At 38.1% G+C, this 115,132-nt stretch overlaps 7 protein-coding genes and 3 non-coding genes across 16 annotated transcripts in view; 6 read left to right on the plus strand and 4 right to left on the minus strand.

Moving 5' to 3' along the window:
• The first annotated feature begins 24,012 nt into the window (after positions 1-24,012).
• gpr101 (G protein-coupled receptor 101) lies at positions 24,013-28,583 on the plus strand. The gene is made up of 2 exons (XM_058397368.1): positions 24,013-24,728; positions 24,866-28,583. Exon 2 carries the CDS (start codon positions 24,969-24,971, stop codon positions 26,247-26,249), a length of 1,281 nt encoding a protein of 426 aa, XP_058253351.1. The 5' UTR covers positions 24,013-24,728; positions 24,866-24,968; the 3' UTR covers positions 26,250-28,583.
• A 575-nt stretch (positions 28,584-29,158) lies between these two features.
• On the minus strand, positions 29,159-45,110 carry tm9sf5 (transmembrane 9 superfamily protein member 5). Of its 2 annotated transcripts, XM_058397366.1 has the most exons (18): positions 44,807-45,110; positions 44,315-44,382; positions 44,143-44,236; positions 42,986-43,113; positions 42,700-42,829; positions 41,902-42,029; positions 41,405-41,516; positions 41,242-41,321; positions 41,023-41,128; positions 39,801-39,842; positions 39,164-39,296; positions 38,910-39,029; positions 38,143-38,200; positions 37,890-38,049; positions 32,501-32,652; positions 32,287-32,398; positions 31,731-31,902; positions 29,159-29,346 (listed from the first exon to the last, which is right to left on the minus strand). In XM_058397366.1, the coding sequence occupies exons 1-18, from the start codon at positions 44,936-44,938 to the stop codon at positions 29,279-29,281; spliced, it is 1,995 nt and encodes a 664-aa protein (XP_058253349.1). In that variant the 5' UTR covers positions 44,939-45,110; the 3' UTR covers positions 29,159-29,278. The 2 variants fall into 2 exon arrangements, with proteins under 2 accessions (XP_058253349.1, XP_058253350.1); XM_058397367.1 differs by lacking the exon at positions 39,801-39,842 and having other exon boundaries at positions 44,807-45,109.
• A 9,029-nt stretch (positions 45,111-54,139) lies between these two features.
• On the plus strand, positions 54,140-59,414 carry rbmx (RNA binding motif protein X-linked). Of its 5 annotated transcripts, none has more exons than XM_058396202.1 (10): positions 54,140-54,261; positions 55,150-55,273; positions 55,675-55,781; positions 55,970-56,135; positions 56,329-56,442; positions 56,526-56,643; positions 56,720-56,854; positions 56,938-57,029; positions 57,527-59,204; positions 59,282-59,414. In XM_058396202.1, exons 2-9 carry the CDS (start codon positions 55,165-55,167, stop codon positions 57,817-57,819), a joined length of 1,134 nt encoding a protein of 377 aa, XP_058252185.1. In that variant the 5' UTR covers positions 54,140-54,261; positions 55,150-55,164; the 3' UTR covers positions 57,820-59,204; positions 59,282-59,414. The 5 variants fall into 5 exon arrangements, with proteins under 5 accessions (XP_058252185.1, XP_058252188.1, XP_058252187.1 ...); XM_058396205.1 differs by having other exon boundaries at positions 59,096-59,204; XM_058396204.1 differs by having other exon boundaries at positions 56,344-56,442.
• LOC131358765 (small nucleolar RNA SNORD61) lies at positions 55,492-55,567 on the plus strand. The gene has a single exon (XR_009205685.1). It is a non-coding gene; the product is annotated as a small nucleolar RNA SNORD61 (small nucleolar RNA).
• On the plus strand, positions 55,810-55,884 carry LOC131358764 (small nucleolar RNA SNORD61). The gene has a single exon (XR_009205684.1). It is a non-coding gene; the product is annotated as a small nucleolar RNA SNORD61 (small nucleolar RNA).
• On the plus strand, positions 56,192-56,261 carry LOC131358766 (small nucleolar RNA SNORD61). The gene has a single exon (XR_009205686.1). It is a non-coding gene; the product is annotated as a small nucleolar RNA SNORD61 (small nucleolar RNA).
• A 164-nt stretch (positions 59,415-59,578) lies between the features above and the next one.
• On the plus strand, positions 59,579-94,755 carry arhgef6 (Rac/Cdc42 guanine nucleotide exchange factor (GEF) 6). 2 transcript variants are annotated; one of them, XM_058396200.1, is made up of 22 exons: positions 59,579-59,852; positions 60,900-60,983; positions 64,535-64,619; positions 71,290-71,402; positions 71,493-71,697; positions 74,349-74,419; positions 74,536-74,630; positions 76,866-76,961; positions 78,428-78,550; positions 80,365-80,503; positions 80,600-80,659; positions 81,672-81,818; positions 85,399-85,485; positions 85,602-85,683; positions 85,827-85,942; positions 86,133-86,318; positions 86,846-86,866; positions 89,572-89,668; positions 89,826-89,912; positions 90,001-90,100; positions 91,132-91,186; positions 91,277-94,755. In XM_058396200.1, exons 1-22 carry the CDS (start codon positions 59,688-59,690, stop codon positions 91,397-91,399), a joined length of 2,337 nt encoding a protein of 778 aa, XP_058252183.1. In that variant the 5' UTR covers positions 59,579-59,687; the 3' UTR covers positions 91,400-94,755. The 2 variants fall into 2 exon arrangements, with proteins under 2 accessions (XP_058252183.1, XP_058252184.1); XM_058396201.1 differs by lacking the exon at positions 86,846-86,866.
• A 914-nt stretch (positions 94,756-95,669) lies between these two features.
• On the minus strand, positions 95,670-98,555 carry cd40lg (CD40 ligand). The gene is made up of 5 exons (XM_058397449.1): positions 98,272-98,555; positions 97,190-97,324; positions 97,023-97,044; positions 96,851-96,919; positions 95,670-96,761 (listed from the first exon to the last, which is right to left on the minus strand). The coding sequence occupies exons 1-5, from the start codon at positions 98,458-98,460 to the stop codon at positions 96,379-96,381; spliced, it is 798 nt and encodes a 265-aa protein (XP_058253432.1). The 5' UTR covers positions 98,461-98,555; the 3' UTR covers positions 95,670-96,378.
• Positions 98,556-103,428: 4,873 nt separating this feature from the next.
• Positions 103,429-106,405, minus strand: vgll1 (vestigial like family member 1). The gene is made up of 4 exons (XM_058396325.1): positions 106,152-106,405; positions 105,341-105,540; positions 104,843-105,235; positions 103,429-104,269 (listed from the first exon to the last, which is right to left on the minus strand). The coding sequence occupies exons 2-4, from the start codon at positions 105,528-105,530 to the stop codon at positions 104,229-104,231; spliced, it is 624 nt and encodes a 207-aa protein (XP_058252308.1). The 5' UTR covers positions 105,531-105,540; positions 106,152-106,405; the 3' UTR covers positions 103,429-104,228.
• Positions 106,406-109,178: 2,773 nt separating this feature from the next.
• Positions 109,179-115,132, minus strand: part of adgrg4a (adhesion G protein-coupled receptor G4a) — a 17,344-nt gene continuing 11,390 nt past the window's right edge. The window contains exons 13-25 of the mRNA XM_058396511.1: positions 114,080-114,189; positions 113,207-113,411; positions 112,891-113,056; positions 112,579-112,725; positions 112,242-112,361; positions 112,052-112,097; positions 111,847-111,950; positions 111,626-111,747; positions 111,263-111,531; positions 110,708-110,804; positions 110,336-110,616; positions 109,947-110,048; positions 109,179-109,844 (exon numbers count right to left, since the gene is read on the minus strand). Of these exons, the coding sequence (XP_058252494.1) occupies positions 109,738-109,844; positions 109,947-110,048; positions 110,336-110,616; positions 110,708-110,804; positions 111,263-111,531; positions 111,626-111,747; positions 111,847-111,950; positions 112,052-112,097; positions 112,242-112,361; positions 112,579-112,725; positions 112,891-113,056; positions 113,207-113,411; positions 114,080-114,189 (1,876 nt within the window). The 3' untranslated portion in view covers positions 109,179-109,737. The remainder of the gene's footprint in view (positions 109,845-109,946; positions 110,049-110,335; positions 110,617-110,707; positions 110,805-111,262; positions 111,532-111,625; positions 111,748-111,846; positions 111,951-112,051; positions 112,098-112,241; positions 112,362-112,578; positions 112,726-112,890; positions 113,057-113,206; positions 113,412-114,079; positions 114,190-115,132) is intronic.

A 115,132-nucleotide genomic window follows, 5' to 3' on the forward strand; every position in this document is an offset into this window, starting at 1 on the left:
TTTCATATTTTCACACCTCACCCCAGACATGTGCAAAAAGAACTCACACAAAACAAACCAGTCTGTTCCATGCAAAAGCTGTACTGTCTATTTGGATAAAGACTAGAGTAAAAAAAAACAAAAAAAAACATCAAACCCAGTTTTAGAGTATCACATAAGACTCACTGCAGTGCTGTGCTGCCAGTGACATTAAAGTTTATTTAGAGACTCTACCATCTCTAAACGAAGTAATTAAAATCTTTGATATGCCTATGATCATATAATTGCTGCTAGTCATACTTTCAGAACTGATCACACATTTGATCCACAGGTCTTCTGTAGTCTTCTGCAGTCACAGCAAGGTTAAGGGAACTAAACTAGCTTTGCATACTTCAATTGGAAATGAGATCTTGAACTAAAGTCAAATTGAAATGCATAAACAGGCGAACATTAAGACATTTTTAGAACAGAATAAAGCTGATGAACATATGCATACATAACATGTTGAGGCTTAGGCCTCCTGCTGGGAGCAGGCACGACAAAGGCTCTCTAACAGGAATACCTCTGGGATCGCTAATGATTAATTAGCTTGTGTCATTAAGTGAAGTAAATGTCATGGTAGCTTCCTAGGGAAGCGGTCACACCATGTGCGTGCTAAAGCGCCCCAAGGGACCATAGGCACTGTAGCCAGGTGAACACTGACATCTAGTGGCTGGGGTTTGAAGTCATTCTTAAAGCAGTCAACAGTGTAAGTTTAATGAAGACTGCATATCTACAGCTTTTATTCTTTTCATTTAACTTTAGTAACTGCTGGTCAGGGTCATGAAGATTTCAGAGTCTATGCCAGGAATTCCATGTTTTTTGGAAGTTGGAGGAAACAGGAGAACCCTGTGGAAAGCCAGACTAAAACAAGGCTGAAACTCAACACAGACAACACAAGCTCAACCATGCTGTCCTCTGTGCCATGGCGGCACCCTGATCAATAGCATTTTACATATTTTTGTGGCAATATTGCCACAATTGCTGAGAATGTTTCTGTGACACTACGGCTTAGAGTGAATGCAGTGTGGTTCCATGGTCATGTGACTTTAACCAGTGCACCTCAAAAATGGCTAAATATAACATGAAGAAAATCACGAGTTGTCAAAAATCAAATTAAATACAAGTTAACAAAATACTGGAAATGTCCTTACCCAGGTGGAGAAAAGGCCTATCAACTGGTGCAGCAGAGTCATACCTAGGCGGAGACCAGATACCTGGGCACTATACTGTGGTAGCTAATAATGTTAGTTTCCTAATTTCTTAAAGTGCATTTCCCCTTTTCTGCTTTCTTTTTCTTGCTGTGTTGCTTCTCTGATATGCCTGAGAAGCAGAATGGAGACTGGCGCTGGTTCTCAGGCTCATTAACTGTGAGCCAGAGGCTTTTTCTCTTCAGGAAGGTTATGAAGGCAATGGCGGAAAGAGAGAGAGAGAGAGAGAGAGAGAGAGAGAGAGGCAACTGTTCAAATGGTCTTTTTTAAAAGACTCATGGCTGATAAACACATTACCAGCAGTCACAGAACTCCCCTGGAACACTCTTACTTCACACACACCCTCACACACATAATGACACACCTGTCAGAGCCTTTCCACTCTGTAAGCACAAGCAAAGCGCCCAGGGCCTCCCTCTGGTTCTCTCTATATGGCACAGCATGTCCCGTGTATGAAAGAGGACCATTCAATTGCTTTTCTCAGTTATAACCCTGAGATAATGGTGCTGGCAATTTTGCATGTACATCAGCATCCTTTTTTGTTCTTTCACAATCCATTTTGTATTTGTTTCTTTCCATCTTTTTGCCTCTCCCTCTGTTATACATCTGTTTTCTTTTCCGCATTCTCTCGCGTACCCACACCCATGTTTTGAAACTGGCTGAGATTCAAGTTTTGGTGTGTGTGTGTGTGTGTGTGAGAGAGAGAGAGAGAGAGAGAGAGAGAGAGAGAGAGAGAGAGATGTAGTTGGCAGTATTTTCTTTGTGGTCAGGGCGGTCACACACAGCCCGCAGGAGGCAAAGATGAACATGGCAGATGGAGTTTTGATGGTGTGCTGCATCCCAGCACAAAGACACCCAGTATGTGTGAGGGAGGTGGAGGCAAGTCTGTTGTAATCCTGCTGATCACTTCTTTGATATTCAGATATCTGTATTACTCTCAGTTCCAACATCACAGGCACAACTTTATCCAAGTATATAACTGTCCTAACCAATACTCAAATTGCTGCATGTTTACAATTCTGTAGAATGCATTTGACTTGTCCTTGCAAAGGTGAGTAATTCTACCCAAATTATATTGTAATTTCTTTTAAAAGAACAGAAATAGAGAATTACCATATAGACAAACACCAACACAGAAAGCTACCAGTAAAAACAGTAATGTTGAGTTGACTAAAAAAATCTGCTTGCAGAACAGTTCAGCTTAAATACTCTGCTGCTATGTTCTGCCAGTTTCATGTTCAGCGTCTGTAATATGTGCTGCTACAATCAAGTCTAGCAAAAGATTTTTACTAACAACTACTTTGGTCCTTTATGCTGCCTTTACTTTGCAGGCCATGCCTCAACACTGCCTCTGAAGTTAATTAGCCTGGGTGCTTTGGTGGCTGGTCGACAGATCCTCAATAGAAAACAGAGAGAATCATCACATGAATGGGAAACTAACATCTAAGAAGACTTTTTCTCTACACTTGAGGTTTGTCTTTTGTGACCATTACCCTATTCAGCAATGTTTTTCACACAGATGTGGCCTCAACTGGAAAATCTTTTGTGCTAGCTTGTGCTATGATTCAGGGCAGGTAGCCCTCATAGCCAGTTAATCTCCTAAAAGAGCCTTGTACAAATACTTTTAATGTCTTCTTTGGCCCTTAGAGGACAGTCATCAATTGCACTCTTTGGCCTGTTGTGGTGACAGTCGACTACTCTGAATGGGAGGCTCCAAGGAAATCACAAGTAATTACTTTTAAACTGTTTCAGCAGTGAAAACAAGCATCACTGAATGAATAGGATCCTTTTAAAATGTTTCTAATCTGGTAGCTTCAGTAGACAGTGTTTATCTTTCTTGAGTGTATCATAAGAGTGTATCTCTGTCCCTTTTAGTTTCCCTTTCAATGCTGAGACAGAATCTGTTTTTGCATCCTGCTCAAGGACACCAATTTACAAAAAATTGCTGTACAGTGTCTGCTAGAATTATTGGCATGCTCAGTTAAAAAGAGTTAGATATAATATATAATAAAAAAGATTACATACATTATTTTATTATAATATAATATGCAATTTAAAAATATATATCTAGTAAAAATAGCTAGATATAATACATATACAATAATATACACTATATGGCCAAATGTTTGAGGAAACCTGACCATCACACACACATGTGGGCCTTAAACACAAATAGACAATTGTCTAAAATGTATTTGTATGCTGTAGTATTAAGATAACATTAAGAACTGAAAATCATGACAATCATGACAATGTCCCTGAGCTCCATAACGATATGGTTTGATTCAATTCAATTTTTATAACTGTATTTAATAATGGACATTGTCACAAAGCAGCTTTACAGAAATATGTCAATTCCCATTTATAAATGTGTCCCTAATAACCAAGCCAGCAACAACAGAGGCAAGGAAAAACTCTCTGAGATGACAAGAGGAAACCTTGAGAGAAACCAGACTCAAAATGTTACCCATCCTCATCTGGATGACAGGAAAATGCGATTATAAATAATTTCTCTTCTATAACTATGCTATGTATATAGTCAAAAAGTGCTCTCATGTTAACAGAAACTTATAAGCATTTAATGAGTAAGAGCATTGTTTCTGAATTCATTATAGTTTTAACTTAAAGTCTGTTCTATCAAATTGAAGTGATTAACTGTTCAATGATGGAGACTTGAGTGCAAATTGTTCTTCGTAATTGCAGCCCTAAAGCTATTCAAGGAATATGACTGTGCAGCACAAACTTGCTAATGTTTTTGTGGCTGATTAAGCAAATTCCCACAGCCACATTCCAAAATCTTGTGGAAAACCTTCAGAGAAGATTGGAGGCTGTTATAACACTGCTTGACTGGTCACACTATCTCTCAGGGTACAAGGAAGGTACGCATCAAGACTCTTCTCTGTTTTGGCACCTAGGTGTCGGTGCTAAGTCAATGGCACTTCAAATGACGTGAAGACCTACTTCTTCCTGAAATACATCAAAAACTAGCGTGTTTTATTTCTAAAAAAAAAAAAAAAAAAACATTTGCGAGCTCATCTTGCAGTATTTCCTCCCAACAGAGTTTTAGACGGATACTATTCTTAGTCCATGACCTAGTGAACCAGTATCAATGTATTTATTTTTACTGCATTTGGCAGAGCAACTTACATTTATGTTATTTTATATACAACTGAGGGTTAAGGGTCTTAAGGGCCTAACAGCAGTAGCTTGGTGTAGCTGGGATTTAAGCTCAAACTTTAACCACTGAGCTACTACTTCACTTAATGCATTCATTGATAGATACTTCAAAAGTACTTTTGTAAGTCACTCTAGATAAGGGCGTTTGCCTAATGCCGTAAATGTAAATAACAACAATCATGGGAACAACTCTGTGTTAATCGCCATGTTTTTTTAGAATGAGGACATATGAGTGTTAGGGTTGGGTGTCCACATACTTTTGGCCATACAGTATGCATACTGTGTACATCTATACATACTGTCTACATGTAATATGTAATAGATATATTGTCCAGTATTAAAATTATTTTCCGTCTCAGAACTACAATAAGCAGCAATAAATGTTCTAAAATGTGTGTGTGAGGGTAAGAGACACATAACGTGCAAACTCTTGTCTCCTTGTGCTTCAGTCCCTGCTCCTTTATTCAAACTATGCCCTGGTTTCAATTGGAAACTTGCACAATGTCTGTCAAAATTAATATATTGAAGCAGGGTGGCCATTGCAAAAGCTTACTTCTTGGATGAAAGTCATTTTGTTGTGGATCAGAAGGAATGCCTTGGAATATGTGTCTCAGAGATCCATCAAAGTCCTGCATTTCACCTCCTGCCAAGGCCAGACTTAGCTCAAAATGTCTTAGAACTCTCAGAAACAAAGACGTCATGGATCCCAATAAGTACCCCAGTGCCTTTGATGGAAAAAACAACCACTTTTTAACCAGCATGCTGAATAATGGAGATTGGTTCTTTGTGATAGAATGGTCACTGTTATGCCTGGACCCAGCTGTCGTCTTTGTGGTTCAAAACTAGAATACAGCTCAAGAACTTTATAGTTCCACTGAAGGGATGACATTTTTTGAGCAATTTGATGGAAGACTGAAGCAATTTTTAGTGCATTTTTACCTGTAGCATTGCAGGAATGTTTCTTATGGGGCAATACACATGCACACTTAACACTATGGATAATGAAAGGGTATAGATGTGGGTATATAATGTGCACAGGTTTCATATGATTCATATTTCTAGCTTATGTTATGAACTTTATATCAATGCTACAAGAACATAAATGGCAATTGTTATAGTAATTTATTGTTATAGTAATTTAATTGTGTGTGTGTGTGTGTTCTTTTCCACATTCTCTTGCATATCCACACCCATGTTTAGAAACTGTCCGTGATTCAAGTTTCAGTGTGTGTGGGTCTTTGTGTGTGTGTGTGTGGGGGGGGTCTTTGTGTGTGTGTGTGTGTGTGTGTGTGTGTTTGGGTGGTTGGGTGTGTGTGTGTTGTAATTGACAACCTGACATTTTCTGATATATAACAGCCACTAGATGCCACCATTAAGCTTCACATAGTATATTCTAGTTATTCTGTTTCAATCAGCTCACTGTGTGTGTGTGTGTGTGTGTGTGTGTGCTTATTAATTGACAATTCGACAATTCCTGTAATAGCCACTAGATGTCACCCTTAAGCTTCACAGAGTACGTATCTCAGTATACAGTGAGGGAAAAAATTATTTGATCCCCTGCTGATTTTGTACGTTTGCCCACTGACAAAGAAATGATCAGTCTGTAATTTTAATGGTAGGTGTATTTGAACAGTGAGAGGCAGAATAACAACAAAAAAATCCAGAAAAACACATTTCAAAAAAGTTCTACGTTGATTTGCATTTTAATGAGTGAAATAAGTATTTGATCCCCTATCAGTCAGAAAGATTTCTGGCTCCCAGGTGTCTTTTATACAGGTAAGGAGCTGAGATTACAGTAGGAGCACTCTCGGGGAGTGCTCTTAATCTCAGCTTGTTAACTGTATGAAAGACACCTGTCCACAGAAGGAAGCAATCAATCAGATTCCAAACTCTCCATCATGGCCAAGACCAAAGAGCTGTCCATGGATGTCAGGGACAAGATTGTAGACCTACACAAGGCTGGAATGAGCTACAAGACCATCTCCAAGCAGCTTGGTGAGAAGGTGACAACAGTTGGTGCGATTATTCCCAAATGGAAGAAACACAAAAGGACTGTCAATCTTCCTCGGTCTGGGGCTCCATGTAAGATCTCACCTCATGGAGTTTCAATGATCATGAGAACGGCGAGGAATCAGCCCAGAATTACACTGGAGGATTTTGTCAATGATCTCAAGGCAGCTGGGACCATAGTCACCAAGAAAACAATTGGTAACACACTACGCCGTGAAAGACTGAAATCCAGTAGCGCCCACAAGGTCCCCCTGCTAAAGAAAGCACATGTACAGGCTCATCTGAAGTTTGCCAGTGAACATCTGAATGATTCAGAGGTCATTTGGTCAAATGAGGCCAAAATCCAGCTCTTTGGCATCAACTCAACTCGCCGTGTTTGAAGGAGGAGGAATGCTGCCTATGACTCCAAGAAGACCATCCCCACCATCAAACATGGAGGTGGAAACATTATGCTTTGGGGGTGTTTTTCTGCTAAGGGGACAGGACAACCACACCGCATCAAAGGGACGATGGACAGAGCCATGTACCGTCAAATCTTGAGTGAGAACCTCCTTCCCTCAGCCAGGGCAAAATGGGTAGTGGATGCAAAGAGGAGTGGGCCCAAATTCCTTGCGATGTGAGATGTGTGCAAACCTGGTGGCCTACTACAAGAAATGTCTGACATCTGTGATTGCCAACAAGGGTTTGCTACCAAGTACTAAGTCATGTTTTGCAAAGGGGTCAAATACTTATTGCACTCAATAAAATGCAAATCAATGTATAACTTTTTTGAAATGTGTTTTCCTGGATTTTTTTTGTTGTTATTCTGTCTCTCACTGTTCAGATAAACCTACCATTAAAATTACAGACTGATCATTTCTTTGTCAGTGGGCAAACGTACAAAATCAGCAGGGGATCAAATAATTTTTCCCTCACTGTACATGATAGTACAGTATCTCTTTCACTTCACTGTGTGTGTGTGTGTGTGTGTGTGAGAGAGAGTGTTCTCTTCCACATTCTCTTACAATTTTTTTTTACCCTTTCCTATCTTTAGAAATGGTCAATGATTCAAGTTTCAGTGTGTGTTTGTGTGTGTGTGTGTGTGTGTGTTTGTGTGTGTGTGTGTGTGTGTGTGTTTGTGTGTGTGTGTGTGTGTGTGTGTGTGTGTGTGTGTACTCCAAATTTAAAATATTCAAACTGCATAAGCTGTACTACTTTTTTTTAACTGTCTTACAACATCATCCATGCCACATTCCCCAAGTATCTAAGTCCTCTTCCCCAACACATAATGTCAATCTTTTCAGCTAATTATAAAGCTTTTTATGGCATATATTGGGAGCACAAAGACATTATGATTAGGTGTAAAATAAGTCTGACAGGCTAGTCCAGGATGTTTATTCATGTCAGGTGAGTGCTTGTGAAGTGTGCTGTGCTCAAATGATTACTAGAAGCAGTACACTGTTTCTGAATAATAGCAATAGCAGAATTCTGGCAGTCACAAACCCTGAAATCATTTCTTCCTTATTTGGTTAAATTACATTGGGATACATTACATAGGGCACCCTCAACTGCACAGCTATATGAATGTAAGTCATTCTGTATAATGATGTCTGTGAAATGCCATAAACTGTAACTAAATTACAGCCTAAATAAACACCCCTTTACTCATTCTTTTGCAAACAATTCTCTGTAATAAAAAAAAATCATAAACATCTTCCCATAGTCCCTTCTGCAGATCAAGAATGAACCTCTAAAGCCTAGTGTACACTACAAGATTTGACAGTTGCCAACTAATTTTGGCAACTACATGTGCTGCAGATCTCTGAAACCCAGATGATCATTCATCTATTTGTTTGGGAGAGTGAGGGCAAAATGTAAACCCAGTTATATTAATATAAGGTAAGAAGAGTGCAGACCTGTCACAAGCTGTCAAGTAATAACCTTTGTGGTGTGTTGATCAGGGCACCACCCAAACATGATATGGCTGATCAGATTATCAAAACTGAGCAACAAATCTGAAACTCTTTTCTTATTATTCTGGGAGATTTTAATAGAGCTAACTTCAGCCATGAGGTAATAAAATACAACCATCACTTTACATGTAACACCAGACACCCTAACACAATGGATGATTGTTACACCATACTAAATAACACATATCAATCTATCTCCCAGACAGCTGCATGATATTCTGATCACAGTCTGGTGCACCTTGTTTACTATTACAGGCAAAAAATTGAGCGCCGTGCTTATATGTCCGTGTAGAAACCCAGAAGTGAGTTTCAAAGCTCGAGAGAGAGCTCCCTCTGGTGTTCAATATCTAGATGAGACGTGACAGAGCCTAGGGTTAGGACCCCTCCCAATCCACCAGATACTGAATTTCTAATGCGACATGAAACCTAAAGGAAACGCACTTGGTAGGTGGGGGCCCCATCTATGTCCAAAGGAGGAGGAGGTTCACTGTTAGTGAGTCTGTCGGAGTGGGGTTCATGAGCAGGCTTGAGAAGGGAGACATGGAAAGTGGGAGAGATGTGATAAGAGGAGGGGAGCTGAAGACGATAGGAGATTGGGTTGATTTGATGAATTACCCTGAAGGGGCCAATGAACTTGGGGCTGAGCTTGCGGCATGGAAGTTCGGAGTCTCAGGTTCCGGGTCGACACCCAGACTCGTTGTCCCATTTTATAGGGGGGTGTTGACGTCGGTGTCGATTAGCCTGAAGTCATTGTCTCCTCACTGCCCTTTGTAGCTGAACATGTGCTCGTTCCCATACCTCCTGACTGCGCTGCACCCACTCATCAACATTCGGGACAGCTAAGGGATCCCCAGACCATGGAAACAATGGTGGCTGATAACCAAGAACACACTGGAAAGGTGTAAGGCCAGTGGAGGAGAGAGTAAGTGAATTCTGGCGTAATCAGCCCAGGGGAGGAATTCACTCCAACGATGATGTTTGCAGAAGACCCTCCACACTCATGAAGTAAACTGGGGACCCCTATCAGACACGATATCCTCAGGGAGTCCACAGTTCCTAAATACGTGCTGAAACAAGGCGTTAGCTGTTTCCATGGCGGTGGGTAACCCTTTAAGTGTAATTAATTTACATGACTACGGTTAATGAGAGAATCGGTTAATGACAACCATGACAGTGGTGAGAAAGTCAGTGGAAATATGGGACCAGGGATGTTGGGGAATGGGGTTCCAATAATCCCTCAGGAGGCAGATGGCTAGATGGGTTCAGGGTGAGTGGGAGCGTTCAGTGTTTTGTGTCATCTGGAGAGGGCATCTGCTTTGCTGTTCTTGGACCCAGGGCGATACGTGACAGAAAACTGAAAACATGTAAAAAAAAAAAAAAGGGCCCACCAAGCTTGGCGTGGATTGAGGCTTTTGGCCCCATGGAGATATTCCAAGTTGCGGTGGTCAGTCAAGACGAGGAAAGGATGCTGGGCCTCATATAGCCAGTGTCTCCACTCCTCCAAGGCAGCCTTCATTGACAATAGTTCTCTGTTACCCATGTTGTAATTGGCCTCAGCTGTGGTCAGTTTCCTGGAACAGTAAGCACAGGGGTGACATTGGGATAAGACAGCACCTATTTCACAACTAGAAGTGTCTACTTCAACCACGAAGGGGAGGTTCGGGTTAGGATGATGTAAGATAGGCACTGTAGTGAACCTGAGTTTAAGGTTGGAGAAGGCGCTTCTGACTATATCAGACCATAGTAGTTTCCTGGATTTACCCTTCTACATAGATGTTAGAGGAGCGCCGACCATGCTGTAGTTCTGTATGAAGCACCTGTAGAAATTGGCGAACCCCAGAAAGCACTGTAGTTCCTTTACCGTTTTGTAACAGCTTGTACATTTTTCTGGTCCATTTCCACTGGGGACAGTTGAGGGTCGGATGTATCCGGCTGCGAGGGCCTCCTAATATACTGCTCTATAGCTTTGCTTTCAGGCAGGGAGAGAGGGTAAACCCGACTTTTGGGTGGCACAGTGTTGGGAAGCAGATTAATGGTACAATTTCAGGGGCGGTGAGGCAGGAGGTGAGTTGCCCTTGCTTTACTGTTTACTGAACACCTCCCAAAAGTCATGGTACACTTTAGGACACGCCGACTGAGACGTGGTTTCAGGGCTTTCTACTGATGTGGCAAGACATAGAGGTGGCAGGGTGTTGTAAAAACAAGTGTACATGCAGTGAGGAGACCAGCGTTCTAATTCCCAATCTCTCCATGAAATTTGGGGTTCGTGCTGTTGGAGCTATGGGAATCCTAACATGATGGGGTTAGCAGGAGAGGAGATGACGTAGAAGGCCAGATGCTCATGGTGAAATAATCCGATTTGTACTGTGAGGTGCTTGGCCTGACTTGTGCGGTAACCCCACCCGATTGGGGTTGATCATTCACTGCCATCACACGTAGTGGAGGGGTGCATGGAACAGTGAGCAGATGTAAGTCCTCAACGAGTCTGCTGTCTATGAGGTTGACGGCCACTCTGGAATCTATCAGTGCTGGAATAGAGAAACATTCTTGAGCATAGTGTAACTTGGCGAGCAGAGAGAGATTAGAAGGGACCGAATTTCTCCCCATCTGTGATGTGGATGGCCTCTCAGGGCATGCGTAGACTGGCTGCTCTTCCTGCAGTAATAGCACAGGTGCTGTCTTGTTTGGTGCAGACGCTCCTCCTTCAATAGACGGGCACGGCTGAGTTGCATAGGTTCATGTCCCTCCTCCCTGGGACTAAAAAACTCACAGGTATAAGCTTGGGGGTGGCTTTGGGTGTTCCTGCGATGTTGACGCCGGGGGTTATCCAGCCAGATAGCCGTAATGATGTAATTAGAGAGCGTAGTATTGGTGTCACGACATGCCATCTCTGCTTGCAGACTGCTGAAGCCCTGTCTAATGCTCTCACAGTGAGGAGTGACAACATGAAAGCACACTTGGTGGTATCCTCCCTGTGGAGCTCGGGCTGGTGTGCAAAGAAGTTATTGCACTGCCTCAACAATGATTGGGGGAGCCATCTAATTTTTCTGGAAGCACCATGCGAGGTGACTCACCGCATGAGTAGGGGTAGGGCCGGCACGGTAGGGGTAGGCGGCGTGGTTAGTGGCGGCTGCTGGTTGTTGTTGGCTATCAGCCTGTTGCACCTCAACTTGGTCCTGATATGCATGGATAATGGCACCTTCACGCACTTTGATGGCTCTTAACTCCACTGGATCCTCCAGATGTAAAGTCATACACAATAAATCCAATATGAGAGATATAGCAAGGCTCAGTACGTTAGCAAAAGTGAAACGATACTTCCTGTGGTGTGCTGTGTTTATATGTCTGAGTAGAAACCCGGAAGTGAGTTTCAAAACTCAGGAGAGAGCTCCCTCTGGTGTTCAGTATCTAGACGAGCCGTGACATTGGCCTTGCTGTTGCAGTGCCTTAGAAGAGGACTGTACATTTTATTTAACAGTTTAAACACTTACATACTGTTCATTTTAAATGTGTTGGCGCAGCCATTCTTGCTTTTGATAACCGGGACATTTATTAAATAAAACGGAGGCAAAATAACGTGTACACCATTAGGGAATTGCTGAACCAGAACCGGAAATTGTTTTTATTTTTGCATACTTCCAATTATAATAACACATATTAAATTATAAACTATTACAAATCTTAACACCCCCACTTGCTCTCATACTGTATCCCATTATGCAAATAAAATAACATTACAAACTGATACATTTTTGTATCCTTCTTTGTTTGTTCTTACATACCAAACATGAATCTGTGAAACTTTTCTAGTTTAAACTTTGTTACTGGTTTAGTCATAACATCAGCAACCATTTCTTCAGTTGGACAATACTCAATGGTAACTTTGCCATTACTGAGTGCTGATCAAATGAAATGAACATGTTTACATCTTTGTCGACACACTGGGTTTTTCGATAGAGCTACAGCACCTTGGTTATCCTCAAAGATTTGTACTGATGTGTATTGACAGTCATTATCCATGCTGTTCAACAACTGTACAAGATACATGCTTTCCTGTGTGTTTGCAGCCAGTGCCATATACTCTGCTTGACATGCAGATAAAGCAACTGTCTGTTGTTTCCTTGACTTCCAGGAAATCAGAGGACCATTTCTAGTAAGACTGAAACAGTATCCCGTTGTACTCCATCTGTCATTTGGATCAGAAGCCCAATCAGCATCACTATATGCCACAAGTTTAAGTTTTTCTTCACTTTTCCTGTAACATAGTTCATGATCAATTGTCCCTTTTAAGTATCTCATTACATGTTTAACTGTAGACCATTGTTGTTCATTTGGTTCCGACAAGTACTGAGATAGCTTACTAACAATCCAACTTAGATTAGGTCTAGTACATGTCGTCAGATAGATCAAACTACCTACTGCTTCATGATACCTTTTAGGATCAACAGGGTCACAATCTCCATTGTGATCCAGCTTTTGCTCACATGGTGTTGACCTTGGTTTATACTCTGACATACTGAATCTTTCCAGAACCTTTGAAATGTACCTCTTTCGATTCATTTTTACCACATCGTCATTCTGATGGAAATCAATCCCTAGAAAACATATCAGTTTTCCCAGATCTTTAATTTTAAACTTTCCTGTCATGACTGTTTTTGTGTCATTTAGTAAATCATTATTACTGGCAGCAATAATTAGATCGTCAACCCAGATTATTACTATTACTCTCCCTTTTTCAGTTTGTTTACTGTATACACAATGGTCAGCTGAATTCTGTACAAAACCATTGTCACTGAGCCAATCATGTAACATTTTATTCCAATTTCTATATGACTGTTTTAAACCATACAGTGATTTGTTTAGTTTACAGACTAGTGTTTCACCCATGTCTGACTTCACTTCAAAACTCTCTGGCTGTTAAGTGTAAATCTCGCAGTCAATTGGGGCATGTAAATAAGCCTTTTTTACATCCATCTGGTGGAGAACAAGATCATATTGAGCTGCCATTTGCATTAAGGCTCCTATTGAAGTGATGTTTGCTGTTGGTGAGAAAGCTTCTATGTAATCTGCACCTATCAGTTGACTATAACCTTTGGCAACATATCTGGCCTTGTACGTCTCAGCTTCATCTGCATTATGTTTTATTGCATAGACCCATCTACCCCCACTGCATGTTTACCCTCTGGTAAGGTAGTCAGAGTAAATGTGTCGTTCTCCTTAAGGGAGTCCATTTCCTCTTCCATGGCTCTAGCCCACTTCTGTGACTCGTTTGAACTCATTGCTTCCTTAAAGGTTTGTGTTACATAACACACTTTGTAACAGTAGTCAGTATTCGTTAGAACATGGTTATTACACTTAACATCAGAGACATAATCTGCTAGTATTGGGGAGCTCTCCTATTTCTTTTAGGGTAACGGTTACTCTGGTTACTTTCCTCTGTCTGAGGACTACCCTCATTTTTAGCTTCAGTTGGAGGTTCATGAGTCTCTTCTAAAGTCTAGTCAGTCTCATGGCCCTTTGTCTGAGAGGGTGCATACCTTTCCCCATGAAAATCATCACTTGACAATGAAATGTCAGTCTGTGCTTGGTGTTCAGTAGTACACTTTGTTACAAATTTCAGAAGTCTGTGCTTAAGGACTTTCCTTGTGTCTGGATAGTAGACTAGGTATGCAGGGCTGTTTTCGTCATACCCTACAAAGACTCCTTTTTCACATCTTGCATCCAATTTCTTTTTGTCATGCTTGTACACATAACATTCTGAACCAAAATCCCTCAATTTAGAAAGATCAGGTTTTCTTCCCGTCAGTGCATGGTATGGTGTTTGCTGTATTCAGCTATTGTAACACCTGTTGCGAATTACTGCAGCAGTCATTATAGCATAAGTCCACAATGTCTTGGGTAGATTGATCTCTAAGAGCATACATCTTGCCATTTCAAACAGGGTTCTCCAATTTCTCTCAGCAGTCCCATTTTGATGAGGTGAATATGGTGCTGAGGTCTCGTGCCTAATACGATTTTTGCTTAGCAGTGACTGGAACTCTTTTGCCATGAATTCTGTTCCATTATCTGACCTAACACACCTTATGGTCCCATAAGAGACAATGTCAGCAATGAACCTTTCAGTAGCTTTCACAGTGTCACTCTTTGCTTTCAAAAAGTACACAAACACTGAACCTGAGTAGTCATCAGTAAATGCTAGAACGTACTTGAAACCATCTTTGGCCTCTGGATCAATAGGTCCAGCTAGATCTGTATGGACTAGTTCAAGTGCGGCCTTAGCTCGTCTGTCAGGTTCTCTGTTTCTACTCTGAACAAACTTTCCTTGTATGCAAACTTCACAGTTTAGATTAGACTTATCAATCGTACCATTAATTTTCATTCCCTCAACTACAAAAACTAATTTTGTAATTTGAAAATATCATCATAATTGCAGTGACCAAGGATTTCATGCCAGGTTTGAATATCATAACATCTGTTACAACTATCACTGTCATTATTTACTGTGTTCAGATAGTATAGTCTATTACACACCATGTGAAACTTGGTACCGTTCTTATGAACAAGTTCGTCTTGTCCTTGTTTAAAGTGGATCGAAGCTCCATTTGTTGTTGCTGCTTTTACAGAGAAGATGTTCTGTGGGTATGATGGGATGTATAGTGCACTCCTCAGTGTTGCCTTCACCTGACATCCCTCACTGTCAATAAGGCACACCTCGGCATCACCCCTTCTCAGTGCTACTCCACTTGCTCTGGTCCCGTCTGCTAACTCAATGTAGTGTTTTTCCAGCTGGAATTTGTCATCAAATTGCTTAAATTTTCCAATGTCCGTAATACTGTGTGATGTCGCACCTGTGTCAACCATCAGCCCTTTCTGCTCCACTCTGTAAAACTGGTCAACCAGTCATTTGCTTTAAAGACAAACGTGTGTTCATTATCCTCTGCATCAGTGGCTTGTTTAACATTGTCTTTCTTCCGACATCTACAATTTTCATCTTTGTGTGTTGAGCTTTTGCAGTAACTGCACCACAGTCTCTTGCGATTTTGGTTCGGGCAAGCACGTGCTCTGTGTCCTTTTTGACCGCAATTGTAGCATGTCATGTCCGAGTCTGTGAGTCGTCCTTTCCCCCTCCATTCAGGAGCTGAGGCACTCGCTCTCATCACGGTGTCATCATTCTTACTGCTGTGAAAATTTTCTGTACTTTCAAAACTTCTCAACTTGGTTTTGAATTCCGCAAACGTTATGTTTATATCACTTTGTGTGATATGGACGGCAAACGGTTTAAATGCGTCTGGCAAACCCTTCAAAATCATTGCAATTAAAAGTCCATCACTGAGAGTCTCTCCTGCATTTCTCAGCGCGGTGATTGCGGTTTCAGCTCGAATAATATAGTCTGTGACACTCTTATTGGCCGTTTTCTGTAAGGATGTTAACTCAGTGTACAGGCTAATTATTCGCGGTTTTCCTTTACCAGCATAATAGCTCCTCAAAATCTGCAAAGCTTTCCTACCGTCATCAGCAGCATCTCTCATTACAAGTGACAAACTTTTGTCATCCAGGTACTGAATCAGCTCAGCATAAGAATTCATTCATTTTTCATTTTTACCGACAGCATCTTCTTCCTCATCGTCTCTTGTGGGAAGCTCTGACAATATAGTGTCCTTTAGCCCTAGCAAGCGCATGTGTCCTAAAAACTTTGCCTCCCAGAGTTCAAAATTCTTTACATCTCCATCAAAACACAATCTTTTCCATCGGCTACCTACTTCTCTCCTGGGCTCATAACCTGTTGGCGCAGCCATTCTTGCATTTGATAACTGGGACATTTATTAAATAAAACAGAGGCAAAATAACATGCACACCATTAGGGAATTGCTGAACCGGAACCGGAAATTGTTTTTATTTTTGCATACTTTCAATTATAATAACACATATCACATGACATGAGCAGTATGAGGGCACTATTACAAATCTTAACACCATGCCTTCACAGTATGGGCTGGGACATTCTCTCATAATAAGTAATGCAGTTCATAATACCAAATTTTGATCTACAGATCTGTTTAGAATCAAGTACAAAGAGTAAACAGAACTCAGGAGTGTGTGTGAGTTAAGATATGAATTGAAGACAGGTGATATAGCCAACATGCCCATTTTTAACACATAAAACTTAAAAAGTTACTGCACACGAGTAAATTAAATCTCACATGTTCTGACTCTCACGTGTGTGAATCTCTGATCAGTTTACCGTTACAAACATAATTTGTATTTATATTTATATACATTTACACAGTTATGGTAATTACTTAGTAATAACTTGGTTATTACATAGTTCAATAAGTGAGGATTTAATGATTTTCAGTCATTTATTTCTAATTCTATTCTAATTTTAATTCTATAATATTCTAATTTTATAGCTAATTATTTTAGAGCACTTTTACTGCTGATGCTGTTAGGTGTTTAATAGCTGTGTCGGCTCAGCGTCAGAGAATTACCTCACGTAGCCATATTCTTTTGTGCGTCCATTTTTCATTATCAGCTTTACAAGGAGATATGAAAAGCAAACAATGAGAATTTCACATATGATTAAATCTATATATATAAACAGAACAGCTATGTTTTGTTAGTATCAGGGAACTGGGATTGAAGCCACCCTATATTCCATATGTCAGTCTTCTGTGTTAAAGGTCATTTCAGACAGCTGTATTAAATAAACACTCCACTACACACTTGTCTCCTAACAGAGAGAGTAGGGGGAAGTGAACACAGTTTATTGTGAAAGGAAGAAACTGGAAGGATTAGTAGTTGACCTTAATGCTGATGATGTTCCCAAATTGGAGGAACTCCTTGTGCAGGTGGTACTCGTCGTCCTAACACCTAATGAACAATTCCACCCCTTTGCAGATTTACTGTGGGACATTCTCATCCTCTCAGGTCTGTGATCTGCAGATAGACATTTATGCTGTACCTTGGTGTTTTTGCTGTAGGGAGTCTTGTCCATTGGCAGGTTTCTGGAACTTGTAGGCAGCTGCATCTTATCTTCTCTTTTTAGTCTCCAAGTCTGCATCGTCTCCCTCTGCTCCAGGACCACTTAAATCTTCTTCTTCTTTTCGATGACTTCCTCAACTTTCTCTCTCTTCTCCTGAACCACCTTAAGCTTCTCCTTCTATTCCATGACTTCCACAACTTTTTCCCTCTTTTCTCAGGTCACCTCAAGCTTCTCCTTCTTCTTGAGGACCTCCTGCTCCTTCTGCTTCACTGCCTCCTGCAGCTCAGTGTCCAACACATCCATAACTTTTCCTCCTGAGCGGGCTAGGAGTTGGTGGAGACCTAATGGACACAGCATTGTCACTCTGGACAGGAGGCTGATCAGAGGTGAGTTGAGGCCCAGGTCTCAGGTATAGACACAGGTTCACGTAGAGACATGGTCTCAGGTGGATATACGGTCCTGGGTGTAGACACACGTTCAGGTGGGGACACAGATTTGGGTAGAGACATGGTTTCAGGTGGATACACGGTCTTGGGTGTAGACTCAGGTTTGGGTGGGGACACGGTCTCGGGGAGAGACACAGTTTCAGGTGGAGACATGGTCTCAGGTGGAGACGTGGCTCCTCCTCCCAGAAGTTTGTCAGTGGTGACGTCCTGGCCACCATCATTAGGGTCCTGAATTCTAATCTGTAGTTAAATTGTAAAGCTCCTGGAGATATGTTAGTGAAAGGTCTTGAGTTAATATGTGAAAACATCATTATAAGAACAATAAGCATTTTTCTTGTAGCTTTTCTTACCAGTGTGCACTTCCTTTTGTCCAGATTTGGCTGACGATATTGAGAAGGCTGGCGAGATGGGAGGAAGAATTGTTCCTCATCAGTCTCCATTCTTGATGGTTGGGGGTAGAAGTAGGGTGTCAGGACAGGGTAGTACATGGTGGTAGAAGTAGACTGGGACAAGGATGAAGTGAGGTGTGTTTTTGCCAAGCACATAGTAAAACATTGTCTCAGACTGGAACTGAAAGAAGAAACAGAGTCGGCTTTTAGAGAGACTAATTACTTTAGAAGAACAAAAATAAATGAACAGGTTCATACTGAGGTTCATTTCTATTCAGGAACGAGAACTGGATTTATTACTTATTATACTGTGTCTTCTGCTCCTGTGTTAAATCATCATGTCCAAGACTTTAGCACTCCCTAAGACAATGGGCTATTTGTCTTACTAATTAATATGAAATTAACACTAATGTTAATGAATATTAAACTAAACAATAAAATATTTTACTATACGATATGGAACTTTCCAGAAATCCAATTCTATGAATTCAGTAAATGTTATACACTAACTACTAACTATACATAACCATATGTTTATGTTCACAACCACACAATAATGTCATGTCAATAATTACATTATATTCAAAATATCCTGACTAGGATTTTAAAATATGACCAGCTCAGCCCCAAGAAGCCTCACTCAATGTTTGTGGTAAAATATATTCACACTGGTGTCTTCTATTTAATAACAATCTGCACATCTGAGTGAATCTCAGGCTTAGCTGATTTCAAAGAAGGACAGTGTGATTTTTTTAATGAAGTGAAGTTATTAGGTATCTCTGCTCTTCATGCTTTTTTTGTCAGTTTGATGATACTACAGACAGCCACCAGGACAGGAAAGATCTACTCAGCCACCAGTTTCACTACAACCCTGCCTCCTTCTCTGCATTTGCCAAAATGCCTTAATAAAAAATACTTCATATATTTAATATGACAGAATAGACTTTGGTGGCTGTCAGTGTATTTCACCATTAAGTGTAATCTTATGTTTCTTTTTTTAGATGTGGACTATCTGCTGAGTTCAGCCTCACTGCCTGACCTGCTTAAAATGAACAAAAATGACAGAAAGATGTCGATAATACTTGTGTCTAAAAGGTTAACTCTGTATATCAAAGCTACGTTTGCTATTTTCTAGTATTGTATTTTTGCATTAATGAACTCTTTTACATTACATTTTTTATGCACAAAAACTGCACGTAAAAACAAACATGCACTTTATTCATAGCAGTTACTCATAATCATCCAATATTCACATCACTGCATTTCACCAGTAACTGTATCATTTCATATGCTGCATTTTATTATAGGTATTTTGTCTATTTATTTTTACAGTGTACAGCACTGTACAGCCACTTTATTTTATTTGGTTCGCTGTTATGTACAGCTACTTCCACTTTATCTTATTTTATTTGATCTCATTTTACTTTTTTCATAGTATTTTATTTTTTATTTTATTTTTAAATCCCCATTTTTGACCCTACTCTAAATGATTATATCTTTTATAATCATAAAAAACAGGTCACTGCATGTTGTACCATATATGATTGTCATTGTGATCAATAAAATTTAGAAGCTTTTTTTTAAAGCTGATATCTGTTAAAGTCAATTACAAGGACATTAATCCATTTGTTTCATATTATAATACTGAACCTTAAAAACTGACTACACAGTAAATGAAAAAATCTTGTTCTTCTTTCCTCATATATTATTTTCCAATAATTTTTAGACTACCTGGGGAATTCTGATGCCTGCAGAAAGTTTGACTGGTTTAAGTGGCATACATAACCTACATACCATTTTGTTTTTATTTCATCGTAACAACAGTTTCTCTAAGGTAATCATCATCTTTGTCTCATACCAGCTCATATCACACCTCCACTGCGCAAAATCTCTTCCTCCTTTAGGCTGAAATGCAGGTGCAATTGTAAATTGATACATTTACACCTGAGACTGTACACACACACACAAAGGCTAGACACATAACATGATCAGCCATAACATTAAAACCACTGACAGGTGACATGTGCGAATAACATTATTTAGCTTGTTACACTGGCTCTTGTCAAGAGGTGGGATTTATTTTATTAGGCATCATTTGAACAGTCAGTGATATATTCATTCACATAATTGGGGCAATTAAGCAATTGGCAAATGCATGTTTATGGAAGGTGGAGAATAACAAAAAAATATGCCACAAAATATGCACAGAAACAGCATCCTGAGATCATGTGGGCCTCAGTTATGCTACCATGCTACCCTGGAATAAGTTAAAGTAATGAATGTGTTAGTAGCATACTGGTGATTAGTTTTATTGCATAGCCAAGTGTGAACAATAAACCCTGGTCAACCACTGATAAGAAAATGACTGGAGTTTCCTCTATGAGGCCACACCACCATAGTCAGAGAGAGAGAGAGAGAGAGAGAGAGAGAGAGAGAGATCATGTTTTTTAAAGACATTGATTGGGTATCAGATTACATTCACTGTACAGTTACAGGCTTGTCTGTGTAGGCTTGGAAGATCTGGGTATATTTTTGGTGCTGGGAAAATTACAATTTTCATTATTATTGGGAATTTAAATTTGCCCATTGATTTTATCATACATATCTATTGTGTAGAAGTTAAGTCAAGTGGGTTTTTATTGTCATCCCTCTAAACAGCTTGTATACATTGGAACGAAATCTTTTTTCCCTTGGTCCATGGTGTAACACATAAATGTACACTACATAATTACATAAAGTGCAATACACAACAGTGTGAGACGAGAGCAGGACAAACGTACACAGAACAGAACAATAGACACACAGAACAATATATAAACAGTACATGGGCAGTAAACTGTAGTCTATTGGGATTAAGCATATAAGCATAACAACAAAAGGGCAGTAAAAAGGAGTAAAGTGTGCAGTGGTATTGCATCATACTGGGTTTGGTATTCTAATTGCTCACGTGATTGTTGAGTAATTTGGCTGCCACAGGGAAGAAATTGTTTCAGAGTCTGTTCATGGAGGCTGGGATGCTCCTGCACATTCTGCCAGATGGCAGAAGAGTAAAGTGTCCCTTAGAGGGTTGATAGGGGTCATAGGTTGTATGAGGAGTCAGTGGTGTATAGAGAGACCCCAATGATCTTTCCAGCTGTTCTCACAGTTTGCTGTAGGGTCTTGTGGTTGAACACTGTGCAGTTCACAGCTGGTCAGGATGGGATGGAGGGTTGTAGGAGTTTGGCTCTCTTCAGCCTGTGGAGGTGCTGCAGGGTCTTCATGACTAGAGATGTGCTGTTAAGAGACCAGGAGAGGTCCTCCATCATGTGCAAACCAAGAAACTTGTACACGCTCCACAATTGTTCCATTGATGTATAGTAGTAAGCAGTCTACTCAGAACCTGCAGAAGTCCTCTCTTTACTTCTATCTGCATTAAGAGATTGTTGTCTCTACACTATTCTTGGCCATCAGCAAACTTGTTGATGTGATTTGAACTGTACTTTGCAGCACAGGTATGAGTCAGCAGAGTAAACAGCAGTAGACTGAGCACACAGACCTGAAGAGTGCTTCAGTGTGATGGTGCTGGAGTTAGAGTTGCCTATCCTAACAGACAAAAAGTCCAGATAAAGGTGATTAAAATCTCACAAAGAATATGAAAGAATTTGCATTAAGAAATGAATACATTCTTAGCTGTACCGATTCCAAGAAATATTTCAAGTGCAAAAGTTAAATAAAAGAAACAACAATCACCATTTATATTAGCAAATAAGAACCTCCTAGTAAGAAATTAATTTAGTAATTGTTTGTGCATGCTATATGTGCTATAGCTTTGCCTATATATAAACAGCTATGGATTGTTTATAGGTCAAGTCTAAGGGAGCAGTGAGCCTTATGACAGAAAAGGAAAGGACTGCACAAGAGATGACACTCCTTTTCAACATGAAGGAGATGGAAGGTAACTAAAATTCTATAAAACAGACTGACATGTACCTTGCCCAGTAACCCAGCAGATGACAGATGCCTGGCATTAAACTGGATAAGACTATCAATAGCCAAACGTTTGTAGATGGGCGTGCAAAACCAACAACCTGTTTAAAATATTCTGACAAGTTTATTATATAGGAATAAGTACACAGTAGTTAGCTATATATTTGCTACTGCAGCTCAGCCATTATTGTTATAGGTCATTTTAAATATATAATTTTCGTCAAATTATTGATATAGACAATTTTTTGATAGATCCTTTTTAGCATTTTTAATAGTTTTAAGAAACTTTCTTATAAATGTCATCGTTAAAAATGTTAGAGTTGTTATTTTATATTTTTTCTTTTAGCTCCAGAAAACTATCGTTCAGCTTAAATTATGATAGCTATATAGACTATATCTAGGTTTAATGATAAAAGAAGTGAAGTGGACAATCATGGATCATGTCTCAAAGTTTAAAAGATATCACTTATATTTGTATTATTATATTGCTATAATAGGAAATAAATCAAAATCTGATATATTAAAAATACTTAATATGAGTTGCGGTTTGAAAAGATATTCTCTTTGGTTTATTTGATTGTATATTAGATGACCTCTGTGACTGTAAATAGAATTGCAGAGAGTCCACTGATAAAGAAATAATAAAGAATAATACATTTCTACAGTATGAAAAATGGTAAGAAATGTATAGCACTAACTTGCAGATTACTGTAGAATATAATTATTACTGGCTGTAGTACAGCAGGTAGCATTCTGGTTTGATCCTGGCCTCTGATTTCTTTCTGTGTTGAGTTTTGCATGGGTTTCCCACTCCAGATTCCACTCAAAAAACCTGCCAGTAGGTGGATTGCCTACTCTAAAAGTTCCCTAGGTGTAAACGTGTGTATGATAGATTTTGATGAACTGGCATCCTATTCAGCTGTTCTCACAGTTTGCTGTAGGGTCTTGTGTTTGGACACTGTGCAGTTCATGTACAACCTGTTGAATCAGCTGGTCAGGATGCGCTCTATTATCTGTAGAAGGTGAGAATGAGAGGGAGGGTCAAAGGAGTTTGGCTCTCTTCAGCCTGTCGAGGTGCTGCTGGGTCTTCATGGCTAGAGAGGTGCTGTTGAGAGACCAGGAGAGGCCCTCCATCATGCATAAACCAAGAAACTTGAAGCTTTCAATTCTCTCCACAATTGTTCCATTGATGTACAGTAGTAAGTTGTCTACTCATTAACTCCAGAAGTCAATGATCATCTCTTTAGTCTTAACTGCATTAAGAGATTATTGTCTCTACACCATTCTTGGCCATCAGCAAACTTGATGATGTGAGTAAACAGCAATGGCCTGAGCAATCACACACACACACAAAAAAAACATGTCAGTAGGTGGATTGGCTACTCTAAATTGCCCCTAGGTGTAAACATGTGTGTATGGTAGATTTTGATGGACTGGCATCCCATTCAGTGTGTATTTCCACTTAGTACACAGTGTTCCTGATCCAGATCCAGCGCTACCAGGATAAAACAGTTACTGAAGATGAATGAAATAATTATTATTTGAATACAGTAAATATACACCTTCACAATAAGAAGAACTAATTGTAAACTCTATACTGTATATAGACTGTATATAAGCTGCTCAAAAAGGATACAGGATGCTAATACTGGGGTACTTCTATTTATTCACTCCAAGCTATAAATTTTCAGATTGTTAATGCAATTTGTTTGAATTAGAATATTTGATATTGATTGATATAAAGAAGAAAAACATTCCAATGCTTCAATTTTATATATTAATTCATCACCACTTTGCATTTGGTGCTATTTTTTCTCAGGACCATCATGTTTGCATGTGAGGGCTATTTATGCTCCAGAGTGAAAAGCAGCTATGCAACTGCATATAGCGCAGGTGCATGTTGCAGCCTATATAGGGAGCACTCACAGCCGGTTTTGCAGCCGATGTGTGTTATGATTTATCCGTTATGATGTATCCGATTTGAATGAAAGAGAAAGGGAAGGAGAGAAAGAGAGAAAGCATCGCTGACGGTGATGATCAGAGACGTGCGCTGCATGCAAAAGCACAACGCGGCCATTGATTATCACTAAAATGAGAGCGTAGCGTCGCGAACGGAGCACAGCGCCGTCAATGGGTCCGCTCTCGTCGGAGGACGCACGACTAAAAACATACCCCAGCCTTGGATATGGCACTAAAGATATAGAGGATTCATCTCTTCTTATGAAGGTGGCAGTGGCAAGGTAAAAAAAAAAAAGAAAGAAAGAAAGAAAGAAAATAATAATTACACGGGTTTTTAAACGATTTGGACAGCGACGAGAGCGACAGCTTCTTTGTGTCCAGAGAATCCGCGCTTGGCTTAACAATGGAATTTGACAGCTGTGCTTTCCAGCTGTTTTGTCACCGCTGTGAAGGAGAAAAACGGCTTACAGATTGACCAAAGTGGCATTAGCTCAGTCAGCTGTGGGTACTCTAAGATATACCGAAGAAATATTAAGGAGAACATGAAACAAGTAGCTGTCATGATGTGGCACTGTATTCACTGGTGATTTATGCTCTAACAGATCTGATCTAAGAATGTAAGTCGGATTTGGTTATCCATGTTGAATGTACATTGTAGAAATAGCTGAATAAATGATAGATTTTGTGATAACGAGATCTGTCGTGCTGTTGAATATAGACACTCAGTGCACCTCCATTGTATTTAATCTCCTAGGTGAAGACTGAGACAGCAGAAAGCCTTGTACAGCTTGTCAGGTGATGTTGCTGGGGTGTAAGAGGCCGCCACATGCATCATCACCCACTTAATCAGCATCACCATGCCCACAATGCAGGATCCTAGCATGAATTATAACTTGAGTGCAGTGCCCTGGGACCCTGGTGCCTTCCAGCCACCCTCGCTGACAAACAGTGCTGTGAAGATGGTGGCCATATCAGCTATTGTGTGCATGTCTCTCTTTGGCAATGTGGTGGTACTGCTGGTGTTCCAGAGAAAGCCACAGCTGCTGCATGTGGCCAATCGCTTCGTGCTCAACCTGCTGCTGGCCGACCTGCTACAAACGGTGCTTGTCATGCCATTTGTTATTGCTGCCACCGTACCTGAGGTTTGGCCACTGGACACCCGTCTGTGTCAAGCTCTGGTGGTGCTCATGCACCTTTTTGCTTTCACTGGGGTAAACACTATTATTGTTGTGTCAGTGGATCGCTACCTGGCCATCATCCACCCACTGTCATATCCAACACGCATGACCCCTCACCTGGGCACTAACCTGATTGCTCTTACCTGGTTGGTGAGCTTGCTGCAGAGCACCCCACCTCTCTATGGCTGGGGAGCTATCGATTTCGACCGACACCATAATGCCTGCACCATGGTGTGGTCCTCCAGCCACTCATACTCAGCACTGGTGGCTACTCTTTCCTTTTGGCTGCCTGTGGCCATCATGCTTGGCTGCTACTGGATGGTGTTTAGGGCAGCCCGGCGGCAGAATGCTTTGGTGCACCCTGTTCAAACGAACCACCCTCCAGACTCAGGCTCCAGTCCCCACAGGCAGCAGCAACAGCCACAACAAGAAGGCTCCTTCTCAGCCACGAATCCTGCCAGGAACAGACACCGACGCTTCCACTACCACTGCAAGGCAGCAAGGGTGGTTTTCGTCATCATGGCCTCCTATGTGCTCAGTATGGGCCCGTACAGTGTTTTGAGCACCATTTCCATACGTTCCCGCACTGCTGTGCCACCGTGGCTGGCCTCATTGGCACTTGTCCTCTTTTTCCTACAGTGCTGCCTACACCCGTACATCTACGGCTACATGCACCGTAGTGTGCGCAAGGAGTTCTTGGCGCTGCTTTGTGGGCCACGATGTGGACAGACCCGTCCAGGGCGAGGTTCGGCTGTGGACAGCTGCTTCACAGTGACAGATGGGCGATCAGCACAGATGCATATCCCCAGCCACATGACCCGCATATGTTCCCTCCAGACTTGGGAAGAAGGGACAACATCATCCTCACCTATAGCCCGGAGGTCGAAGGAGAGCCACAAAGAGACAACGTCTGTGAGCGTGAGCTCCGAGAGAGAGCTTACTCTGCATAGCACCAAGTGAAATGACTGTTTTATGTTTGTAATATTCTTGAGGCAGACGAAGACATTAACTTGCATGACAGGGTCAAAAGTAATTAGTCCAGGTGACTAGGTTTATGTCTTAAATGTCTGACTGCTAATCCAGTAGGTTTCATCACTTTTATCTTGATATATTGCTAGACGTTTAAAATGGCCTGAGTGACTGAAAATCTTCATAGACACTGACTGAGCGGTTAGTAGATATTATTTGTCAGTTTCTTAAAAGTGAAATTCAAAGGGTCAAATACACAGAAAACTCATTGTATCTCTGATATTTCTATTAGTACCTAAGTCGTTTAAGCTGGTGGACACACATTGCAAAAATGCTATTCTAATGTTCTTGAAGCAAGAAATAGTTGATATAGTACTGAACTATTAAGAAATTATAAGTTAAATGTAGTATATTTTGTACTATTTTTTGATATAGTAGGGATTTACATGTATGTCATTTGGTGATGCTATGTGCAATATTTGTAAGTTCAACCAAAACAAATATTTTGGGTCCAAAAATGTGTCAGAGACAGAGAGAAGCTCTGACATTTAAACAATAGTGTGACAAATCTTGCTGTGGTATCTCAAATGCATGGGCGGAGATAAACTTTCATGAAAAATAAATGTTTTATAATAATAATAATAACAACAAAAGCAGATGGACATCAAAATTACAGGTGGGCAACAAGCAACATTTTAACAAGGCATTTATTAACAAAAGTAAACAATGCTTCAAGATAGCTTTTACAAATTTACACTTTACCTAGAAGGCTGGCTGTATGTGGAGGTTGGTGTTTCTCATGAGAGCATTCAGCCTCTCGAGGTGTAGTACAGTGTGTATATTGTCTTACTTCTTGACCACTATAAATTCTTGCTTTGTTGGCTATAGAGCAGTCTGCTGTTTAAAGCTGTATAGTATTACACTAGCCTTAGGAGAAACAGAATTAAATTGGTATACCCACCAAATGTTCAGAGGGATGACAATCCCCATGGGCACTTCATGTTCTGGAGGTGGACCACAGCAGGAAGAGCAACCTCTTTCACATCTGTATTCAGTTTTTCTTCCCCATAATACACTCATAGGGCTGCACAATATAGTCATAATATGTTCAGATCTGGTTGCTTTACACTGAAACACTGTACAACAGAGGAAATTATTACCGACATCATGCCGTTATTATTTACATATCCCTCAGATCCTGTTTTAAAGTCTCACAGCATGATTCAGGAGTGTGTTTATTTGAACCTTGCAGAAGCCAGTATCACAATACTGATTAACAAACAATATATTGTGCAGTCCTACTTAACCAGTGACAAAGAGCAATATTTGTCATGCTTAGCGATGAAACTGGGAGAACAAAACACTGATAGACTTTCACTACTGGCTAGTGAAGTAAAAACACTGGAAATGTCCTCCCTTATAGAAACATTTAAAAAAAAAAACCTCATCTATATTAGTTTTATAATCGTCTGACTTGACTGTCTCTATTTGTAAAGTTTTATAGCCTTAGGACACATCTGTTATTTCATACACAACACAGTTAATTGTGTCTGCTGGTTTGGTTGGTTCTTTTTTATATGCATCGTCAACCAGATTGTTAAGCTTACAGTATGGAACAATAGACATGAAATCTGGTTAAAGTTAGTACCTCCCAAGAAAAGATGATTTAATCAAGCACCTGGTCTTGGGAACACCTTACATTATATTTGTTTATTTATTTTCATTTTACAATGTACAACTTAAAAATGTTGGGGATGCGTCAAGCACAAACTCAGCCCAAATGAACCTAAATTCTAAATGAAATTGAATAAACCTGGAAGTGTTAAAGCTATCGAGATTTAATCTATTACAATTATCATCATCATCATAGTCCCTGTTCATCTAGACTGTTTTGAATATTTGATTTGTTAAACCTGTATGTGTTTTCAACAAGGTTATCAGTCATTTCCATGTAAATGCCAAGATCTGCTGACTCGATTCAACCACCCTTTGTTTTTCTGCAGGAACTCAAACGCTTAATGAGTAAATAATTAAGATCCTTATAATGCAAGGCATTTTTGGTAAAACTTGTACTTCTATTAAGAACAGAATTGTTTTAAACCATGTAGATGAATATTGTAATGATTTATATTGTGTTTTATTTTTGCTTCATGATGCAGGAATCTTTAAGTATACCTCACATGACTTTCTGAAGCTCAGTAGCAGCCGTGAGCGTTCCAATTAAAGTCCTTGAAGCAAAGCTTTCCGGGTATTGAATTCTTATTGCTCTAATGTCAAACTCTTGGTCATTTATTAAATCAGTGCTTTGTTTTACATGAAATTCAGTGTGTGATATCCATAAAAATTAAAAGTTGTTGACTAATAACCAATTATTAGTGATATCATGAAAAATCTCTCATATGTTTTATTATTATTATTATTATTTATTTACAGACCTTTTCACCTTTTGGCTTAAACTATTTTATAAAACGGAAATAAAAATGACAAATGTTTTACTATTCAAATTATAAAAAAAAAAAAAAGAAAAGGAAAAAAAAAAAAGAATGAACATATTTGGAGAACAATATAAAACCATAATATATATAAGAAATTCAATATAAGAAATCTAAATGTCTGCTCTAGACTGATAGCAATTTGTGCTTAAGGTTCAGGTAGCTGATCATCTCCCTTACAGATTCATTTGATCACAGTGTCCCCTCATTCTTTTACAGTTTCTAATGCCCACCACCTTCATTGACAAGTTAAGTATTTCACATGCAAATATTTGAGCCTGCTCAGAGTTCTGCTTTTCTCTCTCGTCAGCTTGTCAATCCCATTCATAACATTCAAGCCTATTCATTTTGCAAACTAAATCAACCAAATTCCATACAGTAGAAACAGAATTATGAGAGTATAGCTAGTTTACAAGCAAAAAAAAAAAAAAAAAAAAAGGACGACACTCCCCCAACAGTCTGCCAAAGCTGAACAACTTTCCTCATTTCCTCACATTGTCCAGAGAGTCCAATGCTGACATTTCCAAATTAGTCCACCTTCACAACACTGTAGATTTTATTTACAAACCAGAAACAGGCGAAAAAGCCAATGGTGCCTGTGGAAAGACAAGACAGATGAGACAAGGTGCAATCAATTCAACTATAAATCATTCAAAGCATTTGGACAAGAAATGTAGCATTTATGAAAATTCTGTACATAAAATGTTCATGTATGACTGAGTATTTTCTCAATATTATATTATCAAGTTTAAAAATAGCTTAGTCGTTTTAATACTGGTGACGAAGAAAAATAATTTCAATGAATGGGGGGTTAAAACCAATAACATTTAGATATTTAAACCAATAAAATTAGCCCTTTGATTGAGACAACGGAAACAAAACATTAGGAAGAGATATCCTATGCACTGCAAAGTTTTTTATGAAGCACGTTTCCCCATTTAGTTGTCAATTAATGGCTTTCAGTTCTCTCTGAGCTTTACCATTTATAGGTGTCACTTAATACAAGTCAGCTGTGCCATGAACAAGTTTGGTACCTTATCAGTGATTGTCTTCTATCAACGATTTCTTTTATCAATGGATTAAACATTTCGAAATCCGCTAGTATTTTAAAATCAGTTTGGACTGTGAATCTAACAACAAATAGAATACAGCTTTAGACATACAAAGAGGGAGAGAATGAAAACCGTGATCCACAGCTATTAGAAGTCTGTACAGGTTTAATGCATCCCACGTATCGGCATGCGTGGGTGTTTTCAACCTGGAACAGCTAGATCGTGCTGTTACCATGTCTGACCATCTCTACCTAGAAAATATAAGCACCCTGGGTAGTGTGTATGGCAGGCTGTACACAAACATGTTCTGTTTCTCTGTGAATTCCTGTTTTCATATCTTAAACGTTGCGGTAATTGTGCTTTAGCCAGCGTTTCTGAAGCATCTATTAGATGCCATGGCAACATATAAACCAGGAGCCTGATATTTATTATGAAAACAGCAGTGCCAAATCTAAGACACTAATAGCATAGCCATACAGAGTCCTACAATCATATGTGATCATAAGGAGTGCTCTGTGTAATGGCCAATTGATTCAGTAATGACTGTAAATGCTCTAGGCCCCTATTATCTACACAAACTATCAGCGTTAAAGAAGACCATTATCATTTGACAATGGAAACCACAAAGCTAGGATTCAGCTTGTAAGCGTTTCAGGAAGATGGGACGCAAAATAAGGTCAGCAGTCAGTGTGCTGTTGATATAGAACGGCGTCTGCTTGGGTCGTAGCTGATTTCCTTTAGCCTGCACCAACTGAGGGAAAAAAAAACTGGGAAGTATTAGATTAAAGCCAATGACTGGGCTACTGTCTCAAACAATAACACTAACAAGTGGCTGAAATATTTAGAAGTCCCTTTATTTACTCTTTCCTAAACACCTCTAGTGAAGCATAACATGAAGTGAAGAGGAAAAATAGGGAGAAAGAAAAAAAGAAGAAGAAAGAGAAGGAGAGAAAATAAAATAAAATCAAGCAATAGGCTTGTGCCCTGTGTGGGTTAACTCGGTTACTACAGTAACAGCTCATTTACTGCTAGTTACTATACTGAAAATATTTCATGTAAATCAGATGCATCCCAAATCGCATACTTATGAATAAATGGAATAATTCCAATAAGAGGAAGTGCGTTGTAAGTACCTAGATGATGCAGCTATTCAACAAAAAATGCTGGACACTTCATTCACATTGTGTTATTTATTCTTTTCTTTTTTTTTTCTCCACTGTATTCTACTAGTGGCATCACATTAAGTACACCTGACGTCATTTGCCACTGACTGGAGAACGCCTTATACTTCCTGATAGTAAAAAACCATTAGTGTTCCATTTGAGACAATACTACCCTTCTTTAATTCATAGTGGAAGTGTGTGTATTATGTCATTTGGGATACAGGTATAATATTCCCAATAGTATTTCCCCATTTCCAAAAATGTACATTTAAACATGATTAAATTTTGCATTTGCTCAATGATTTGTCTTCTAAAATCACAAAAAGAGGTGTGAGGTGATGAAAAAAGGTTTGGCCATGGAAAAAGCAAATATCTGTCAGAGTAAGCACACAGAGGCTACAGTTAAGATGTTCTGCTTCAGAGGAATGGTGACAGGATACAGGATACAAATCCTCATTCTAAAATGGTTACCCAATGCAGGCCACTGCGGAACATATTGACTTTTATTCCCCATCACAGGCTGTGTAAACAGAGCAGATGGACTACTCCCTGCCCTTTCCTGGTTCTTTCTATAGTGTAGTATGATCATATATTAAAATTAACGCTTGCTGCCAGGCTGGTGGATTTGACTGATGGCTCGTTTTTTTAAATAGCGTTAAACAATGTCATGGCTGCGTGGTTGGAAAGCATTTAAAAATTACATTACACTGTCTTATCAGTGAAGCTTTTCTATGAAAATGTCAGCTGTTCAGACTTGCCACTCACCTGTAAAGAGGAAGAATATGAGAACCATTATCATGGTGTAGCCAAAGTAAAGAATGGTGCTGGCTGCTCCTTGGATTTGAAGTTTGGAGAAGAAATAATGCACAGCATAGATGAAGAGATAAACTGCGGTAAATCCACTAGTGAGGAATGATCGCCACCACCAGTGATAATCCTGTAAACAGAAGAAAATACAGACACAAGTCTCTTAAAATCTGCCATCATTGCAAGTTTCATGTGTCTTTTTTATACAGTGTAAAAAGACATATTTGAGACCAAGACTCATTTGCCTTAGGGCTTTCTGCATGAAATCACTATAAAATCCTATATTTAAAGCCCTAAGTAATAAGTATTACAGTCTACTGCCCTCCGTCCTTAAGCACTGTAACCCACTGGCCTTTTCTTGATGTAAAATACTACACACACACCATGTAGATCTGTGAAGAATCTCACATATTCATTCACTATCAATCACATCAGATATTACAAATATATTCATACATTCCTGAATGCACATGACTTTTAAACCCTTTATGATATATGCAGTCTACAGCCTCACCTCAGCACACAAATGAAAGTAGCAGAGCAGAATTGTGGCTTCTGAACATGTGATGAGGAGGATAATAAACACCAGGAACAGGAAGCCAAACATATAATACATCTGATGAGACCTGCAAGTACAAAATGTCAGAAAAACGTCCTGTTTTCATCTTACAGCATCAGTGGGGTGTATAAGTCTTATTGCTTGAATAATTCATGAGAATGAATTATACCAGATACTGTTGAGAATGAAGAAGAGCTGGATGAAAATGCAGCCGAAGGGCAGGATGCCACCCATGATGATGCCTGGAATAGGTTTGGTAAAAAAGGACTGCTCTGGGATTTGCCTAGGGATCTGGTTTGTTCGCACTGGTAATTCAATCACCTGTAAGAAATAAAACACAAGTAATTTGAATGAATACAGTGTGAAACAGACTGAACCTGGCAGGAATAAACAAGCAAACACTGCAAATGAAAAAGGAGCAGGAAGTTTCTATGATCCCCAGGCATCAGTGATGCATGATATAGTATAATTTACTTAGTTCATGAAAAGTGATACAGAGGGAAACTACATACGCTGGACACTATATATGCATTTCCTGGGATCCACCATGCATTCTGAAGATATAACTATAAAGAAGGAGGATTGCACTTGGGAACTGATGAGAAATTACTTCATTTATTTAGCAACTAAAGCACCAGAGAATTTGGTCAGACGTTTTAACTGAATATTCATAAGGAGTCTTTTTCAAAAGAAAACTCAAAAAACTAGCAAAGATCTCATCTGTCTGTCGCTAAACTCAGGCATCTTAAGTAACAGTAAAAGACTGGATGGTTTACATTCTGGAGGAAAACACACCAAAAATCACACTTCAAAGCAATGTGCAGTTTCCTCATATATCACAACAACAAAGAGAAAACCTATCAACTGCCTCTGGCAAAATCCATAAACATACCATATAACTATGAATTTCCAGCCTGCATCTCTGTCCTGGATTTCTCTGACGGTCTTGCTATTTACTTATTACTATTCTCTGCTTGTTTACTTTTATAATATGTACATATAATTTGACTTCTCAAGCTTGTTCGAGATAACAATTAATAAAAATATCAAACATCCACTCAAACATCTAGATGAATACATTATGAACTGATAAAGTGGTGGCATATTTCTTTACTTCCAGATTGGCAGAAAGCTTCAAATAATGTGTATGCAATGGGATCTCACAGGACAAAGAAAAAAAAACCCAAATGAGCATTTGGGTCACATGAGCAAGAGGTTTTTTCTGTGTTATGGAGATCCTGGGAGCAGTTGTTGGCTTGTTTAGGCTTGTTTATGTTTCTGAGTTTATTTTAAGCAAAATAAGAAAAGGTTTGATAAAGGACGAAAACATTTACATGGTCATCTGAATATGGTTAGCCTCCTATGTTTCACTAGTGCTCTAATTTCTTTCATCAATTTAAAAGACAAAAACTAAAAACAAGTGAAAATTCCTTATTAAATCAACAGGGTCTATCTATCTATCTATCTATCTATATAAAAAATATATATAATATATATACACACACACACTGAACAGATGTCTGACTGTATATCCAGAATCAGGAATTAGTAGGTATGTGGAATAAGAAGTTAAACACTTCATCAAGCAAAAAAAGAGGCTAGCCAGACTCCAAGAGATAAATGTCATTACAAGCAGTGAGAGAAACTAAAGAAAGATTATAGCAAAAGTACTCCCATATTTTTTTGCAGTAATAAGCTGGCTTATTTATACATACATTTAATGCCATAACTAGCTTAGCATATCATAAACTGTACCTACAAGCTCACATAACATGGGCATGGACAAGTCTTCACCTGCCTGGTTGGCCAACTAATGAATTTGTGACCCGTCTACCCCGATATTACCCGAGGATATATACAACAACCCAGTCTGCATGAGCTGTAACAACAAAACCAGCTAATACTATGCAAAGTATTACACAGATCCCATATCATCTTCAAGCTGTCAGACAATGACTCATATCAATTCCCATGTGCAACAGATGATAATTTGCACAATGCCTGGCTTTGTAACTCAGTTTAGAGTGTCTGTTCCGAGAGCCTTGGTTTTATTATCGTAATCTGTGCAGTAGGTTTAATGTTTCTCCCTCTGCTCTTGCTCAGTCGTTCACAAGTTTCACTTTGTAACTTTCTTGAAGTTTTCAACATGCACGACAATCTATCCAGTTCATTCTCACCACCCAATGAGGGCAAAGACTTCCTGTCAGCTTTTAAGTGTTTTTTTTTTGTGTGGTACACTGGATATAAAAAGTTTACACACCCCTGTTAAAATGGCAGATTTTTGTCATGTAAAAAAATTAAACCAGTATAACCCAGTATCATGTAAGAGCCTTTCCAACTTTTATGTGAAATGAAAACCAATATATTAAAAGTGGAAAACAATAAGAATCATTTTAAGGGGAAAAAAATTGCTCAGTTGTAAAAAAAAAAAAAAAAAAAAATTGAGATAAAATGTAAGTCGCTCTGGATAAGGACATATGCCAAATGTGACAAATGTAAATGCAATCAGTAAATACCTTCTGTCAACTAAAGTGACTGATTAAACACAAATAAAATATAGCTGGTCCTATAGGATTTTTCTGATGTCTTCTTGGTAAAAATCTGACTGGAAAAGCCACAAAGAGCTTACAAAGCAGTACTGGATCTCACGGTTGAAAAATATCAATTAGGAGAGGGTTATAAAAAAAAAATTAAACAAGACATTGAATATACCATGGAAGACTGTAAAGGCAATATTCAACATGTGGAGAAAATATGGCACAACAGTGGCATTATGAAGGACATCCCCCTAAACCTGATGATTAGACCAGGAGAAAACTGGTCAGAGAGGATGCCAAGAAGCCTACAGCAACATTAAAGGAATTGCAGCAATTACTGGATGCTCTCTACATGTCACAACAATCTCCTGAATTCTTCATATGTCTGCGCTACAGGGGAGGATGGAAATCCGATAACTTTTTTAACCAAAAAAAAAAAAAAACTAAAACAAAAACAACCCCACACACGCCCAAGCCTGGCTATGGTTTTTAAAAAAAATGCATCCAATCTCCCAAAACCATGTGGAATATAGTGTTGAACCTTTTGCCCATAAAAACACAGCACATCATTAAAAGAACACTATCCCCCACATTGAAGCATGGAGGTGGCAGCATCGTGCATTGAGACTGCTTTTCTTCAGCTGAAACTGGGGTTTTAATCAGGGTGGAGGGAATAATGAATAGCTCCAGATACCAGTCAATTCTGGCACAAAGCCTAAAGGCTTCTACTAAAACACTTAAGATGAAGAGGAATTTCACCTTACAGCATGGCCTGAAGCACACACAAAAATGAACAAAAGAATGTCTTCACCCAAACAAGATCAAGGTTTTGGAATGGCTCAGCCAGCATCCAGATCTAAATACAATCGAAAATCTGTGGGGTGACCTGAAGAGGGCTGTGCACAGGAGATACCCAACCAATTTGATACGAGTTAACATGCTTTTGGAGGGAAGAAAGGCGAAATATTGTTAAGTCAAGAAGAACTGATTGACTTTAACCCAAAAAAGACTGAATGCTATGATAAAATCTAAAGGTGCTTTAACTAAGTATTAGTTTAGGGGTATGCACATTTATGCAACCAGTTTATTTTACATTTTTTCTTTTTATCTTTTTTCCCCTCCAAAATAATTCTTATTGTTTTTCACTTCAAAAGCTTGCAACTTTATTTCACTTGCAACAGGTTTTATCACAAAAACATGGTATTTTAACAGGGGTGTGTAGACTTTTTTTTTTTTTTTTTTTATACACAGCCACCTTGTCAAATCACACTGATTGTAATGACACATATGAACATGTACCTAGTGCAAAATATCATAGATGAAAAATATTCTTAATATTACTGTTGATGTGATGTTATTTTGTTCAGTAGAGCTGGAAATCAAGATTGGGACCACAGCCAATAGAGTCAAGACTGTCTAGATCAGGGGTGTCAAACATACGGCCCGCGGGCTGAATACGGCCCACTAAGGCGTCCAATACGGCCCGCTGGATGATTTGAATAAATAATATTAAATATTAAATCTTTTTTATTATCATTATTATTAGTAGTAGTAGTATTAAATAAAGTCTATGGTATTCGTTGCAATATTGTATTTGGTTTTATTCATTTTTTTTATTTTATCATTGATCATTTAATTGCGCTTCTGCCGGAACCTCTAACACGCATGCGCATTCTAAAGCAGCGCCTAAATCAAATTTCGAACACGTCGGCTAATTAAAGATGTGTGGCAAGCACCCGCGATTTTAAAAATGTCCAAAAAAAGAAAAATTGATCTGGAAGGGTGGATGTTTCAGGAGAAATGGAAAGAGAAGTATTTCTTCTGTGAGGTCAACGGCAAGCCGGTATGTTTAATCTGCTCACAAGCCGAGGGACGACATATCTCTGTGAGCAGGCATTTTCTGTAATGAACATTAACAAGTTCAACCTGCGCTCTCGACTCACACACAGACATCTCAATGACATAATGAGAGTGGCAACGGCTCAAAAACTGGTTGCTGATGTTGATGCACTGGTCGAAGAAAAGAGAAGTCAGGTGTCAGGAAGCAGGAATTAAAATCGTACGTATGTCAAACTTAATGCATTACAAATGCAATCTAGATTTTTATTTGTTAAAGAAAAGTTCTCATTTCTGGTGTATAGTTAATGTCCATATCAAAAGTGAATGATATTTTTTTTAATTTTTCATTTGCATTAACCATAAAGAATTTATTTTGTATATTATTTTTTTTTTACATATAAGCTATTGAGTTGTTAATCATGTTAAAGGCAGTTTTTTATAATTGTGAAGTGTTTTTGTAGTTTGTACATTATATTGTAGCCTATAGCTTCATATTTAATGTAACTGTCTGTACAGAGTCTGTAGCATTTTTTTATTTCTTATTTTCTCATTATTAAAAAGTATGACAAATAATATTCATGTTCAAAGGAAAGGGTTTTGATTGCCATTACTTAGACAACATTTTTTTTTCCCAAAAAGGAATGAGTGTGTTAATGAACAGTTTCTGAGGACTTATTAAATGCAGTTTTACAGAATAGTGTGTCTTTCTAGGTTTTTTTTTGCAAATTAATTTGTAATTTGGTGCACTACGATTTTTTAAAAAAAAAAAGGAGATTCAGCCCGCACATTTCTTCTCATCCGGCCCTCACCCTAAAATGAGTTTGACACCCCTGGTCTAGATAATGTTTTTTTTACTGTGTTGCTACTATAATCCTACACTGAATATCTGGTTTTGAACAAACGTAATGTGGTGCAACTGGTGGAACTAGGTCGTTTTTTAGCATTTATTCATACTGTCAGAGCTCAACTGTCATTCAAAAGATGTCTACGAAACCCCTTAAAAGGTCACACTGTACAAGGGTTAGCTTATCCTTCTGACTCATTTGAAAAAGCCCCATCTACCCTATCTAGCCCTACCTAAATTCTTAATAAGCAATATTAACAGAATCTAACAAAAACTGTACTGCACAACAAAGAAACAATACATGTATCAAACCAAAAAATCTGAGCAGTGTAACTCACCGGTTTTTTAAAGCCAACGTATGCACCTACAAAGGTGAGAGGAACGGAAATGCCAAACCACAGTGCCAAGACAGCTACCAGTGTGGCGAATGGGACGGCAGCAGATGAGCCCTCCACCCACAGAATCAGATTCATCAAGAAGAAATCGGCAAACACAATGCTGTGAAAGACATAGTGTCATAATGAGAATCTCATTAAAGGCCATCTCATTAAAGAATACCTTTACCTCATTATACAAAACAAGTCAACATACCCAGGACACAGAAGCGCTGTCAATAAAACGTTTGTTTTCCATTTGTCACCACCAAAACCTGAAGAAGCACAAACAAATAATTATACAATCTCTGGATAAATATTTCTGGTCATACATAAAAGTCAATATTTTGCTAACTTATAGATGATTATTAGGCAAATAATCCTCTATATAAATCCACACACATACACACACCTGACCAAATGAATATAAGCTTAAAACATGTTTAAAAATGATTTATAATTAAAACAATTTTCAAAAACTCAAGGAGTTTACTGACATCTATTACAAATCACAATAATAAATATCTAAATAATCAACTGTATATTATAACTAAATGTTACTCTAACAAAATTAATGCTTATATAAATTAATAGTGAGGTGAGATGATGGTGAGATCCAAACAGTACTGTCAATAATATATAATTCAATATGTGTCGGCCTGGGAAAATACTTCATGTCACTGCAGCTGAATTTGTACATCAAAAATGTGTTTCAGCCTATAACATACTTTGTATGTAACTCCACATACATATTTAACATATGCTATGCCTTTAGCTATACCTTGAGACTGAGATACATAAATATAAACATTTATTCTTAGGAAAGCCTGTAATTAATTCAGAACTATATACTCTATTGTAGAGAAACTCAATATGCCACCATGTGAAGATATGATATTAAGATAAATGCATTGTAAAATTTGTTCATTATTATCATAATCAGATTCAGCAATATGCCAGTACTTTAATAGGTGATATCCTTACTTTTATACAATCTGGCTGATACATAGCCAGCAGGCGTGCCGAGGAGGACCCACAGCACCACTGCACAGGTCATAAGGGCTCCTCTGTTCGCTGGAGACAAAAATCCAAGGCACGCTAGAACTGAAAAAAAGAGATTAAATACTACTGTAGACAGAGCAAAAGCAGAAGTTCACAAAGAACTTGCATTAAAGACATCGACCTTATAATTATAAGTATAACAAATCTTTCGAGTAGTCCTTTCAGCATTTCCTTACAAAGTGTGATGAAGGTCATGATAAAAATCTGTGTGCCCTGCCCTAGAAAGACAGACAGCAGCATGCCACTCCGTGGAGGTCTGAACACATCCCCGTGTACCTGCTTCCAGCCCGACTCCTCCTGGGCATCCTCCTGCACCACAGATCACACTATCACATCAGATCCCAAGGTTATAAGAACAAGGCTTTGCCCCGTTTCAAATAGAAGCTGATTTTAAGCAAAAAATAAATAAGAAATATGAATAAGAAAAGGAAAGAGAGATACGTTGATCATTATATTCTGAGAGCTGAACCATTCCCCAGACCCCAAATAAAATAAAGGTTTATCAGACATCAGATACAGATTTCTCTCATCAGCACAAGCAAGATGATACATCTGAGCTATGATAAAATATGGTGCAGAGAATAAATATGATTATATGGCAGAAAATTTCAGTAAAAATCAGCAGACATCTGCAGAATTGAGCACGCATTTATTTGAATTGTTAAGCATGATTCCTGCCAGAGTGCTTTGACCAATACACCATGTTTTATCATGTAAGGAAACCTACCAAAAATTACTCATTCAGCAGTCACCAAACAAATAAATAAAATCACCCTAAGAAGATATGCAAACAGGGCCTGGAAGTAGGCTTACATATGCAATGCCTGACAGTTGGTGGATCTTAACCAAGTCTCCCTGTAAATGTTACACATGAGATTTTAATGACTGGCATTTGTGTGGTGGAATATACAATGCTAATATAGACAAAGCAACAAAAAAAAATGCATCCACTTTCTACCATTTTGAATTTTCCCTGCTGCTTTCAATGCAGTTAGTTATGTATCTAAAGACAAGTAAATGACTAGAAGGAGAGAAAACTTGATTACTAATAAAATGCAGAACACATGATTAAAACAAACAATATTATACTATACTAAATCTATAAACCACAGAAGGGCTTTTCACACTTGAAATGGTTAACCCTGTCATACTAAACCATACAATGGGGAAACAGAATCCTGGGTTATCATGTTTCACACTGCTCATACTTTAACAATTAATCCTGGCTATTCATAACCTGACATGTCACACTGTATATTTGCGGTGTCAACAGCCATGAGTGAATATGAATACAGCATGTGACCACTTTACATAATAGATTATGGTCTCCACGTAAATACTTTTTGGCCTTTTTAAGTCTGACTCCTAGCTGTCCAGATGTTTGTTGATATCCAGTTTCTGCTAATAGTATAGTCAGTCCATTAAATACTCAATTGTTTCTCACTATATCATCCAGTTGTCCATAACAAACTTTTCTGACCACAACTGTAAAAATAAAAGTTTCCTTTTGGCTCCAATTCACACATTCGTCTGTCACCATTTTTTAATATGCAAGATATGGGGATTCTGTGACTGTACCTACCATGTGATATGAGGCACATGCTCATAAATTTCTGACTGGGTGTCTGCTGCTAAGCATCTAGCCGAAACATTCTCATAGTTTCACACTGTTTGGCTAAACAATGCACGCTAACCACGCTTCTAAATAATTAGTGTGAACAACGCTAACCTGGGATTAAGCGCAGTGTGAAAAGCCCAGGGGATTATATTCAGTTTGTGTCTGAAATCCATTTTTGCATGATAATAGTGCAAAAATGTTATAGCTAGCTGCTGTGGTATGACCAGGAACTGCTAATTCAACAAAAAAGAAAGCACACTGACTATTTTCTCATTCTCTAGAAGTCTTCACAAACTACTAACTAACTAGTTCTACATGTAAGTGGACTGGAAGCTGAATGATGCTTAATTATACATTTATGCTTTTAACAGATGATGAGAATGCAACGGTTTAAAGATATTATTAAAGCAGTTGTACCTGGTCCACCTGGTTGTACCTGGCGATGTCCTTGTGTAGTGTCCTCAGCATGATCATGGCCACCATGCCAGACAGGAAGAGCACAATGACTAGAGAGTTCATAATGCTTCACAGAATGTAGAGGGAAAAGATCATTAATATGCATGTGGATATATGAGAATACTTACAAATTAAGACAGTTTTGAAAGAAAGAGAGAGAGAGAGAGAGAGAGCGCTCACCTAAACCACTGGATGTTGCTGTGAGGCATAGATACCAAAATGTAATCCCACCTTGAAGCCCATTTGATCTGATCTGTGGACTGAAAAAAAAACCCAGAAAGTGTCAGACTCTCTGGATACCCTTATATTTATAAAGGTTTCTACAGTACATCAGTGAACATACCTCAAACTTGACTGAATAAGAATAGGTCACTTTCAGATTACCAGTGGACTCTTTCGGTATGTCCATGGGTGGCCCTACACATGACTGGCTGGCTTCTTCACTGTGTTTAATGCTGAAATAAAAGCAAGAGGTCAGTTAGGATTTCTCCTATTTACCTCCTGTATGATTTTCAATTAATTCAGAAAGAGGGGTGAGAGAAGAGGAACCATGCTCTTGAGACAGTAAATGCATTTGAATTGGGGGTTTTTTTTCTCAAAAAGATGACACATTAATTTGTTCTTTATCATTTCAGACAGTTCATCATATTTTTGCTTTCCCCTTTAATTAAAAGAAAATCAATACAAGCACAAATTTCTTTGGACTCAATTATTTACAACACAAATTCACATAGCTTTCACAATATTTTATATTTACAATATTAAAAAAAAAATAATGTTAAGGAAAGTATTTCTAATAAGAAGAGGTTAGACGTGAGATATGTTGATACTGTAACTAACCTTTTTGGCTCCAGTCTAGCACTAACCAGCCGAGCTCCTTTCCAGCTCTCATTTTCCCCACTGTGGTAAGTTATGGTGATATCGACATGGTTGAAGATGTAGTAAGAATTTTTCTTGTTAAACTCGGACTGCAAGCAAAAACAGACAGCACTATTACAATACAGACTTTCAGGCAACAGGAGCTGGCACACACACTCAGACTACATTTTTCCTTTCAATTAGCATTGAAAGATACAGCATTCATCCATCGCATACGGTGACAGTACATACTGCTTTTAATTCAGTACTGCTCTGCCTTATAATACAGTATATACTGATCAGTATACGTGTGTAGTATGAATACAATCCATGTATAATGCATCTACCATGCTGGCATTGTCACGTGACTTACGACATCATAAAAAAATAAATAAATACACCTGCTTATTCTTGTTTAACCTTCAACAGTATAACTACAACAATGTTTAATAGCTATAGAATTTACATTTAAAAGAGCTGACATGACTTTCTGCCATTTGTGATTCTGACAGCTCTTCTCCACCAGTCCCATTGCCTTATGGGATAGCGCAGCATGCATTGCTTCCATACTGCAGAATCTTAACTGAAGTGGTAAGTCTTCCAGATATTTCTCACCTACTGTTTTGTGAACACAGACAATTCAGATATACTACTCTTTCGATGTACTGCTTTTCCTCTGCTGACAGGTAACAGGTATACTCAAGCACAGCTATCGTCTTGCAGGATAAGCGGTTTAGGTATCACAGACTCCAATATATCTTTAACAAACAGCTTACTCACACTGATGACACAGGCATCTTTAGATCGTCCATCTAAGGTTACAAAGCAACCAATGGGAAATCCAGGATTACAGTACTTCTGACCATCCTCCACATCATAGCACCATGTTACAGGCATGTTGTCAACAATCCTGCAAACAACATACAATTGTTTACTATAACAAAATGCACTAACTCTCAAATCAAAACAGAAACCAGCCTAATCTGTACATCAGTGAACCTGCCTCCACATGTTTTTCAGCAACTAAATCAATGTTATTTAACAAAATAAATGCAGAGACACTCACCAGTGATGCTGGTAATTCAGCTCCATGCCTCTTTTAAGAAAGTCCAAATTAACTTTATCTTCCTGTTTAGATGCATCATAGGATTTGGTGCACACTTTATGGCAAGGCTCATCATTTCTGAATTTGAACTGAAAGAAAGTTTATGGTAAAAAACAGATTTTAAAATATGTGAAAGTCAACGAATGTGCACCCATCAGGCATAACATTATGAGCACTGAGAGGTGAAGTGAATAACACTGATAATCTCATCATGGCACCAGGTAGTGGGAGAGATATATTAGGCAGCAAGTGAACATTTTGTCCTCAAAGTTGATATGTTAGAAGCAGGAAAAAACTGGTAAGTGTAAGGATTTGAGCAAGAGCCAAATTGTGATGGCTAGATGACTGGATCAGAGCATCTTCAAAATTGCACCTCTTGTGGGGTGTTCCCGGTCTGCAGTGGTCAATATCTATCAAAAGAGTGGTCCAAGGAAGGAACAGTGGTGAACCTGCGACAGGGTCATGGACGGCCAAGGTTTATAGATGTACATGGGGAGAGAAGGCTGGCCCGTGTGGTCCGATCCAAAAGACGAGCTACTGTTGCTCAAATTGCTGAATGCTCGTTCTGATGATTTTGGCAGCAAAAGGGGGGCCAACATAATATTAGGTCATAATGTTATGCCTGGTAAGTGTAAAACGCTGCCCTCCATAATTAAAAAAAAATGATTTCAAGTACTGCAAAAGTCAGTCAAATTTTCCCTCCTCACTGTGTGGGAGTCCAGTTCTGGGCAAATATCCAGATGTTTCAGACATGATTTCAAGTTTGCATTAAGTATTTCTGAAGGGTATTTTGAGAGTGAATATGATTCTTTTTTTTTAAAAAAAATGTTCTAAATGTGCATTATATTAGTTAAAAGAAAAATAAAAGATAAATAGTGTTGAAAATGTTTCATCGTATTTGTTCATTCTTAGGAAGGGCGCTAATAATTATGGAAGAACCAACACAAAGCAAGATTAAACAACACATACGAGTTACTAAGAGTAATTAACATCTTCTACAACATGATCCAGCATATAGTTAGGTATGATTTCTTCAAACAAACAAACAAAAAAAGAGATGGTTGAAACTACATCATCCATCAGTGTGTGGTTAAAACTGCGCTCTGACGTCACACTACCTTATAAGGTGAAGTCTCAATTCTCTCCCCAAACAGCACCTGGCCCAGGTTCTCTGAAGGCCTCTTCTCTTGTTCATCTTTGCAAAAATCAAACCTGAAATAATTTATATAATTAGATCCAGGTAAGCTGGTATCACTTGTTAGGTTGTGGTGAAGGCTTGGTCGCACTTACACGTCATATTCGTAGGGCAGGACGGATTCCACGGAGTCCAACCGGTTCACAAACAGCTGGATTTCATTCTGTAGAAATGACACAGACCTTATGTAAACTAATACAGTTGCATAAAAAGCACTTCAAATGGAGTGATTTGGTAGTTCAAGTTTGATTTGTCAGTAATTTGGCAGTTGATTTGCCAAAATGTCAGTTTGCCACTAGACACAGCTGTTCTAAGTGCAGTCTTTGTGTAAACTGTCACTAATTAATATATGGCAGGTCATTAACAAAGCTCTTGTCTTATTTTTGCTTGAATGTTTGTCGTCAAATGTAGCGTGACTTGCACAGAAAGTAAGCTAGCTAGTTCACTCAGCTAACCAGCTAGCTCTTGAGCTAAGTTACGGCAGTGAAGGCTAGCCATGTGCACTAGTTTTAATATACAGAGCCTTCTCTGTCTGTTCTACAAAACGGCTGGGAGACAAACATGTAGGGCAAAAGTGACAGGGTTACCTGACAGTCACCGGTTTTCTTGTCCTCTTCGCAGAAATTAACCGGAGCTAAACCCGGAAGATAGAATCCAGAGCCCGTGCTAATAGCAATGAAACTGCAGACAAGTCTAAAGCATAAGTCCAGGGGTTTCATTGTGACAGATTCTAAATAGCTTCGTTTCTCACTTCGTTCCTTAATGACTCTGTTGGAATTAAAGCTTTCGGGATTCTACTTCCGCTGTGAAACTACTCCTTTAGACAGATAACCCACCTCCGCGTCCATATGCTATACCTCCAACTCAACTCAAACGCCTATGGCGAAATGAGGGACGTTGCTTATTTCTTTCTGCCAATCACGGTGCTGTTGGGCGTGGCCTAAAAACAGTATTTGCCTTTATTAAACGATAGAGGCGGGGCTTCTTGCTGACGTTTGGCTAAGAGAGCTGCATCACTAGTAAACACTCCTGCTGCTTCCAGATGCTTGGGGCGGAGTTACACTTCAGGATGGAGAACTACGTTGTAATCCCGCCCACAACTATAACCCTTAACTGTATGAATAGGCGTTTAAAACAGGGGCCTGGTCCTGTCCTGCACTTTTTAGTGTTTTCTCTGACACCTGATTCACTAGATAGCCCTTGCTGAGCTGAAGTGGGTGTGTAAGAGGATGGAAATACTAAACCGTGTTTCCTAGGACAGGGTGCACTCCAGGTCTAGGGCACTGAACCTTTGGGTTATAACATCTGGATTATGTCTAAAACTAATTAAGAGAAATAAAGGCATGGTCATCCATCCAACAACTAGCAGTGTGTTTATTGAGCTAAAAATTATCTTTATTTTCAGTGTATTTCAAACACAATTGGGGTATGCTGTTATAGGAAAATAATGCATTATGACAGTGGTGTGATACAACCTAACATGAAACAGATTTGTATTTATTCCTCTTATCAGGGTTCAAGCCCCAGCACCCCCAAGCTGCCAATGTTGGGCCCTTGAGCAAGGCCCCCAACCCACCCTTCTCCAGATGCACTGCATCATGGCTGACCCTGCACTCTGACCCCAACCCCCAAGGATGGGATATGCGAAGAAAGAATTTCACTGTGCAGTAATGTATGTGTGACAAATAAAAATAACTTAATTTTCAACAACTATGAATTTATTAATGAATGGCACTTTGTGCCTTTTAACCATTTATAGTTACATTTAATTTTGTGGAATGCCATTGAGATGAGTTAGATTCTGTGACTTATTATCACTATCATGCTATAAACAGTTACAAACAGCTATACTGTTGCCCACAGCTTCTTTTTTTCCTCAGTGGAAGTAATAACAAAAAAACTTTTCAAACCAAGAAATCATAAAATCTTCTGTCATTCTGGCCTGTGACAGAAAATCTGCTGACCATTACAAAGCACTGACACCCAAGTCTCCTTTCATAAACATTAAATATATCCTTAGGGAAAGCTTCACCATTTTAATGATTAAATGAATTTCTTTGTTAAAAACAAAACATTTTGAGACATATCAGTTTATTGTTACCATTTAATTATGTGGATTAGACTTATAACCATGTTGTTTTAGAAAATGAATCAACACTACCATTCCGAGTTGAGGATTCAGATCTCCGTATATAACAAAGAACTTCAGCAATTATGTAAAATTATGCACATTTCCACTCTTTAAAAATTTAGAAATCATGTGCTTTTAAGAAATTCTGGTGCTTCTAAGCGCTATGATTATGACAGTAATATGAAACTGTGTGTCTACATAATGTTAGGCAAGTGACAGGAAATTACAGAGAGATGGAGTTTCATTCATCTGAAGCTAAGTTAATGTTTATTAGCTAACATATTTGCACAAGTGCATTATATTGTATGTAATGATATAATGATACAAGCAACCTGGGAAGGATTCAAAGTATTTCATAGACATCCTGTTACAAGTATTGACAACTTTACTTGAAACTACAAAAACACTCCAAACTAGGCAAATAATTTATTTATTTATTTAGTAAAGTTATTTATTCAATTATTTATTAATACTTGTCCTTATTTTCATCATTCTCATGCATCCATTCATCCATCAGTAATCAAATATATCACTTGTTGCTGTACCTGAAAATGGCATCACTCATTTTTTTCTGGGTCTACGTCTTTCTACCACTCGTACACCTTTACATAAACACTAACATATACAGCTGGAAGACACCAGTCACTGTAATATGAACTTGTGAGTAGGTGTTCCTATTACTCGTTGCCATAGTAATAACATATATCAGTGGGTAACATTCCAAATCAATTCACCAGTGTATATGTGCATCATGTTATATGAGATGAAGGAGAAGCAGTGTGTGTCACAGATCACATGCGATCTACTGACTCCATATTTGCATAAAGTATAACGTTTCTCACCTTTGTCACATTGCTAGACACACCCATGTCTAGGCACCAACTGCCAATTTCACTCATGTGTGCACATAGCAATGAGGTGTTGGTCAGTTCCCTTACAGTGGGATCAACAAGCCCGATCCGATGCTAGCAGTACCTTGCAATTGCTAATTTATTGCAAGTGTGTGCCACATGCAGTGCAGTATCCTCTCTAGGGCATCATCAGTGTATCTGTATTAAGCACTTGAGCAGCACATATGTGGGTGTAGTGCTTCATCTGGTGAGATCACTAGTGACAGAACACTTGTTATTAATCATATTACCCAGAACGCATGCCAGTGAGCTCTGGCTCAGACCGTTTTCTTGGCTTCTTGTTGTGTTATTAGTTGGCCCAGAACAAGGGCTTTTGTGCCTAGCAAGATGTTTAGGCTGTGGTTTAGGCCAGATTTGTCTCTGAAGTATGCAGGGTCTAAATCTGTCAGTGGAGCACTTTGTACAATCAGAACGGGTGATATCAAAATCAGACATCATGTCCATTAGTTTGGTCAACTCCAGGGCAGTGAGTACATAGATGCATAGCTGTTGTGACTCTTCTCTATAGTTTGGACTATGGGAAATATCCAATCCAAATAAGCTGATCTATTTAAAAAAACAGAAAATAAAAACTGCCACTGATGTCAAAATAGTGGAATTGTCAACAATGTTAAATGTCAACTATGTTACCCTTAAGTGCCATCTCTTGCATAACATAATCCATCAAAGAAAAAAGGGTCCACCTGTACTCCATTTTGGATGAAGTAAATTATTTCTATATATCTGTCCAAACTGTGCATATTTTCATTGTTAAACCATGCACCCAATACAGGCAGAAGGGAAACTTCTTCCACTGCAGCACAGAGCTGGAGAATGAAGGATTCAAAAATGGCACTTAGAAATTTTTAAAGCAAACCATGGGGAGGGGGCCCCAGATAGAGTAGGAGGCTGATAGTCTTAACAATCAAGGCCATGACATTCCTTGAGCAGCACACCTCTATAGGGCTTTAGCCTATAGTAGAACTGTGAGCATGTTCTACATTTAGGAGAATCTAGTGGAAGAAGTTTCAAAAAAGAGGCCAAGTAGACTACCAAAGGTTCACTCCTACAAGCAGATCTGTCCTTGCTCAGTCACCCTAATTTGCAAGGTCCCCAACCCACCCTGCTCCAGGGGTGCTGTATCATGGCTCTGACCACAACCCCCAAGGATGGGATATGCAAAGAAAGAATTTCACTGTGCAGTGATGTATACGTGCCAAATAAAGACAACTTAACTTAAAGAAACAATCCCTGTGCTGCCTAGAACAAACAAGATAAGATAAGATAAAATAAATGTATTAATCCCAAAGGAAATTCTTTTGCCAAGACCAAGAGAGTGCTTCAGAAAAAAAAGAAAGAAAAGAGAGAAATATATATATACAGCTCTGGAAAAAAAAAGAGACCACTGCAAAATAATCAGTTTCTTATGTTTTTTTCTTAGAGGTACATGTACTGGTGAGATGAACAGTTTTGTTTCATTTTTTGTGAACTGCTGACAATATTTCTCCTAAATTCAAAATATAACTATTGTTATTTAGAGTGTATAATCTAGCCATGGGGTCACAGTCCAGTGACTTCTGTGCCGGTCCCAAGCCCGGATAAATAGAGAGGGTTGCGTCAGGAAGGGCATCCGGCGTAAAACATTGCCAAATTTAACTATGCGAATCGTCAGTACTCTAAATTTCATACCGGATTGGTCGAGGCCTGGGTTAACAACGACTGCCATCGGCGCCGTTGACCTACAGGGCGCTGGTGGAAATTGGGCTACTGTTGGTCGAAGAAGTAGAGAGTGCGGAGACAGAGAGAGAAGAGGAAAGGTAAGAGTGTAGGACTGAGAATAGGAACTCTGAATGTTGGTACTATGACAGGGAAAGGTAGAGAGCTGGCTAATATGATGGAGAGAAGGAAGGTGGATATACTGTGTGTACATGAGACCAGGTGGAAGGGTAGCAAGGCTCATAGTATAGGAGCAGGATTCAAGCTGTTTTATTATGGTGTGGATAGTAAGAGAAATGGGGTAGGTGTGGTCCTGAAGGAGGAGTTTGTGAGGAATGTTCTGGAGGTGATGAGAGTGTCAGACAGGGTGCTGAGTCTGAAGTTGGAGATTAAAGGGGTGATGTTGAATGTTCTTAGTGGTTATGCCCCACAGGTAGGTTGTGAGTTAGAGGAGAAAGAGAGATTCTGCAGTGAATTAGATGAGGTGATGGAGAGTATTCCAACAGGTGAGAGAGTGGTGATAGGAGCAGATTTTAATGGGCATGTTGGTGAGGGGAACACAGGTGATGAGGAGGTGATGGGCAAGTTTGGAGTTAAGGAAAGGAACCTTGAAGGACAGATGGTAGTGGACTTTGCTAAGAGGATGGGCATGGCTGTGGTTAACACTTATTTTCAGAAGAGGGAGGAGCATAGAGTGACTTACAAGAGTGAAGGTAGGAGCACACAGGCAGACTACATCCTATGTAGAAAAGGCAATCTGAAAGAGATTAGTGACTGTAAAGTAGTAGTGGGAGAGAGTGTAGCCAGACAGCATAGGATGGTGGTGTGTAGGATGACTTTGATGGTCTGTAAGTAGAGGTCAAAGATAGAGATGGAGAAGAAAACCAAGTGGTGGAAGCTGAAAAAGGAGGAATGTTGTGAGGAATTTAGACAGAAGTTGAGGCAGGCTCTGGGTGGTCAGGTAGTGCTGCCAGATGACTGGGAAACTACAGCAGAAGTGATCAGGGAGGCAGGAAGAAAGGTGCTGGGTGTGTCATCTGGAAGGAGGAAAGAAGATAAGGAGACTTGGTGGTGGAATGAGGAAGTTCAGGATAGTATTCAAAGGAAGAGGTTAGCCAAGAAGAAGTGGGACATGGACAGGACTGAAGAGAATAGACAGGAATGCAAGGAGTTACAGCACAGAGTGAAGAGGGAGGTGTCTAAGGCCAAGCAGAAGGTGTATGATGAGTTGTACACTAGGTTAGACACTAGAGATGGAGAGAAGGACTTGTACAGGTTAGCTAGGCAGAGGGATCGAGATGGGAAGGATCTGTGGCAAGTTAGAGTTATTAAGGATAGAGATGGAAAGGTGCTCACAAGTGAGGAGAGTGTACAGAGGAGATGGAAGGAGTACTTTGAAGAGCTGATGAATGAGGAAAATGAGAGGGAACAAAAGAGTAGAAGGGGTGAACTCTGTGGAACAGAAAGTAGATAAGATTAGAAAGGATGAAGTCAGGAAGGCTTTGAAGAGAATGAAAAGTGGAAAGGCAGTTGGTCCTGATGACATCCCGGTGGAGGTCTGGAAGTGTCTAGGAGAGGCAGCAGTGGAATTTTTAACTAGTCTGTTTAACAGGGTTTTAGAGAGTGAGAAGATGCCTGAGGAATGGAGAAGAAGTGTATTAGTGCCAATCTTTAAGAATAAGGGTGACGTGCAGAGTTGCAGCAACTATAGGGGGATAAAGTTGATGAGCCATACAATGAAACTATGGGAAAGAGTAGTGGAAGCTAGGTTAAGGAAGGTATTGGACATCTGTGAGCAGCAGTATGGCTTCATGTCCAGAAAGAGCACAACAGATGCAATTTTTGCTCTGAGAATGTTGATGGAGAAGTATAGGGATGGCCAGAGAGAGTTGCACTGTGTGTTTGTAGACTTGGAGAAAGCGTATGACAGGGTGCCAAGAGAAGATGTACTGATGTGGTACTGTATGAGGAAGTCAGGAGTAGCAGAGAAGTATGTCAGAGTGGTGCAGGACATGTATGAGAGGAGCAGGACAGTGGTGAGGTGTGCTGCAGGGCAGACAGAGGAGTTCAGAGTGGAGGTGGGACTGCATCAGGGATCGGCTCTGAGCCCCTTCCTGTTTGCTATGGTGATGGACCAGTTGTCAGAGGAGGTCAGACAGGAGTCTCCTTGGACAATGATGTTTGCAGATGACATTGTGATCTGTAGTGAGAGCAGGGAGCAGGTGGAGGAAAACCTGGAGAGGTGGAGGTTTGCGCTGGAGAGAAGAGGAATGAAAGTCAGTTGTAGTAAGACTGAGTACATGTGTGTGAATGACAGGGAGGGAAGTGGAACAGTAAGATTACAGGGTGAAGAGGTGAAGAAGGTACAGGAGTTTAAGTACTTGGGGTCAACAGTCCAGAGTAATGGAGAGTGTGGGAAAGAGGTAAAGAAGCGAGTGCAGGCAGGTTGGAATCGGTGGAGAAAGGTATCAAGGGGAAGGTGTACAGGACAGTGGTGAGACCAGCCATGCTGTATGGTTTAGAGACAGTATCACTGAGACAGAGACAGGAGTCAGAGCTGGAGGTAGCAGAGCTGAAGATGTTGAGGTTCTCTTTGGGAGTGACAAGGCTGGACAGGATTAGGAACGAGTACATCAGAGGGAAGGCTCATGTCAGACGTTTGGGGGACAAAGTTAGAGAGGCCAGATTAAGATGGTTTGGACATGTCCAGAGGAGGGAGAGTGAGTATATTGGTAGGAGAATGTTGGTCATGGAGCTGCCAGGCAGGAGGCAAAGAGGAAGGCCAAAGAGGAGGTATATGGATGGAATAAATGAGGATATGAAGCTAGTGGGTGTAAGTGTTGAGGATGCAGAAGATAGGGATAGGTGGAGAGAGATGATTCACTGTGACCACCCCTGAAGGGAAAAGCCGAAAGAAGAAGAAGAAGTTATTTAGAGTGTATATTTAAAGGAAATGACAACACATCAAAATAACCCAAGATCATGCAGTATTTGCAGAGCTTTAATAACTCAAATAAAACAAAATGCAAATAATTTGTAAACAAATTGGGGAAGCTGTTGGGGAACTTTATACCACTCTTTTTTGCAAAAAAGCAAACAGCTCAGCTTTGCTTGATGGTTTGTGACCATCCATCTTCCTCTGGAGATTGGGCAGTGGTCTCTTATTTTTTTCCAGAGCTGTATATATATATATATATATATATATATATATATATATATACACGTGTGTGTGTGTATAAGTGTATTTAAAAGTTTCAAAAATATAAATAAGATATAAAATATAAATAAAAATGAAATATTCTATATATACAAAATGTATACAAAATGTATTTAAAGACAAAATAGGTGCTAGAGAACTAGAACATATTGCACATGATGTGATGTGCACATGGTATGGTAAACCAAAGCCAAGAGTCCTAAAATGCAAAAAAAGTCCTAAAATGCAGTGAGGTTTAGATTTGATTAGCCAGTTGTGTGCTCTGTAATGCGTCTTTAATGTGTGCAGTTGTGCTCTGTGATGGGTTGGCACCCCGTCCAGTGTGTCCTCCATCCTGTGCTTTGAGTCACCAGGGATAAGCTTCAGACTCCCAGAGACCCTGTCTCTGTAGGATAAGCGGTACAGAACATTGATGGATGGATGGATGGATGGATGGATAGATGGAGGGATGGATCATGAGTATTAATTAAATATACACTATATTTCCAAACGTTTTGGGACACCCCTTCAAATCATTGAATTCAGATGTTGTTTTTCAGAGGTTGGGCTTGACCCCGTAAAGTTCCAAAATTTTCAATTTTCAATATACAAGTAGAAAACATTTAACAAGCCCCCAGCCCTTACCAACAAAACCCTAGAGTAGCACATGCTGTCCTTTAAATCCGATAAGAATTATACATATTTTGTTTAAAAAAAAAAAAGAAAGAAATATATATATATATATATATATATATATATATATATATATATATATATATAATAAATAAATAAAATTAAATAAATGAAAAAAAAGAAATATATATATATATATATATATATATATATATATATATATAAATAAAATAAATAAATAAATAAAATTAAATAAATGAATTTATTAAAAAAGGAAGAAGAGGTTCAATAATAATGATCTAAAACGATCAACATAATCAATGAAAAGGCACTACATCTTAAAGAAGTTTTTTTCCAATCCTCTTAATGAGTACCTAATCTTTTCAAGGTAGAGACGAGATGTCATTTCTCTAATCCATTGAATATGTATGGGTGGGAGGGGATCCTTCCATTTTAATAGGATGGCTCTGTGTGCCAACAGAGAAGAAAAGGCAAGGATTTTGCGCATTTAATTCCAAGACATTTTGGACAATTTCATGCTCCTAACTTTGTGTGAACAGTTTTGGGATGGGTCCTTCCTATTCCAACATGACAGCACACCAGTGCACAAAGCAAGGTCCATAAAGACGTGGATGAGTGAAAAACAACACCTGAGTTCAATAATTTGGAGGGGTGTCCCAAAACGTTTGGCAATATAGTGTAAAATAAAGTGTACACTTTTTAACAATGTGTTCACACTTTGCTCAGCTATGTTACTTTCACTGTTGGTTTTGTTCTGACTGGTTTGTTTGCCATTTTTAATAACTTGAATGCTTCTTCTGATATCCTTCAGGGCATATTTTATATATTCAGGGTATATTTTGTGTATTGCAGTTTTGCTAAACATCTCTTAAAATGATCATATTATCTTTAAGACAGAAAATGTGACAGTGCTGAGATTTTCACATGGATAGCGAAATCTTTTCACATGGATACACAAAACACAATTTTAAAAATTCCTTTCCGTTCCTTTTCATTGTATATGTGGCAGTATAGACAAAATAACTCTAAAATATGTGTTAGTTCAAGTGTAGTGTTCAGAGTGGGAAGTGGCATACAGTTTGGTCTTTAGTATCCTGATTTAAATGTAAAGATTTTAAAAATAATAACAAAAATGCAGTTGTTGTAGCAGGCAATGTAATATATAAACTATGCCATGTTTAAAAAATATGGGCCTCATTAAATTTTGTATCCTGTTTCATCCTATTAAAACATGATTTATTGATTCCCTGAGTGTATCGTAAGTATCAGCATTTCAAGCAAGGCTACTCGTCGATTAGAGCGCATGCGCCAAAATTTGCGCATGCGAGTTTAAGCTTAGAGCGTCAACCTTTTCAGACGTCAATTATTTTCATCACCCCGGGTGGGACGTCTGAATGATTAAAGGCAGCGTGAGGTCTTTCTGAGGTTCCCCTGTTGAGTGTCCGACGTTGATAGGTGAGTCTTATTAAATGCGAGTGCATGACAGGCATTTATTAACCTGGGTAGGGTAAATCTATTTCATTTTCATAAGAAACAAACACTTTGCAAGTTCAAAATTGTTTCAAATGGAACTGTTGAATGAAACAAGCAGCATGTTTCCAATAGCGCATCGCTAGCTCGCTGCGTCCTTACAAACCTTCTAGCGTGGCCGGAGCCTAGATAGCAACTGTATAATGTCTCAAACGCTATTTTCTTAACAATTTTTTAAATTTAATATATAAACACGACTTAAGCCATTCACGTCCTTCTTATAATGGTTGTACATAGGGAGCAAATCCAGCACTGTAGCCATAATGCCCACGGCGTGTGAAAAGGTTCTGAAATCACCAGCAGCATCCGCCATTTTGTGAATCACGTTAACCAAACAAGCTAACGACTAAAGCTAGGTGTCTTCAGCTTGCTTTGTGAACTAAGTCGCGTGTTTTATTGACGAGCACTGCAAATTTATATTGAAATGAAAATCGTTTTATGTCGTTAATATTAATTAGCTAAAGCTACTTGCTGTGAGAGCTCAGTGGTTTAACCCAAGCTAGCATGTTCGCTAAGTCTCTAGCGTGTTGTTATAGAGGCACCTGGTGCACGAGCTGCACTGAAGCACTAAAAATTAAGTCAGTTTATTACTTTTTATGCGGAATTTTGCAAAATAACATTGTCTCGTTTTTCTGCAGCACTATTAAAATAACTTAGAATGGTTTGCAACTTGTTTTTAAATTCAATAATGCTCATCCTAATGTAGCCCAACATTCACAAGGGCTATGAATTATAACAACTCCCACAGACAGTATACACTTATTTTCCCAAAGCTGAAACTTTATAATGAAGTCTCTTCTCCTCTCTGTTAAGTTCTTACAGTTGACTATGGCGGAGGCAGACCGACCTGGAAAGCTATTCATAGGTGGCTTGAACACTGAAACTACAGAGAAAGCTCTTGAAAGCTATTTCAGCAAATTTGGCCGGATATCTGAAGGTAATTATTTCACTTAAGAACATATAATTTATCTAACACTGCTGTTATGTTGATCTTGGGTCTGGTGTTTAGCTTTCTGATTTGGGGAAATAATATGGTAATAGTACAAAAAATTTTGGATGGAATTGTCAGTCAGAAATGGACATGATCCAGAGCTGGCTATCTGGTTAAATTTAGTACTTGGGCATCATAGACCTTGTCCAGTGGGTGCCTTGCGAGCTGTGATGAACAATTTTGGAATTGATCCACAAGATGAAAATAATTACATCAATACCTCTGAGAAGTTCTGAGCTTGCATAAATGCATTTGCAATGCGTTTGTCGTATTGAAATTGAAATGGTTTGCACTTTTAAAACACTTCATTTAAACACTTTTTTTGCATCATCTCCCCCACTCAATAGTTCTGTTGATGAAGGATCGTGAGACCAATAAGTCCAGAGGGTTTGCGTTTGTGACTTATGAAAATCCTGGTGATGCAAAAGATGCTGTGAGGGAAATGAATGGGAAGGTAAGATCTGGTTAAGTTGTGGTAGTAAGCTGTGATGATGCTTTGTGGCAATGATCAGTTTGAACTGATTTAGCCCAACTGTCCTCTAAGAAGTACTGAGCTTACTTACTTACATTATACGATTTATTTTATCTAGAAATCCTTGTTTAAACTTATAAATGCTTATAGTAAACCCTTGCTTTTACAAGGCCCTGGATGGTAAACCCATCAAAGTAGAGCAGGCCACAAAGCCTCAGTTTGAGTCGTCTGGTCGTCGAGGACCTTCATCAGTGCATCCACGCAGTCGTGGTTCTCCTCGAGGGCCACGCGGGTCCAGAGGGGGTCCTAGTGGGATGCGGGGACCACCGAGCAGAGGTATTAAACAAAAGATTCCAGGTTTCTCCTTTATTTTTGCAGTTTATAACCTGTGGGCTATGATGATTATTTCATTTGATCCGCTGGAGTTGATTTTTCACTTGTTCTCTAAGAAGTACTGAGCCTATAGTATGTGTGTGGATATAATTTGTCTGTTGTCTTGTAAAGTGTTGTGATAACGTAGAGATTGTAGAACCTTTCTTTAAAGGGATGTCATCCAGAGGACCCCCACCAAAAAGAGGACCACCCATGCGCAATGGAGGGCCACCACCAAAGAGATCAGCACCTTCTGGGCCAATGGGCAGACGTAAGTGATTTTCAATGCAATTTTATTGAGTGTTTTAGCTTTGTTCTGTTTCTAAGTTTTTATCCCTTTAATTTGTTTTGCAGCACCAATGTCTAGGGATAGGGATCCTTATGGTCCCCCTCCTCCTCGCAGAGATTCTCTTATGTCAAGAAGGGATGACTACCCATCACCACGTGATGATCACTACAGCGTCAAAGACAGGTGAGGCACATAAATGAATTCTAATTGAAAAACTTTATCTGTATCTTGGTGTTCCTCACAATCAGTGATTATATAGTTATTCCAGTCGGGACTACATGAGCTCAAGGGACAACCGGGACTATGGGCCTCCACCGCGTGATTATTCATACCGTGACTATCCATCCCAGTCCAGTTCCAGAGATGATTATGTTTCAGTGTCTCGAAGCTACAGGTATAAAATGTTTATTTTCCAGTTGTAGTTTTTTGTGAGTCATTGAGCCTCTTGGGTGACCTTATTTTCCTTTCTGCTTGTAGTGATCGTGACAGTTACGGTGGGGGTCGTGAACCTAGAGGCTATATGGAGCGAACAAGTGGAGGCTCCTACAGAGAACCCTATGATGGTTACGGTAAGATTCCAAACTTTAGTGTTCTAGAAAAGAGCTTAAGGATGTACCCAAACAGCGCTGTGTGCTCCTGGGACAAGCCGGCCTCATGTCAATCCAAGTAGTCAAGGGTACCTTCAAAGCTGCCTTTCAACTAAAGTCGTACAATTTCAAAATCGCTCAACAAGAAATCCCTCATAAGATTTTTTTTTCCTCCTCCTTTGAGCCTTTCCAAGAGCCCAGTCTAAATCAAACAAGATGCAAAGTGATCAAACTACAATCTACCATCCTGACCTTTTTCCTAAAGGAAACCAGTTGAACCAATATGTTAACTTCGTTTAGTTCGTAAATCCAGAGCTCCAGATTCATTCGCATTAAAATCATGGAACACTTGAGTGCTAATGGCCCTGTAAATCATTCATACCAGCCGTGAGGAATATATGTAGGACAGTGGGCACTTGACAACTTGCACAAAAAATGTCTGTGAATTTTGCCAATTACATGACCCGTTGACCCTGCAGGTAACTCGCGCAGTGCCCCACCCTCAAGGGGCCCCCCTCCATCCTACGGTGGGAGTGGTGGAGGCAGTCGCTATGACGACTATGGCAGCAGTTCCAGGGATGGCTATGGCAGTCGCGACAGTTACGCCAGCAGTCGGAGTGAGTCGTACTCTGCTAGCCGCGCCGAGCGCCCGGCCAGGCAAGACCTCGAGAGAGGCTACCCTCCTCGCCAATACAGCAGCTCAAGCCGAGGCGCACCTCGGGGTCGTGGAGCTAATCGAGCAGATAGAGGAATGAACCGAAGTCGGTACTGAGATGGACTCTGACAGAAAAGGGTTAGGTCACATTGTGAGACAATGGAGAGGCTAAAATTTTAACTTCTAGATAAACTTTAAGCTTCGGTTTCAATCTGTACGCAACCTTTTCAAGTTTTTTTTTTTCCTGAGTGTTAGTTTGTTTCTTTCCCCCTGCCCGTCTCTCGTTTAATAGTACTGTTGCCAATTTAAGTGAAGTGTTTAGTTTTGTGCCCTAGTGATGTTAAAAATCCTGCAATGCCCAAGAGTATTGTTTTTCATTTATCAATAAAAGTTTTTATCAAAACATTCATGCCCCACTCCTGTTACAAGAGGACCCACATAAATGGTGAAAATTGTCAGCTCCCAGCCTCATTGACGGTGAGGCAAAGCTTAAACTTGATCCATTTTTAGATTATGTGGAGAATCTTGTTGACTATTTTCAGTCTGTTGAGAACGAGACCAATGTCTTTGCCAAACTCTTTATCAGTATAGTTTTCCTCAGTGCAAATGGATTCCTCATCACAAAGCCTAAACATTGACGGCTTGCAACGACCAATCCAAAGACAACCAATATGCAGGAAACAATTCAACACCAGATTAAACCTGACATCAGCTGGTAAGCAAAGCAAACCCTTTTGTCTCTGGTCTAAGTGAACTTGACTCAATGGTATGAGTGGTATCTCAACTACAGGTTAGTTAGCACACCATCTTTTACCTCTTCTGGCCTTACAGATGATAACCTGCAATCTAACACCGTACAATTATTTCATGCTTGAACAACCTGACTCAAAAAATGACCCCAAAATGAAAAAAGTCTGCAACCAAAGGAGTCTTTTGTTAAAAAAAAAGTCAGTGGATGATTTGAATTTAAAGGCCTTTAGTCTCAGGAATGAATGACAAGGGGGAAACATGGATTTCCAACTCTCCAACACCACATTTCAAGTGAAATGGCATTTTAAGGATATTAAGATGAAGCCTCCCAACCATGGACAATTTCTACAATGTAGTATAAGTCCCCCTAAGATCAAATCATTTCCATACCATTGTCAGTGGAACTTTATTTTAGCTGTTGCCTTAGTTTTACACAAAAGCCAAAGCCGCTCACAAGCATGCCCATTCTAACAAAGGACACGCCTGGAAAAGACACTGTTCTAAAATTCAGCCTGGAAAATAACTGGAAGCCAGTCAAATTGGATCCTGATGAATTAAATGTTTGCTCTCATGTTCCATTTTATATATAGATATATATATATTTGGCTACAGCAGTACGTTAATTAGTTGTTTCTTGTTGCAGGATGAACGTAACAGCCTGATCAACAGGACCTGAGCTTGTAGTTTCTTCAGCGCTGATGGCTGCTTCATTGTAACTATATATAAAAACACTCATGTATGGTGATCAGCAGGTATACCCACTTCCTTTGACACATTTTAAACATTAAGAACTGTTCAGTTTCTCATTTCCCTTTCTTCTGTCTTTCAGATCCAGATTGAGTGTGAACCTGGTTAAGTCCTTCGGATGGAACCGATCCTAAGCCTGCAGTGATCCTGTTTTAAGGAGTGTGTTTGTGTTGTGGGGTTCTTCCTTGTAAATAAACATTTTTCTCTACTTTGAAGCTGTTTCTGTCCATTCATTTCAGGACCACAGTTGATTGTTATATTATGTGGCTTAATCCTGGTCTCTTAATATAAAGGAAACTATGAGCAGCACTAAGCATATTGAGAAAGAGGTCTATTCAGTGTTGGCGGGATGTACTATATCCTCTTGTTGAGTCAGGGCTGATGCTTTGCTACTGGTTTTGAATGCTGTTCCGCAAAGCAGCGTTGCGGATGTGGGCAGCAGCAGTGCGCAGCGGCCTGTGTGCTGCAGCAGCGCGGCGCGATCAGCCATGAACCCGGAGGAGCAGACAGTAACCTGGCTCATCTCACTAGGAGTCCTAAATTCCCCTAAAAAGAACATCGCGGATCCAGAGGGATTTCTCAAAGCGTCACTTCGAGATGGGGTTGTCTTGTGCAAGCTCATGGAGCGACTTGTGCCAGGATCTATTACAAAGGTAACACGATTCCGGAGTACGAGTGATGAGAGAACTGACAGTGCCTGATGATTACTCTGAGCTGGAAAGCTTAAATAAACTGAATAGGTCTGTAACGGGGCGACGATGCTTTACCTCAAAACTGTTCAATTGCCTGGATAAATACAACAATGCTGTAAAAACAGACGATGATACAAAAGTGTTACATACTAAATACTTGTTTTCTTGATCAAGTAATCTTTGAAAAAAACAAACGCCCAGTTTAATTGCGATGTAAACTCCGACTTCCTGTCTCAGGACCAAGTGTTCCGCATTCTCTAACGTCCTTGTCTTCTTCTGCCTCCTGTATCGTGTTACAGTAGAACAAAGCATGTCCTTTCTTACAGCCACTGTCCCGCTTATAGATTTTTATATGCCCATCAAATTAGTCTATAGTTTCATTTCCGTAACCGCTAGAATCAAATAAGATGCTAAACAGGTTGTAGAAGACAGCCATCGATTACATGTTTATCACATGTCTGTGTGTGTGTGTGTGTGTGCGCGTTAATATTTTTAGCTTAGCTTGCACTTCGGCTTTCAGAACTAGTTAATGTGTTAAATGTGAGAATATGACACAACTCCAACGTACTACAGTCTGCACTCGATGAAGGCCTGCTGCATTTGGCTTCCGTTTAGCATGTTGCTAAAGACTAGCTGTGCGCAGGACAGAATCTGACGCAGAAGCAGTGTTTTGCACAGTAGCCCCGCTTTAATGTGTCCATACTTGTCGCCACAGAGCCCGAGTAAGATCGTCACTTCCTCCACAAAGCTCTTTCCCCCCCGGTGTGACGGGGAAAGAGGGCTGTGAGCGTTGAGGGCAAGAGCAAAGAGTTAGTTTATGCTGACATGCTTAGCGAAATACTTTTACACAAGAAACTCAGAAAACCAGTGCACTAATTCGGGACGATTAAACCGGGAATCCATTGCAACAACACAACAAGCTCGTGCTTCTACTACAGCGTTAACGGTAGTGGTAGTAGATAGTAAACCCATCGTGACATTAGTCTTATTTATTTATTTATTTTGCAGTATTGTCCGGATCCTAAATGTGAAGCTGACTGCATTGGAAACATTCGGGAGTTTTTGAAAGGATGTGTTCCTTTAAAGGTTGAGGTAAGCTATTATTATTATTATTATTATTATTATTATTATTATTATTATTATTATGATGCCATCATTCTTCTAACTAACTCCAGGACATATGCATATGCGTGGACGTTATGGGGATATACAGAACAATCTCAGTACTAATAAATAGAAAGAAATTTTGTCTTCTTATATTTGATAATAAACAGGATTTTCTAAGTGACTGAGATCTTGGAACAACTTTTGTAGATCACTGTCATTGCTCTACATATCTATGGACTGATATTTTTTGAAAGCCTTGAACCATCATGGTAAGGCTTTATAACATCATTCGTCTTGCAGCTTGAGCCATTTGTAGAAGAATAAGATTCACATTATGTAAATATATATACAGTGCACTAAATAGAAACTTTTGAAGTAATAATCTGTTGAGCTGGTTACTTATCAATCTATTTCTGCTGATATGAGTTCATGGTATTATGTGTTTTCTTTTACCTGCGGCGAAAGTGAATAGTGAATCTGGAAAGTTTACAAGCAGCTTACAGTTTGCATGCTACACTAGGAAGAGAAACCAACAGGAGACTTTAAATGATTCAAATAATGATAAAACACTACTGAATTGTGACCGAAATCCTTAGTGATTTAATGCGCCAAAGTTAAATAGCTGTGTAGTATTGGAAACCTGCTGTTTTATCCTCAAAATAATGGGAGGGCTAGTTCCAGATTGCAGGTGCAACATGTCCAGGCAGCACTGTCACCTGGAAGGTGAGGTTGGACTAGCAGTGACATGTCAGGATTTCAAGGTGTTTTGGCTGTATCTGTGCTTTAAAAGTAATATATATATATATTTGCAACCTATGTCTCTTTACAGACTACATTTTATCTGTCCATTCGATTGTGTTAATTTGTCCTGCACTACGTACAGTCATCAGTCATCTTAAACCACTTCCAGAGTTTTTGTACTGGTTCAAAAAGTAAAGTAAGAAAATAAGAAAATTCACATTATTAGCATTATGTTATTGTTTAAAACACTAGCAGGATGTGATGCTACAATGGAGCTGGACTACATGTTTCAAAGCAGAACATATGAGACCTGTGAAAAGGCCATCACCCATCACTTACAGAAGATGTAAACCATGTGACTGGATAAAGAAGCCACTTACCCAACTTTCGCTTCTGCTTTTTGGGGAAACACTTTAAAGAGGAAACAAAGTAAAAGTAGTCCAAATGCTGTCTTATTTATTATTCAGAGTTTATCTGTTTGCATCTTTTATTTTGATGTGGCTTAGTGCTTCTAAGTAGCATGCAGTACATTACATATCTTTTAGTTTATCCTAATTAAACGAGTTCAGATTGTAAAAGTGTTTATCGTATATGTTTGGAGTTTCGTGTCCAGCTGTTATGCTTGCCACTCGTGTCCCTAATGTGAAGCCAACATTGTGGCAAGTGAGCAAACATTAGGAAGCAATCTGGACAAGGGCTTAGACGTAGATGTACTGCAGATTTAGTAGTATTTACTAAGTAGTAACCTGTATAATTATATTACATATACTATTCCATTTCATAATTAACCACTGCCTTTCTTGTCAGGCGGATATTGTCAAACCACCCGGATAATAGTCAACTTGATAAGTGTACACTCTCACATCTGGCCACTTTTAATTTCACCCACTGTGTTGTTTTCGCTGTTCATTTTTTCTCCAAATTTCTAATCTATTTTTAAGCCAGGATTCCATTTGCTCTGTGTTCAGCCAGCATGTTTGTGTGGGTGTTTGTATGTGGATGGATGGATGGATGGATGGATGGATGGATGGATAGATAGAATTTATTGATCTCATGAGGGAAATTCTTGTGTTGCAGCTTAGTCAGTAACAAAATGTAACACACACAAGATATAAAATCTATAATGTATATACACAAAAATATAAGACTAAGAAAAAACCTTAAATATAAAATAAAGTAAGTTATTCCATATGTATTTAAGTAAATTAAATGCAGTAGTGCAGATATGAAACACAGTTTCATACACAATTAACCATATTTACATCCGTATTTACGTCACAGTACAAACTGGCAGTAGATAATGAATATAAAGAACTGCTGCTGTAATAGGTTGCTGCTCTCACAATTGCTTGTAGTGTAAAAGTAAATCTTGTGTGTTTGTGAATGGTGCTGGATATATAACTTTGGCACGTTTGCCTCCCACCTTCGAGGATGGTGGTTTGATTCCCGACTCTGCCCTGTGTCCAGATGTTCTCCTTGTGCTTTGTAGGTTTCCTCCATGTGCTTCAGTTACCTCCTTAAGGTCAAAACAAGGCATCTCTAAATTGTCAGTAGTGTGTGTGTGTGTATGTGTGTGTGAGTGAGTGAGAGAGAGAGTATGTTCCTGGGATGGGTTAGCACCCCTGTCCCTATAGACTCGTGCCCTGAGTCTGTAAGAATAGGCTTCAGGCTTCCTGTTGTAGGTTAAGTGATATAGAAAATGCATGGAAGGATGTAGTTACTTACAGGACATATTATTAAACTCTGTAAATAAACTCTTTTGGAAACGTCTTGTAAATAAACTTGTTATAATGAAAGTAACTTACCAGAATGTAATAGCAGTGATAAGTGTACAATTTACCAGTAAATGCCAAGATAAAAATCCACCTTCTTGTCTACCGTTTGATGATGAGCTCAAACCGCCAAGCTGCTGATGAATGGATAATCGGAGATGTACACATCCAGGAACACATCTAAAAACTATAAAGCATAACAAAGGATAGAGAGTTAGCAGCAGTCTTAAAGATAACATCTTTTAAATGTCGGAAAGGGAGGAATTTTTGGCCAAGACCGTCATCTTTATAGCCGGAGGGAAGGAAATGTTAAATGCAATTTGCCCATGAAGAAAGTCATGCATTTGTTTTCAGTTTCTTTAAGGCTTTGATTTTGATTGACCCATGCACTAAACACTTTGTTTGAATTAAATCACATGTTCTTCATTTTATCATTAGATTATCATTAGAAAGAGTAGAGATAAAGGCATTTTAAAAAAGTGTTTTTAATTTAGATTTTTTTTATATACAAATGCAAATGGTCATGTTGTGAAAGGAGAGTGTGAAATATATAAAGTCTCTGTCACACTCTGTTCGTCATACCCAAAGCACGTTGTGAAAGATGTGAAAGCAGGTCAAACAGTAAGTTGCCTCACAGAGCACAAAAACCTTCTTTAATTCCTCATCTTATCCTGTGCAAAACTGCTAAAGGTTTTTTTTTTTTTAACAAATAAGAAGACTGATGCAACTGGTTGTACCATGTAAACCCTGTATTTATGATGTTTTATTTACAATCTGAAACCTAACCTGCTGGAAGAAAACGGATAGCAGGCTGTGAGTCGTGGAGGCTGGAGAGCAAGTGACCAACGTGGAGAGACCGTTTTTGGAGATATCTTTGTTCTTCACTGGTGTTAGAACTTTATACAGAACTTTTTCTGACTGTTTACACTGAAGCTTTTTTTAAACCCAGCACTACTTCTCCTCCTGTTCCTGTTTCATTTAGTGGTTCTCACTTTATCTTTTTTCTTCTTTTTCATTTTCTAGGGGTTTGAACCGGAAAGCTTATATACCGGTGAGAATTTTAGCAAGGTTCTGTCCACGCTATCAGCAATAAACATCGCCACTCAAGGTAATTATCTCATAGTGATCATGGCATATCTTACACTACAAAGTGATGTACTGTTCTACTTCATGATATCTGTGTGAAATGGGTGTGTGTGTACGAGATGGGTGTACAACCCTGGCATTAAATGAGCCTTGTGTTCATTTTTTTTTCCCCTCACAAAATTGAACACTAAAGGTCTCTTATAAACCAGGAAGAGTAGCTCTTTCACTGATGCTGCAAAACTGGCAGTGAACAATGTTTAGCTTTGAGTTAGTACCATCAGCTACATCTTTCTCCTCGATCATCACATTCCTTTGCTATGAGGCTGGAAGGTTTTAATATTATTGAAGTATATGGTATTATTTTGCTGTGTATAGTGTGATTAGTGTGTTCACACTGAACAAATTCAAGAAGAAGAAGTAGAAGTAGTTCACACCCGCTATCCGGTTGATGCACTTATACAACCGAAAAAATGAAGTGTGAAATATTGGACACTGAACGCACAGAGCGTTGCTTATGTAGAGGAAAAGGGGTGGAGCTACCAGGTGCTGATGCTGGATGAGAAAATAATTCTAGATGGCTGATGACACTCTTACAGACGTATTGTGTGATTGTGCACTTTTGACATCGTTTGCCATCGACGGGGAAATGCTAACCTTTTAAACTTCATACAGAGTATATAGTGCATAGTGTGTAGTAGGTCATTTGGGACACAGCTTGTGTTTGCATTGCTCATGGCTAGACTATTAATACATTTACTGCATCCATTACCCAAAATAAATGCATTGGCCCAGCTGTCTCATCATTTTTTTATATATATATATAATTTGTCTAATTGCCTTTGTAGCAAATTACCAAAATGAGTAGTATGATATGTTTAGTAATTATGAATAATCTGTGAATGTGGTAGGTTGATCAGTGGTTTCAAGTGTGATCCGCTACTAGAGCATGTGTGATATGTGAATAATAATGCAGGGTGTTAGGATTTAAGGCCTGTGTATTGAAATCTGATATCACGAAAATCTTCTAGAGATTCTTGTTTCCTGTGAATCATGTCATTGATTAATCTGATCCTAATTTTTGAGTGAGATTTCTGCATGAGTTCAGTAGACACCAAGTAACAATGCTTAAAAGTGCAGAGTGAGGACCTCACATATTTTTCATTCATTTAACATTTTATCTGACGCGAGTGCGTTTATCTAATTGTCTCAGAGTGACTAGGATTTTAGTCTTGTCCTGCTTTAACACTCTTAACGTTAGAAGGCTTTCTTGCGGATCCATTCTTCCCGAAGTCTCCCATAGCATTCCAACTACATTTAGATTCGACCTTTGACTCAGCTTTTCCCAATCTCTCCATATGATCAGTATCAGTTCTACTGTCGTGGATTTGGTCTTGTCAGGTTGTTCATTTTGGGTTTAGTTACAGTTTCTTTGGCGCACAGCTTCATATTTTGCTCTAGCATTCTCTGGCAGATTGTGGAATTCACAATTAATCCAATAATATCATGTTGCTCAAGCCATGACAAATCAAATAAAGCATAAGGATAAAGTGAAAATACACTTGATCCTTACTATGGTGTGCTGTTAAGACTGAAGGGATGTGCTGAGCGGCATAGTCACATATAAGGCTCTTAAATCGTTAATACAGACATCTGAAAACTTAATCCTAATCCTAATAAATACTAAAAGGCTGTTCTCTGTACCTTTGATTCTATCACTGGCACCGTCAGAAGAATTAAGCCAAAAAAATTCTTTTCTACAGAAAAGGCAGAAAAAGGTTGTGAGTCTAGAAATTGTATACAGTACAGAAATTAATTAAAATCTTGTTTATGGATGAATTTGCCGTCTCTATCTTCATGCAGATTTTGATCATCCTGCAAGATCCACTCTATCTAGTATTCTTTGTGAAGTTGCTGACAAAATACTCTATATTGCCAAAAAGCATGTGGAGGCCTTACGAACTGTACCCATATGTGCTTGTTTCTTCCCCCTTTCCTGATCTAACAACTTCCACTCTTCTGGAAAGGCTTTTGACTAGATTTTGGAGCGTGGCTGTGGGGATTTGTGCTCATTCAGCCACAAGAGCAGTAATGAGGTCAGCCGCTGATGTTGGACGTGAAGACCTGGCGCAGAGTCAGTGCTCCAATTCATCACAAAGTTGTTCAGTGGCGTTGAGATCAGGGCTCTGTGTAGGACACTCAAGATTTTACACACCAACCTTGGCAAACCTGGTCTTTATAAATCTTCCATGCTGGAAACACTTAGTTGCAGTAATGCTTCAGCATTTGCAGGCATTCTAAACAAACATGGGCTTCGTTCTTTGTTATAAAAGTTGGGGAAAGCCTACATATTGGAGTGATGACCAGGCGTCAAGTATTGTAGATTATATTGCCTGAAGTTAGCTGATTTCCTTTCTTGTGAAATTAGATATATTTATTGTTAGTGTTAATACAATAAGAGGCTCAGAGGTAGATTATGTAATTTAAAGTCGTTGGTTTGGAAAGTATTTGCTTCTTATATCAGTGTACAGTAACAGACTGTATAGTCATGGTTCTCAGAGTGGTATCTGGGGATTCCCAGAGGTCCATGAAGCATTCATTGGGTATGCAATTTTTTTCCCACCAGCTGAACAGCAGCAAACTGTTCTAGCCAGACATTAACTGCATTTCATATTTTTTGGTCTAATGTTCAGACTCCACTCAACACCTTTTTCCTCCTCTGCCACTCTCCTGTGCAATATACACAGCACAATATATAGTTTTATATATATATATACAGTCATGTGAAAAAATTAGTACACCCCATTAAATATTCAGTTCTTTATTAAGAAATGTCAACATGTCAATTTCTGATCTTGTTTTAATTTGTGCCTGTAGATGAAAGTGGTGTAGTTGCATGTAAATTACAAAATAGCACTTTGTTTTCACTTATTAAACAAAATAAATCAACAAAAACGAGTATTTCACCTAAGGAAAAAGTTAGGACACCCTATGCCCTAATAGCTAGTGTATTTCCCCCATTGGCTGAAATAACCCCAATGTGACAATTCTTGTAGCCATCTACCAGTTTCTGATATCGACTGGAAGAAATTTTTCCCCACTCCTCAATGCAGAATTCTTTCAGCTGTGTGATGTTTGGGGGGTTTCTTGCATGCACAGTCCGTTTCAAATCACCCCAGGATCTCAAATAGGATTTAGTAATTTAATTGGATTTACTGGTATGTTTTGGTTCATTATCATGTTGCAAGGTTCAGTTCTGCTTTAGCTTCAATTTTTTGACAGATGGTCCTACATGTTCCTCAAGCCCCTTCTGATACAATGTAGGATTCATAATGGATTCTATGATGGTGATGATGGCCAGGTCCCTCTGCAGCAAAGCATCCCCAAACCATAACACTTCCACCTCCATGTTTCATAGTTGGTTCATTGAGGTTCATTTGCTGAAATGCTGTATTTGGTTTACGCCAGACATGCCCTGTTATGGTGTCCAAATAATTCAATTTTACACTCATCTGTCCGAAGCACATTATTCCAGAAGTTTTGGCCTTTGTCTCTGTGTTCTTTGGGAAACTTTAGTCTTGCCCTCATGTTTTTTTTTACACAGCAAAGGTTATCTTTCTTGGATACCTCCCATAATAATAAAAGTTGTGTAGTCTCTTTCTCTTTCTTATTGTAGATTCATGCACTTTGGCATAAACTGTAGGTTCCATGATGATATTTTAGGGTTTTTGGACACAAGCATCTTGTGGTCTGCTCTTGGGGTGAATTTGCTTAGACGGCCTGACCTGGCCATGTTGGCAGTTGTTTTAAATGTTCTCCGCTTGTAAATGATTTTCTGGATAGTTGAATGGCTGATTGCAGATTCTTTTGAGATCTTTTTATATCCCTTACCAGACTCATAAGCATCAACAAGCTTCTTTCTGAAGGCCTCAGAGAGCTATTTGGATCTCACCATGGTGATACCTCTCACTTCAACAGTTGAGAGCAAACTAAGCTAAATAAGGCAAGCCTCCTTCAAAATGCCCTGTAACAATGTTCTAATAATTTGCACCTGATGTGATTTTAAGTACAAATAAATGTGGGGGTGCCCTTACTTTTTCCTCTCAAGAAATTGGATCTTTTAAAATTATGTTTTACGTCTCATTTAAAAAAGACGTTTCTTTGTTCAGTTATATTATTTGAAACTTTCAATATTGTTAAAATGAGGATCAAATGCCCATATGTTTAGCTATGTTTAAAAAACGCAGGCTTTCATGGGGTGTCCTGATTTTTTCACATGACTGTATACATATAGTCAGCACAAATATATTACATTATTCTTGTAGATCTTTAAAAAAAAAAAATGCTGCTTTGATATTGAATCCCTGCCATATTGGAATTTGACAAATTTTTTAACTTTTTTATTAATCATGGGGAAACTGTGATATTAATGTTGCTTTTAATGTTTGATTAAGTTGCTACTGTATTGCTTTTATTTATTCTTTTATGTGATAAACACAGGATGGCTTTACTGTGTTAGCCAATGACTATTTACTTATGTAAAGCATCATTGAGCAATCTGTGAATAAATATGACGATGACAATGATGATGATTATTATTATTTATAACAACGTGAGGATAGAAAGGTAAAAATTAACCCCCCTCATTAACAAAGCTCACACACACACACGCATACATATATATATATATATAATTGAATTCTTATATTTATTCACATGTTTGGCAAGTCATATTTGGTTTAAACTTAAGTTTAATGAGTTTAAAGCAGACTTCTGTAAAAGCAAGTACGTGTATAATGTCAAATAGAATCCAATTCAGGGACCTCTAGAATAGTCAATTTGAATAAACGGGTGTTCAGTAAAGAGTCTTACTGTTCATATTTATATAATGAGCCTAATGTTTTGGATTGTTCTCATAAATTAAATGAATGATTAAACTTTTATCGAGTTAATATAGTGTTAAAGTTATTTGTGGATCTTGTTATACATGGTTAAAGAGATTCCAGGCAGCAAAATATGGGAGAACCCCTGTAAGTGTGAATGGGGCCTCACATGGAAGCAGCAGCAGCTCCCAGTTTCTGCCCTGGCCAGCAAACAGTTGTTTATTGAACAGTCTGTTTGAGCAACTGACTGCATCTGCATAAGCACATGGATTCTGTGCCCTTCTCGCTCACAGCCTGCTGGGCAGAGTGTGTTACTCTCTCTCTCTGTCTCTCTCTCTCTCTCTCTCACTCTTTCACTGTGTCTCTGGCTCGCAGCTCTTTATGCATGAAGGGACTCGCTTTTGCAGTGAAATGGCCTATGAAATGCTGCTGCTCAAGCTTGATAAAAATATACGACTTTATGCACACACCAAATGAAGGTTAACAGAAGGATGGAACAGAAGGGAGAAGAGTAAATTTGCTTGTGGTACATTGGCGCACGGTTGTCGCCCTTCGCCATTTTGTACAGTGAAGAATAAAACGAGATACACATTTATTCTTAATCAGATTTACAGCCTCATGTCAGTTGTTTTTTTGTTTTTGTTTTTTTTTGCTCTGTCGGTTGAGAAATAGGGCAACGTCACACAAAAACCACACACACCGCTCTGGAGATGGAGGTGTTCAGAAGCCTATTTTACTCTGATTGTGTAGTCAGAGCAGGTGGAGAGCAGCACTGTGTGAAACAGAGAGGTAATCTGGAGGCATGATGGCCCCTGCAGAGCAACATTCTGTTCAAAATATGAAACATAACACTCTTACCGTGTACAGCATCACAACACAGGAACAACAAGTGTAATGTACAGAGCACTGCTTTTATATATTATCAGCATGCAGTCCAGATTGAAGCTTTCAGGGCTTGAAAGCATGAAAGCAGGACTGTGACTTCTGATCTGCAGGGTGTTTTTGGAGGTGTGTAAATGTTTGATTACTGTCTATCAGATCTTTCAGTCTTGTAGATCCATTACTGCTTCTCAAAGGTTGTGGGCAAACAGAGAGCTGGAAATGAGAGAATTGTGGAAAGCGTGGTATGAATACATCTTAGTGAGGGGACTGTCTGAGTATGTAGGGACTACACAGATATAACTGGAAATGGCTACAAAGCATCTTTGTACTGCTCAAATGTCATGTTAAGCTTTATGAAGGACATATTGTTTAACCATTGTAAGCTAAATGAAACGTCCTTGAACGAAAATCAAATGTTATTGGATTGTAATTGTTAATCTGTTGAAAGGAACTGAAGATAATTGTGTTTATTAAAATAGAAATAGTCATGTTTCCACTGGCTGCATTTAATATAATAATAATAATAATAATAATAAAAAGCAAAAGAGGACTTTTTAATCAGAAAATGACGTTTGTTTCATTCTTCACAGTTGACGACATGCTTGCTGTTTCGTCACAAAAAACATCACTGATCTGCTTAATTATCTTGAAAAAAAATAAAGGATAAATACACAGTCCTGAATTAATTTTAAGAATTAATATTAAAAGTGCTGTCAAAACAAGCCTTCTTGTAATAAATAATAAAGAAAAAAGTATTCTGACTATTCTTCACGGATGGAATACAGATAATTTTACTATTCAGTTACAGCCCAATCCTGACGAACTTTTCTCTAAATATGTCTGTCTGTCTGTCTTTATCTCCCTCCTCTCCCTCCCCTTCTCCCTCTCTCCTTCACTCCTTTTCTTCTTTTCCCCTCTCCCTCTTGCTAGACCGTGATACTGGGAGGCCATGTCCGCAGTCCAGCTCCTCTGCTCCTAATTTGTCAATCTCGTCATCATCCTCCTCAAAGTCCAGGTCCTTGCGGAGACAATCAAAAGCTGTGGTAAGATCTCGGCCATGCTCGTGCAATTAATGGTCTCTGTGATATCCTATATGTCTACACATATAACAATCTGTGTGCCTTCGGATGCAGGAGATGTCAGAAAATGGAGCAGGTGGCCAGCTGGTGGTGAAGGCGCGCTTCAACTTCAAACAGAACAATGAAGATGAGCTGTCGTTCAACAAGGGCGAGCTGATCCATGTCACCCGGCAGGAGGAGGGAGGATGGTGGGAGGGGACACTTAATGGCAAGACTGGATGGTTCCCCAGTAACTATGTCCGAGAGGTCAAACCATGTGGTGAGTCACTCGGTCCGGTATGAGAGGTCATGCTCAGTCCTTCATTTCAAACCTATACACACAATCCTTCATGGTCAGTCTTTCAAACCAAAGAAATGTTCATTAAACATTTTGCCAGTGCATCATCCCTGCATTAAGGGTCTGTGTAGCTCTGATACAGTTCTCCAAAAAAAAGGTCAGAGGTTTGATTATGTTTGTTTTATTGTTGCAATGTATTTTCTTAAATATTGCACAATATCTGTTTGAGCTATAGGACATAGATGTAGAACTTTGGATATAGTAATAGGCAGGCAAAGTTAACAATAAAGCCTTGAAAAGACAAAAAACAAAATTAAAACCTCAAGCTAAAAACTATAAAGTCAGAAAGTTACCCTTTTTTTTAAGCTCCTAACTCTAATTCTCCAAAAATAATAATATTTTAAAAAGAATAAAGAAAATAGGACATTAGGATTAGGGTTTATTTGGATTAGCAGTCATGGATCACTTTATTACGAACACCTTTACTCCTACTCATTCATGCAATAATTTAATCAGTCAACTATGTCGCAGCAGTGCAGTGCATATCATCATGCAGATACAGGCCAGCAGCTTCAGGCAATGTTCTCATCAACTCAGAATGGGGGAAAATGTGATCTCAGTGATTTTGACTGTCATTATTATTGGTGCCAGACGGGCTGGTTTGAGTATTTCTGCTAATCTCATGGGATATTCATGCACAACAGTCTCGAGTTCACTTAGAATGGTGCAATAAAGAAAAAAATACGGCCGTTGAGCAGCAGTTCTGCTGATCGAAACACTGTACAAACCACTCTGTACAATTGTGGTAAGCAGAAAAGCAGCTCCGAATGCACAACACATTGACCCTTGAGGCAGAAGAACATGTCGGGTTCCACTTCTGTCAGACAAGAACAGAAAGCTGAGGCTGCAGTGGGCACAGACTCACCAAATTAGGACAGTTGAAGACTGGAAAAACATACCCTGGTCTGAGGTACGCAGAATTTGGCACCAACAGCATGAATCCATGCACCCACGTTTTCTTCTGTCATATGTCTAAGCTGGAGGAGATGGTGTGATGGTGTGGGAAATGTTTTCTCTTGGCCCCGTTAATACCAATTAGTCATCCTATGAATGCATTCATCATGACTACAATTTACCATCTTTTAATGACTACTTCAAACAGGATAATGCACCATTTCACAAAACAAAAATCACACTGGTTTCGTGATTAAAAATGATTATGAGTTCAGTATTCTTCAGTTGTTTTTAACAATCACCAGATCTGAATCCAGTAGATGTGGCAGAATGGGAGATTCACAGCATGAAAGTTTCCAGCGTCTTGGGGAATTCATGCCATGAAGAAATGACATGGTTTTGAGAGCAAAGAGAGACCCTACACAGTATTAATAAAGTGTACTTGATAAAATGCTTAATGAGTGTATAAAACCTTTATATACATTGTATACAATCATTTTGAGGCTTAAATAATCTTTTTCTCTTGGCGGATATCTTCCCTACTTTTTTGGAAATAACTGTTTGTATTAAGGAATATGATGACAATTGAATAAAACTGAAAAAAAAACTAATATGAGAAATACACTTATTAATCTTATGTGGCATTGTGTAATCTTATGGCAGATCATGGTAGATAAATTCCAGTGTAGATCAATTTTACTTGCCAAGCCATTTCTTTGCAGCGTGTGGCTTGATTGTGTGTGTAGATAATAATTTTTTTTTAATTTTTTCTGTAGGACCTCAGTAACTGTGAAGTACATCAGTGTCATTTTTGATCGTCTAAGCACTTTATGCAAAGCTTTACAACTTTTTTCTTTCTTCCCAGAAACAACGAATAGCAACACTCTGATATCACATTTTGGTATTTATCACATATGATGCATGTTGCAAGCTTTCTGCAACAAGTGGTATACAACAACCTTTATGCAACATGAAGCATTATGATTTTTCATATTCTGACGTAGCTGGCCTTTTATACAATGACTGTCTGCTATTTCTGTCACATAAGTGTTGTACCACTATCTGTATGATTTGCTTGCTGGAGATTGTAGCAGCAGAACACTATTTTGACTCTATTTGCTATTTGTAATCAGTCCCTCCAGGATTTTGCACAGAAATGAATGCAAAATCAAGCAACTTTGTGATATCCGGAAGAAATTTATTTATTTATTTATTTTAAATTACCAGAGATTTTCCACGGTTTTGGGCCAAGATGTGTGTCATAACAGCACAGATTCAGCCAAACCCTTCTTCAATTCATGTCTGCTGAACATGAGTAGAAAGCCATTACATATATGTCTTTATTGGTAGGAGTCTAAAAGAAGAAGCCTGTACTTACACTTTTGCCAGTTCAAGTGGTTTTCTGCAAAACAAGACCAAAAATTTTTAATTTTTTAATTTTTAAAACAAAAAGATTTTTTTTAAAAAAGCTGCAGAAAATCTTTATCATTTAAGTCATTTTTAGCTACAAGAATAAAAAAAAGCTCAGTAAGGGACTGATTAATGTAATTGCTATGAATTATGATACTATTCGTTCATAATAACATTGACTGCATTCATTGTTTTAGTCATCATTTGTTTTTAGATTTCAGATATTTTTATGTATACTTTCTGAATGTTTTTTCTTTTCTCCTGTCCAGAGAAACCAATCTCCCCCAAAGCAGTGAAGGGATTTGATGTTCCACAGCTGACCAAAAACTACTACAATGTGGTGAGTTGACTGAATGTGCAAATCTGATTTTATCCGGATATAAGGTCAGATCAAAGGTGTTGCAGGCTTCTGGGGAAAGACCACATGCTTGTGATGTTGTTGTGGTTGTGTCTTAGGTGGTGCAAGACATCCTGGAGCACGAGCGCGAGTTTGTAAAAGAGCTCCAGACGGTTCTCACCTGCTACCTGCGACCCCTACAGGGCAGCGACAAGTAAGTACCAAAAAAAACAAACCATTTTAATATGTAACCTTTTTTTGGTTATCAACTGATCATTATTTATAAAAAAAAAATGTTACACATTTAACCGGATGTGGATCTTTGGGTCATTGTCAAGATAGACACCGATCAGGCATAAGATTATGACTATTTGACCTGTCAAGGCATGGACTCTACTAGATCCCTGAAGGTGTGCTGTGGTATCTGGCACCAAGATGTTAGCAGCAGATCCTGTAAGTTGCGAGGTGGGGATCGGACTTGTTTGTCCAGCACATCCCACAGATGCTCAAATGGATTAAGATCTGGGGAATTTGGAGGCCAGGTCAACACCTCAAACTTGTTGTGTTAACCTGCTGAAAGAGGCAAATATATCCCAATATATTATATATCCCACCCACTAGCAGGTGCCATGATGAGGAGATCATCAGTGTTATTCACTTCACCTGTCAGAGGTCATAATGTTATGCCTGACCGGTGTACAATAACATCTAATGCACTGTGAATGTTACATTTCTTTACTCACTGTGAATTTCTAGCTGGTTATTTTAGTATAGCATTTAGCAAGATTTTATTTAGTAAAAAAATAAGAGAGCTAACTTTAATTAGCCAACTTTGTAACATGCAGCCAGTTGGTTAAAACAGCTAACTAAATATAAGAGTAAGATCCGTTTCTGCCACAAATGAATTTTAAACACAAATTTGACTGTTAATCAAACCAGAAGGAAGTTAGTGTGATGGGAACAGAATTGTGGATCACTGACATGCATGCATTTAATCTTTTCTCTTATAAAATAAGATTCTTTAGATGTCAGTAGCTAAAATGCTGTTTATCTCTGCAAGTGAATGGAACCTGAGGGTATTGACTATATAAGGAAGTGCTCATGATCATACCGTGATTGTCAGAGGATATCATATGTAATGTATAAATCATGACAGGAGGAATCAGTGAGTCAGTAAGTGATGTGCTGGTAAGATGTGGTCCAGCATATTAACCTCAGTGGAATTTTCCGCAGCAGCACATCCCTAAATGTGGTATTCCTATTAAATCACAGCAATTTGCCAAGATGAATGCTTATTTATTGACTTGAGGTGGAAAGTTACATTTAACTTTGACAAAACAAGTTAGTCCCTGTTATCACTTACATCATAGCTAAATAAAAGTCGTTCTCTCACCAGCCTCTCTTATTTCTCTCTCTTGAAGTTAGTAACACACAAAAAATGCAGCTCGGAGTGGGTACTTCATACTTCAAAACAAGGAGAATCAATGTTAATGTAAAATGACAGTGATTAGATTAAGGGTTCTTAAATGCAACATATGTAAAGGTGCATCAGAATATCTAGAAATTAATTGTAAATATTTCTATTGTTTTTAATTCAGAGCATATTTTTTCTTGTGCCCCACCATAGCAATAACACATTGGAAAATTTTGGTTTATATACAGTAGGGGAATTCTCTTTATAAAATTAAAACGCATGTTTAAAATAATGATGAATTAATATACAATACATGTGGAAGTTTTTTATCATCATATATTTTTATATATCATAATTATATATATATATATATATATATACATATATATATATATATATATATATATATATATATATATATATATATATATATATATATATATATATATATATATAAAATTGAGAATCAATGATCAAGTAAAGAAAGACAGGGAGGAACATGAGGGGGAAAAACGATTCTAGAGAAGAAGAGAAGAAATAAATATTTTATTAAAGTTCACACCCCTTCAGAAAATGTAAAGCTACAGCTTTACACCAGACTGTTCTAAACCACTGACACTGAAGACTCCTTTGAAAAACCCTACATAAGACTTGTTAGAAAACCACTTGAGCATATCAGTGATTACACCAGGTATTTTAACCTATTTATGTAGCTAGTCCACAATACAGACCACTCTGTAAGGCTTTTGTATAAAAACAGTAATGTAATAGAACAAGTATGTATATAGGGCATACTTATAGGTATAAGGCATGTATAATTATAAGGCATGTATATAAACCTGTGATTAGTCTGCATCGTGCTGTTATGAAATGAATCAAGACCTTTTGTCCAATCAGATTTGAGGATTTAGCAATACTGCACTATAAAACTAATTATTGTCATAAACTTGTATATAATCTGTTTACCATTTGAGCATTTTTCAGTCAGTGAAAACTGTGTGTGTGTGTGTGTGTGTGTATATATTCTCTTTCCAGGGTTTCAAGTGCAGAGAGCAGCAGTTTATGTGGGAACTTGGAGGAAATACTCACTTTCCAGCAGGGACTCTGTACAGCTTTGGAGGAATGCAGCAAGTGAGTTGCGACATAAACATTAATCGGTCATAGTATCGTACAGCCATACTCAAACCACATTGTATGTTTGGAATAGCCAATTAATATTAGGATATTAACTGTATTTTATGTAATCAGGCATTAATGGTCCCAGTGGATGGAGATGGGGCTACATAAAAACACAGAACTGAGTACACTACATAGATCTGCACAGTATTACAAGTGCATGTGTGCAAACGTGTGCAAAACAGGACAATGCAGTATCTTGTTCTTTTTGTTCCTGTGTTATATATAATGTATTAACATTTTTTGTTTAACTTGCTATGTGTAAGATTTGCCCTCAACAACAATCTTCAAAATACAGATTTAATGTACAGTAGGCTAAATTTGAGGCAGCTAGGAATCCCTGGGAGTTGTAGACACTTTTAGAGTGGTGAAACATTTGGCCAATCATAGTCATTTGTTTCACTTGCATCAATAATAATCAATAATGTGAAGGGATGTGACGTTAAAGCAAAGCATAAACATGTCATTTTCAATCGAATTTCTCATTAAGAAGCTGTCTTTGGCTGTTAGTCAGCAGAAATTGGCAGCAAGCTAATGTTAGCCTAGCATACCTAGCTAGAATGTGACTTTAAAATATTTACGCTGAGCTTCTACAACCTACAGTCTGTTTAACATCACTGCTGAAAGCCAGCTATTTGAATACAACATAAAAACCTTTCTTTTTCTCACACCACTCTGGGAATCCTAGACACTTCACATTCAACCTACTTTACATTTCAAATGAGATGTTTTTAAAGGAAAATCAAAGTAGGAAGAAAAAAAACATTTAATTGTTAAATACACCACAGAAAAAAAATTAGTTTAATGAAAATGAATATGAAACTGAGTGGGATTAGTGCAGTGATGTGTTACCCACAGCATGGCAGCAGGTGGGAGTGATAAGCAGCAGTCTCACACACACATCTCTTCTTCCTGCAGATCAAATTGTCACGTTAAAGAAAAGGAAATTTAGAACAGTCTATCTATCTATCTATCTATCTATCTATCTATCTATCTATCTATCTATCTATCTATCTATCTATCTATTTTTGTTAAATTTGTGACTGAACTATTGATTTATGGAAATAGTAGTCTTAAAATCCTACACTGCTTATATATTTTTAATGGCACATATAAAAGTACAACAGCTTGACTGACAGAATGAGACAACCTGCTCCTCTCTTCCAGGATATCAGTATTTAATGCCAGAATCTCATTTTGCCTACACAGGAGCAGCTCTTAGCATTAGAATGCCTCTGTATTAGACACCAGCTCTGGCACCGTGTCACTAGTAAAGCGCCAAGAGAACCTGGAGTAGTGGGTGGTGGAGAGAGCAAGAAGTTTGGAAATCTAATTCATGCCAAGGAACAGCAAAAATTGAAAACCTGTACAGAGATAGATAGTAAAATCTAATTCTTTTCTCTCATGTGTTTCTGTCTCAGGATGCCTGAAGGCCAGCAGCGCCTCGGTGGCTGTTACATGAACATGATGTGCCAGATCCGAATGCTGTACCTGTCTTACTGCTCCAGCCATCCTTCCGCAGTGGCTGTACTCACTGACCACAGGTTAGTCCTGGCAACGTGGACTAGAATCATTTGGTCAACAGGGATATGTTTGTTTCAGTTCAAACCGTGGAAATTTTTGAGAAGAGAAATTGACTGGTCACTCAACTTCACAAATCTTAAACGTTTCTTGTCTGAGAACTCATTTTAATAAATACATTTGCAAAACACTGAATCCAAACCCAGTAACACTTTTCTAATGCAACGTGTGTAATGTACAAAACAGGGGTAACAGGTTTTGCAATTGAACCCTAACAAAAACTGGATGACATTACATTCTTTTTTTAACAGAATTCCATGTCTTTTATTTTATATATTCATACTTATATATTTTTAGACAAATCAAGCTTTTTCCCCTAACCATTTACTTTACCACGAGCACCGTCACTCTTGTGCTATACATCATTTTTGTGTAATTCCATGTATGACAGGTAAGTTTGCATAGAATGGCAACAGTGTCCACCAGGAGGTGCCCATGTGCTTTTGTCTTGTACTCATTAGAGGTAAACGCTTTTGAGTAACATGCTTTTCACCTAGTTTTTTTCTTTTTCTTTTCTCACTGTGTTCCTTGCTACATATAAATGCAAAATTAACACTTTTGGTGAGGGTAACACACTTTGTGCATGTCTGCTTGCCAAAGTAAACCCCAGCAGCAAACTGTCAAAGCAGCACAGGAAGTTGGCTCTAACCCAACAGGATATCTATAGATGTGGTTGTTGCTGATGGAGAAATTGAGCGTGCGCTTAAAATTGCATCTCACACTGCAGCATCTTTGCAGCGTTTTCCACAGCACATACACTTAGTGAAAGCATTGTGTTGTGATGAATCATCTAAGTTTGGTTGGCTTAGTCTAAAAGCAGTCTTTCACCTTAACCATAACAAACTGCTTTGTTTCAGCATTTTTGAGTTTGTAAGGTGTATGTAAAGGTCATGTGTAGACCGTTTGCTATAAGCCACTTCTAGAAATAGACATGCTTCACAGGAAATTTCATTGAATCAAATCTGTATTGCTTAAGATACGCCGACACAGCCTGGTTGGTATTTCATGAAAAATTTTCATGCCCCATTTCCCATTATGGCATATGCAGATGAACTTTTGTAGTAGAATATATACTATGGCATATAAGTAACTGTATACAGTGTGGAAAAATATATACTGTTTTATTGTATTTTTATCGTAAAAAAAAAACTTGGGTTGATTAGTTTTATTGTATGTTGTGATTTTTTTTCCACCAAAATGTGATTCATTTTAGTTTTGAAAGTTTGAATGAAATGCTATACACACCATTTTATCTCATTTTTGTCTCTCTTTATTTATAATCACCTGTCTTTATTTGGATCAGTACCCGGTTTTAATTGTAAACATTACTTGAAGTTTCTGTTCAGATCCTACTGCTTGTCGCTTCTGCCTACATTTACATTCAGTTTTTTTATTCATGGTTGTTTTTCTTTGGATATATCAGTTTTTGTTTCACTTTGTATTTCTCAATCCACATTTTTGGCCTTTCTTTACAAGAGTCCTAGGGACACATTTTTTGGTGCTGTTTGAAGATGCACCTCTCTGACCCTGCTATAGATCTTTTGAAAATGAAAAATTATTAGTCCAGTCCATTTAGAGCGCCATCTAGTGGAGTCAGTTCCTCTGTTAACTACCAATGTGATGTCTCTGCTAGCAGCTACTTAATGTTCTGGCTTGCTTTGGACATACTGCTCTAAATGATTTCATAATATCAGTGAATTTCTACGAGAGCATTGTGTGATGAACAGAGAGATATACTGAGAATTTAAATGTGTATTTTTTTCGTTTGTTTGTTTAGTGAGGAGCTGGATAAGTTCATGGAGAGTCAGGGAGCCAGTGCTCCAGGCATCCTGACTCTGACCACCAGTTTGAGCAAGCCGTTCATGAGGCTGGAAAAATATCCCACCCTGCTGCAGGAGCTCGAAAGACATGTAGAGGTAAACACCAGACCCTCAAATACTAAAAAAAGGTTCACATTTAGATGTGCTTCTCCTAAGCAAAGCTGTTTTTTTTTTTTCTTTCCTTTCTTTTAGGAAGCCCATCCAGACTACAGTGATATACTAAAAGCAAATATTGCTTTTAAAAATCTTGTGGTATGTAGCTTTTCGCTTATTGAGTTCCGGCCTGTAAATAATTATATCACAGCGGATTGTGTGGTTTTTGATTTTTGGGGGGAGTGTGTATACATGTCACTTTCCATTAGCAGAGCAGTGTGATAAAATAGACCAAAGTGAGCTGCCACTGCCACTTGTGTACTGTTTATTCCACGTTTAGAGTAAAGCCGTCATATTCCTGTGTCCATTACAAAAACACTTACGATGTTGATGATGCATTATGCAAGATGATTTTACCAAATTGTATAATGGTACATTTGAGACCAGTTGATTACCAAAAACTGCCTCAGTGGAGTGGGTGTTTGTGTTCCAGATGTAGGTGTTCACTAAATAGGTCTAAGCATTTTTTTTTTTTTTAAACTTTTCCCATAAGATTTAAAACTCCGTGAGTCATTCCTACTGCTTGGTAGAGAATCCTCATTTGGGGTTATGTCTAACCTCAGTATTGTTTGATTTTTTGTTCTGTGGAACACCTTTTTCTTTGTTACATTTTCCTGTCTCTTCAGGGAATTTCCCTTCTTTTCTCAGTAGACTCCCCTGCTATTTTGCATGCTGTCTTTAGGCCAGGTCTACCCCCACAGCAAGTAATTACACGCAAAAAGTCCAATCGAAATCTTCATCTGATATGTAAAACATTTTTTTTTTTTGAAACACCTTCTAGCATCATCACGCATGAACAGCACACACTGACAGTTTCACCTTATTCCATATCCGTACTGGTTCAGCGGTTCTAATGTGAATGTCACGTCATGGCTCTGTCATGACTGAAAGATGATTTTATGCATGTTATTTTCCTTCCTGATGTCATTCTTAGGATTTTGTTACAGTAATTTCCAATAAAATCTCAAATCCTATATTGACTATGCCAGCTACCTTTATTATTCTTTTTTTCATTTCTACACTAGCTACATTGCTCACTTCTCTACCTAAAGGATGTGTATTTTTTTGTCCTCCCATGTACTCTTACTGACTGGACTCTTGTGTCCCTCAGATGCAGTGCCAAGAACTGCGCAAGCGAAAGGACCTGGAGGTGCAGATACTGTCCGAGCCTGTGCGTGGCTGGGAGGGAGACAGCATCAAGTCTCTCGGCCAAGTGGCCTTTATGTCTCAGGTGCACGTGCAGAGCAGTTCTAGTGAGGTGAGGAAAAAGGAAGGGTGGGTCAGCCTTCCCCTAGGGAGTTGTCTAGGTGTCAAAATATTGTCATGTGGTTGCACAGATACATTGCTTTTGTCGACACAATAACATACTCAAAAAGCTTTTTTTTTTAAACAATACCCACACTGAAGTCTTAGTTATACTCTTCATACTCAATTCAAAGTATTGTCAAATAATGCTATAAAGGTAACAGAAAACATAAGGACATGAAATCAGTATAAAATCACCTAGTGCATAGACATGCATTGATGCCTTCAGATAATCCAAAGTGTAAAGAAAAATGTGTTGAGAAGAGAAATTGATGTGTTACTTGAAAACGAATGTGTTAACATTTTATTTCATCATATTATTATGATCACATGTACTATTGACAAATAGCCCAATTTCTCAAATTCCATAAACTGTTTCCACAAAGTTGAAGACACAGGATTGTCTAGAATGACTTTATATGTTGTAGCATTATGATTTCCCTTTGCTGTGGCTAAGAGGCCCAGATCTGTTCCAGCATCACAATGCCCTGAGGTCCAGATAGACATGGTTTGCTGAGGTTTGCACAGATCTCAAACCTCAACCTCAATCTAACATCAGGGTCTGACCACAAGTGGCTAAATGAATAAATCCCCACAACAGCATTTGAAAATCTAGTATAAGGTATTCATGTAAGAGTGAGAAGAGTGGTCTTATATAGAAGCAGTGTTGGGGCCAGGTCTATATTAATGCAATGTATCTGGAATGTCCTTGGTTAACAACCACGCATAGATGTCACGGTCAGGTGTTCACATACTTTTGGCCAAATACCTTCTGGTTGTATGTGTCTTTGTAATTTGGTGTGTCTTGTCGCAATAATTTTCCCAGAGCTCAATAGAAATACTCTGTCTACAGTAAATGTAATAAGTCTACCCACCTCTGCTAAAATTGCAGGTATTGGTGATGTAAAAAATTAAACCAAGATCAATTATACCAGATTATTTTCTCCTTTTTCCACTTTTAATGATACCAACACAATTCCAGTGGAAACAAATAGAACTATTAAAAAAAAAATTTAGGGAAGAAACTTTAATTGATAGTGATATTAATAAGTGTGCCCACCCCTTAACTAATTCTTTTGCCTGTAATTCAGCACTCAGTCTCAAGAATCTACCAACATATCACATTTTGATTTTGGCAATTTTATTCTATACTTCCTTTCCAAAATATTTCATTTGTAGCAAATTGTGAAGTGGATCTCCTCTGCACAGCTCTCTTCTTGCCTTTCCACGGGTGTTCGATATGACTGGGCTATTCTAAAACGTTCCAAATCTTCCAGTAAGCCATTTCGTCTTTTGACATGGATTTGTACTTTTCATGCTGCCGGGTGAATTTTTCCCCTTCTTCAGCACTCTAGAGTCCCAGCTGCAGGGAGGCGATCCCCTAGCATGATGCTGCCACCACCATGCGTCACTGTGGTGGTTTTTTTTTGTGATAAAGTGTATTTTAGAAATGTGCCCAAAAAAATATTATCAGACAGTTATGCATCTGCCACACTTATTTTCTTGAGATAGGGCTTCCAACAAACTACCCTAACCCATAGCTCAGACATGTAAAAATGACAAGAGATTGTTATCAGTGGTAAGCTGGATATTTCTGCTGTAGCCTCCAAGATAAATTTTTATCTTTTTTTTTGTCAGTTAAGAAAGGGCATCCTGTTCTTGGTAATGTCACTGTGTTGCCCCATTTTCTTTTTCACTTGTTGAGGATGGCATTTGTAGTATTCTATGTTCATCTTAAGTGCCTTAATAAAAATATTTTTGCTTCTGGTGAAGAATAGGTGTATTTAGGTCATCAGATGGCTCTCGGAAGGTGTCAGAAAGCACAAAGCTTATTTTAATTCCCACAATGCATGGTTTGCATTTGTATACTTGGAATACAAGCAGTTTTTAAAATACAAAATGGAGCCATGATCCACTTGTATACTTGCAATCCCTTCCAAAGTATAGGAACAACAAGCCCAATTCTTTTGTTTGTGCCATATGCTGAAGACATTTGCTTTGAGATCAAAAGATAAATATGAAACGTTAGATCAGAATTTCAGCTTTCATTTCCTGATATTTGCATCTAGACATGTTAAACCACTAAGAACATCTTTTGTTTGAACTCAGCTATTTTCATGTGATCAAAAATACTGAAGATTAAGATAAATCTTTTGGAATAATCTACTCAGACGAAAACTCAAACTAATTTTTGAGAAAGAACAGTTTTGTAGATGTTCCCAATAACATCATTGCCACAGTAAACTACAGTGATGGGAGTCATTAGGTTGCTTCTCTGTATATGGTACTGGGACATTACACATCATTGAATAAAACATGGATGGAGCAATGTACTGGGATATAGAGGGGGGAATTTAATCTTGTTGGCCAAGCATCTGAATCTGGGGAGAAGATGGAATTTTTGAAAAGACAATGACCCCAAACATACAGACTAAATAACTCAAGAAGACCTTGCATGTCATATCTCCTGATATGAATGCAGAGAAAAATGTATGAGACGTTTTGAAGTTTTGAACCATCATATTCTTGGGGAATTTGACTAGAGGAATGGGGCCAAAAGTGAACTACAATACTGCAAAATATAATTACTTCTTACTGAAGACATCTCAAGCTTCTTTATAAGCTAAATTAAAACTTGTATATGTTCAATCAGTTATAAACAGGGAGATATTTTTATTCTGATCTCAGATACGTATGAAAACCACAAAAATATCTATTTCGGGAAGAGATGATGTACTGATGTGAGTGCTAACCAGAAAGAGTGCTTTAATAAAAAAAATAAATAATGTTGCTGCTGGAAACCTACTTCAACATTTCTCATTTTCTTGAAAATTCATAGCACAAACTAGACATTATATGAGTAAACTATTTCCTAGCAGAAGATAATTCAGTCAGTGGAGTTTTACAGACTCAAGATAGACCAGACATCTTATAAACTGTCTGCCACTAGCAATAAAGGCTTAGCTATTTAGACTGTATAACACTGACTAAACTTCTATTTGCCTCCCACATATATTGGAAAGAAAAAAAAAATGTTGAGGGGCAACTGCTCCTATATAAAGCCTCTGCATTATTTTTGTTAATGTGATAGATTAGCATACAAAGCTAGCACTCTATACAAGGCATGGAAACTCAAACTCTAAGGAGGCTAAGATTGTGTCATACAGAGTCTGAGCATAAAAGAGGAGGAAGAAGCACTTTCTTTGTGGAAAATTAAAATATAATCCCTCTCACTTTTTTCTTTAGCTGAAAAATGAAAGTTTTGATTTTGCTAAACTTGAGATGTGATTGTTGTTAATCATGCTCTCTCAGAGCAGTGACTCCAACTGCTATTTTAAATCCATGTATAGACACAGAACACAGATTTTTCTTTTGTCAGTGCATATTATCAGCAGCTCTATGATTAAACAAACTGCTTCACTTCCCAATGTTATGATTTCTCATTCACGTTATGTGAACGTATCAATGTATTTAATAGCTTTTTTTTTTATTTATTTTTTTATTTATGCCAGTGTACGTGTTTGTTTTTCCAGGACAAAGACGAACGCTACTTCATGCTGTTTCCTAATGTTCTAATCATGTTGTCTGCCAGCCCACGAATGAGTGGCTTTATCTATCAGGTACATTTACTAACTCCAGCAAGTTTGTATGTTTTAAAGTAGAACAAACTCACAAATCCAGTTCGAATGAAAATCAGCTCTTTATAACCATTAGCCTCCTGTTGTTCTTCTCTCAGGGACGACTGCAGCTTTCAGGAGCCACGGTGACCAAACATGTGGAGGATGCGGAGACTGGTCATTATGCATTTGAGATTGGAGGTGTGTTTCAGATCTGTCAAAATGTCTTTTGTGTTTTGTAACAGTTTCAGGCAATTAAGAGTGTGTTAACAGCTCGGTGTGTTTCAGTATGAAAAGTTGCTTTGAGGTTAAGGAAATAAGAGTATGCTGCGGTTGTGTTGCAGGAGGTATGATCGAGCGCATGACAGTTTTCTGCAGTAGCTCCCAGGAGCTGCAGGAATGGCTGGAGCACCTGCATGCTTTTACCAAAGGTGGAAGTCCAGTAGGAACCATACTGAAGGTATGAACCTTCAGGCAAACACTGTTTTGAACAGTAGGAGCGTTCTCATCACTAATAAGCTTGTATGAGCTTCCACAAGAGTCCATTGTTCTTGCAGTGAATTGATTTTCATGCTGTGATTTGTGTCTTTTCTGTTGAAAAATCTTTGTGGTTTTTTGGGTAAATGTCAACCTTGTTCACTATTTGGCAGAATGTAGAGGGCAAGCCCATGAGCACAGTCGGCACACCATCTCATCTGAGCCACACGCAGGGCTTCGGTACGTCCACAATCACCCGGTGCCCTTTGGAACCACCTAAGATCACCAAGCCGTGGTCTCTGAGCTGCCTGAGACCCGCTCCCCCACTTAAACCGTCCGCCGCACTGGGCTACAAAGAGGTGAGAGGTTTTTGTGCCCACATTTAATGGAGTTTGGAAAACAGTGAGTCAGAAGAGTAGTGGTTGAGTGGGAGCGTAATGCACGTCTGTGACTCAGCTTGAGTGGTCCTTAGAGGAAGCATGAACAGCCCCCTTCCCCAGCAGACAGTGAGCTGAGTGTCTTTACTGTAATATCAGTATCTTGTGGGGTCTGTCAACAAATAACCACTACCGTACCCCACCATACTTTTTACCACAAGTTTCATGTGTGGTCTACTGCATCATATACAAAAAACTAAGCAGGTAAAATTTCTCCAAGCTGTTTGACATTTGTCGAAGCTGCTGTATTTTTGTAAGGCCTTGTTACAGTACTTGACAGATCTCCAAGCCTGACCTTGTTGTTATTTTCGGATTTAGAATGTGTAAACATCTGTCAGGTTGAGGACCCAGTAGAAATGTTCATTCCTCACTGTTCTCTTCATCTTGTTCTTTTGGACTCTTCCATTTTTTTCTCATACGCTTTCTCTCTTCATTTCCTGCTTCTTTAGAGGATGTCTTATATCATGAAGGTAAGAGTAGACCAGTCAATTTGTGTGTCTTGTATGCCTGGCTAGCTCTGGTGTTGCGGCACAATTTAGCCATGCTTCATTGTTTTTTTATTTCGTACTCTCTTTATTCTCATTCTCTCTCTCTCTCTCTCTCTCTCTCTCTCGTTCCTATAAACCACTCATTTCCTGTTTGTTCGTTTGTCTTGTGTCCTCCCGCATCCTTTCACTGATCAGTGTCCTGTGTGCAACATACCGTAAACTGCTATTTCTTTCAGCGTTCTTGAAAATGTCATGTTTTTGCCTGCAAGCCCTTTTACCTCGAAGGAACAGGAAACTGTGTTTTCTTCAGGGATAGTTTTAGTTTTGTAACAAACAAATGAGTTACAAGAGTAAGAGATGATTAATCAAAATGGGTATTGTGAGTGTGCGATGTGGCTCCCAGAAAGTGAAAGCACAAACTATTACACATCCTGTAGTGTGTTATTTAATAAGAACGCTGAGTCTGTGCTTGCTTTAGCTTTAGTTGCGTTTTTCCTCATTTGCATATGTTTAATGAGGTAATATTGAATTATTAAGGCTGCTAAGCTCTTTAAAACTATTTCACTTTGAACAAAGACTGGTACAAGCCATGCTTCCATCCAGATATTAAGATAAGATTTGTTATCTATTAAATTTCTTTTCTTTAAGCCATGTGTTGTCCATAAAAACACATTAAAAATTGGCTTATATTGCATTGCATGTATTGGCATTCAATAACAGTTGCTTTTAGAGCATTTCTATGTGTCATTTTTAAAGAAAAAACACATTGGTGGAAACATCTCTGTCAACCAGTTTGTCTCGAGTAGCAAAAAACTAACTCTTGCTTGTAGCGTGAGCTGCATAGTCAGCACTGTTTGTCACCTGTAATGTTTAACAAACCTGGTTCCGGGCTCCCGAGTGCTGAGACAGAAAAGCATTCGCTCTATCATCCAGAGATCAGAAGACTGAATCCTGCCAAAGCCACAGCCATCCATGGCTGGGAGATCAAGAGAGGAATTATTGGCAGTGCTCTCAGGATGGGAGAGATGGGATACTCTCTGCCATAATTATGGTCACAGCGACACTAGCCAGTCATGTGAGATAATGCAGAAGGGGTGGATAAAATTTTTCTCCAAGTATTTTACAGCACCCCATGATAAAGTACAAGGAGCATTTCGAAATGATTCTATCTTCTGGCTTCATGTGTCTTCGGAGGAAGTACATGAGGACAGGTTGGGTGAAAAGTGTAGAAAAAAAAAATCCTGTTTCCTTTATCACAATTTAACCATCGGTTATGAAGGAGGCTGCTTTCTGGGCTTTGATTGTTGTTGCAGTCTTTTATGCACTGTATTGCACAATGTATGAAGACACCTGGCCAGTCACAGTCAAATGTTCTGGTTGAACATTACATTATTGATTTGATCCCTCATTGCTGTTATGATCATCTCCACTCGTCTGGATTTTTCACTAGATTTTTGGAGTGTGGCTGTGGGGATTTGTCCATTCAGCCATTAGTGAGATCAGGCACTGATGTTGTGAGAAGGTCTAGCATGCAGTCAGCATTCCAGTTCTTCCACGCCATCCTTAGCAAATCATATCTTTATGAACCTGTTTTTTTTGTACAGGGACAGTGTCATGCTGGAGCAGGTTTTGGACTCTTTGTTCCAGTAAAGAGAAATTGTAACATTACAACATATGAAGACATTCTATATAATTGTGTGATTCAAACTTCAAGCAACACAGTTTGGGGACACATATATGAGAGTGATGGTCAGGTGTCCACATACTTTTGGCTATATAGTGTAGATTTATGTGAGGAAATAATGTAAAATATTTTTGAAATATCAATGATTTATGTCGTTTAATGCAAATCTGGTGTTCCTCAAGGTTCCTCAGAAAGAGAATCCACTGCTATACTTGATTCTGATTGGTCAGTTCATGATTGGAAGGCATTCATTTTATCACAGTATTTCTGTCACAGCATTTTTCCTCACTCAATGTAGTTTGCTAACATTAACAACAAAAAAAAAAGTTAAAATTTTCTGTCTCACTCTACCATAGATAGAAATGCACAAATTCCTTTATAATATTTTTAGACTTATTTTATTTTATCCACTTCATTCATTTTGCTAATCTTCAGTAACTGATATATCCTTGTTAGCACTGCAGTGGATTCAGTGCTTATTGCACACCACAGGGCACCAGTTTTGTGATGTCAATAAATGAGAAGCTTGTATGTTTTGCTGTTTATTACACGATGACGTCTTCCATGTTACTAATTTAATATTAACACTACGTAAGCTAGTCTACTAGAGCTTGCAGTATTATACGCATGTCCACATGTTTATGTAAGTCAGAAACTTGTAACAGCAATTCAGTATTCTTTAAACAAAATCAAATGCATGATGTTTTTGACAAGTAGCAAAATAATGTAAAGATAAGCAGTCAGTATTGCAGTCTATTTTTTTTTTTTTTTTTTTTTTACATGATTGGTGTCTTATTTGTTTATTTATTTTTACTAATTGAATTTAATATATTAGCAGACCAAAAACATTAGTTAAGTCTGTAAATCATTTTATTGCTCTTAATAGCAACTTGTCCCTCACACCTGATGCAACATTTTTTTGTAAATCATATGCTGTTAATTTGTGTTCTTGTTGGGGTTTGCTTGAATCTTTTGCATCCTCACGACCACCTTGTCTCTCCAGGATACCAGCAAAAGCCCTAAACCCATCAAGAAGTTCCTGAACAAGAGAAAGACGTCAGAGAGAAAACCATCAGATGATGATTATTTGCTCAGAAAAAGTAGGTTAAGTGGGATGTTGGTGAATACTGCTTTAGTTAATTAAGAAAAGAAAAAAACAGAGGTGTAGAGAAGGAGTCTCTGTGGTATTAATTAGGCCATGAGTTTCCGTTGTGTTCTGAAAGTCTCAGATGTGGGTTGTGGTGCTGAAATTAACAGGTACTGCAGTTTTGGAAGAAGATGCCCAAATTCTGAAGGTGATTGAAGCATATTGTACTGGAGCCAGCCTGCACCAGACCACAACAGGTACTCCTTAGTTATAATGTTAGCGTTTTTTTTTTCAAAGATAAAACCGCTTCTATGACTTTGACACACTGTGTTCATGCCATCGTAGCTGTGCGTAAAGACGGTGTCCCTCCAGTCCTACTACCAGAGGAGGAGAAGATAATTGTTGAAGAGATGAAGAGCAACGGACAAACAGTCACTGAGGAGAAGTATGTTAAACTAGATCATAATGTAATGATGACTAAAGAATCTATTAGCGCCACACATTTATTACAGCACAGTGCAATTCTTTTCTTTGCATATCCCAGCTGAGGAAGTTGGGGTCAAAGTGCAGGGGCAGCTATGATAAAGTGCCCCTGGAGCAAAGAGGGTTAAGGGCCTGGCTTAATAGCCAAACAACCTTCTAAACCTGAGGCAACCTTCTAATAAACCACCCAGAGACTTAACGACTTGAGCCTCCACTGCTGGCGTTATCATTCTGTCATCATTTAAAAGCAGTAAACAATAAAGCAGGGTGGTGTGATAAAAGGATTATATGATATAGATGGGTCTCTGGAGGATCCCACAGGCCAGGGGTTTGATTCCCGGGCAGGGATCCAACCTGCAACTGTGGCGTTAACTCTCAGTGCCGGTCTCAATCCTGGATAAAATGGGAGGGTAGCGTGAGCAAGGGCACCGGGCGTAAAGTGTGTGCCAAATCAAAATATGTGGAACCCCGAACAGGGAGCCACCGAAAAACAACACCACCATGTTATTTTTCAGTAAAAGAACTCCCTGCAGATATTGATTCCTCATATAGCACAGCAATTTACGGCATTTTTTAATTTGTGAAAGAACACATTTTAATTTCTTTTAAAAAACAGTCCGTTACACATCCTTGGGTAACTTGTTGCTATAATTTTTCTCATCTTACAGGCAGCATTATTGTTAGATAAAAAATGGGATAAAAAATGAATCTGTGAAACATTCTGATCAGTTGAACAGCGCTGTGTTGTTAATATCCAAATTATCTACATCTTTGTAGAATTCGTAACAGAAAATTGCAATATTATTTCACTCACATCTGTTCTGTTCAATGTAATCATACCCTATTTATCATGTTATCAGTTAGATTTATTTATTTGGCAACTGGCTTTATTGAAGTAATGTTTGGTGAGACAGAATGCAGTCATGAGGCAGTTGAGGGTTAAGCATTTCAAGGGCTCAAGATTGGATTTACTAATTATTCTTTCTCCTGCAGAAGCCTCGTTGACGCTGTTTACGCATTAAAAGATGAGGTCCATGAGTTAAAGAAGGTGACATTTCTATTGTTGCTCATCCTGTTATGTTTATTGGCTCTAAATGTTGTGTGTTTGAGGTCTGATGAGGCGTGTTTTTGACCTTAGGAGAACAGGTGGATGAAACAGTGTCTGGAAGAGGAGCAGAAATCCCGCAAAGAGCTTGAACGTTTGGTCAGGAAGCTGGCTAAACAGAAGAACGACTATACGTGGGAAGATGGAGGCCACTAAGTAACATTCTAGATGTTCTCCCTGTTACGCATGTCTGAGTGAATGAGTGGGTGTGTGTGTGTGTGTGTGTGTGTGTGTGCATACCCGTGTGTGACCTTGTGTGTGTGCGTGTGTGTTTGTGTGCTTGTGTGTGCAAATGTGTTTGCGCGTGTATGTGTGTGTGTGCTTGTGAGAGAGAGTGGGTGGATGAGTTGCTAGTTTTGGGTTCACACCAAATGTTGCATTGAGAAAGCCTTCCTGCCTTGTAAACTTTTTTTTTTTTTTTCCTCATTTTTAAGAATAACTTTCTTTGTAGATTTCTTGCTATGAGATCATTTTTGTTTGACTGATGTCTGTACTGGGTTTCAGAATAGGTTCCTGCAGCATGTGTTCAGTTCCTGCAAACAGGGGCAACAAAAAAGTGTTAGACACGCATGCAACAGGACTGCATCATTGTTGTGAAAGTCTGTGATTTTGGCTATATGACTTATTATAGCAGACTTTCTGTACCTGTCCACGCTACCATCAAATGGTACTACGTATTTAACTGCTATGAATATCAGCGTGCAGTGTAGCTATACAGCAGATGCTCAGATGAAGCCATTGTTTCCAGGCATTTGGAAAAAGGAAAAGATTCAGTGTTCACTGTGGGGAAATGTGTGGAAAATAAGATTCAGTCTTGAGATTCAGCAGAAAACATAAGTGTGTGTATTCGTGTGTAACTGATGAAGCCACCGTTCACCAAACATGAAAGTGAGCTCAAAGGCCATGTGTCTATATGTGAAACTACCTTCATGGTACACTGGCAGACAGATTCAGCAGTGGACATCGTTGTGTCTTTATTTCTACTTCTGTATGTTTATCTGATCGATAGAGGAAGAATTCCTGCTTGTTATAAGGTTATAACATGAACGATAGAATAAGTTGCACATTAATGACATGAGATGCCTTGATTGTCATCTTGAAATGATTTGTTTGCTTGTTCTTTTTTTTTTTTTTTTTTTTTCCATTTGTTTTTTATTTTTAAGCTTTTAAGAAAAGTTTGCAAGGTAGCTGGTGTGTTATTACTGGCCATCAAAAAATATTCCCTTCAACTGTGTCTGTTACAATCTATCATATACTGTACAGTATTTCTATACCCATTCTTTACAGCAGATAATCTGTGTTTTTGTTTTCGTCATTGTTATGCTCGTTCGAAGCTGTTCATAGCAAACGATGCAGCTAGTCATAGAAATAAAATACCATTTCAATACTATTAAGGTATAAATTATAATGTATGTATATCATATATACTTTAAAACAGTATATAATAGCTAGCATAGCCAAAAAAAATCCTGTATGCTCTTATATTTAGTAATAATACAATAATTGATTATTACCTCCATATTCTGAGGTTGTAAAAAATATATATATTTATTTTTGAATGCAGTAGTCCTGTATTGAGAACATGGTACTTGGGCCTCTTTAAGCACTCCTATAACCGTACACCTCATTTAACAACCTGGTCTGTGTTTGTTGGAAGTTTTTTTCATAGGAAATCAGTTTTAAGAAAAGCTATTACTGTTAATCTCACCCCCGATTTTTTTTTTATTTAAAATACAATCAGCTTTTTGTGAATTCTTGCCACTTTGCAATCATGAGGCCATGCTGAACTTGCAGAGAAATTAGCGGTATATTTACAGCTGCTACAGCACTAATGCATTTGGTAAGCCGTTTCTATTAAAGGCTGTTGCACTGCAGGATTATTATGTTAGGGCTCCGTGAATGTGAATTTGTAAATGAATAACCAAATTTAGGTGTAAGGGTGTAAGTCAAATGAATCGTTTATAGCTGTTAGTCGATCGATGTTAGTAATCGTTTTTATATCATGTACGAATGCTAAACTGGTACCCTGTTGGATACACATTGTACACTCTGCATATGCATAGGCATATGAATAATGAAATTGCAATGTACAGTGCTTATAACACAAAAAGATGGATGACGAATTAAAGGAGAAAAAAACCCAGCAGCTTATTAATAAGGAGTTGGTTCTTCACAAGCCACTAGTATAGCTTCCACGGACTGATGAACATCATTCATTTAAAAGATATTCTTTCTGTTGTCACTCACAAACTGTAGGTGTTTGGTTGGAATGTTGGAATCTGCAAGGACATAGTGTAGGATTTACAGCAGTTTGATCCTGATCAAACCTTTTAAGGTGAGCCTTTTTGTTCCTTGTAGTAATGGAGGCACTGGCATCGTAAAAAAAGAGCACTCTCATCAGAATAGAAATGTTTCATTATGGGTTAAAGGTGATTAGTCAGAATAACTTTGAATTCATTCGCACTGGCACTTCCCTCGGATGAGACACAATGACCTATATCAGCAAACCACCATCTGCTGCATAAGAGCTCCCTTTTTTGCCCCTTTAATTCGTCATTCATCTGTTTCATTACCTTGAAACTGTTTGATGTAAAACTAGACACTGTGGGCAATATTACTATAAATAGGTGTATATTTATAAGCATAAGGAGCGGTGGAATAGTATATTTGAAGCCATAAAACAGGAAAGGATGCGTTGGCGCAGTCCTGCAAAAAAAAAAATAATAATAACCAACTAGTATTCCATGCAATAAGACTGAAGACTGGTTTACTGTTAACTGTTATGCATTGACTTTGAGGAGCCTCAATTTGCACTGAGGTGTGTTCTCCAACTAGTCGACAGGATTTACTCCTATATCCTATAAACGATGCTGTTTCCACAGTGCTGTGATCAGATTTATTTTTTATTTTTTTGGAAAGTTACTGGTACTACTCAGTAATTTGTTTAAGCTGTGCTTTTGTGTGTTTTGCATAGCTGTAAGTATTATTTAAAATGTCTGTAGTTGCTATCAACATTATTCACATTGACACACAATGTATTTCGTTTCCACCACAAGTCACTTTCATGGCATCCTATGTACAATTGAAATCCCAGTCCAGCTGTTGTGATTTATGTCATGTGCATAATTATCCATAATTCATGTGCTGCTTCATAATCTGAAGGACTGATTGTGCCGAGTGCTGTTTGTTTCCATTTTTATAGTACTATATGATCACATGATATTTGTTCAGCTTAATATTGTATTCTGTCACTGATGTCATGAATGTGGCTGGGATTAGATAAAACTGCCTGATATCTGTAGCACTTGCAGGACATTTTTTTTCTTGTTCATCTAGTTCATTATTTTTATTTTTGTTAAGTGCCCAAGTCTGCAGACCATGTGGATTTCTATGCAAATAACATTTGTTACATATATATTCATTTTCTTTTTATTTTGTTCGTGCTTCTGTTCCTTTTTTTTCCCTTTGCCTTCATTTTTAAAGGAACTGTTTTAATAAAAACATAAATAATATTTCTGGTTGTTTTGTGGATGTTTTTGGAGCAAAAAAAAAAAATAAATAAAATGATGGAGCCACCAACAACAACAACAAATCCTTGGAAATGAACAGAAAAGTTCTTGTCAGTGAAAAAACACACCTTCAGTTTAAGTATAACCTTTAACTCATTTAGATTTTGACTGAAAGGAAAAGGTTAAAATGAACAGAGAACGCGTGAGAGAATGGAATGAGTGTGGCAGATTGAACACTTCCTGTAACAGTAGAAAAATGTGTCCCGGAGCTGGGTGTATATTCTTTCACTCACTCTTTCCATGGTAGAGAATGAAGTGTAGTAAAATACAGAGTATTACATGCTTCTTTGTGGCGTATGGCTCATGTGCACGTAGGAAACTTGCATGAATATAAGAGTTTGGTGGGTGTTTGGCAGCCAGTGGGATTAGAGTTCTAAAAATATATGCAGTTCTCCGATTTATTCTGTCAGCTGCTCCATTTTTGAATGGATGCTACCCTCATAATCACTCCTCGATGTGTGGAAACATTGTAGTGAGCATCATTAGAGCCATTTGTTTTTAAATGATAAGGTCAGATCAGAGTTCATGCTCTCCGGGAAATTCATTGCACCATGCACCGTGCTGAAAAGTAGAGGGGGAGGGAGAGCATAGCATTTCTGTGGTTATACAGATATGCTGAAAAAAAAAAGACTTTGTCACACCTAATGCTTCGAAATTTAGATTTTTATCAAGGTAGTAATGATTGCTGATCCATCACTAGGAAGAACTGTTTATATATATATATATATATATATATATATATATATATATATATATATATATATATATATATATATATGTGTGTATAAATACATATATACATATATATGTATGTATATAAGCTTTCTTCTATTTCTCACACGTTACCAGTGAAGTCAGAATAGAAACACAATTTTGCATTTTGATTTAGAAAAATTTGTATTAATACAAAAATATAAATACATATTTTGAGAGAGGGAACTTCCATTTCAAAATCTTACTTGCCCTCTGTGGCACATTTATCATGAAGTTTTACTGTGACATCTACTTGAAATACATTCTATTTGTTTTTACCGTATAACAATTTATTCTCAGTGAAGATTCATCAGAGATAACCAAGCTTCTATTAAATGTAGTGTCACTTTCTATTCTACAGCTAAATCATCATGATGTAAAAATGACACAGAAGGTATTACATAGTAGCCTCCACAAGCTGGATTTTCCCTTCATAAATATATTGCAATGACAGTAGCTAAAAGTCAACATTAATAAATTATTTTTGGTAGTATAAATTGAGAATATTATAAAAAAAAACAAAATGAGATTTACATCACTACTTTAAACCACAATTGCTGACTAATTTTCATATAGAAAAGGGTTATGAAATGTCACACATTCCAGTTTCCCTGCAAATCCCGCAGTTACAGATGTGTCAGATTTTCCTCTGAGCTTGCACTGTGGTGTAAGTTAAAGGAAGAAGCTTGTCTCCAGAAGTTCCAGCCTCCTTTTGTTTTGGTTTTTTTTTTTCCTAATACTTTCAAATGGAAAATGGATTCAGTTATCCACTTTGCCTTGTGCTGGTAGATCCTCTTAGTTGTTAGTCTGCACTCAGTCCTGTAGCCTGAACAATCCAAAAGTGGTAGAGCGCCGGTTCACTAAGCTCTTGTCAGTTACATTGACAAACAGTGTCTGACCCTTCTCAAGTCTGAACACCCCTGTCTGTGAGGCAGTGCACAGATCAGGTATTGCACTGCCCCGAGGTAAGCTGCAATAGGACTGAAGCAGTTGATTTGCCATTTCTCCTTTTGCCTTTTGAGTCCATATGGCTTGATAGAGTGATGCTTTTTCATGTGCTTTGGAAAAGGCGACTTGCGACTGGATCAGGTAATATCCAGGGTACTGAATGGTCAGGACTCCTGAAATGCTGAGGGTGATCTTCTCCAGCATAGAGAGGGATTTGCTCCACACCAGGGTATTGGAATGGTCCTTCTCTGAGGAGAAAAAGAAAACAGTATACGTCATTTAAAATAAGTGATAATATATTTCTAAAATGAGATCTAAAATGAATGAGTATCCTTACCTTCAGGTTCACTTAACACCAACCTTGCTTGAGGTATAGTGAAGGATCCAGTTTCAGTCAACAAAGCCGCTATAAGAAGAGCACAGGGCAATGGTCAGCTCAGACTCATCTCAGTATTCACAGAATTTTCATATATTTCTGCATTCTGAAGCAAGACAAAAAATGTACCAACCTCTTCCTTCAGCTTCAGAGACCTATAAAAAAAGGTTAAAACATAGTTTATTGATCTTATTGAGAACTACATCAGCCCCATTATTGTGAAATATACCCCAAGTACTTTGAAGGTTTAACAGTTAGTCTTTGTTCACACTAAAGATCCATTGAAATAATCTTGCTCACCCTTTTTAGGACACTTTTATAGAGTCCCATGAGATGGCTGCAGTACTGTAAATCCTCAGATGCTAGGTTGTTCTCACCACACTGCTGTAGTTGTTTTAGTGCGCTTATCTCATTATCACTGCGTCTGTCCTGCAGCTGCCATTAAGACAGGAAAAGCCTCATGTGAACATGCTTTTGCATTCAGTATTCACTCACAAAAACCACAATGCTCACAATGTATTGTGGCAAATAAAAAATGTCTGTGAAGCAGAATATGTAAGGATTACAATTCACCCCAGTATTCTGAATTAAGAGTTTTCTGCTCAGTATGGAGAGTAAAAAATGGAAAGAATTGTTGAATTTCACACTTTTAGTCAAAAAATGGCTGAACAAAAACTAATCATAGACTATTCTTTGTAGATTAGCATAATTTGTGGTAAATCCACCTTAAAAAGGCTAGATAGATATTCAAAAAGGCAATTTAATTTCAAATAATAATCTATTTATTTCATTCATAGCCAAATCAAAGGGGTTTTTTCTCTCTAGAAATACAAGATATATATGATTTAAAGTAAAGCATACAAATGATTAGCTCATGGGTAAGGGTTTTGTGCTTTTGATATCAAGCATGCTTGTTCACTCATGAAACACGACCCAAGAAACCAGGAAACAATTTTTTTTTACCAATATGGTATTTAAGAGTCTAATACCTGATGAATACACTTTATTAATAAATATGTCTATCTATCTATCTATCTATCTATCTATCTATCTATCTATCTATCTATCTATCTATACATATATATATAATCTATTTGGGTTCACATTTTATATATACATATAAAATGTAGAGTCATTCTTGCATTTCCTCTATGGTACTATGGCAAATTTAATTTTAGCAGGATATCTTTAGTGATCTGTCTATAAATCTCCAAACATTATAAAAAATAGAATTTAAATATTTAAGTTTTAAGACAGTATAGTATCAAGTGTTTAAACAATATATATATATATATATAAAATACATAAACAATAACTAGTAAACTATTAAGATTATCATATATAATATATATATTATAATCATTAAGCATATGAGTGCTTACCGTGCTGATTCTATGGAACAGGTAGATAAACCCTCCAAACATCAGTATCATTAGCAGAAGCAGCAGCACCGATATGAACTTGACTAAAGGTGTGTTTGATGGCAGCGCTGGTCCACCTCGGTGGCCTTGCCGTGGAGGAACCGGTGGAGGATTGAAGCTGCTGTGGAAGGTGTTTATCGTGGTGGACATATTTGCAAGCAGCAGGTTCTGCGACGTGAACACCAGATCCACCCATACAGGTCTGAAGAATGGCCTCCACCAACACAACTCTACATCTGAATGCAACTTCCTGGAAGCTCTGAACGACTCAAATAGGGAAGCTTTGTGTGTCTTGTATGTGTTTTTTTTTTTGGTGTTTTTTTTTTTTTTGTAAAACAAACTTTAGTTGTGTAAGTGTTTTGTATTATTTCGGGGGGGGTTTCCAGCCCATCATTTTTTTCAATGACCATTTTTTTCTGTGAAGATTTGAAGATTTTTAGTCAATCCCTTAACAATTATGAAATAATGAAACAGAATTACAACCTTCACAACAAAATATATATTAGATGGTACATTGAATATATTCCTGGGAGATTGAATAAAATAGAATCAACCAAAAAACATCTTTGTATTTAGCTAGTGTTACTGTAAAGGTTGTGTAATACCATGTGGCTGAAAGCATGTGACGGAAACCTACACAACACATAGGTCCCAGGCTGCTGGTTTAGACAGGCATGCCACAGACAAACACATGAACTTCTCAGGTTATACTCAATCAAGGCCTATAGCTATTTACCCTACAATGACAGTAATGGACAAGAATGTTACTTTAACACAAAATGCCCTGCATTTATCAAAATCCTCACTTGAGTTCCACCACCAGTGTTTCTAAAGCTGAATTTGCAAATGCTTTCATATCTTGTTTCTTCTTTGTCCACATCTCTACATAGAATTTTTTGGCACGTTTATATTGTTAGGTTTGTACCTCAGGTGTTCACTACAGAGGGACTGGGATAAGCTGGTCATTGCAAAACACTGTGTGGCTTGTCATTTTCTTCATAAGTCTATTTATGGCTGCATGTGAACCTTCTGGCAGATGCACACACACATTTGAGCTGACATATCCTGCTACTCAATAGAATACACAATATTATCAGACTTCCCACAAGCCCCTAAACCACTAAAGCATCAATGATCCACATCTATATTTGCTTAGTGGTTATGCTTTTCTTTTACTCATCTGACCACAGCATATGATGAACTACTTCTAATGATGCTTATTGAAGTTCAAGCTCTGTTGCATTTTGTTAGACACTCTCAGGAGGGTTACTTTCATGGAACTAGTTTTTAAGCAGCTTTGAACTGGTTGTTCAGTTGATTTCAAACTACTATACACATTTCTGAACCAGTGACATTTGTTGTCTTTCTGCTGGGAGAACTGTCAAACAGTTATGACCCTAAGTCTGGTGAACAGTAGAGAACTTTCAACATCTATATAAAATATTATATAAAAACACTTTATTTTTTGGAAACATTGTTCATCTTAATCACTCAAAAATTGAAGGAATATTTATTAGCTGTAGGTTAGACCACTGTTCCATTAGCATATTTTATTTTTATTTTTACAAAATAACCGAGGCACTTCTACACCTTTATGCTGTGGAAAACACAGTGATCAAAATTAGATTCCAAGCTGCAGAAAAAATCACCCTAAACCATGTCAAACCACACAACATGCTAAAATTGTCATGGTTTGGGGTGGGAGTTGGGGTGGCAGGGTGGGTGCGAATGTTTATCAGAACCTCCTTCAGAATCATGCACTTCCCTCACTGTGAGTGTCTCCAAATCAGCTCACAATTTTCATGCAGGACAATGCATCCTGTCACAATGCAACATAGGTAAAGCAGTTCCTTTAAGAACACTGAAATAATAAAACAACCAGTCCAGAGCCCCCCAGAACCTGACTGAAAATCCTTATAGCTCAGAAACCCACTACAGTTGGGAGAGACTGGAAGAAGAGTGGACCCAGATCACACCAGTGCAGTGTGAGAAACTACTGATGTGCTGAAGTCATTTAAGGCAAGTCTCTACACTTTCTATTCATTTCTGATAGATGTAACCCTCAGAAATAAAAGCTGTCATCTTCTCTCCTGCTACAGTGGTCACTGTTGTCTAATTTTGATCACACTGTGTTTTACACAGCGTGTAATGGTTTTTAATGGTTTTTGTTGAAGTGCCTTGGTTATTTTGTAAAACATGCCAGTAGGACAGTGGTATAACCCACAGCTATACAATATATACAGGACCTGATTTGTGCTGAGCAACAATCATCTGTCTGTTTTCTGTTGGTTTTTCCCACAGTAATGGAAGAATTTAACATGTCTTCCATCAACCTCATATTTCTACCACAGGGAAAAAAGGCACAGTAAATACAACAATAGCTCATGGAGATTTGTTTGTTTGAGAGCAAATGAAAACTAATATACACTTTTCATCAATTTTTAATATTCCGAATGGGTGTCAAAAAATTGAGAGAAAAAAGAAATTAGGAAAATAAAGTTTCTTTATTATTTTGAGTAGCTCTTTAGAGAGTTTTTGGTTGTTGATTTAAATAAAAAAAAAATAGTTTTTCAACATTTTAAATGGAAAGATTGTGTGATGTTCAGTGAATGCAAATATTATGAAGGCACCAATAATAATAGCTGGGCACATAATTAGGCTACAAAGCAAATAATCTAGGTGGTATTTATAGATCAGATTGTTTTAAAACACACCATAATGATGTGGAGTGAATCTTACATTTTAGATGATCATATAGGCAAATCAAAAGAAATAACATTAAAATATAAACATGTTTATGGGTTTTTTTGTTTTGGTTTTTTTTTTTTTTGCCATTTTTGTTTGTGAGAAATGTACTTCATCTTTCAATCAGTAGGTGGCAATGTTGTGGCAAATAAAATTACTCGGGAAATGACTAAAGTTTGGCAGAAAGTTCATGCCATAAGTTTCACATTCTTCCTAGTGAACCTCCAGTACTGTCCTACTTACTATTCAACTCCTACTCATGAGATTTTAATGATGGCCTGGCTATCTGTTGTAGAGCAGAAGCCACGCCGAATGCCAGACCATGTTTTCAGAGACTCAGGATAGGAGTATGGTTTATTTTTTTAAAAAAAACAGGAATTGTGAAACTTAGGGTAGTTTCACATGTAATTCATTTTCAAATGAACCAGAACTCAGTTCCGTTCAAGTAAACCAGAAAGGAAGCTAGCTGCAAATGGCCTCTTTCCACATGCTTCTGGTGTTTACAGTGTAAGTATTAAAAGAGAATCAGTTTAGTTTTTGGTCGTCTTTCAGCACTGATATGGCCTCAGAACATTTGTTCTTCACTTCTGGTGCAACGTCTTTACTTTTACTTTTCATTCCAGAGCCGTTCTTTTGTAACCTCTGTCTTTCATTTCACCAAAGAACAAATTTGTGATGTGTTAAGGATAGGTTGATTTGTTGAGGATTTGCATTTGATACGATCGTCTCTCCAAAATATTAATAAGTGAAGTGGTCTCCTCCTGAGACCACACAACCCCACATCCAGACATAAAAATGTGAAAAGTTTTGTATTTAACAGTAAGAAAGAAGCCAGCTATGTCCAGCAAGCCTTGAGGTACTTCTGGCATAACAAAACACAGAGTGGACTGGTCCTTGGTGTTGACATCCCACAAACCAATAAATCTACAAACAAACCATACTCAGACCACCTCCTGATCTCCGCCATCTCAGTACAGTTTGTATGTGGGTCCTTTTAGGGGGTGTCAGAGATCATTCAGAGTGTTTACATATACATTATAATTCAATTCAATATATTTGCATAGTGCTTTTAACAATGGACATTGTCTCAAAGCAGCTTTACAGAAATATAGAAACTTTGAGTGTTTAAATGAACTAGGAGAAAAAAATTGAACCTTTTTACTTTTTAATTTTTAAAAAACATTAACTAACAGTGACTACATTTCAGACGTTTGAAGAGAAGATCCAAACTCCATGTGGACTTTGAGGACTGATCAATACACAAAATAACATTCTACATATGCTGCATCTCTATCACTGAGCATATGAAGGCTTCAGCCTGGATGAGTTGGTGTTGAATCTATTATGAACTCAGATGTTGTGGAAATTTATGAGTTGCTCAGGAGCTCCTGCTTACAACTGACTGTATATGACTGTAGAAAGGACATTATTCATAATCACGCTTTCCAGTGTTTCTAATAATTTATAATCACACTTTCCGGTGTTTATAATAATTTATAATCATATTTTCCGGTGTGTATAATAACTTATAATCACACTCTCTGTTGTTTATAATAACTCATAATCACCCTTTCCTGTGTTTAAAATAACTTCTAATCACACTTTCCATTGTTTATAATAATTTATAATCACACTCTCCGTGTCACCCGAATGAGGATGAGGTTCCCTTTTGAGTCTGGTTCCTCTCAAGATTTCTTCCTCTTACCATCTAAGGGACTTTTTCTTTGCCACAGTTGCGGTTTCCTTGCTTATTAAGGATTGATACAAATATATTTAAATATAAGTCTAATATTAATCTTCAAACTTTTTGTCTAACATCAATCTTGAACCTTTTGTACTATGTTTCTTATGTTCTGTAAAGCTGCTTTGAGACTTTACTATTACTGATTAAAATCTCATTCGAATTTGTACTAAAATTGCTACTACTGCTTTTCACTTCAGCTGTCAGTGGTTTTAATATTCTGGCTAATCGTTATGCAGTAAGTGCGGTTGCAGCCTGGAGGTAATGTACAGGACAGCATGTGAGGAGCATCTTATCTAGACACATGAGCTAACTAATGAACCTAGAAAGCTACAGAAAGTCCAGCAAGTTAATCTGAAATCCTATTCTTTAGATATACAACATTTTCTAATGAGTTCAGTCGACTTGTGGCATGTAAAAACAAAAAAATCATTTGTAAAAATCTATCTATTCAAATAGTTTTCACCAGATGACCTATGTACTCTTGATCTTTAATTTAAGTGAATAATTACTACAGTAGCAGGACTTGCACTCTGTCAGAGTATTGTGTGCAGTTTTCACCACTTTGTATGCATATATCTTTTTTTTTTTAAATCTTACAGGGATAAAAACAGTGGTCAGAATTCACGGTACACTGTATTTTTTGTGTTTATTTGCCTTGTTTACAGTGGATCACACAGAAAAAAAAGATATCAGCAAACCTTCTACACATTTTTAACAGAAGTCATATACTCTATACACTTTATTCCCTCAACCATATTTATTCCAGCTTCTACTATTTTACACATTATACAGCTCCAACTAAAGTTATATATAATTTTTACAGTTCTTTTTTTTAACCAAGGTTAACAAAGAAGCAAGAAATAAGTTCAGGCACATCACATATATCAAATAAATCCTGTCAGATGACAATAACAGGTTTTCTCTGTGGACAGTTTTTCTTTCATTTTGTCAATCAGGTCCATATTAATGTTCATATTAAATTCAAAGAAGGCAGCGATACACACACATCCTCATATTTTTATTTCTTTGTATATAAATAACAGACATAAGTTTCCCATATAATCATTATTTAATGGGATATTCATTTTGGTCTCTTTCATTCTAGGACAAGAAGAAGTCATTGAAAAGCTAATGAAATAAATAGCTAGGTATTATCTGGCTTTCGTAAGCTGAAAGTCTTTTCAAATTGCTCCACCAACCCCCATATAGCTTAAGGGATGTTCTTTTAAAACTCACTGCGCTGGGCTACGTGATGAGCTTGTTCTCGAACAGGTTTGTCTGCATGTAGTCAGGTGCAGTGGCTTCTGCGTGAAGCAATTCAAGGCTCTGAACTCTTAAAACAAGTAAAACAGAGATAAGACTTCCTTGTTCTTAGTATCAGGTTTTTGTTTCCTTTGTAAAGATGTCTGACAACTGCAAAAGTGCTTCCTTAATACCAGTATAAATCCTTCTTCTCCATCGTTGGAACACCTGCAAAATCAGACACGACAAATTATAGACAGGAAGCAGCCATTTCGATGCTCAGTACAAATCGTCCAGTTCAGCACAAAACCCCTATATGGATTTAAATAGTTAATAACAAAATTTAATCTTTGGCATTATTATTCCTTTCCACTGTCACCTCTGGCTTGCACATAAGGAATCCGAGTCTACATCTGGATTTCTGTAAATTAGGTCCAAGCTGCTTTGTAACAATGTTGATTGTTAAACATGCAAAACAAATAAAAGTAGATTTGTTTAAATTGAATTATAGTAATTTGATTAAATTGAAACAAGTGGGTTTATAGTTCAGCTACATTCAATCACAGTGGATGTAAAAAAAGATTTTTTTGAGATGATAAAGCTGAGTATAAATATCACAGCATATTATCATACTAAAACCAGAGCTATAACTAAGTTCCTATATAAAATATTTACAAGTTCCAAGGACAGTAGAATTCACTATAAGTACTGCAAAGCATCAGCCCTGCTAGATACTCTGACGTGGGTATAATGTGCATTTTGCATATTTGTTGTACAAATCCTAGGTATAAATTCCAATACCAGAGTCTAGGCTGTGATCTGGAGTCATCTGATCACCAAATCCTGGATGCCGGGGCCAGCCTGGCATGAGCTCCTGTTTGGACGTTACCATAACGGAGCCCAGATCTGGTCGGTCGCTGTGCAGCAGGTTTAATAGGGAATTGTACTGATGATCTGCCATCACCAAACCCTCAGCAGACGCAGCAGAGGGATACACCATGGGAGGCAACACTAGACTCATGCCCTGCCGTGGACCACCGAGCCAAACACTGGAGCTCTCCTCAGGAGTGTTAAGTGGCAGACGGTGGTTTGTCTGCAGCTCTTCTCGTCTGCCAAGTTCAATTCGTCCTGAAGAGTTTGTGCTTTCAAAGCACAAATCTGATTCCATGCCCCAGTTACTTGTACATGGCTGCTCTGCAACACAACCAAATAAAAGTTCTTTATGCATGTGAATGTGCATTAACTATCCTCTTGTGCTTATGAGAAATTATAATATTTAGAGATTAAGGTATGTGTTACCAGATTTGAATGTTTTCCGGGGTTTCTTGTTCTTCGTGACGTCTTCCTTTGGTTTGGTGACATTTTCTAAGGCACGTGAGAAATGTGCATCTACCATGCTATTAATATCTCCCTGAAAGTAGGTGAGGAGAAGACTTCCTGATTGCTCCTCTGCCTTCCCAGCCACCGGACTCCCTGGTTGGTGCTCCATTCCTGAGATTCTGGAGATTACATTGTGTGTTCGTTTACCCAGCTGCTATGTGACATTAAAAGTGTACACTATGAAGAAATACATTTTAGTTTTCAGTCTCCTTTAGATAAAACTTGGAAACCTTGAACATACTATGTGGGTCATGCTATTTCAAAATCCTTCACAATCATAAACATTTATGCTGTAGAGCTATCATGTATTCTCAGAATCTACAATAAACTCAGCATAAAAAAGTGTATAAGAAAGGCACATCAACTTAACATTGTTATAAGTGTGAAATGATCCCATTAAGAAGGAAATGCATGGCATGCCTCAAATACGAAACACTGTCATGCTCATGACATGAGCACACACAGGAGATTGAATGTGTAGTAGATTACAAAAATATATATAAATATGTTATGAATATTGAATATTCAAAAACTCTGTACTTCTAACAGAAATATAACTCTTTCATTGTTTATTAAAACAATAAATAAAAAATCAGCATAAAATCAGCCTTTATGAATTGCCCCAGCTAAAACATTAGATAATTTAATGCCAAAACATACTTTCAGTAATATTTTGGATGAAAAGTAACGAATGAAGTTCCTGCATTACTTGCGATTCTTTCTTACTTACCTGCAGTAGATGTCTGGTATGTCCAATCTGAAAAGGTAAACAATGAGCCTGCTCAAAGTCTGCAGTTGGATTTCATCTAGACATCTGGAAATAGCTGGAATGAGAAAGAATCCTTTGGTGAAATGATTTGTATTTTCCTTCAGCTTTGAGACAAGGGGTTCGACCGAAGTCTTAGCGTCTTTATTTAATGATGCCCGACACAGGTGTGTTCTTTTTGCAGTTCTTCCAGCATGAGCAGAATGTGCCTGAACTGGTCAAACCACACTGACACAGAAGGGCAAACCAGCTTCTTAGAAAAGCACAGTGACTTCTGCAAGACTACAACTCACCTTGCTCTCATCAATTTATTTTACTTTTTCAGTTTTTTTTCCACCAGTAAAATGGAATCAAGAGCAGATTTGTGTTTGCGTTTTTTCTCTCTTTTGGAGAGACATTCAGAAAAAAAAAAAAACCCAAAACAAAAAAAGCTGTGGTTCCAGGTTTGACTAATAGTAAACTGCTGTTTGTATTTGAAAAATCCACATTTCAGTTAAGTCTCTATTGTTTACTTCTAATCTTCCTTACTTCATCCTGACCCCAGGATCAGTGCATACCCACAAATAGAAGCCCAGTAGCCTAAATCAGTTATTCTCAAAGTAAATTACCCAGGAATCACAGCCAGGCGGATCTGTGATTATTTTTATTGTATTGTCTTTATTTCTTGGGCATATAAATCACAACCACAACACCCCTATCAAAGTTATTATATTTAATAGCGTAGTCTTATAGTTATTAGCCTATTTGTCTGGCTATTTCAATAGTTTAGAAAGCACTGAATATGTTCCAGACAAACCCCAATAACTCAAAAGCAGGAAGGTTCTGTGAATGGAAAGTTCAGGAATAAAACCCTGTGGCTTTACTACATCGCCTGTATGGTGCCATACAGGTTAAATTATTGCCTGAATATTACCATACAGGTTAAATTATTAGTGAAGATGTAGTGAAAATGATCCTGTTTATGTGAAGAACAGAATTTGTTATTTTGTGATTATAATAAATAATGAGATTGCAATAACTATAACAATAATAATAGTTGTTGTTCTTTCAGCTGATCCCTGTTCAGGGTCTCCACAGCGGATCATTTGGTTCCCATTTTTTTGATTTGGCACAGTTTTAATGCTGGATGCCCTTCCTGACGCAACCCTCCCATTTTATCCAGGCTTGGGACTGGCACTGGGTGTTAACTCTTCAGTGGCTGGGTTAGCTGGGGAATCAAACCCAGGCCATGGCAATGAGAGTGCAGGACTACCAGAAGGCTTAACAGTTATTATATATTATACAGTAATTATTATTATTATTATTATTATTAATAATTTATTAATTAATTTATTAATTAATTACTTAATTAATTTATTAATTTATTTTTATTTATTTATTTTTTATTATTATTTATTTTATTTATTTTTGTTCCACCAAAGTATGTTACAAGTAGATAGACTACTTATAGAATGTTGGGCACATGGAGTACAAATCTTAAGAAGAATTACATGCTAATTCAAGCAAGCAGATGGCCAGTTTAATTTTAAGTCCATAAAAGGCTTCCATAAATTTACAAATCTTTATGAACAATCACACACTGCTCAAGAAGATCTCCTGATGATCAAGGATCAGGCCAATCTATAGATAAGTTATGAGAGTGAATATATTAGGGCATCAAACAATGTTATATGCTTTTTAGTATTATTTTATCTTTTATTTTATTTGTTATTTTGACCTTCTAAATGAGCACATTTCCAGTTTGAATCTGAAAACATGAAGATTGTTCTTTCTTTCTCATGAAAACCAACCAGTGGCTGTGAAACACAGACAGCTCAAGTAATTGAGCACTTTGGTTAACTCTCATCCACAATCCTTTATTTAGATGATTTGTTATATCTATTCTGTCTTTAACAGAATGTGTAAGTAAAGCACTGTGGACGAGAGTCAGTCAGAGTGCTTGTAACTTGAGCAATCTGTATTCCAAAGCCACTTCAATGTGGACATATGCATCTTTCAGGTCTATCGTTAAAAATCAATGGTCTTTGTTCAGTGCTTGCATCATAGGCAATAGATCCAGGATGGGGCAGATTTCACATGTACTTTATTTATTGCCTGTGTGTTTACTGACTTCTGCAGTCAGTACACCACAGTGGGCTTGATCTTATACCTTTGTGGGGCAGAGCATGTGTTTAGTGTTGATTGACAGAAACTGTAAAGAGGATAGCCCACAGTTTAAAACATTTTTTAAGACACATTGTTGAAATGCTCTGGGCATTTTCAGCGATACGTGCCACACCCTGATTCATTTGTGATCCCATAGTTGGCAGAGCGACACCAACATGCCCTACATTGTTTGTATCGTGCATCTCCCTCCATCTGTTGTTGCAGAAACCCAAGATTGCATTAAAAGAGTCTAACAGAAGAGGGCGCTTGAAGGAAACATGTTGTCTTAAATGTATAAATTATATTTCAGACAGAAGAGAGTGACAGTCTGGTGCCTCCTGGTCCTCTAAAGATGCTAAAGGCCTTTGTCCAGATACTAGCACCATGGAACAAACAGAAATGTGTGCCAGGGGAACTGATCTCAACACTAGTGCTTCTCTATTCTCTATTTTGCTGTAGCCAAAAAAGTAGTGCATTTCCAAACGCGAGTTCTCTAACAAATCTTGTACATTGTGGCATAGCAGAGTATCAAAAAGTGTTGTAAAAAGATCAATCAGTAGTGTCGAGTGAAACTTTTATAGCTTTGGCTGCCTGTGTTCCTGCCGCCACAATGAAGCAAAAATGCTTACTTTTCTATTTTTTAGAAGGCTCAGTGAACATGTCTACTGTTTGCTTGCAATGTACATTTAACATGCTGCTACTGGTTATTCTTAAGTTAGTATAAGCCTCTATAAGTGCCTTCTAAAGTGTTCAGTATCCTGCCCTAGAAATACAAAAGGTTGAGAATGGTGCAAAAAAAATAACAAAAGATATAAAATTGTTAATTTTTTTATTTTCATAGCCCTATGTCCAGAACTCTACTATAGGCCACATTTGTTTTAACAACACAGCCAAACATGGCAAGAATAGCAATAAATCCAACACTGAACGTGACTTGTACTCATTCAACAGTGCCAGTCATAGACAGAACGTTAAGTTGTGTGTTTGAGTCTGTGTTTGTGTTACTGAGGCAGCATGAAGAGTCAGCTGCACCACTACATCAAATGTATGTTGTAGTGTACAAAAAAACATAAAGCCATGTATGTTTTATCTACTGCATATACACTCAACAAATTATTTGATGTATACACACTGCTTTAACCACCAGAAGGTGTACAATACAATAAATGATCAACAGTATATAGTTTCTTGACATTAACAACCTTTTTTATAGAGTATTCAAACATAGAAGCTTGCGTAAAAAAAAAAACAAAAAAAAAAAAAAAAAACATAATAAAAAGACTGCATAATAAAAGTAATGTAATTGTACAGAATCAATTGCTCACTGTCTTCATTTTAGTTTAGCAGACATATTGGGTACAGTGGAGCTTCCAGACTGGATTGTGAATGCTGCCGTCTCTTTCCTTTAATTTTCATTTTTCTGGCTGCTACTGGAAATCTTCCTTTCACTTGTAGTTTCAGATGGTTTTACACTCTTTGCTCTACCACCCAGCGTCACTGTACCACTCCAGTCTGATGTTAAAAGGCAAAAAATGTTCCGTCTTAACTAGCATGCAACATGATACAAAATGTGGGGGAAAAAATGACAATAAGATCTTGTGCTTAAATACCAACCTGAGTAGCGACGGAGTTTCAATCTTCCACAGCATAAGTGAATTCTCCATTGCTTACGTACATTCTCTTTCATCAGGCAGTGGAACAGAAATATAAAAAAGCCTGTAACAAAAATGAAGTGGGTTTGCAGTTAAATAAAACACTATCCCAACACAAAGGTAAGACTGGTGCAAACATGACAGAATTTTATTATATAAAAGCATATCTGTTGAAAAAAAAAAAAGCATATCTGTTAATGTCTCATGGGTACACAGTTGTCTTCGTTAATTATTTGGCCATAAAACAGCAAAGATTCTCACTTTGGAAACTGAGACAAATTCAACACAAAGTTCTGCATTGTCTGGGTCTTTTTCTTGTGCAGCTCACAAGTGCCTCGTTTTGTGACTTACCTTGAAGAGTATTGAGGAGTGAGAAGATGTAGAGGAAAGGGACTTGCATCGGGCCCCAGGTGAAGAAAGCCAGCATCCAGGTGAGACCCAGCAGAAAGGTGAGACTGGCCACCACACGCATTTCATGCAGCATTCTGCTGCAGCGGCTTGCTTCTTTACTAAGCTGCATGCCTCGTATCTGCACCAGCACCACACCAAACACGCTGATGTTGCAGACCAGGATCAGCACCACAAATGCCACCACTGTCACATAGAACGCTACGTTATTCTGCAACCAGCAGCTGTAAAACACAACCAGAGGACATAGAGAAGTGCTTATAGAGGCAAGTCTGAGGCAGGGGTTGTCAAATATGTAGTTTTGAACACACTTACAAAGATGAGAGCTCTTCAGTTGATAGGAGGGATTGAGTATTACCGTAGCAGGTTTTATCCACAGCAAGCACAACACTGACAATTATCAGAGGTAACCCTGGAAATAATGTTTCCGATATTAGCAGCATTCAGATACAGTCATTTTGTAACCAAACCATTCAGCCTACACAACACTGTTATGCTGCTCAGCCCTAGAGTCAAACTGCATTGTGGCTTCCTGTCACATATTTTTTATATTTTTTAATATATTTTTTCACTTTCTTACTGTACCCTTTTTTCATATTTATATTGAAATTTTATTCTTAGGCTACATTTTGTGACAGAGACAGTTGAAAAAAGCATTTCATTGCACATCACACTGTGTTTATGTATGTAATCAGTTACATTTGGATTTGCTTTAACAATTATGTGAATCAGAGATTTTAGCGCACTAACAATAAAACTTGCAGGCTGTATATGAAACGTTTTGAATACATTCTCTAGCCTCCTCTAAATTCTATTGATTTTCATTTGATAAATTTGATAAGGAAACCATATATTCTTAAAAAGTCTCACCCCATCCAAGAGCACAGAATTTAAGAATGTAGGAGGGAACATAGACGTTAAAGACTTTCACAAAAGCCAGGTACATGTTAATCGCCTCAAGTCCCATCCAAGTGAACGTGGCCAAAAAGAAATAGTGAAGAATGGCAGCCACTGCAATACAGAGGCCATAGCTGTTAAATGAAGCAAGCCAAGAGTTAATCAGAAAGAGCATGTTGAGACCCAGCAAGGCCCCTGAAAGATTGATAAGGATCTTAGATGGGTAATCTCGCCGCAGCTTTCTGCAAAACAAGAGCAAAGGGCAGGTTTAGTATTGTGGAGCTAGCAGTCTTTTACAGGGTGCTAACAATTTATCACTGTTAAATCACCACTCACTCAAAGGCCATATAAGTCAACACAGTGATGCCTAGAAAGATGGAGGACAAGCCACAACCCAAGTATGTGATGACTGTGAGAATCATATCATCTTTGGGGTTTATTGGTGTTTTGGATATATCCTGGGGAAATAGGATAAAGAAGACGAGTGTTTTGATATTCAAATATCCATTTATTCAATATATTCTGTTTATAATAGAATATACATGAAATCTGCTTACCAGCAGCACTCCAAAATGTGTGAGGTGAAAACAGAGGCATGAAGTATGAGTGGCATTGCTGTATTTAACCTGACATCCAGTATCATCCCAACCACCTCTTCCATCTGTCACACAAACAAACACATCAGCATATAAACTGCAGGTTCTCACTGATCCCATATATAGATCAGTATAAATGAATGAATAATTTTATAATGAACCTTACAGTTCCTCTCTAAGTTCCAGTAGACACACTGGACAGTGTCCTGGTCCTATTAAAAAAGGAAATATCTGATAAAATAGATATAATAGATATCTGAATACTATGAATTTAAGAACACTGGAGAAATATTACAGGAAATGATCACTACCACAGCTATTACTTTTGCAATTAAAGCCTCCATATTGTTACAGACCTGTTTGAGCCGAAGATGGAGGAGAGTGATTATGACTGGTTCCCTCAGGTCGCTCACACTTGTATTGGTTACACTGGCAGAAACCACGTAGGAATTCAGCACCAGGCTACTCAGCTGGTCCTACAGATGGGATATTCAATGGTGAATCCATGTATTTCTTTCCTTTTTAAAGGTTTACATGCCACAAGTGTGGCATCTTTAAGTGTGAATCTGTGTGATAGAATATACCTTGTACCAGATGTACCAGTAACAAGCAATGCAAATTTACAAAGTTAGAATTTTTTTAAAGAATGTAATATAACATATTTCAAGACCTGTTTGTGGATGTGTCTTTTACCTGGAATAGACGTTCTGTACCATAGAAATGAAACTGAACACGACTTTTGCTGCTCTGGGGGAAAAAGGTCTCCAGGGCATCAGGTAAGGATATGGATGCCACAGTGCCACTGTTACACTGCTCACTAAAGTTCTCTTTAAGAAATATCTACAAGAGAAAAGAGACAAGATCTATCCCAGAACATGCTGCTATTCAATACAAGCTCATTATTGTACACATTCTCTATTATTCTTATGTTGCTATTCAGCATAAAGACACTTGTTCTGTCTATATGTTTTGAGTAATTATTCAAAGGGTTATCTGAGGATTTACCTCAGGAGGAAGGTTTGTCTGAAATGAGGAAACTCCAAATGTGAGTCCTTGGAAAAGCTGTGGCTCAAGATTGATGAGCTGCAGTGCCAATGAAGGAACTGTGGTGTTGTGAAATTCTCCAGAGAAATCCACCCTAGTTCCAACTTGGTCAGTGATAGAAAGAATTCTGAACCACAGAGAAAAACAGGAAATGTAACACTCAGAAAGAGTTTTGGTGTATTTGGTGTTACTATGACACCCATATGTGTTTATATACAATCTAACTGCACATGCACCATTATAGATTACATACAAAACCAAGAGTTGCTTTACTTACTCATTTGTGGCTTCAGAAAGAAAAGATGTGGAATAAAAGAGGTCTGAAACCACGTTTATAATGCTGTTCGCTAACTGAGTCGTCATGATACCGACATTTGTGACATCAGACAGTTTCTGCAACACAGTGTCCAGCTCAGAAGGACTCAAGTCTGTTTGGTTCTGCAGTAAATTCTCTATCATGACCACAATGTCAGCTGAGTTGTCTGGTGGAGAGGAAATACAGAAGCATTTCCAAATCATTTGAGGTAAGAAGTATAGATTGAAGATGTCGTGCTTAATACTTAAGGAAGGCTAGATACAATACTGTCCTGAATTATTGGCAAAAATGGTTGTACACAATAATCATTAAACCTAATGATTTAATATTTCTGGAAAAAAAAAAGTCATTCTCATTACTAATTCTCATTACAGCTACCTTTTAAGAAATAAAATTATGGACACCATCTAAGGAATTGTCAACTGTAACTATCAACCATGGCTTTGTCAATCCATACATCCATTCATTTCCTGAAGCTTTTTCCCTACACACAGTCACAGGGACCTGGATTCTATCCCAGGACACCCCATCCATTGTAGGGTACAATCACACACATTCACAAGCTGCAAACAAATTAGAGATCTCAATCAGTCTACAAGACATGTATTTAGACTGAGAGAGGAAGCTCTAAAGCATAGGAAGAACCATGCACACTGCAACCCCAGTGGTGCAAGGCAAATGTGCTAACCACAAAGCCATTATATTTATATAACTACTAATATAATATTTATAGTACTATATAATACCATTAGTGATTGTACAGATTATAATTAATTGTAGATAATAAATCAAAAGTAAACTAGTAGAATTGATCTTCCTATATAAAGCACTTACCTGGTGTAACTGGGATGTTTTCTAAGTCACTGATGTCTGTCATAACTTTGTCACACATGAACAAGTCTGGGAGATCCCAAATTGCTGCATCAGTGCTGCCATCTAGTTTACTGTGGGATATATAGTATATTACAATATTTTAGAAAATTAAATGTATATGAAAATATGTGCTATTATATACAAATATTACATTAACTATTAACACTGAAAAAGATGATTTTACTGTGTATCACATTTTAATTCACTTATTTACATGAGTTTAAATTACTGTACATGTTCTTTTCCATACAAAATACACACAGGGTCAGTCAGGGAGGTCAGGAAACTACAAACAGGTAGTCAGAGCAGCCCAAAAGCAAACATACCCAAAGCTAACATTGCCATTATCACATTCTGAACAGAGCCTCCATAAAATAAATTAGCTGTACCTTAGTTATTAAATTTTCATTGTTATCTTGATCAATCCAGAGATTAATATTTGAGTTGTATTTGAATTCACATGCATTATCTTCAAAGCTAATTTCTGCTTACAGGCATATTGCTTGTCATAAGCTTGTTAAAAAAATTTTTAAAAAAGCAATCACTTCAGAACGCATAAGGTTGTCTATGTCTACTGTATACAGAGTGTCTGCCCTGTGACGCAAACTCTTAGGTAAACAGAATCAATTGAAAGGCTTTTAATACTCTGTGGAAAAGTCCCTGTGAACAAAAGTTACATTGCTGTTAACATAATAGTTTATAAACATAAACTATTAGAAACTTTCTAATAATAACTAATAAATCATCTGTTCTGTTATATCGCATAATATAGACTGAAATAACTTGTTTATTTTACTATTTGATTTTAAGGTTTATATATTTCCTGTACATAATAATACACCGATCAGGCATAACATTATGAGCAGTGCCAAGTGAAGTGAATAACACTGATTATCTCATCATGGCACCTGTTAGTGGGTGGATATATTAGGCAGGAAGTGAACATTTTGTCCTCAAAGTTGATGTGTTAGAAGCAGGAAAAATGGACAAGCGTAAGGATTTGAGCGAGTTTGA

This window comes from Hemibagrus wyckioides, linkage group LG08 (assembly GCF_019097595.1).
Source record: "Hemibagrus wyckioides isolate EC202008001 linkage group LG08, SWU_Hwy_1.0, whole genome shotgun sequence".
Taxonomy (NCBI): Eukaryota; Metazoa; Chordata; class Actinopteri; order Siluriformes; family Bagridae; genus Hemibagrus; species Hemibagrus wyckioides.

Coding starts and splice junctions, on each gene's coding strand:
- cd40lg (XM_058397449.1), bottom strand. CDS start 98,460: ATGTCCACCACGATAAACACCTTCCACAGCAGCTTCAATCCTCCACCG. Junction 97,045..97,189: donor ATAAAAGTGTCCTAAAAAGG/GTGAGCAAGATT, acceptor CTTTTTTTATAG/GTCTCTGAAGCTGAAGGAAG. Junction 96,762..96,850: donor GGTGTTAAGTGAACCTGAAG/GTAAGGATACTC, acceptor TTTTCTCCTCAG/AGAAGGACCATTCCAATACC.
- arhgef6 (XM_058396200.1), top strand. CDS start 59,688: ATGAACCCGGAGGAGCAGACAGTAACCTGGCTCATCTCACTAGGAGTC. Junction 71,698..74,348: donor CCGAGAGGTCAAACCATGTG/GTGAGTCACTCG, acceptor TCTCCTGTCCAG/AGAAACCAATCTCCCCCAAA. Junction 90,101..91,131: donor CAAACAGTCACTGAGGAGAA/GTATGTTAAACT, acceptor TTTCTCCTGCAG/AAGCCTCGTTGACGCTGTTT.
- rbmx (XM_058396203.1), top strand. CDS start 55,165: ATGGCGGAGGCAGACCGACCTGGAAAGCTATTCATAGGTGGCTTGAAC. Junction 55,274..55,674: donor ATTTGGCCGGATATCTGAAG/GTAATTATTTCA, acceptor CCCACTCAATAG/TTCTGTTGATGAAGGATCGT. Junction 56,443..56,525: donor TTCTGGGCCAATGGGCAGAC/GTAAGTGATTTT, acceptor TTTGTTTTGCAG/CACCAATGTCTAGGGATAGG.
- gpr101 (XM_058397368.1), top strand. CDS start 24,969: ATGCCCACAATGCAGGATCCTAGCATGAATTATAACTTGAGTGCAGTG.
- vgll1 (XM_058396325.1), bottom strand. CDS start 105,530: ATGGAGCACCAACCAGGGAGTCCGGTGGCTGGGAAGGCAGAGGAGCAA. Junction 105,236..105,340: donor CCGGAAAACATTCAAATCTG/GTAACACATACC, acceptor GTTGTGTTGCAG/AGCAGCCATGTACAAGTAAC. Junction 104,270..104,842: donor AGATCACAGCCTAGACTCTG/GTATTGGAATTT, acceptor CTGATTTTGCAG/GTGTTCCAACGATGGAGAAG.
- tm9sf5 (XM_058397366.1), bottom strand. CDS start 44,938: ATGAAACCCCTGGACTTATGCTTTAGACTTGTCTGCAGTTTCATTGCT. Junction 44,237..44,314: donor CTGCCCTACGAATATGACGT/GTAAGTGCGACC, acceptor AAATTATTTCAG/GTTTGATTTTTGCAAAGATG. Junction 41,517..41,901: donor GCTAGACTGGAGCCAAAAAG/GTTAGTTACAGT, acceptor CTTTTATTTCAG/CATTAAACACAGTGAAGAAG.